The following is a 121,896-nucleotide window of genomic DNA, read 5'->3' on the forward strand; positions in this document are numbered from 1 at the left end:
CTGTTGTTTCATGGCTAATATCAGGGTTAGAAGGGACCTAGTCCAACCCTCTGCTCAAAGCAGGACCAATCCCCAACTAAATCATCTCAGCCAGGGCTTTATCAAGCCTAACCCTAAAAAGTCAAAGGAAGGAGATTCCACTACCTCTCTAGGTAACCCATCCTAGTGCTTCACCACCCTCCTAGAGAAAACTGGAAATAAATCCCATAGATTTAAATGAAAAAAGCACAGGAGTTCCAGTACTATCCCATGTTTGCAAATGAAAGTGGTGAAATGTGTGAGGCTTTGCCCTCCGGAAACAGAAGCTGAGACCTTGAGTGAGGAATACTGAAAGAAGACTCTCAGATTTGATTTTTGTGTCAAATGTTGTCAGCTTGCTTTTCTAACGTTTCTGTGCTTCAGCAAGTTCTTACTGTAGATATCTGTATGAGGTTTGCACTGGACTGGGGGCCATGGCGGGGGTGCTCTGGGCTCCTGCAGGGGAGTGGGGCAGAAAGGGAGGGGCTGGGTCACCAGCCCCCCATGGCTAGCTGGAGCAATTATTTTAAATGCACTGCTTTACTAGTTAGTGGTAAAAGCATATTTACAGGCCAGTGCAAAAATGTGCCAAGTGTGCAGCCTCAGAAGGGCCCTTATTATGAGTGCTTGGTTCCAAGAATTTAGGACTGGCTGGTCTGAAGACACAATCTCTGGAAGTGAGTGGAGGTAGAGGAATGGGCCTGGTCTCCCCCATTTGGCTAACTCAGAGGAGAGTCCCATTCCCATTACAGGCTCCCCTCTCCAGATGCCTGCCAGTATATCACTGATGCTTGGAAAGCCAACAAATACCTGACCAGCTGCTTCCTTCAGGAAGCTATTGGAGTCTGTCTGGAGTCCTGTGCATCAGACGATGTGTAACCAGCAGAACCTAGGACGGGCATTGTTTATGTGCAGTCACTGACCTGGCTTAAAAGGGGTGGGGGGAGAAATCAATAAAAATATGTCATAAACATAATTATATTCTCAGCTGTCCAGAGCAAATATTGGACGCTGGTACATTTTTGAAGCCAATTTAATACAATCACGAATCTTGTTATTCTGCTTGTATTAACTCCATCCATAACAAACTGTGTTGCAAGTATATCTCTCACAATTCAGGGGAAAGATATACAACACAAAGTGCACTAATCAAACAGTTCCAACTGAAATAGCAACCTTTGTCTCTTAGTCCAATTTTGTAGTTGCAGGACTGGGAATTTCAATATTATAAATAAATTACTGTATGTTTTACTTACAAAGATAAACAATATGAGAGCAGAGCATTGGGACTGCATGAAATACTTAGCACTTCCAGTAAAGCAGAATGATTTATCATTTTATTTGGAACCAATCGGTTCATCTATAAATATCACTACATTTTCCATTTTTCTCCATGTTTCTCTTATTATGAATTCATTGAAACATACACATCACATAACTACACTTTGAAAAGAAAATCAGACAAGGAGACAAAACAAGGGAGGGGAGGTAAGATTAGGTAAAAATGAAGAACGGGAACATTACATTCAGGACTTTTTTATTTTAAGAGCTCAGCATGTCGTTTAGGAAAAAGTGGTAGTAATGTTAAGCACTGAACTCCTTACCAGATTTGTAAATATGTAAAAGCACAGTAATTAACAATGGAGAAAGAACACTATGGACTAAGGCCCAGTCTAAACTAAAACACTGCATTTTTAATTCAAAACTCCCCTAGAAACCTTCTAAATTCGGGTTTACATACCCAATTTGGGTTTACATAATACCAGACTTCATTATTACTCCTTAGCTGCAATTACTTATCTGAGACTCATAACTGTGGAGAAGCTAGAAGTGCAGCAACTAATTGCTCATGGGTACCCCTTGCCCAAATATTTGATTTATATATATAGCCCCCATTCCTACGCACACTTGCACACATGAGTAACTTTACTCACCTGAGGATTCACATTGATTTCAGTAGGATTCCTCATGTGGGGAACTCAGGGTATGGCTACACTGCAACTGGGAGCATGCCTCCCAGCCCAGGTAGAAAGGCACCAGCTAGCTTGAGTAGAGCTAGCATGCTAAAAATAACAGTGTGGACACTGTGGCACAGTCTGAACACCTGAGTTTCGACTCAGGTGTCAGGTAGGCTTGTACTCAGGTGGTTAGCCCATGCCACAAACACCCATACTGCTATTCTTAGCACACAAGCTCAAGCAGAGCTAGCATGTGCCTGTCTACCCAAGCTGGGAGACAGTGCTCCAAGCTGCCGTGTAGATGTACCTTCAGCGATTTCAAAGGGAATCCTCGTGTGAGTAAAGCCACATGCATAAGCATTTGCAGGAGTAGGCACCTACCAAGCAGTGGGAAAGAAAACAATTTTAACATCACTAAAAGAACTAGTTCTGAGAGTGCTGCAACAACACTGACCAAAATCGTGATGGGAGAGCATTAACGGGCATTTCCATTAACAAGAAAAGGATATGCAGCAACAGGCAAAATACCACAAGTATCTATCTGGTATTCACTTCAACTCCCACAATAGCTGTGTGAGATTCAAGTCTCTCAGCTAGCCCTTTGGAACATAGTAACCCCATAACTGTTCATTGTCCCTGTTCTTTAAAATCTGTGAGCCCACATCTGCCCCGTTTGACATTTGTAGAATTGCTGGTGGATCTGGCCCGCTGTCCTGTTCTCCTACCATTTATAGTTGTTTGGCTCAGATTTCACAGATGAGACTTTGCCCCCATTTGAAAGTGCAAGAATATGGAGGGTTTTGAATTGGTAAAACACTGTCTTTATGTCAGAATAAGAACAAGGACTTTGGTTTGGTCTTGGTGAAAGAGTAGTTTTATATCACTGTTTTCACTATGGTTTGAGAAAAATATTTGCCAAGTCTGGGAAACTGTAAACTTGGACTATCTAAAATAGACACTGAAGCATATTATGATCCCCACTCCCTTTGCAATAGCACAGTCATTAACATTTTACAGCACTTCTGACTTATAAAGCTTAGCTCCTACTTTATTTGCTATATATTATATCTGTGTGTACAATAGACCATATGGTGAGTAAAAAGTTATTACATTAGTCCTGGTTATGGAACTGCATGTTTACACTGAAACATAATTTGCCATGAATTTGCATACTCTTGTGTACCTTCAGGCACATGCTGTAGATGTGAATGGATAGGTAGAAGAGGAAATTAAATACCCAGATGTTTAGTGGTCAACAGAAGTTCATATTTTGGCTCAATCCAAAAGTTTTTGATATCAGACACAAAAAGTTTTGTTCGTGTTTCATTAAGCAAATGAATTGCATTCATTTTTTATTTTGTCCTGACACATTCATATTCTATAGGATCAGAATCTTATTATCATTAATATCTTTGTTAAAAACCATATGTTTCCATAAAAAATATGTATAATTGAGTCATTAATGTTAATTGAAATTGAACCTGAGCCTTAAGGGCCAGAAGTAATTCTTCCCATTTACTGTTAGGGTCGCCAATTTTGGCTGGATGAATTTCTGGGGGTTTCATCACATGACATAATCTTTAATTAAAGATTAATCTTTAATTCCCAGAGACTCCAGGACAATCCTTGAGGGTTGGCAACCATATTTACTGCCTACACCACTGAAAAACAGGATTCATTGCTTTCTTTGCTCTCCTGACACCCTGTTTTAGCAGAAGAATGAGTAGTCATTCAATGGTTGATCATTAGTAGAGGTGAGAGTGCCCCACAAGTTTGGATTCAAAACTAAACTTCCTCAAATATCCAGAAAAACACATTTCTGATTTTCAATTTTCAAGTACTGTACTGAGAATAATGTATTTAAATTGTACACAGTTAGAATATTGAAAATCTTAATTGCTATAATTGAAATATTCTTACCAGAGACCTGGCCTGAGAGTTAGAATAGGTAGGTTCTATTCTTGATTGTGACACAGACTTCCAATGTGACCTTGAGCAAGTCACATAACCTGTCTTTGCCTCAGCTTCTCCATTTGCAAGTTGGGGATAATACTACTTCTTCACCGCACAGAGGTACTAAGGGGCAATGACCTCAGCAAGCCACTCCATGTTGTGCCTTCCTTTTCCTCACCTTCTTTTTCTGTTTTGTCTATTTCATTTGTAAGCTCTTCAACTCACGGACTGTCTCTCACTGTGTCTATATACAAAATCTAACTAAATGGGACTGATATGAACTGGGGCCTCTAAGAACTAATAACAATAAATCAACACCCCTAATTCATTAAGCTCTTTGGGTGTTGGGTGATCATATCCAACTTTGCCAGCTGGCCCAGCAAAGGTAGGAGGCTTGCCATTTACTAAGAACTAAAGGACTCAAGTAATAGAGGGTTGCTCTGGAGATTCTGAGTTTGATCCTCATTGACAAACATCTATCTATCTATCTATCTATCTATCTATCTATGCAGCTATCGGTCACTATAGAAGGTGTTATAGGAGCGGAACATATTATTAATACTGTACATGTCTCCTTTTTTCTTCCCCCTTCCTTTTATCTGCCCTCTTTGCAACTATACCAGAATACCTGCATCAGATTATCAAACAAAACAAACCCCCGTAGCCAGCTCAGATCTTCTTTAGACTATGAGCTCCTCAAGGCAGGGACTGCCCCTTCTTGAACATCTGAAAACACCTAGTACAGTGTGGATTCTGCCATCAGACAACATACCAAACCAACAACTTCCAGTGATTCATTAAGGAAAGAATAGAATGAAATTGATGGAGCTACCATATGCACTCCTAGGCCCCACTCTTACAAACACATAAAGGCTTAACTTTTCTCCCATGACCAGTCCCATTAAGTCTTAAGAAGAGTTTAAAGGATAAGCATGCATGTGAATGTGTGTGAGAGTTCTAACTCTCATAATTCTCAAAATATTTGGTGTTTTTCTTAAATTATGTACTGGAGTCGCACGATTATGTGAAAATTTCAGCTTTTGTTAAAAAAATTCTAGTCCTCATGTTTACTAAGAGCAGCTTGAACACATGAATTTCATGCAACCTAAAGGCTCAAAAATCAGAAGGCAAGCAAAAAGCACTCAATTATATTATTTAGCTTACAAATCTCATTATTTTTAAGGGTCTGACTCGGGATTTTTGAATATGAGTGGTTAGCAATACTGCATCAAACTGGGGAGGCATTGCTCTTCTCTTTTTATACAAGTTACACGCTTATGCACACAATAATATTCTCTACTATTATACTATTGTGTATAAGAAAGATGACCATTTGTGTCACTTGCTACCACTGTGATACAATTGCACAAATCTTGTACTGCTAGAAACCTGATATAAGGATTTTGCAATCATTTGTATGTATAAGATCTATTAACCATACATATAAATGTATATGAGAATCTATCTCACCAGAATTCACAAAATAGAGTCCAGGCAGCCAGATAATCTGAAAATGTTTCTTCAATAAACAGTGTCAGTTTGCTAACTCTGTTACGTGTCTGATTATATACAGCCTCATCTGGGGAGGAACAATATGGTGAACTTTTTTATAGCTAGTATAATACAGTTATTGTATGAGTCCTGGTTGGACTAGACCAGAACAATCAATTTTATCACCAAAAAAAATAGCTGTAAACTAGAAGAGCCATTTTTTCTTTACTTGCCAATTTTCTCATTAACTCCTGTCCACTGTGCAAGAGCTGCAGAGCAGAGTTGTCTAGGTGATTACATTGTCTAGTTTAGAGTACTGCTTGTTTTGGCAATCTGTGTGCTCTTTGCTGGCCTTAAGCTGAGTTTTGAAACAGTTTGTTTTCACAATTTTCCATAAACTATTAATGTAGTTGCACTTTCATAGACATCTGGAAAACGAGCATTGCTTAATCCTCCAAGACACATGACACCATCCATCTACCGCTGTTCATAAAGACAGCACAAGAGTACCTGGCTCTATTTTGGGTGGTAAGAGATATTACCATTTTTGGTGTCTTGAGCCTATGTAAAATTGTAAGCCTAGTTTGTCAGAAGCTGTTAAGTAACCCAAACAGTAACATGAATAGCTTTCTGTGGTTTCCAACTATTAACAGAAGGCAGAAAATAGCTTACAGTGATTCATGAAACACAACAATAATGTCCTGGAAGTCTCTCCTCCCACTTCAAGGACAGACATAACAGTTCCAGCCACTCAGCATTTTTGATCTTGCAGCATCTTTTCTGGAAGAAATGCTTTTAAGTGTCAAAGAGTGATGTCAAAGGGACTGCACTGCTGAGCATCTTTTGGACGGGAAAATAGTTCCTGCTCCCTAGACTTAGCCCAGGCTTTCCCGCTGACTGCTTCTTTGGTCTCCTTCTCCCACACTCTATTGCAGGCCTTCTCCCATGCCTCTTCTGCTTCAGATAAGCTCCAAGTGAACTGTTGCCAAATATCCTCCCTCAGTTTCCTTCTTCAGAAAGATTTCTCAGAGTCCGTCCACTCCACAAAGCTTAACAACTAGCCAGTTTGCTCTGTGTAATAGTGTACTCATACATACTATTAGGTTATGGTGCAGTATAGATTCATAGATACTAAGGTCAGAAGGGACCACTCTGATCATCTAGTCCGACCTCCTGCACAGCGCAGGCCACAGAATGTCACCCACCCACTCCTATGAAAAACCTCACCCATGTCTGAGCTATTGAAGTCCTCAAATCATGGTTCAAAACTTCAAGGAGCAGAGAAGCCTCCCTCCAGTCAACCATGCCCCATGCTACAGAGGAAGGCAAAAAAACCTCCAGGGCCTCTCCAATCTGCCCTGGAGGAAAACTCCCTCCCGACCCCAGACATGGCAATCAGCCAAACCCTGAGCACATGGGCAAGATTCACCAGCCAGATACCCAGGAAAGAGTTTTCTATAGTAAATCAGATCCCATCCATCTAATATCCCATCTCAGGGGATTTGGCCTATTTACCCTGAATATTTAAAGATCAATTACTTACCAAAATCCCATTATCCCATCATACCATCTCCTCCATAAACTTATCGAGTAGAATCTTAAAACCAGATAGATCTTTTGCCCCCACTGCTTCCCTTGGAAGGTTATTCCAAAACTTCACTCCTCTGATGGTTAAAAACCTTCGTCTGATTTCAAGTCTAAACTTCCTGGTGGCCAGTTTATACCCATTTGTTCTTGTGTCCACATTGGTGCTGAGCTTAAATAATTCCTCTCCCTCTCCTATATTTATCCCTCTGATATATTTATAGAGAGCAATCATATCTCCCCTCAACCTTCTTTTAGTTAGGCTAAACAAGCCCAGCTCCTTAAGTCTCCTTTCATAAGACAAGTTTTCCATTCCTCGGATCATCCTAGTAGCCCTTCTCTGTACCTGCTCCAGTTTGAATTCATCCTTTTTAAACATGGGAGACCAGAACTGCACACAGTATTCTAGGTGAGGTCTCACCAGTGCCTTGTATAACGGTACTAAAACCTCCTTATCCCTACTGGAAATGCCTCTCCTGATGCATCCCAAAACCGCATTAGCTTTTTTCACAGCCATATCACATTGGCAGCTCATAGTCATCCTATGATCAACCAATACTCCAAGGTCCTTCTCCTCTTCCGTTACTTCTAATTGATGCGTCCCCAACTTATAACTAACATTCTTGTTATTAATCCCTAAATGCATAACCTTACACTTCTCACTATTAAATTTCATCCTATTACTATTACTCCAGTTTACAAGGTCATCCAGATCCTCCTGTATAATATCCCGATCCTTCTCCGAATTGGCAATACCTCCCAGCTTTGTATCATATGCAAACTTTATTAGCACACTCCCACTTTTTGTGCCAAGGTCAGTAACAAAAAGATTAAATAAGATTGGTCCCAAAACCGATCCCTGAGGAACTCCACTGGTAACCTCCCTCCAACCTGACAGTTCGCCATTCAGTAGGACCCGTTGCAGTCTCCCCTTTAACCAATTCCTTATCCACCTTCTGATGTTCATATTGATCCCCATCTTCTCCAATTTAACTAATAATTCCCCATGTGGCACGGTATCAAATGCCTTACTGAAATCTAGGTAAATTAGATCCACTGCATTTCCTTTATCTAAAAAATCTGTTACTTTTTCAAAAAAGGAGATTAGATTGGTTTGGCACGATCTACCTTTTGTAAAACCATGTTGTATTTTGTCCCATTTACCATTGACTTCAATGTCCTTAACTAATTTCTCCTTCAAATTTTTTTCCAGGACCTTGCATACTACAGATGTCAAACTAACTGGCCTGTAGTTACCCGGATCACTTTTTTTTCCTTTCTTAAAAATAGGAACTATATTAGCAATTCTCCAATCATTCGGTACTATTCCTGAGTTTACAGATTCATTAAAAATTCTTGCTAATGGGCTTGCAATTTCAGGTGCCAATTCCTTTAATATTCTTGGATGAAGATTATCTGGGCCCCCCGATTTAGTCCCATTAAGCTGTTTCAGTTTCGCTTCTACCTCTGATATGGTAACATCTACCTCTATATCCTCCTTCCCATTTGTCATGCTACCATTATCCCCAAGATCCTCTTTAGCCTTATTAAAGACTGAGGCAAAGTATTTGTTTAGATATTGGGCCATGCCTAGATTATCTTTAACCTCCGCTCCATCCTCAGTGTTAAGCGGCCCCACTTCTTCCTTCTTAGTTTTCTTCTTATTTATATGGCTATAGAACCTTTTACTATTGGTTTTAATTCCCTTTGCAAGGTCCAACTCTACTCGACTTTTAGCCTCTCTCACTTTATCCCTACATCTTCTGACCTCAATTAGGTAGCTTTCCTTGCTGATCCCTCCCATCTTCTACTCCCTGTATGCTTTCTGCTTCTTCATAATCACCTCTCTAAGATGCTTGCTCATCCAGCTTGGTCTACAACTCCTTCCTATGAATTTTTTCCCCTTTCTTGGGATACAGGCTTCCGATAGCTTCTGCAGTTTTGATTTAAAGTAATCCCAGGCCTCCTCTGCCTTTAGATCCATAAGTTCTTCAGTCCAATCCACTTCCCTAACTAATTTCCTTAATTTTTGAAAGTCAGCCCTTTTGAAATCAAAAACCCTAGTTGGAGATTTATTTTTGTTAATCCTTCTATTTAGTTTGAACTGAATTAGCTCATGATCACTTGAGCCAAGATTGTCCCCTACAACCATTTCTTCTATGAGGTCCTCGCTACTCACCAAAATTAAATCTAAAATGGCATCCCCTCTAGTCGGTTCAGCAACTACTTGATGAAGGAATCTATCAGCTATCGCATCTAGGAAAATCTGAGCCCTATTATTATTACTAGCACTGGTCCTCCAGTCTATATCTGGGAAGTTAAAGTCTCCCATGATCACGCAGTTTCCATTAGTATTTACTTGATTAAAGACATTAAAAAGGGCTCTATCCATATCCAAATTAGATCCCGGAGGTCTATAGCACACCCCAAGCACTATCGTAGGAGAGGCTTTACTAGTTTTCTTCCCCAATGTAATTATTGCCCAGACGGACTCTGTCTTATCCATTGCATCGCTTCTTATTTCTTTACATTCTAACTCATCATTGATATACAATGCTACTCCACCCCCTTTACCTTTGTTTCTGTCTTTCCTAAACAGCACATACCCTTCAATACCTATAGTCCAATCATGACTACTATTCCACCATGTTTCTGTTATCCCTATAATATCTGGTTTCACTTCCTGCACCAGTAGCTCTAGTTCCTCCATTTTGTTACCTAGACTCCTCGCATTGGTGTACAAACATCTTAATTTTTGCTGTTTGGCCTCGCTCACATTTTGTACCCTATTAGGCACAGTCATTCTACAGTCAGTATAACCTATTAGACTAGTATCCACACCGCCCTCGCTCCTTATATACATTCTCCTACCCATGGCTGTATCCTTTCTTACTTCATCTTCTTCCCTCTCAATGCTAAAATCTGGCGTGGAGATTTTCTGGACATCTCCCATCCATCTCCCCCCAATACCTAGTTTAAAGCTCTCTTTATCAGTTGTGCCAGCCTCAATCCTAGAAGTCTATTTCCTTCCCTATTCAGATGAAGTCCATCCCGAGAGAACTGACCTCTGTCCGTGAATGCCTCCCAGTGGCCATACATCCCAAAGCCCTCCTTATAGCACCACTGCCTAAGCCATCTGTTGACAGTCATAATCTTGTCAGACCTCTGTTGCCCTTCTCTAGGAACAGGAAGGATCCCGCTAAAGATCACCTGAGCCTCAATTTCCTTAAGTGTCTTCCCCAGCCTAGCATAGTCTCCCTTGATACTTTCCAGCGAGAATCTGGCTGTATCATTTGTTCCCACATGAAGGATAATTAGGGGATTCTTTCCTGCTCCCTTGAGGATCCTTTTCAACCTCAGGTCTACATCCCGTATCTTAGCACCCGGAAGACAGCACACCCTTCTATTCTCAGGATCAGCTCTAGTTACAGGCCTGTCTATTCTTCTCAATAAAGAGTTCCCGATCACATAGACCTGCCTTTTCCTGGTGACAGTGCTATTCTCCAGTCTCTCCCCTCTTCCCTCTGGCTGCAAGTTCTTTCCATTCCTATTTTCCCTTACAATCCTCTTCAACCCATCCTGTATCCTCCTGGGGCTCATATTTGGTGTAGTCTCCCTTGACTCTTCCCCTTTTTCTATAGGACTAGCCTCTCTTCTCTTCTTCCTTACCCTTCCACCTTCAACATTATGATGAAGTGGGATTTTTTCATAATATTTTGGATGAATATTGTGGGCCTCAGTTTCCTCTATGTACTGCATGATTAACCGGGTGGTAGGAAAAGGTTGTTTATTCTTTGCAGGGGTGATTGTCACCTGGCTTTCTGGAGTCTGGACCCCATGCCCATGCAGGATCTCAGAAGGCAATGACAACTCTGATTGCATGGATATCTTGGACCTAGCAACTAATTACCAGGGACTGCTGACCGCTTCTGCAGGAAGCCAGCCAGTTGTGACCACTGGAGAACAAAGAACTAAGGTGGATAGCCAGGTGCTGAGAGGTTTGCTCGGAAAGAAGAACAAAGGACTGGGAAGGGGCAGAGGGAATTGTATAGGGTGGGCTGCTGGATGCAAGGCACACTTCTGGAGCGGGACTCTTCTAGGCTGGGGAAAGAAAGAGAGTTTGGGGCTCAGGACTGACTCCAGATGGACTATGCTGTAACTCTCTACGTCAACCAAGGACTTTTACCCTGTGTTCTGAACATCTAATAAACCCTTCTGTTTTTTACAACCTGGTCTGAGAGTCACTCCAGATTAAGGAAGCTAAGGGTGCATTCCTCCCTTGGGTGTGCAAGTCTTCCCCAGGTGTCCAATTTGATTGGACTCACTGAGGGGAGCACTTGGAGTGAAGAATGAGTGCTGAAGGTTCAGAGGGTCTGTCCCAGAAAGTGGTGAAGCGAAGGGGATTACCCCAGTGAAAGAGAGTGACCCCAAGGTGAGGGGGTAACACACGAAGGGGTCCTCCTAGGGACTGTTCCAGAGCTGTGCGAGAGCACACCGGACCTGTGGATCTGTGATATGCAGCACAAACCACTTAAACATATGATCAGTCCCTTTGGCTTCAGAAGGATAATTCACATGCTTCAAGTTAAGCATGTACTTAAGAGATTTCCTTGATTGAGTCCTGAGACTGTGAACTCTTGAATAGGGGAGAGATTCTGGGCCAGAACCTCAGCTGATGTAAGTCAGCATAACTTCATTTACTTTCATGGAGCTACACCAGTTTACATCAGCTGAGGATCTGGATCTCTGCTGTTAATTGTTATGCACTCTTATGGCTCTATATATTCAAAAGAAAGACATCTACACTGATTCCAAACTTCTTCAGCATTTCCCCAAAGTCATACCAGAATTTGCTACTTAAGCACCATGTAGCTACTTAAAGTTAGTGATCTGTAGCTTTACACACACAATATAAATCTAAACCTCCAAGGATTGATTATAGCAAGGATTTAATTAAATTAGTCATTTTAGAGGATTCCCTTAAAAATATATACAGATATCCACACATACAATAACTGTTGAAAGAAAGTAGATGCACATGGAACATTAGGCTTGTTTTATACAGGCAGAAAACTTAAAGTTCGGGTTGAAGAAATACACTCCCCTCTCACTTTTCATTTCCTGGGACCAGTCCTGCACACTGCCATTCAAACATAAAAGCGTTAACGGAAAAAGGTAGTTTTTGCATTAAAACTGTATTAATTCAATTTCCAGCATTTCTAATTAAATACTTTTCTTCTAATTGCCCTTGTTTGTTTATTTTGGTATTTCCTATTGCTTTAAATGCAGTCTTCATGACTGATCAGATTTATTGATATTCTCTAGTATTTTAGTTGATGTATTTCATGCTCATTATGAAACAGAAATTCATAACAATGCTGGAACTGCTTTTCAGGAGGGTTTAATATCTCTACTTGATTAAAGGAATAACTATTCTCTTACTGTTCCATCTACTATTCACTGTATAGAACCTGTTATTTTCATTTGAACTCTGTGTGCTATTTGTGATGAGAGAAAACACTTCATATCTAATTAGTAGTTTGCAATGAGTCGAGATGTGAATCAAGTTCAATGGTAAATTAATCACAACTTATAGCACAGCATCATCCATTGCTGCTTCCTCAACCTAATCTTGCTGTTTTATGGAAATGACTAATGCTTTCTGTGACAGGGCAAGGCCAGATGGCTATAGAAAAGTAGTGGGAGATAGATATATTAGCTCCAGGCTAAATAAATCCCTGGTACCAGGTTAAGTGAAAAGGAAGCTGCTACAGGTCAAGTAAGACACCTGGGGCCCATTAAGAACTTTCCAGAAGGCAGGGAGAATGCTATGTTGATTGGGACACCTGAAGCCAATCAAGGGCTGGCTGAAACTAGTTAAAAGCCTCCCAGTCAGTCAGGTGGATGTGGATGTTAGGTGCTGTAGGAGGAAGTTATGCTGTTGGAGAGATTGGGCAGGACACACCCTATCAGGCACAAGGAAGAAGGCCCTGAGGTAAGGGTGAAGTGGAGCTTGAGGAAGTGAGGGCTGCTGTGGGGAAGTAGCCCAGGGGATTGTACGTGTCATGTTTCTAAAAGGTCAGCTACCATAGCTGATATTATGAGGGTTCCTGAGCTGGAGCCCGGAGTAGAGGGTGGGCCTGGGCTCTCCCCTCACCCCCCACCTTTGCCCCCTGTTTAATCCCTGAGACTGGGAGACAACGGAGACTGTGCAAGGAAGGATAACTTTTCCTCACCCCCCTCACAGGCTTATGATGAAAATGGCTCAGTAGACTGTGACCCTGTCTCTAGAGAAAGAAGGGTTCCGTGGAGGGTCACAGTGAGTCTCTGAGGCTAGCGAAATCTGCCAGGAAATGCAGGACCCACAGAGGCAAGGACAGAGCTTTGTCACAGTAATCTAATCTATTTTCCTGTCTGTATAGAATTCTTCTCTACAGTATGTTCTCTGGTGCCCTGTCAAATCTAGTTTCAAATTACTTGATGGGTGGGGATTTTATATGTTGCTCTACTGTCAGAAATGGTTTCCTTATATTTAGGTCTCATTTTAAGTTGAAATTCATGAAACCTCCTCCTTTAAAATCATTCTTAAAAAAAACCCTACTATTTACAGGAATCTTTCCTTCCTTCCCTCCCACATTTCCTCACTCTCTCTTTTCTAAAAGTTTGGTCCATGTCTTGTTTGGTTAGGTCTTTTTTTGGGGGGGGGAGGGAGGGAAACACCTTCAGGGCCTAATCCTGCAAACATATCTGCATGTGTGAACCCTTAATTCTTCTGCAGCGTTCTACTGAAGTCCATGAGATTATGCATGGGAGTAAAGAGCAGTGCATGTGGATCTATTTGCAGGGTAAGGCTCATAGACTGCAAGCTCTTGTAAGCATTTTTCTGTCAGTTAAAAACTTTAAGTACCACTGTGTTAATAGTAATAATAATTAATATAATATTCCTTTGTTTAATTTCTCCCTATTTGTCAAGGCTGATTCCCCACTCTGGCACTTTGAGTGCAGAAGGTGGGGGCCTGCAAGGATTCTACAAGTTAATACTGGCCATTCCAGGTTATATTAAACTCCCAAGGTTACAGCTTCTCTCTGACCTTGGAAGGGTAGATGCTGCCACCACCCAAGTGGGAAAAAAACCCTTTTGACCCAGGAAGGCACACTTTGGAATTCCTCCTTGTGGGGTACTCTCAAGCCTTCCCCCCTCCCACCCCCCCGTACCACTGGGGAAGAGCGGAGTAAGAAAACAAAGGAAATCTGCTGTTGCCACCAGCTAATTAAATAACATATGCACAAACCTCTTAGGACACAAAAAACCCAATCCAGTTCTTAAAAGGTAAATTTTATTAAAAACAAAAAAAGAGAAAATAAAGCTGGAACTTAGGCTATTGCTAGATTTTAAGAGCAAATATAATAATTAAGCATCAAGAATGGTTTTCTTGAGGTCCAGCATAAAGGTTACAAGCAAAACAAAAGCACATGGGGTTAGCACGGAGGAGTCCACAAGCCTTACAGAAATAAGAGATAAACCTAATAGTGTCTTTCTAGACATTTCCTGATCTACTTGCATATCTGGGGTTTCAAATTGAGTAGTTTCTAGGTATGATCGGTGATTTTTTTCATACCTGGTCTACAGCTTTTTACAGCATAGCTCCATCCCTGTCTCTGCTCTGTCCCCTCTCTCTGGAGAACAACAACAGAGAGACAAAAGGGGAGTCTTTTCCAAATTTTAAAAAGTTCTAGCCTTCCCATTGGCTCTTTTGGTCAGGAGCCCACTCGCTTCCTTTTTCCTAGGGACTTTTTTTAACCCTTTACAGGTAAAACAAGTTGAGAACAGCTACTAACAGGGATTTTATAGCTAACTGGTTGGCTGGGTGTCCACAAAAGGGAGCTACCCAACCCTCCGTCATTTATCACACCATTACTCCTAGTTATGGAGATAATACATATATATTTAAAAGGCATGATCTTTATGCACATCATTACAATATCATTAAATATAAAAAAGCAATATCACCATAGAGTGAGTGCAGGGAAAAAACATAGGACATATTTACCTCAAACCCTCAGGGGGTTTAATCTTCCTTCTTTGATGTTTTGTAATGTTTTTTGACACTCCAAACTTTTTTTGTTTGGGTATATGCTAGAGGCACAGCTCCGCACTTAAATACTTGTCAGAGAAACTGGTGAACAAACTTTACAAGTGATGTATTCGGCTTCTAAAAAGCTGTGTCCTGCAACTGAAAATACAGCATTTCTTCCAAGATCTAATACCTCTACATTCACTTAAACAAAACTGGTAAAACTCTCTGTAGTAGTGCCATCTGGTGATTCCCAATAATATTACATTGTTCCAGTTTGTAAAACTTAGGTGTTTGTAATTTCTAGGTTTATGCAACAGAAAAACATCTTAAGGTAAAGATAAACAACTTCTAATTGTCAGGGAAACATTATAGTAACAGATGCTTATGGAGAATGGACAATACTTTCCAAAGCCTTCAACAGCCTTTGTCATCTGGACACTAAAATGTTTTGTGTTCCGAGATGGATCTTGAAGGGCTAAGCAACTTTACTCCCATTGCAATCAATATTCATATATGAATCCAGAGTCTTCTGTTCTAGAAGAATTAAAAATATATACACATGTATGGCTTGACTACAGAACTTTGTACAGGAGTAGTCCCTTTGCAATCAATGAGACTCTGTGTAAATAGCTAGCCGTCAACAACACCTAGTTACTCATTGAGTACAGTGCAAATGCCTTTGTTAGTTATTGGACCCTAGATTAACAGTTATGATTATTATAGTTAAAATTGCCTTGTTTCCATGCAGTCTTAACAATGTCAATGTGCAAAAGAATCCCAGAAGTGGTATCAAATTTACAGTGAGTTGAAATACATTGTGAACTTTGTGTAAATATCTACTGCTGCTCTCTATTTGAGTTCAAAGGCATTAAAAGTGCCTTGTTGCACTAGATGCAACCTTTTACAAAAGCCATTGATACAGACACTAGAAGAAACTGGAATAATTCATGTTACTTAACAAAAAATAGTTTTATTAAGGGTAAAAAAACAATGAACAATACAATTTTTATAGTGGTGGAGCAAAGAAGGGTAATATTAAAACCATGCTGAGGAAGTGGACTTAGGAGACTTGGGTTCATTTTGGGGCTCTTCCTGTGTGATCTTGGGCAGGTTAGTTAATCTCTTTGTGCCTCAGTTCCCCATCTGTAACATGGGGTGATAAAACTTCTTTACCTTCTCTGTCAGGTTGTAAGCTCTTTGGAGCAAGGTATGGCTCTTACTATGTGTTTGTATGGTGCTTAGCACAATGAGAGCCCTATCTTGGCTGGAACTACTTGTAATGTATCACATAATTGCCAACTATTAAAATCAGCTGTAAAGAAAACAGTGAAGTTCTTATATTTGTGTATACTACTCTTAAATACATCTGCAGGGGCTTTTAAATTGAAGCTGCTGGTAGGTAATGTGATCTTTAATCCACTTCAGCGGGAATGGAGCAATGTAAGGAGCTCTGAATATGCTGTCTGGCATTTATTTTATCTTTTGATGTCAAGAAATAGTTTATTTACAAAAGTAGTGATAACACTGTGAAAGGCATATTGCAGAATTACAATAACTGGCTTGTGTCCTTTCAATAGACTCTGACACAGAAGTGGTGTTCTCTGTTATGTGTAATATCCACAACTACTGCAAAAAGCAATTTAGCCATGGAGACTCTTTGTCTGTTCTGGATAATCTCTCTTCCCTTTACTAATAACATCCAGTGGTGCTTGTTCTACTGAAGGTATTTTCCATGTCTACTGATGAAAATAGTTATCTTGCCATGATAAGCAAGTGTTTTCCCCAATTTGTAGTTTTGGTGGCTTTTAATTACACTAGTTGAAGGCAATGTTAATGTTCTGATTGATTTTAACACACATTACTGACTGCTTGGGTGACATCTCAGACAGTAACAGAGCACCTGCTGAAACTTTATCAGCATCAGATATTTACAGTTCAGTAAATGAAAAGTTAAGTTATCTTAAGCAAATATTTTTCTTAATTTCTGCTAATGTTTAAACAAGTGGATATAAAACACCTGCAAACCATTACCTGAATACAAATAATTACCTGTGCTTTTTAACTGCAGGGAGTGCTTTTTATTTGAAGGGAATAATGACACTTTCTACATACAAACATACATTTGGCTTGTTTCTCACACTAGATACCCAGTGAGGACCAAAGGATATTGTTTCCCCAACCAGTCAGATTCCCCTACCCTCTGTAAGGATTTTACCTTAATGGGTAATGTTTAACTAGCTAAATGAATGAAAACAAGACCAAACCAGCTATAAAATAGAACAGATTTAATATTCTCCATAGGGTTTATTAAACTATCTCACTATACATTATTGTTTGCTGCTATTGATGCCAAAAGGTGAATAAAGATAGCAAGAAGCATATAGGTGTGTGTGGTGTTAGGATAGTGGTATTCAAAGTGCCCCTGTAGCCTACTAATGCATATGCTGGCTTGACATGTTTCTGTTAGAATGTGTGTCACTAATTTTAAATTCCATTTTAATAAAATCCATGTTATGGCTTATGGAACATACCTTTCCACTAGAAAAAAGTGTCTAATAGAAGTGCAAGCCCTGTGCCCTGAAGTCCTATAGATAGGCTAGGCAGAATTTAATTTTAGGGTGGTTTATTTTGTGTAATTTTGATGGATAATATCAGTCATTATCTTTAAACATTTTCATCAATTTAAACTTTCAGTTGCACAAAATTATGGGCTTTAAGCATTTTTTTCCAATGTTTATTTAAATTTTCACAGTTGCAGGAAATTATGGGGGGCTCAGAAGATGAGGGGCAGGTCAGAATTATTTAATAACCGCAGACTTGGAGATTCAAAAAGTTAACACTTTATAACAGTTAAAACACAAACTGTCAACATTTTAGCCTTAAATCAAGCTTAAGTTCTCAAGCAGAATTTTTATTTACTTTATCTGTACATTTAGATTATTATTGATGGAAATATTTGTTCATTGGTTTGTGTGTGTATGGCAAAATCTATGTTTACCAATTTTTACCAATAAAAATATTATCCTTTCAAGCCTACCTATAGAGTAAGGAGCTTATTATTGACATGTGTTGGTGAACAGGGAGAAGAGCAGTCCAGACTTGCCTGAGAACTCCAAAGCGGGGCAGAGGCTCCATAGGGGAAGTATCTCTTTACTGGCATCTGTTGGTGAGCCAGGAGAAATGAGTGAATGGGCTAGTTCTTACCTGCATTTCAGCTCTCCAACAGTTTTGGGTGTGTTGGCTAAAATACAGTTAATTTTTTGTGTTGGGGACCAATAAAATGCTATAGACCCTGGTGGGAAATGAAAGGACCAGAAACTGCACCAGCTGTGCCTGAGGTGAAGGGTCACCCTGACCAAGACTGGAATAAGGCACAGTTGAGCCTGGATAGGAAGAGAAGAAAGATGCTCATATTTTCTATGGAGGCTGCCTCTCTGGCTGTAAGGGTTCTCTGCACTACTGATTCCTCTCCAAAGATTCAGCATAGAGGCAGGTTCAAGACCATTGCAGCACTGAGATGACAGTGCTGAGCTGAGCTGAAGTGGTGTTGAAGTGGCAGATGGAGCTAGTTGAGGCAGGTGATGGCTGTGAGGTAGCATGGGTTTAACCAGGTCTGAGAGACCCTGGTGCAGGCCCCCTTACCCAGCAATGAAAGCTGAAGTCTGGTGGGAGAGCCCCTGGAAAGCCCAGGCAGCACTTTCTTTGGAAGATGAAGACCAACTTGACAGAATGCCTGGACTCTTCTGACTCTGGACAACAAACTGGGGAGAAGGGAAGTAGGTAGAATGCATTAGCCACTCAAACCTCAAGAGGAGGACTGGGATTGGGACTATTGTTAAAATACTTTGGGTGGGGGGAGGGATCCTACATCATCATCATGTTCCCATTACACCTCTGGCGTTTAGGGCAGTGACAAAGCTCCTCCACTCATGTCTGTTTCTGGCAATTCTTTCAATGGTTCCCCAGCTGTGCCTCAGGTTTTTCAGCTCATCTTCCACAGTTCTTTTCCATGTTGTTTTTGGGCAGCCGTGTTTTTGTTTGCCTTTAGGTGTCCATCTTATTGCTACTTTGGTGATGGAATCAGTTTCCATCCGAAGCATACGGCCAATCCATCTTCAACGCCTCCTGGCAGTGATGGTTCTTCATATCATCTTGGCTGTACTGTGTCAATAGATCTTGATTTGAGATTGTTCTGGGCCAAAAGATATGGAGGATTTTTCTGAGGCAGGTTGTATGGAATGAAGACAGTTTGGACATGTCACACTTTCTCATTCCCCAGCATTCTGCACTATAAAGTAATTTTGAAAGTACACAGCTGTGATAAATCTTGAGTTTGGTTTTGGTGTTTTATTTTGATGATTTTCAGACTGTATTTAAACTCCTGAAGGTGTTCCTGCCTTTACTGATTTTGTTCTGCGTGTCCTGGCTTGTTCCACTGTCCTGGCTGATGGTGCTGCCCAAGTATGTGAATGTTTCTACATTGGTGAGAACATAATCCTCTATCCGTACTAGTGATGGTGAGGCAATATTAAAGGTCATGATATCTGTCTTATTGCAGTTGATTTTCAGTCTAATTTGCTGTCTGAATGCACTGAGTAGAGTTGTTTTTTATTGTATATGGTGTTGGGTATGTGATAGGAGAGCGAGATCATCTGCAAAGTCCAGGTCTTCAAGGGAAAAGAAGTGTGTCCATTTAATGCCTCTTGGCATGTCTTCTGTTGTATGCCACATTACCCAGTCAATGGCAATGTTGAAGAGGATTGAAGACGTGACACACCCCTGATGTACTCCTGTTTTTACTTCAAAACTGAGCTCACGGTGATCAACACTGCATGTAAAGTTGAAATAAAAGCTTTTGATTGTGTTGATTATACGGAGAGGGATGCCATATGCCTGCCGAATGCGCCATAGGCTGGTGCTGTGAATGCTATCAAAAGCAAAAGAGAGTTTTACTGGGCGAGAGGGAAAAAGGGTACAACAGAATAAACTTGGGAAAGTCAGAAATTAATAGATTAACAATGTCTATTATCCAACTCCCCTTTTCTCTCTTCCCCAGTAAAGCTCTCTCTGTTAAACTCCTGGACTCAGTGTTCGTGCATGGGAAAGTATTGCCTATCAAGGGCACTTAGGGTGATAAATATAGTTTCCTGGGTTTCTGGGGGAGGGCTTGAGATGGTATTGTTTATCAGAAGGAATCCCTAGAAAACAGAACCTGGTCCTTTTTACTGCCAATGACACCTGCCAGAAGGGTTACTGAAGGATAAGAAAAATGACTGTTTTCTAACTCTCCACATTTCCCCAAACACTTTTTTTTTTAAATGGCTCCCCTGAATTATTTGGGCTACTTCTCTAATTCCCTAGAAGCCTACATATCCGTTCAGCAAAAGTCTGGGATTCAATAGTAATCTTAAACTCACTTTCTACTGTAAAAACTAAATTTGAAATACTGAAAAATTCTTTGTTTTTAACATTAGAAAGTGATTAAAATTGACTGGAGATCCCCCAGATTTCTTCTGAGAAAGCAGCTTTTCCTTTGGAAAAGTTTTAAGTATATAACTTCTCTTTCAGCCTCTTTCTTTTCCTCCTGCCCCTATTAAATTTCATCTTTCCTATTAACTCCACCCACCCACCCATTTAATACAAGATGTACTCAAAGGCAATAAGCTATCAGATGTACACTACTAAGAATCGGTACATGGGTGATGTCATCAAAAAGTTCTAACTAAACAATCCAAATGTGTCATTATACATTTTTTAGTGGTAGCAAGGCTCTGTTACTAGAGAGACAGGGGTCCTGGATAGTTCTCCTCTGACTGATGTTGTAGTAAGGAAAGCGGTGGTGTTATGGGCCAGTGCTTAGCAAGGAACACTCTGACATCTTAAATTAAACTTAATTCACATTCCCCCCCCCCCCCCCCGCCAAAAAATGCTGCTTGTAAGCAACCAGGAGTAGGAGGCATGTCACTTCCCCTTTTCTCTGACTTTCCCACCTCTCTTCTATCCTCCTACAGCTGTTCTCATACCTCACAGATGTTAACCCAGTGGTGAAGAACAAATAGATTGAAGGAGTCAGAAAGAAGAGTTTCATCATCTCAGGTTTGTGGTTTTACCTACTGGACTGCCTGCATAGGTTGTTCTGTCTGGGCAGCGTAGAGGAGAAGCTGTAGAAGTGCCTTAATCTCAGTCTATGGGATTTATTGGCCCATCAGAGGAACCTGGCATCATAAGCCTGCAAGGGGGGTGAGGGAAGTTTATCCTTCCTTGCACAGTCTCTGTCTCCCAGTCTCAGGGATTAAACAGGGGGCAAAGGTGGGGGATGAGGGGAGAGCCCAGGCCCACCCTCTACTCCAGGCTCCAGCCCAGGGATCCTAATAGTATCAGCTATGGTAGCTGACCTTTTAGAAACATGACACGTACAATTCCCTGGGCTACTTCCCCCACAGCAGCCCTCACTTCCTTAAGCTCCACTTCACCCTTACCTCAGGGCCTCCTTCCTTGTGCCTGATATGGTGTGTACTACTCAGCCTCTCCAACAGCACAACTTCTTCCCACAGCTCCTGACATGCACACTCACCTGACTAACTGGGAGGCTTTTAACTAGTTTCAGCCAGCCCCTGATTGGCTTCAGGTGTCCCAATCAAACATAGCATTGTCCCTGCCTTCTGGAAAGTTCTTAATGGGCCCCAGGTGTCTTACTTGACCTGGAGCAGCTTCCATTTCACTTAACCTGGTACCAGGGATTTATTTAGCCTGGAGCTAATATATCTATCTCCCACTACTTTTCTATAGCCATCTGGCCTTGCCCCGTCACATTACCTAATAGATGTTAGTAACAGAAAAACACCTGTGATGAATGGTTTTAAATTATTTTCAGCATTCAGTCCCTGAAATGACCTTGTCTTTGATTGTATCCTGTGAAACAGCCTCTAACCAGCCATACACTCTATATACTATACCTCCTATTTTCACAACATATACTGCATAATTAAAATATATAACATTGGTTAATACATTTAAGTAGCTGATGCAGCAATTGGTGTATACATACTACAATAGATATGGACATTAAAGGAATTTGAATACTCTATCAATAATACTCAGTTATTGAAGAGGCTACAATGAACCTTCGAAAAATATTGAGGAGTCCTTGTGGCACCTTAGAGACTAACAAATTTATTTGGGCATAAGCTTTTGTGGGCTACAACCCACTTCATCAACCGAGGGAAAATTACTTTTTGTAGTGACCCATCCACTCCCAGTCTTTATTCAGACCTAATTTGATGGTTTCCAGTTTGCAAATTAATCCAGTTCTGCAGTTTCTTGATCACTACAAAAAGTAATTTTCCCTCTGCTAATACTCACAGCTTCTTGTCAACTGTTGGAAATGGGCGACGTCCACTTTGATTGCATTGGTTTTAGCCCACAAAAGCTTATGCCCTAATAAATTTGTTAGTCTCTAAGCTGGGACTCATCGATATTTTTGCTGATACAGACTAACACAGCTACTACTCTGAAACCTTAGAAAAATATATTTAGCTAGATCTCTTATCTGCATAGACAATGAGAGTTTGTTTATTTGGAGATTTAAGATGTAATATGAACTCAGCAACTGCTAATGGGAGGTCAGTTTTTTTTAAACACGGAGATTAGTATAAACGTCTATTCTAAACATGCTTAATACTAGCTTTATACTTGTTTGCCAATTTTTCTTTTCTAAAATCTCGTCTACTTTGCGAACACAATTGCTTGCCCTGCTAATGCCTGCTAATCAGGACTTCCATCTAATACTTTGTTTCCATTCTGGGGAAGCTCGTGTTAATTTATTTATTGTTACATAAGAATGGCCATAGTAGGCCAGACCAAAAGTCCATCAAGCCCAATATCCTGTCCTCTGACAGTGGCCAATGGCAGGTGCCCCAAAGGGAATGAACAGACAGGTTATCAAGTGATCCATACCCTGTCACCCAATCCCAGCTTCTGGCAAACAGAGGCTAGGGACATCATTCCTGCCCATCCTGGCTAATAGCCATTGATGGACCAATCTTCCATGAATTTATCTAGCTCCCTTTTGAACCCCATTATAGTATTGGGCTTCACAACACCCTCTGCCAAGGAGTTCCAGAGGCTGACAGTGCATTGCATGAAAAAAATACTGTGTTTGTTTTAAACCTGCTACCTATTCATTTAATTTGGTGGCCCCTTATTCTTGTATTATGAGGAGGAGTAAATAACACTTCCTTATTAACTTTCTCTTTACCACTAATGATTATAGACCTGTTTCATATCCCCCCTTAGTCGCCTCTTTTCCAAACTGAAAAGTCCCAGTCTTATTAATCTCTCCTCATATGGAAGCCATTCTATACCCCTAATAATTTTTGTTGCCCTTTTCTGAACCTTTTCCAATTCCAATATATCTTTTTTGAGATACATGCAGTATTCAAGATGTGGGCGTACCATGGATTTATATAGAAGCAATATGATATTTTCTGTCTTATTATCTATCCCTTTCTTGAGGATTCCCAACATTCTGTTCACTTTTTGTGACTGCCACTGCACTTTGAGTGGATGATTTGAGAACAATCCACAGTGACTCCAAGATCTCTTTCTTGAGGGGTAATATAGACCCCATCTAATTTAGACCCCATCATTGTATATGTATAGTTTGAATTATGTTTTCCATTTACATTCAATTAATTATAAAGGTCAAAGCACTTTTAGCAATAAGGAAGTAATTAAACACTGGGGGAAGAAAAGATACCATCATTTTATAATATGGTATTAATAGATTTGTTCTGGGACAGCCTTCATGCTGACCTCAAGTCTCCTGTGAAATATTGTAAGGTTTCTGGGGATGTATCATGCACCCATCTAGTCTCACTGTACATGAAGTTTTAGGGTAATTATTTTCACATTTAGTTAAGTTCATGTATTTCAGTAAATAACATTTTATATTATGTCTAAATTACTCAGACTAATCTGAGCATATGCTTTTGTGAGCTACAGCTCACTTCTCACAAAAGCTTATGCTCAAATAAATGTTAGTCTCTAAGGTGCCACAAGCTTTTTGCGGATACAGACAAACATGGCTGCTACTCTGAAATCAGACTAATTGGACGTGGTATACAAAAAACTTCTCTTAAGTGTGGTGACTGTCACTAACACATTAACTGGCAAAACTCACTTGAACATTACAATGAAAGAGAGAAACAGGATTAAGAATGACCCAAACCTGAGCCAAATGTCAGGAAACCTTGACATTAACAGAGACAAGGAAGCATTCTTTGTTATTAATACACTTGACACAGGCAGCAAGAGCACAATGCAGTGTGATCAAAGAGAGCTTACTACTACCACCTCTCAGCAAGTAGCTGAATTTTTGAACATGCGCCTGCTCTCTTTGATGGAGACAGGAAAAACCAAGAGCAGGCAGAATTCTTCACAGAAACTAAACATCTGAGACTTATATTAAGTATAGACAACATACATCAGGTTGTGGAAGCCCTTCTATAGCAAATTTTCATTTGTTTACGCCAGCAGAAACCACAGCTCCTGGATGAAATCGCTTGTTTCACAACCAGAATGGAAATGCCACCACCTCCCTGGATATAGAAGGAAGGAAAAACACACCTTTAAATTAAAGAAGGCAAAATCTAATTTGCCACATTTGCTTCATCTGCTTATAATACAGCTATTAAAGTTTCAATTTTTTCCCCACAACACAAAAAACCACAGGTCATCAAATGAAATTAATAGGCAGAGGTTTAATACAAAAAAAGAAGGGTTTCTGTGTTTTTTAAACAAACAATGCACAATTAACCTGTGGAATTCATTGCCCTGGGATGCTGCGAAGGTCATATTAGGTACAGAAAAGAACTAGATAAGTTCATGAAGGAAAGGTCCATTATTGACTATTAGGCAAGATGGTCTGGGATGTAACTCTATGCTTCAGGTGACCCTAAACCTCTGACTAACAGGAGGGAAAGACTGGGGTGGATCTCTCCAAATTGTCCTGTTGTGTACAATCTCCCAGGAGCTCTGGTACTGGACACTATCAGAGACAGGATATGTGGCTAGATGAACCATTGGTCTGATGCAGTATGGCTGTTGTGTTCTTGCTCTCTGGAAAAGTGATTCACTTCCACGGCCATTTGGCTTGAGGCAGGCAGCTTATTTGTACTGCAATTAAAACTAAGGGCCACACTGAGGAAAAGTACCTTATTGATTGACCCCAATAACCTTTGAAAAAAGTCAGAATAGGCTTTTGTCCAGGAGAATAGGTGTACATAGCACTACATAAAAGGGCAATGGGCTTAAACTTAAAAAAAAATGCTCAACTTCTTCATTAATTGAATTGGTTTTCCCCATACAAAAGTTAGGTTAGTGTTGACACAGTTCCTGGTTATTTGATCATAGAGTGATACAGTAAGGCTGCAACTGAGTATGTTACAAGCTTGATCTTGACACCATCTCCCTTCTCTGCAAATCTAAAAGAGAGAGTTGGATTGGGATAGACTTTTGGTAGAGTAGGAAAAATTAAAAGTGATTTAGACAACACCCACTAATGTTTTTTCCAGTTTCAAGAGTAACTTTTGCCACTTAGTCAATCCCTCCCCCACCAATCCTCAATAAAGCCTTCCCAAAACCCCTTCCCCTCAATCCAAAAAAAGAGAAGGGGGGGACAAAAAAAAGTTTACTAGACTCTCCCAGCTGAGATCTTGTACGCAGAGCCAAAATATAGCTATAAAAGTGAAATATCATGAAGTTTTGTATGTGTGGTCAGGTATAGTATGAGTCCTAGGCTGCCCTTTAAAAAAAAAAAAACAAAAAAAAAACACACTATTTCCATTTTTTTTTTTAAAAAAGACTTTGGCCCCTGCAGAAATAGAGCTCCAAACACAACCTGATCTCAGAGAGGCTTGTCACTATGAAAAGAATTTTCTTCCCCATCCCAAGCAATAGATATGCTAATGAGTCAGTGAAGCCAGGGGGTCTCTCGACATCTCAGTTGTTCTCATTGTTCTCATTGCTTACTTGATCTGTATATTGAACACACATTAAATTGACTCCCATGTCCTAATCTGAGACACCAGCTCTCATCCTCCTTTATTTCAATTGGGTTTCCTCACTGCTAGGAAAGAAAAGATGCTATTATACTTCAACAGAGCATTCACTTTTAAGTGGAATGGAATGGTATAAATCTTCAGTATCATCCATGAGGGAAGCAGGCAGCAGCAGAATCTTCCCATCATCAGTTGGAGCAAAGCAATTAGTGAAATCCATACACAGATTTCCCTTCTCCCCCACCATAATGGGTTAAGGTAGCAAAAATACCACATCAACAGCTACAGGGAGTACACAGTGTTAACTTCTGCCCCTGCTAATAAGAATACCTTTGGATCCAAAAAAGGGATGGAAATAAAGGAACCACCAAGATGGAAAAAATATCATGGAACCCATGGACTCATGTGCATTGTTGACATTGCTTGTACAGGGAGTTATGAGGCACAGAGACCAGTAGCATTGCAGTAGCAGTTTAGGCATGATTTCCTATATTTCCTTAAAGAATCTCCCTGAATAAAGGGCAGACCTGGTCCTGCAAAGCATATCAAATCAGAGGATCTTACAGCCCAAGGCAGGTTATGTAAAATTATTTTCTTTTACCAGTTTTAAATGTTGCCTTTCTTTTCTAAGTCAAGTGTCTCTTTTCTCCGAACTGATTTTACTGTATTTCTTAAATAGGACTTCTTGGTGGGGATTAAAAGTGGACCAAACATAATATTAGCATGTATTACCCCTTTGAATCGTATTTAATACTTTCATTATATAACTGCCTTTTTAAAGACAATAGGACATTTTATTCATTGTAAGAGGAGGTTACTCACCTTGTGTAGTAACTGACATTCTTCGAGATGAGCGTCCCTGTGGGTACTCAACTTCAGGTCAAGATGCGTCCTAGCGCCTTCGATCGGAGATTTCTACAGCAGTACCCCTAAGGGCTGCGCACATGCTGCGCCTGCCTCTTGAGCTGTCAGTGTTTGACTAGCACGTGCATAGCCCAGGCTCCTTCCAAAGTAGAGGGGAGGAGGGCGAGTAGTCGGAGCACCCACGGGGGCACTCATCTCGAAGAACGTCAGTTACTGCACGGGGTAAGTAACCTCCTCCTCTTCAAGAGATGTCCCTGTGGGTGCTCCACTTCAGGTGACTGAAAAGGAGTATTCCTTAGAATGGCTGGGACTTCGGATGAGGCAAGAAGGCTGTCATGAAAATAAAGGGAAGAGTAACCACCTTTCTGTAAACAGTGCTATAAAATCCCTCCTGGCCAGAGGCAAAACCCTTTCACCTGTAAAGGGTTAAGAAGTTAAGATGACCTCGCTGGTACTTGACCAAAATGACCAATGAGGAGACAAGATACTTTCAAATCAGGAGCGGGGGAAAAACAAACGGAATGTCTGTCTGTGTGATGCTTTTGCCAGGAACAGATCAGGAATGCAGTTTCAGAACTTCTGTTAGATAGTAAGTAATCTAGCTAGAAATGCGTTAGATTTCCTTTTGTTTAATGGCTGGTAAAATAAGCTGTGCTGGATGGAATGTATATTCCTGTTTTTGTGTCTTTTTGTAAATTAAGGTTTTGCCTAGAGGGATTCTCTACGTTTTGAATTTGATTACCTGAAAGGTATTTACCATCCTGATTTTTACAGAGGTGATTCTTTTACCTTTCCTTTAATTAAAATTCTTCTTTTAAGAACCTGATTGATTTTTCATTGTTCTTAAGATCTAAGGGTTTGGGTGTGTGTTCACTGGTACAAATAGGTGAGGATTTTTTTTTAATCAAGCCTTCCCCAGGAAAGGGGGTGTAGTGCTCAGGAGGATATTGGGGGAGGGGGAGAGAAGACGTTTCCAAGTAGGCACTTCCCCTATTCTTTGTGTAACATTTTGGTGGTGGCAGCGTTTAACCTAAACTGGTAAGAATAAGCTTAGGGGGTCTTTCATGCATATCTGTACCCTAGAGTCGGAGTAGGGAAGGAACCTTGACAAAGGCTGTTGACAAGACAGCTCTACCAAATCTGGTGTCAGACGCTGCAGTGTGGATGAAAGCGTAGTGACTGGCGAAAGTAGGCTTCGATACCCAGGTAGCTGCCTTGCATATGTCAGGCCGTGGAACATTACGGAGAAGGGCCGTGGAGGTGGAGACATCTCTGGTAGAGTGTGTTCTAACTGATGTAGAAGGCTGTATTTGCCTGAGTTGGTAACAAAGACATACGCAGTCAGCAATCCATTTGGAAAGTTTGCGTGTAGAGATAGCATTTCCTTGTGAGCGTGGAGTAGTAGAGACAAAAAGTCTGGGGGTTTTCCTAAACTGTTTTATTTTATCCAGGTAAAAGGATAATGCTCTGCGAACATCAAGAGTGTGCACTGTTGATTCAAAGGTATTAGCATGAGGTTTGGGAAAAATGTTGGGAGGTGTATAGGTTCATTGAGGTGAAAGGGAGTGTATCTTAAGGAAGAACCTTGGATGCGTGTGGAGTGTGACCTTATTGCGGAAGAACGTGGTATACAGAGGGTCTGCCATAAGCACCCCCATTTCTCCTACTCATCTGGCAGTCACGATTGCTATGAGGAAGGCAGTCTTCATGGATAGGTGGAGAAGGGAGCAGGTAGCCATCAGTTCAAAGGGTGTATTCATCAGGGCTTTGAGGACTAGGTGTAAATCCCAAGGTGTAGCAGGTGGTTTCACATCTGGGTATAACATTTGGATACCCTTCAGGAACCTTTTGGTGACTGGATGGGCAAAGTTACGTTGTCAATCTTATGGTGGAAGGCAGTGATTGCCACGAGGTGGACCTTGAGTGAGCTCGTAGAGAGGCCAATGTTTTAAGGTGTAACAGGTAATCCAGTATCAGTGGGAGTGAAGCAGAAACTGGAGAGGTCTGCTTGTTAGCGCACCAAGATGTGAACCATTTCCATTTATGCAGGTAGTGCGCATGTTGTGCGTTCTGCTGCATAGCAAGACAGTACGTACTTTGTCCGAACATGTTAACTCCACATTAGAGAACTATTGATCAGCCAGGTCCTCAGGTGAAGACGGTGTACATTGGGGGAAATAGCTGTCCCCTGCATTATGATAGGAGGTTGCTGAGAGGGGAAAGGGGAATGGGTGGCTTGACTGACATGTGCAGAATGGTACCATATGTACCAAGGGGTACCATAGCTGTCTGGGCCACGCTGGGGCTATGAGAATGATGTTGGCTCTGTCTGTTCGTATCTTCTGAATTACTGTGCAATAGAGGCACTGGTGGGAACGTATACATGAGAGTTTCGGTCCAAGGGAGCACAAAGGCATTTCCCCGTGAGTGTTTCCTCAGGCCTGCTTTGGAGCAGAATGTCAGGCATTTCTTGTTTGTTGCTGTGGCAAATAGATCCAGTTAGGGATAGCCCCAGGTCTGGAAAATATTGGAAAGAATGGTGTTGTTGAGTTCCCACTTGTGCTGTAAGGGGAACAATCAGCTGAGCTCGTCTGTGGTGGTATTCTGAGAACCTGGCAGGTATGAGGTGGAGATATGGATATTGTGTTGAAGGCACCAGTTCCAAAGTTTTACAGCCTCTGTGCAAAGGGAGTGCAACCGGGGTCCCCCCCCACTCCCCCGTCCATTGACGTAAAACATGCACGCAATGTTGTCGGTCATGATTCAAATTCGGTCATTTTGGATGATGGCAAGAAAATGGAGGCAAGCATTGCGTATGGCCTGGCGCTCTAGCAAATTTATTTGAAGCTTGGTTTCTGAAGTGGCCTAGAGACCCTGAGTGGTGAGGTGGCCGATGTGTGCTCCCCATCCTGTGAGGGTGCATCTGTGGTGATGGTAATTGAAGGGGGATCTTGTCAGAAGGGAATCCCGGTGCAGAGGTTGATGGGAGAAGTGCACCAGAGAAGTGAGTCCTTGAATTTCTGGAGCATAGTTAGTAACCTGTTTGTTTGTTTGTGCTTGTTTGGTTTGTATACCGTGGCTAGCTAATCCTGAAGGCATCACATGTACAGGTGAGCGTGTGTGACCACAAATGTGCAAGCAGCCATATGTCTTAAGAGCTGTAGGGAGACTCGGACTGTAGTCTGTGCTGGCACGTATCTGGGTAATAAGGATGCCCATTGTGTGGAATCTGTCCTGGGGGAGAGATGCAAGACCTGTGGTGGAATCGAGGTGGGTGCCGATAAAGTCGATTTGTTGGGTAGGTTGTAAGGTAGATTTGTTTTTGTTTATTTGCAGGCCCAAGGTGCAGAAGCAGTGAAGGGTTGCAAGAGTTGTGTGGTTCGCTTCTAACTGAGTAGGAGACTTGAGAAGATAATCGTTCAGGAAAGGAAATATGAGGATTCCTTTTTTCCTGAGATGTGCTATTACAACTGCTAGCAGATTGAGAAGATACATGGTGCAATGGAGGGGACAAATGGGAGGACTCTGTATTGGTAGTGTTGAGCTCCCACAGCAAACCTGAGGAAACGCTGATGAGCAGGGTGGATAGAGACATGGAAATATGCATCTTGGAGGTCGAGAGTTGAAAACCAATCTCCTTGCTCCAGCATCCGAATCATTGGGAGAGTAACCATCCGGAATTTCTGTTCCTTGACAAACTTGTTCAACCGTAGAAGATTGGGGATAGGGCTCCAACTGCCATTTTTCTTTTCTGTCATGAAATAGTGGGAGTAAAAACTTTCCCTCTGTGTTGTGGGGGTACCTCCTCTATTGCTCTGAGATGTATGAGATGTTGTACCTCCTGACAGAGCAATTGTTCGTGAGAGGGGTCCGTGAAGAGGGATGGGGTTGGAGGGTGGGGTGGGAGGTAAGGAGAGGAAGAGGATGGCATAACCCAATCTGATAATTTCCAGGACCCATCTGTCCGTGGTGACTGTTTTCCAGTTGCCCAGAAACGGACGCAAACGGTGTCCAAAAAAAAAATGTTTGGTTGGAGAAGGTGCTAGAGAGGGTGCGAGGTTTTCTATACCCTCAACCAAGACTTCAAATTTGTTCATTTGGGTTAGGAGGGTGGGTCGCCGTTGTTTGTGGAGGGCGACGTCGTTGGTCCCTGGGCCTGTGGTGGTGGTGGTGTTGTTGCATATTATAGTGTCTGAAAGTTGGATGCTGCACAAAGGTATGGTAACGCAGCCGTTGGTATGGCTGATATCTATATTGTCTCTTCTTTGAGGCAGGCATTCAGATGCCTAAGGATCGGAGCGTGGCACGGGAGTCCTTCATGCAGTGAAGGACCTCATTGGTTGTAGAGGTGAAGAGCTTGTCTCCATCGAAAGGGAGATCTTCGACCGTATTCTGTATCTCCTTTGGAAAGGAGGAGGAAGCAAGTCATGAGGCCCGCCGCATGACGATGCTTATGGATCTGGCCGCTGCATCTGCAGCATCGAGGGCGGCTTGAAGAGCTGTGCAGGAGATCAATTGGCCCTCAGACACCACTGCTTTAAATTGTCGTTTACCCTCCGACATCAATAAATTGCATTACATTAGCATAATTTTTGTGGTCATATTTTGCTAAGAGCGCCGCATAGTTCACTACTCTTCTCTAAATTGCAAAGTGGAAGAAGAATACACTTTGCGGCCAAAGGAGTCCAGTCTCTTGTTATCTTTGTCTGAAGGAGAGGAGCGGAAGTGTTGGTATTTGTTTTTCTGATTGGCCGCATCAGGCATTAGCAAATTAGGTGAGGGGTTCGTAAATAGAAACTCAGAACCCTTAGGTGGGACAAAATATTTCCGGTCCAATTTCTTGCTAGTGGGTGTTATTGTAGCTGGGGTCTGCCAAATAGTTTTTAGCAGGTTCCATAATGGCCCCATTAATTGGTGGGGCTATTTTGGAGGAGGTCGTAGCTTGCAGGATGTCAGTAAGCTCGTGGTGTGTTTCAGGTACCTCCTCCAGGGTAATCTTGAGCTCTTCTTCTGCTCTCTGAAACAACTCTTGAAAGTGAGCAAGCTCATCAGTAGTGGGAGGTGGTGGGGAAAAATGGCATCTTGTGGTGTTATCACCATAGAAGAGGCGTGTGGGGCAGTGTCCTCTGTACGAGTGGTGACCACTTCAGGTCTTATCTGGGTTTCAGTGTAAGCAGGCAGTGGGGAGGGTCTGACAGCTTTCCTCTGGGCAGTCTGCGGAAGACCTGAGTGTGGTGTGGTGTAGGTCCATGGACCCCAGTGTGGCCATTGCTCCAGTGGGGCATAGGTGGTTCCATCCAGGGATTGCCATACCAGTGTGGATAGCCTTGAGAATATGAATATCGTGCTGTAATGCATCTCCCTGTTGTAGGTAACTGAATCTGGAGAGAGTATTGAGAGTAAAACATCTGGTCATCATATTCCTCTTCCTCCCAAACTTCATTGGAGGGGCTTGAAGTGGTAGGGGAGTACTGAAGGTAAGGTGCTAAAGGTCTCAGTGATAGACCGGTGCCAAGAAGAGGAGAGTCAGGAGCAAGGGACACCCTTAATTCCTCTGGCTGTAAAAACTGCGGTGGAGCTGACTGACCAGGAGTTGACGCCTGTGTAGCTGGTGGAGGCAGAGTCTGCTGGGGCATTTGCTGGTGCACTGAAGGGTGTCCCGGGGTCGCAAGCTGGCTCTGTGGAGTAGGAGCCCCTGAGGTAGGCACTGCAAGGGAGGCTGGAGACCTCAGGAGGCTCAGTGCTGAGAGTGGCAGCTGCAAAAGCAGCGCCGCAAGATCAAAGGACAGTGCCGCAGCTGCCGCTTGTACTGTCAGCATCGTTGCAGCTCTGCACACTCTATTGACAGAGGTGGCCAAAGGAGAGCTGAAAGAGGCGGGCAACTGAAAGCCCTGAGCCTTGGCACTGTGTAGTGAGGCAGCCAACTCATGGTGGGTCTGAGGTGCCTGCCGTGTGGAAGATGCTGAGCCGCGGAGCCAGAGTTACCGGAGACAGGAAAGCCGATTTTAACTTTTTCCCCAGGAATGGCTCCTGAGGGGAGAGGAAACTGGCCACTTTTTTTGCTTTTGTTTTGCCTTTGGAGGGTGTCACAGGGGTTTGCTGGCCAGGATCAGACGCAGGTTTGAGGGAGTTTTCCAGGAGTAGCATTTTAAGTCTGAGCTCTCTATCCTTGCGGGTCCGTGCTTTCAATTTGTTGCAGTGGATGCATTTTGGGGGTAAACGAGACTCCCACGAACAGCATATGCACTGTGAATGCCTGTCCGAGATGGGGATGGCATCCTTATAGGAGGTGCCTCTCTTGAAGTCCAGGGAGCCAGGCATGTCCAAAACCATGGAAGTGTTTTTCCCCCCCCCTCGCTAAGAAATAAATGTAACAGTTAATGTAACTCTAATGACTGAAACTATCTAACTAAACTGAGAAACAAACTAATTAGCTAACATCAAAGAGCACTGCTGAACTCCGTCTCTAGCCGGGGACAGTAGAGAAGGAACTGAGGAGCCCAGGCTGTGCATGTGCTGTTCAAACACTGACAGCTTGAGAGAGGTACTGCTGTAGAAATCTCTGATCGAAGGTACTGGGACGCACCTTGACCTGAAGAGGAGCACCTACAGGGACTTCTCTCGAAGAAGAATCGATGTGCTTTGAACACAGTTTTCCTCCAAAAAAATGAGGAAGGTTTTAAAATAAGCACAATCTATTAATAAAGAAAAGACAATTTCATGAAACACACACACACTTTAGATTGAAGGGGAAAGAAATGGGGGGCGGTGAGGGAAGAGAAATTCTCCCTATGTTAGTGGCAGAATCATGTCTGACTTATTCGAAACCAGACTGAGCAAAATCAGTTCAGATTATACCATCAGATTATACTATCAGGTAGTCAAATAGAATAGAAGACCTGTAAATTTGTTGTGCAATATCAAACCACTTTAACAATGCATCACCATATGTTAGAATACAAACACCTTCCTCTCTCACTTTGAGATTTAAAGCAGTGTTATCATTTCACTAGCAGAGCTAGTGAAATCAATAAGAGTAATTGCAATGCTAGTTTTCCCATGGTCTGGACTGAGGTCATTGCTGAAATTTTGTTTTTAAAACTCTGGTATTAAGTTTTCCCATGCATTTAGTTCTCTTATATGGTTAAGTCACCTCCCAAATCAGTCTCTCCTACTGGTCAAGAAACACCTCCGCAAACTTACCAAAGTGTAGGTTTAAAGGTTTACAACTAAAACTGTGGAATAAAACACATCTCCAGAAATATTATCTCCTGAAATCAAATGGTGAACTTCCTTGTTGTAAGTTTGATGTACATGGTCAAGAAGCCAAGATTTCAAGTACTATCCTACCCAAAACAGTCACATTACCAAATGATAGGGCTACAAAATACCACCTGAAGAAAGTATGCCAAAATAAAAATGGGAATATTTATTATCTTTTCTACTAAAGCAATGCAGATCTTTTGAGATTACACATTGGTCTTTGCAAGTGGTTTACAGCTAAATTCATACTTTTCAACTCTGTAAAAAATTAGTCAAAGTTCATAAAAACAAAGACACGGGGGAAGTTGGTGAAGAGTCAGAGACCATAACAATTGTTAATGGTGATGAACAGAGAAAGTCAAACTGTTATTTTAAAATTCCCACATTCTCTGCATCATTAGAAATCCAAGTCCATTAACATGGAATAAGGTGTAAATATTTTCATTAGGAAGAGCTTAAAATATTTGGGTACATTATTTGCACATTTTCAGATCTATAACAATGGCGATTCTACTTCCCAATAAGCTATGAGGAATTGATCAGATACAACCGTTAAATAATGGAATTTGATCAAGAGACTCTAAACATTACTTAGTAGGTACTACATGCACATGATGCAAGGGGAGGAGATTTATAGACCCGTACATACGATACAAGACAAACTGTTAGAATTGCCAAACGTGCGCTGGACAAATTTAAAGTTTATGGAAAAGTCTTGTAGGCTTGTTTCATGAAAACAAGATCAGAAGCACATTATTGTATACATTTTTCGTCCAAAATTATCTTCACTTGGCCTCCTGAGCTTTCTTGGCATTCTGTTTTTCTTTTGCCTAAAAGGTAAAAATAGAGAGCATGTTATACTACGATGAGAATACTGCCTACTTTTGTCTGCAACTCAAAATATATATGACTGTCCATTACCTCCTGGAATGGACAGTAAAATATCAATTGTGCTCTAACAAAAGCCACTTTTAAACATAATTTGGATGCTTGTCAAATGCCGCACATGCAGTACTAAACCTTAATATCTCTGGGCATACACTTATATAACACAAAACAGGTTAAAGACCTCTTGACTACTTGTGGAAAAATCAGAAAAATTACACTACTTAAAAACAGTTTAATCTTAAGTTTCTAAGGAGAGATATCCAACAATAAGATTTTTATTACTCTGAAGATCATCTGTTCATGCTGTTTATTCTTCACCCGACAGTTGACGAGTTCTGAAGCAACAAACATATTTTTACCCAATATTTTGCTTCATCATCAAGAAGCACAGGAGGAAGAAAAATACAGAAACTAAGGGCGACGTTATTTGCAAATAAAATTTCTTGCTCAGTTTTCCAAGTGTTAAATGTCTACGTTCCACACAAATGGACGTAACTGTTTTGCAACAAAGTCTGGTACATCATTTTCATAACACTATGTAGTAAAATACTAATATGCAAATTTTGTTTTTAGCAATAGAAAACGTTGTGTTGAATAGTTATGTGAGAAGATCAGACAGGCAATCATTTACCTTAGGATACAAAAAAATCTGTCGTTAGAAAATGAAGAGGGATTTCTATTTTATCTTGTTATTCACCATATCATTTGCTGTGGTAGCTGCACATTAAACTAAGATCAGCAACAGAATTCTGAGAGGTGACTTTCTTCTTGAAGCGTATATATGGAGCTCTAAATCAAGCTAAAAACTTTTTTTAGACACAGATCACATTAATATGCCAAAAAGATACAATCAAGAAATTCTCACTTATCTCAATCATTCAAGTTTGAAGTAGTTTTCACATTAAATCTTACAAGCACCTGGTAACATTTAACTTGATGTCACATTACTTGACCTCTTCCCTTTATATACAAATTTTAAAGACCAAAATGATATTGAGAAAAAGGACTATTTACCTGTTCATATAGTAACTGTGGTTCTTTGTATAAAGGTGTGCATGCACCTAGTTCTGACTGCTGCTTGCTACTGAACTGGTTTGGCTCTAACTAAAGGACCTGAAGTAAAATTCTGTGCGTCCTGTTATGAATCCTCTAAGTCATCAAGTCTCCCCAGAAGTTCAGTAGTGAGACACAAACTCATAACATGTAATTTAATATAAAAAAAACATGCAATACTGTTGGTACCACAAGACTGTTAAATATATTTATATATTAATTCAAATAAAGAAAATTCAAAGCTGGCTTAATTTCTCTGGGTCACATTTAAACTACTAACCGTAAGGAAGTTCCTTCACATTTGCACCTGTACAGAGAGAGAAGTGAGGGCAACTACTTAAAGAGCCTTAAGAGCTTTTCTGTCTACATTTCACATGGTAAAAACATTAGACAAAACACTAGGAAGTGGCAGCGACCAAAATGCCTTCACCTCAAAACAGCTGTCCTAACGTCAACTGGTAAAGCAGTGATCTGCCCAAGCAACTGGGCTTCTAAACTCCATCCCACCCATGTCCCTCCCCAGCCCCAAAATGTTCAATTAAATGGAGATGCTTGTTAAGCTAAATAAATCGCTATTTATTTAATGTAAAGATCTATCATCAGGGATACATGTTATATTTACTGCACATGAGACACATATGCAAGCCAGTAACATGATAAAAACCCCGATTAAGTCAGCTGTTTGAATAACCTAGCATTTTAATGATCTTACCAGGGAGACAACTGAAACATTACAGACTTTATTTAAAGCTTAAATCAAAGCATGTTTAACAGTAAATCAAAACTATTAGTGGAAGAAGCATAGAAAGGAAACAGCAAAAGTTAGCAAATCAATAAAGTCAGGAAAGATCAAACAAAAGAAGGAGACATGTACAACATGATGGCCCTATGCAGCAATACAGCCACACATGGGTTGCCATCTAGTGTTCACAGATAAATAAAATCAGTTTTTACACAGTACAGTAACTCTTCTGTTCCTGAAAAATGACTTTAAGCAAAACAATGTTAAACTAATCCAATTTCCCCATAAGAATTAAGAGTAAATAGTGGGGGGTGGGGGGAAGGTTCCAGGGAATTTTTTTTTTTTTTTTTTGCCAGACAAAAGGCATTATATACATTTTAAACAAGCAATTTAACAAGGTATTAAACAGGCTGGCAGCTCCCTTATCAGCTCCCCTACAACCTCCCCCCAGCGCCTCCCACCCACCAGCATTGCCTACAGATCAGCACCTTCCCCCTGCTCCCTCCACCTCCTGCCCACGGAAGTCTTGTGGCATTCAGGAGGCTGGGGGGGGGGGGGGCAGCAAGGACGTGGCGCGCAGCTTCCCCATTCCCTCCCCTGCCTCCGGAAATCAGCTGGTTTGCAGTATTCAGGAGGCGGGGAAGCCTGCATGCTATGTCCTCGCTCCTCTCCCCTCCCTCCTGAACACCGCAAACCAGCTGATTGCTGCGGGCAGGAGGCAGGGGGAGCAGGGGGAAGGTGCTGATGTGCGGAGGTCTGCCAGCGAGCGGGAGGCGCTGGGGGCTGCCAATTGTGGACAAAGCAGGTGGCCAAATGATGTTATAGCTGAGCACTGCACAACTTTAAATGAGCATGTTCTGTAATGGAGCAGGGATGTAACATCGAAACAACGTTAAGCAAGAAGACGTTAAGTGGGGAGTTTACTGTATAGACTGGGTCCTATAATCTAATAAGACAAAAAAGATACACAGGCCTTGTGTGTGGATAAAGGTTTAGATTTCCCTGCACCCCTTGGGGAGATAAGTTTTAGGGTTTCTCTACACCAGAGTATATCATATGTCTCTCAGAGGTGTGAATAAGCCACCCACTAAGCATCGCAAGTTACACTGACCTAAGTGCCAGTGTGGACAGCGCTAGGTCAGTGCCACTGATACAGCTACTGCCCTCAGGGAGATGGTTTTATTATGCCAATGGGAGAGCTTTCTTCCATTGGCTGTGTCTTCACCAGATGCACTACAGTGTGCAGCTGCACGCATTTCTAGTGTAGACTAGCCCTTAGTAAGATTTCCTCATGCAACTTCAGCCAGCAGTCTGTGATTCTTTTTGCCCTCCACTTCACTAATATAGTCGTTATTGAAAGGCTTTTACAGCGTTAGGGGACTTTGGTTATCAGGGAAGATACTCTCTGGAGCTTTTGCTCATCAGAGTATGCACCGCCATCTTGGTAAGCACTCTGCATTTTCAAAATACAGGGCTGGAAGTGGGGGAGAGGAGAGGGAATCCCCATATATACTTGCCATTTAGCTGCACACAGCAAGTTTAACTAAATAAACCTCTTCCACTTAAGAATTCCAGTTTTAGAAGTGCGGCTACATTTCTGTTCAGGTAGAAAACATACAAAATACATGAATATCTATATATATATCTTGCTTCTTTAAAAAAGTCCTACAAGAAATGCTCACCTTCTCTACCAGTGGTATTAACTGTTGGTGTTCTGCTAAAGTTTTTAACAATTCCATGATGAAAGGCAGGTAGTTATGTTTTCTTCTAATATTTTCAATCTGAAAATTAATTGCAGACATTAATGGAAGTGCTATGTGTCAGACAAAAAGGATCCCTCTCCCCCATTATAAGAGTTCCCTTAAGGTTACACTCTCTTTTTGAGCCAGTTACCTAGTTCAGATAGTGAGGTTTAGAGCACTTCAGACAAGTCAATACAAACTTCGTGTAATGCATGGCATAAATCTAAACCCTCCTTAACACTCATCTGCCATGCCACCTACCAAAAAAACCACACTCAACCTGACAATGATTAGACAGCTAGCATATTGTAGCTCCTCCTTATCATGCTGACAAATACTGTTTAACTGTGCTCCCCATCTCTCATTTTATACTTCAACTATAAGCTCTTTAGAGCAGGAAATGTCTTTTTGTTATGTATTTGTACACTCCCTAGCGCAATGGGGTTCTCCTCCAGGACTGGTTCACTTAGACAAAATTGCAATACAAAAAGTAATTAGTAGTATTTATCAATTTTTGACACCACAGAGGAAAGATGCTTTACAGACATAAATCCTCCTAATACATCTCATAGTACTATGTAATTTAGCAAAGGCCTATATCTGCAGAACAGAAACAGAATTTAAGTTCTTATAGGTGGCAAAGGTTTCAATAAAAAAAAATTCTATCTTCAGGGAACTAGTAAACTAAGTTTCTCCGAAAGAAATTACTGTATCCTGTACAGATATGCACTTTAGTAAAAAAGCTTGAGGAGCATCTCCCTTGATGGTGACCTGCATATTTAAAATAATTTATTTTTTATCCTACCCTGCAAGGAGCAGAGAGATATTCATAGATATTAAAGATGGGAAAAATCATATATGGTTACCTAACTAACCCATTCTCTTTTTTCTTTAAACATTCCAAAGCATGTATTCTGTAGGTATAAAAAACAAACAAACAATGGAGCTAGCTGGCCATCACTTTGGAGAAACTAAAGCAAATAATTTTGAAGTTGCCTATTGGTTGTTTCTTTTATATCCCCTGAAATCATTGGTGACTGGCTCCAAATGTTGATCAAAAAAGGTAGGTCTACACTGCAACTAAAAGCATGTGGCTGGCCTGTGCCAGCTGACTCCGGTTCACGGGACTGTTTTAGTTGCTGGTGCAGATTTTCAGGCCTGAACCTAGGCTCTGGTGCCCTCTCACCTTGTAGAATACTAGAGACCGGACTGCAGCCCAATCCCAAATGTATGCATCACCAACTAAAACAGTCTGATCTTAAATCTGCTGTGGGTGTCGAATTGCACGGCAGACGTATCTCAAATCTTCCCCATTTTTCATTTCTCTGAATACAGTTAAATGCAATTATATTAATTCCTTATTTAAGAAAATGAGTCAGAATCTCAGTTAAACATGCCAATTTCTTCTGCACTTCATTCCATTTATCAAAAACTAGGAGCTGGACTTCAAAAAAGAAGAATAAAAATATGCTCTGCTAGTTTCTAAACAATGTACAATCTCACATCTGTATCGAATGTAAAGACCAAAAAACGAAAGCTGTTTCTATGCCATATTCAGGGATCACAGATATGTTCTGTTACAGAACAGCAAACAGCTAAGTACTTTCATTTTTCTGTAGTTCGTTGCCAATCCAGTACACACATCTGATCAGCTGGATATCAAATGTTCATTAATTTAAAACATACCCTTATAACAAAGAAAGGTGGAAAAGTTCATTAGAAGTATCAATCTTATAAAAGGGAGGGATACCTAAAATAAAATTTAAAAAAAATCACTATAGCAAAAAAGAACAAATTCTGAGAAATAAAAGAATGCCACAACAGAGCAGAATTATTGGTGACCATAGTTATAAGTTCTTGAGACACATGCAACTGTCTCTTTCCAAGAGTTCTATACTTCACTATTTACAAGAGCTTTTTGATGAACTTTTATATATACACATACTTGAACGGGAGGAGATGGCAGAATAGAGGAGGCTTTAGAGAATATGCATAAGAAAATGTGATTGTTATTATGATCCAATAAAAAGAGTAGATAAAAATATTAGTTTCCCAGGTAACTAAAAAGAAAGATGGTGAGTAAACAAACCAATAACTGAGGAGTAAGTTGACGCATGTGAATAATGTAGTGCAGTGCCTTGCTAATACCCTTTTAATTCCTTCATCCCTGATGTGAAGCAGCATGAGATTGGCCTCATTTCCAGGCCTCACATCAAGCTGGCTCTTCATTACAAACTTCCTGACAGTTTTACTATGAAAATAAAAAAGAAATACACGTACCTTGTATCTTTTTAGTTTTTGGTTCTCTTCTTCAATTAACATCTGATATTTTGCAACTTCTGACTGAATAGAACTTAACATATTACCACTCTCGTCTGTATCCATTGGCTCTTCCTTAAAGAAAGTAAAATGAATGCCACAAAGTTAGAATTTTATAAAAAAGTCTCGTCTGTACAGTGTTTATACTGCTATTACCTAAATTAAGATTTTAAGTTTTTTTTTTTTTTTTTTTTTTTTTTTTTAAGAACTGTGGTAGCAATATGCTACACCTATTTGCTAGCAACATGCTACACCTAATTCTATCTTAGTATGTTAATACTATCTGAGCATCTTCCATTTAAAAATCAACAACACAAAGTCCATAGCAGACTTCATAGTCTCTGGCACATCTCCCTTTGTGGAGTAAAAACACTGCCGGCGTTTTTCTTTTCTCCCCCCTCCCTCCCCTTTATGGGGCAGGAATGGAATGGTTAGTTGAAAAATAAATACTAACCAAGTTATTTTTTTTAAAACCCTTCTAAGCAAAAAGTGACAGTGGCATGAAACTATTGCATTATTTAATTATCATATCCTACCTCTGAAAGTTGCTGCTGTAGTTCTGCTATCTTTTGCTCATATATCATTTTTCTGTCAGACACAATGGCCATAAGGTTAAATCTTATCTCCCCTTCACTGTATCTAGAAGAAGAGAACATTGTAATTTTGAAAACTATCATTTGCACAGCAGCTCCAAATAAACAAACAAAAATCCACTATAGTTTCCTTAATTGTAAATAAATATATATATTTATATTTCACATTAGTTGTGAATATTGTTCCATTCTTATTGTGGAACAAAATGACATCATAGATGACTGCACTGAACTACGAACACTAAATATGCAATTAGTCCAATAGTACTTTTTACAGCCCCTGCGCCAGAGTTTATTTTCCCCACCTGAGCTTAAATGTTAATCTTGCTGCTTACATAATTTGACAATTAGTTAACTGCTTTTCAAAATATAAAACTTAAGTAACTGTCTTTCATAACTGAGATCACAAAACAAGTTGTGTTTCTAGTCCAGGCTGTTTTGGAGTTGTGATTTGGGGAGGAGGGTTAAGTAGTTAGAAAAACTGACGGCCGTAGTTTATTTTTAGAAAGCCCAGCCCACCACTCATAACTCACAAGAAAAGAGAATACTACTTTTAACCAAAGAAAGTTAGGAATTGGTTCTTTTGCATTAAAAAGGTATACATGCATGTTCTTTAAAAAAAAAAAAACAAAAAAAACCCAACCACTTGACATTTACTTTTGTATTCGTTTCTCTATGACAGGCCTGACAGCACTGATCCAATCATCTTGATTACAGGCACCTATATAGGATACATAAAAAAGGTTTAAAAAAATAAATAAATAAAAGCCAGCTTTTCTGCAAATTCAGGCTCTGGATACTCATTTGCAAAGGCTACTTAGTGGATCTCTTCTCTGGAGAATGACAATACTAAATTGTTCAAAATGGTCTTTTTGAAATACAAAGTTAATCACTGGTTCTTGTTAATACCTTTCAGTATTCTATTGAATAATATTTAGACAATATTTAGAAAAGCAACAAAGCTGGAGTAGATTTTAAAAGGGGGGGAAGTTCTAACCTTTACTCTATTATTGGCAGGGGGAAAAAAGGACAAATCTTTTGGTGAGAGTATAAAAGTAGAAATTTGGTTTTCCAAATTGGGTGGGTGGGTAGGGGAGGAAGCAAGTATATGAAAATCTTGATTTTTTTTTTCCTTATCCAGTAATTTCTGCCCGAAATTTAGACTTTGGAAACCTTTATATCATCATTAGGATCACCTATTCTTTCATTTTGTTCTCCAAATTTTGGAGGGTTCCTCCCCATGTTTTAAAACAATACTTAGCACTTGCAAGACATTTGAAGATGTAACTTTGAACATTTGAAGAGGTAAGGGCTTGTCCAAATGAACATTTAATGTGCATTAACAGTTCCTTGTAGCACTCTGATCTACAGTAACTCCTTGCTTAATGTTGTAGTTATGTTCCTGAAATGTGACTTGAAGCTAAAAGATGTTAAGCAAATCTAATTTCCCCATAAGAATTAATGTAAATGGGGGGGTTAGGGCGCGCACGCACACACACACACAGTACAAGTTTTAAACAATTTAATACTGATACACAGCGATGATGATTGTGAAGCTTGGTTGAGGTGATGAAGTCAGAGGGTGGGATATTTCCCAGGGAATGCCTTACTGCTAAATGATGAACTACCAATCAGCTAAACCCTCAAGGGTTAACCCTTTGTTGTTAATGTAGCCTCACACTCTACAAGGCAGCACGAATGGAGGGAGGGGTGACAGCATGGCAGAGAGAGAGAGAGAGAGAGAGAGAGAGAGAGAGAGAGAGATGCGCATTGCTCCTTTAAGTACGCTGACGTCACTCTAAGTAGACTGCCTTTTTAAATAGATCACCAAGTTGAGACAGAAGCTGCTGCCAGGAAGCTCCCTCCGTCTTACGCCCTGTAGTGTCCCCCCGCTGCTCTATGGAAATGGGGTAAGCAGGGTGCAGGAGCAGGGGGGAGAGGGACACCCTGAAATTAGCTCCCCTCTTCTCCTGCCCTCACCCCCCGCACAGCAAGCAGGAGACTCCGAGGAGCAGCTCCAAGGCAGAGGGCAGGAGCAGCACAGGGCAGTGGGGGGAGGGACAGCTGAACTGCTGGCAATTGATAGCATGCTGGGCGGTTGCCACACAGGGAACGGGGAGCTGATACGGGGGCTGCTGGTCCACCCTGGTTCCAAGCCCCCACCAGCTAGCTCCAACGGGCTGCTCTTCCTGCAAGCAGTGGACAAAGCAGGGAGCACTGCACAACTTTAAATGAGCATGTTCTCTATCTGATCAGCAACCTAACAACAAAATGACATTAACCGGGATGACTTTGTGAGGAGTTCCTGTACTCTCCTTTCAAAGAGGACTAAAATTTCCCCTGTAGTTTTATCTGTATTCTTCACTTCCAGTCCTAAACTGTTGCACAGCATGCTTTTAAATTCTGTATTTTGCTATAGTGAGTTCAGCAGTTACTATATGCATACTCCCCCATCCTGCAAATGGATTTCATGCCAACAGACCCCTATTTCCACAGAAAGCCTATACACTTCAATGATATGACATGCAGGTCTGACTACATCAGGGCCATTGTCCGGTAGGAAGTTTTTTTGTTTTTTTTTAAAAGGGATCAGAATCTTTCAAAATGAAAGATACACTATACTGCAACTAAATATTTCACATTTGTCTTAATATTTGAGAAACTGTGACAGAAATCCACCTTTCGATGATGTATTTACTTTACTAGTTTTTACTTTACCATAATAAATACTACAAGGGACAAATAAAGCATCAATTTAATGCTAAGTAGTGACAGTTCTACTCTCATAATATTAGGATTACAAAGATTAACATGTTCCCTAGAATATAAAAAAGGAGGTGGAAGGCAACATGAAAAAAAGATATGGTAACACGAATTGTACCAGGTGAAACTGAGCTAGTTTAATACCAAATAAGAAGACTTTGCAAATCTTAAAAATTAGAAGAGACATCTGATAGATGATTACATTTTAAGTGGAATGAAAAGATTAGATTTAACTTTTTGACCTAGCAATAACAGGCTCTACTTCTTTGTCCAGTTGATTTTGCCTTGGAACTAAAATATTAAGGGAATGAATAATAGAATTCTAAGATTCTGACACCACAAAAACTAGCTGAAAGGAAAAAACCTGAAAAAAAAAAAAAAGGGGGGAGAGGGGACAACTAATCCAGTTGATCACCCTTTTCAATACACCGTCTAAATAAGTCTCTCAGTGAAAGATCAAAAGTATTAACAAGAACCAGCTGTTACCTCAAAAGACCAATTTGTTTTGGTCACACATGGCCACCAAAAACTGTTATTAAAAATGCAACAAGGTACAATGTTTAAATTAGCCACAGTGAACTAAACTTACCTAAATCAATTGGTCCTTCCCTTAGTCCATCTAGTTCATATAGCCTTCCATTAACAGGAACATAGCTTACAAAGTGAAATGCATCTTCTTCTTTTGCTGATGACTTTGCATCAAACTCAAACATTTGTTGTCTAAAAGGTAAATAGATACAATGCTGAAGGGAAAGAGAAAAGGTTCCTGGATTTTGTATGATTCGTAACATGCACAACTTTTGTTACCTGGCAAAACTGTTGTGAACCTGCCGAATCACTTCAGAGTTGCTTAGTGCCAAACCTTTCATCTAAAAACATATATAAAAAATAAAGATAAATAGAACATAAGACAATTGTTCAAATCAGTGTACATCAAGTACAAAAGTTAGTTGCACTTACCGCAGCATCAAAACTTTGTGAAAATTCTTTAAATTCTGCTAGTGTCTCTCCTAGATGGATATCTTGATGGATACAGTTTAACAGCACACTTACTATGGCTTGAGTAGCACAAGCATTGTTTATTACCTAGGAAGAGGTATGGAAAGTGAGGAGCAGTTCATTACAGATAACATAAAAAAAAATTAAAGTTGGGCCAATTCTTCCTTTATAAACCCTTATTTTCCATAGATTACATGGCTCTGATTTAGCTTACAAAAATGCAGTCTGGAAGCAGTACCTATTTTTTGGTAAACATTTACTACCACCTAGGTAGGTTTAAGAGTAGCAGCCGTGTTAGTCTGTATTCGCAAAAAGAAAAGGAGTACTTGTGGCACCTTAGAGACTAACAAATTTATTAGAGCATAAGCTTTCGTGAGCTACAGCTCACTTCATCGGATGCATCCGATGAAGTGAGCTGTAGCTCACGAAAGCTTATGCTCTAATAAATTTGTTAGTCTCTAAGGTGCCACAAGTACTCCTTTTCTTTTTGCCACCTAGGTAGTAAATCTAGCCTGGATGGCCATAAAAGCCTCTGCTGTACAAGACAAACCAAGTGATGCTGGTTGTACGGGTGCAATTAGCAAAACAGACAAAAAGTGCAATTATTCTAAGTAAATATATTAGAAACACCCTGTAATTTGCCCTCTCACTTCCTCTAAAAGAAGAGTTAAAAACAGAGTAAAGAACGCAACAACCTAACAAAGAAAGATGTAGTGATGTCAATCGATTGCTAAAGCACAGCAAAGAATCTTTTGCTTACTTTTAGTGTATATTATTATTCTACTAGTGATTCAGGGCTTCATCCTTACTCAGGAAGACTAGCACCTTGCTTGATTTCAATGGTATCATAGGCAGAGTAAGGTATTACTCAACACAAAAAAATCCTGTCTGAACCTGGCTGTACATATCTCAGTTTTCTAAAAAAGCTGTTTCCATTTCCCCCTTAAAAATATAATGATACCATTCAATGAACACTACAATTAGACTAACAGGGAAAAAGATTTAAAAATTTATCTTTTGGCAAAGACGGCATCCCATACGACCTAGAGTTAAGATGGTCCTGTTTAAAAAAAAAAAAAAAAAAACTTAGCAAATACATTAAGAGTTATTCTCAAATTCAGATCGGTTCTGTATTTAAAAAGTTTTGTAAATTTCACTCAAAAGTTTTTGCTGTTCACCACATTTTATAGAGCACTTATCTTCCTTCAATCCAAGTTTATTTTTAAAAACTGAGACTGCTCCACAAACTAGTACACCAAAAAATTCAAGCCACTTAATAATAAGATAGAGTATCAGCCTTAACTCACCTTGCTGAATATTTTTTTGGTAAAATATTCTACCTTTTGAAAAAGTAAATCAAAACCTTAATGTTAGTCAGAGCTTCTGTACATTAAGAGAGATACATAGCCTAAAATGTGTGTTTTAGGTCTGTCAAGCAATTAAAAAAAATTAATCGCGATTAATCGCACTGTTAAACAATAGAAAACCATTTATTTAAATATTTTTGGATGTTTTCTACACTTTCAAATATATTGATTTCAATTACAACACCGAATACGAAGTGTATAGTTCTCACTTTATATTACAAATATTTGCACTGTAAAAAAAACAAAAGATATAGTATTTTTCAATTCTAATACAAGTACTGTAGTGCAACATCTTTATCATGAAAATTGAACTTACAAATATTGAATTATGTACAAAAAAAATAACTGCATACAAAAATAAAATAATGTAAAACTTCAGAGCCTACAAGTCCACTCAGTCTTACTTCTTGTTTGCCAATCACTTAGACAAACAAGTTTGGTTACAATTTGCAAGAGATAATGTTGCCCGCTTCTTGTTTACAATGTCACCTGAAAGTGAGAACAGGAGTTTGCATGGCAATGTTGTAGCTCATATCACAAGATATTTACATGCCAGATGCACTAAAGATGCATATATGTTCCTTCATGCTTCAACCACCATTCCAGAGGACATGCGTCCATGCTGATGACAGTTTCTGCTCAATGATGATCCAAAGCAGAGCGGACCGTCGACACATGTTCGTTTTCATTATCCGAGTCAGATGCCACCAGAAGGAGGTTGATTTCTGTTTTTGGTGGTTGGGGTTCTATAGTTTCCGCATCAGAGTGTTGCTCTTTTAAGACTTCTGAAAGCATGCTCCATACCTCAACCCTCTCAGATTTTGGACAGCACTTCAGATTCTTAAACCTTGGGTCGAGTGCTGTAGCTATTTTTGGAAATCTCACACTGTATTTTATTTGCCTTTTGTCAAATGAACACGTGCTGGGTCATCATCCAAGACTGCTATAACATGAAATATATGGCAGAATGAAGGTAAAACAGAACAGAACACGAGACCTACAATTCTCCCCCAAGGAATTCTTTTAAAAATAAAAAAATACATTAATTACATTTTTGACTGAGCACCATCAGCATGGAAGCATGTCCTCTGGAATGGTGGCTGCAGCACGAAGGGGCATATGGCACGTAAATACCTGGCAACACTGGCAAAAAAAGTGCCATGCGAACACCTGTACTCACTTTCAGGTGACATTGTAAATAAGAAGCAGGCAGCATCTCCCATAAATGTAAACAAACTTGTTTGTCTTAGCAATTCGCTGAACAAGAAGTAGGACTGAGTGAACCAGTAGGCTCTAAAGTTTTACATTGTTTTGTTTTGGAGGGCAGTTATGTAATAAAAAAATAAAAATCTACATTTGTAAGTTACACTTTCACGATAAAGAGATTGCACTATGGTACCTGTATGAGGTGAACTGAAAAATACTATTTCTTTTGTTTATCATTTTTACAGTGCAAATATTTGTAATAAAAATATAAAGTGAGCACTGTACACTTTGTATTCTGTGTTGTAATCAAAATCAATATGGTCGAAAAACATCCAAAAATATTAAATTTCAATTGATATTCTATTGTTTAACAGTGCAATTAATCGTAATTTTTAAATTTTTTTTTTTGAGTTAATCGCATGAGTTAACTGCAAATTATTCGACTGCCCTAATTTTTTTTTTTTTTTTTTTTTTAAAGGGAAGTGAAATACAGGGTCTATATATGTTGAAGGATAGAGAGTGAATACTACCTTTCAAAAGTGATCATAAAAGATATGGGGCCATATTCTGCCCTTGGTTACCTTTATGTGACTCCACTGAAGTCAATGGAGTTGACAAGGGTGTAATTAAAGGGCAGAATTTAGACAAGAAATTACTTTGTATTGGTTTGGGGCTATGTGCAGCATGAGGGATGATTATTAGCTGTTTCACTCAGTAAATTTGTAGGCTGGCGGGGGGGAGGTTAGGGGGAGAGAGAGGACAGAGGAGAAGACTTTCCAGTCTGTGTGAGTAACATCCAGCATAAAGGTTTACATACATTTTAAAAGACGACAATATAAGAGCTTAATTATATATCAAGCATTTGAAATATATTTCAGGGCTGTAAACATGAAACCACTTCCAACAAAAAAAGTGAACAGAGAACATCTGTATTCTAGTCAAAGCAGGTCAGAACAGACTGACACCTTTTCTTTGGCAAGATCGGGGAAAACAAAACAAAACCCACAAGATACCACGTTGCTAGAAAGTGCCCTATTTGTACTTTATGTAGTGAACAGTATATTGCTCCATGATATGAATTTACATTCAATTGTCCAAAAATAAGTGTGTCACTAGAAAACTGGACTGCATCTATATTACTGAATTAGAATACATATTTAGCCTTTTCCCCCTTCGAGCGCATGCATAGCTTTGCATGTACAAAATACAGTTAACCTAGATCTGCTATTTAAGGGAAAATATGGAATTATGCTCTTGGAGACTATACGGCTCTTCTACCAAACGTGCAGTGTTGCAACATGCCTCAAAATGTATATAGGAGGAGGGGGAAGACAAAAGTTATTTTGAGTAATTCACAAGTTACACATTAAATACAGCCATCTTGGTATGAAGGATGGAGCCAAGATGGACAGTTATTTCTTTGCTTATTGAATACACGGATTTGACCCTCTACCCATTTTCCTTGCCTCCTTCACCTCCTAGAAGGGATCTCAAACATCACCCCTTTTTTGAGATGGCTCAGCTATTCTAATGTTGTACACCATGCCAGATATAATTAATTGATTGGTAATGCCCAAAAGCCACCTGTTAAGATTGGAGTCCCAATGTTCTAAGCACTGAACAAATAATCAGTAAGACAAACTTTGCTTCATAGAAAGTAATCATTTTTGAAATAAGATGCAATAAGTGGGTGTAAGACAATGGGAAGCAATAGTAGAATTAGGACACACTGACAGTAACACATGTTTACACAGAGCATCTACATGCACAGTTATACAGTCAAGCCAAGGGATGGAGTACATGGGAACACCATCATGTCCCTCAAATAAGGAAGTGAGAAAGGGAGTAGAAGCATCAAGACACACTAAAGATTGGCAGAAAGTGAAAAACAGTACTCAGCTGTGAAAGATAAAGATGAACAAGATTTTAAAAACTGCATGATATGTGTAGAAGGTACTCAATGTTGAGGATGATGAGGTTGGAATAGAAGCTCTGAGAAATGACCAGGAAGGGTACTTCTAGATACTGGTGAGAGCAGTTGCAGTAGAGTGCAAAGGTCACAAGCCAGAATGAAGGGGAGAAGTTGAGGCAACAGTTGAAGATGGAATATATATGAACTTTAGGTGACAGAGAGAAGGGAGATGGGATTAGCTGGAGAGACAGATAAAATCTAGAGTAGGACCTTAAAATGAGGGGAGACCACAGCAAATTTATTATAAGATGAAAAACTGAAGGGAAGACCAAGAGATTAAGGAGAAAAACAAAAGTGGGGGAATAGGGAATCATAAAACAGGAGGTGATGGAGTAATGGGGGCAACTGAAAAGTGGGTGATAAACTTTAGTGACTATGGAGAAAAGTAGGGAAAAGGGAACATCTCTTTCTAAAAATTGGCAAGATAATGGGAGAACAATGAGAGAGTTGTACGACAGAGCCAAATAGTGGCATATAGATGAGACTGCAGGCCTAGGATAATTGAGAGTAGAAAAGTAGCTCTTCTTAATAGAGGAACTGAAAGAGAAAAAGAAGTTTGTAGTGAAGTAAGGTGGAGGATGTGGATGTTAGGAGTGAGTTATGAGTGGTGGGATAGGCTTTGCACTAAGAATGAGGGGCAAAAGAATCCATGACTGAGTTGATAAATCAGAGGAGGGGACATAAGTCATAAACACAAGTTACAGAAGGACAGGAAGACACGAAAAGGGTGAAAAGGAGCAGTGAAGACAAGATTGAGCAAATGGCTGTTTTGGTAACTAGGAAAGCTGATCCAAGACTGAAAGTCAAACAAGGAAGGGAAGACATGGAGGTGGGAGGCTAAGGGGTTGGATGGGAAATCAACATGGTAACTAAAGATGAAGATGGGCACTTCAAATGACAGCCAGACATACAAGAGCAAAAACAGAAAGGAAGTTTAAGTTACTTAACCCCACTCCCACCTTGTCTTTTCTTTGGTTCTACTGGTGTCTCCCCAAGTATTTGCCCTTCTACTTAAGCATCTGTGTTGATGCCATACTGCAGCAGTATGGCATAAGGCTATCTTGAAGAAGCTACTACAAAGCGTTTGGCTTTACTGGTTTAAACCCAGTAAGTCCACCCAGAAACCAATATGCAGTTAATGCATATCCCAGAGCACTCATGTCACATGCTCCTGGTGATATTCACATTAATAAGTGGGCACCAACCTTGTGCATCAGCTTGAGTTTCTGGGTTGATTTCACAGATAGCACCACATAGATTACAATGCAATATGCCAATCCACTTTCTTGTGGACAGGGGATGAAGTACTTTGGTCTTGTAGGTCAGCTATTCTCTTTTTCAGAGAGTTCCGGAGAACCAAAGAGGATAAGGGTTGAGGATCTTGCATTATAATATATGGGTTTGTATCACTTTGAATCTTGTAAATTCATCTTCTAAACTTCTGCATGCCGCAAAATAGATGATTTTACTAGATCTGCAGCCAAATGCAACCATGTTACTTTAAGGTAGATTTGGGTTCTAAGACTTGTTATTTTCAACAGATGCACAATTTTACCTTTCAGAACCAAGATAAGTTCTCTATATTATACTCCATTATAGACAATCCCTCCATGACTATTATATGTGCCATGAACTGCAAATGTTTCATAATTAATTCATTTGTCTATTAACTTGGTTAATGCTCAAATTGGGCCAATCTCAATGCTCAAATTTAGCATTACTAAACCTGCAAACATAAAGGGCTTGATCCTCAACCAATTTAAGTCAATGGGAGCGTTACATGAACGAAACAAATCTCCCCAGATTACTGGGATGCAATTATGCCTTAAATCCATTCTTTGGAAGTGACCCTTCCTCCTCCCCCAGGTACAATGTGCTTAGTTCCTAGTTAATGTTCTATCATGCTACTAAAAAACAATGAATGAATACTCAGTAAAAATGCATGTGTCATCCTGATACTTGGCTAGTAAAATATTGGAGAGACCAAAAAAAAAAAAAAAAAAAAAATAGTATAAATGTATCAACCCACAGTGGCAACTTGTGCAAATGTTGTTCTTGGAGAGATGGGTCTACTTCTGCCAAGACCTTTGTGCTAAGCCATGAGCAATTGTTCCTTGACAAACAAACAGTGGTTTGCAACAACATTAATGATTATTGAATACCTTAGTGGCAGCATTAACACACGTAACCACTGTGTGTGGAAAATAAAATTAAGGGTCTGGTTTAACAACACACAGACGTTAAGACATTCAGAGTTAAGGCTGAAATCGTATCCTTAACTCACCTCATTGTGCCTAGGTATCCTAGCTCAAATGGCATGTAAGATCATCCAGAGTTCTGAGGCCCCAAATAGAGGACCATATCATACCTAGGCATAACAGGGAGGCCAAATTTAACATGAGTACATATAAACTGACCAAGATAATAAAAAGTTAGTTAGTAAGCATGCATATTAAACATAGTATCATTCAGTTTATTTTTCAAAATACTCAAGCTCTAACCTGTAATAAACAGTAGCTGTTAGATTTCAGTTACTAACCCACAACTATGGTACATATTTGTGTGATGCAAAAGTGCTCAGATGCATTCAAATCTTGTTTTTAGATTGTTCCATTGTCATGCGAGGTATTTAAATTTTATAATAAAACACTGTTTCAGAGTTATGATCTTTTCATGTGAAGTTTACATTCAGAAATCTTTTTTTTGAAAGTTTCAAGATGTATGGAAACTTAGGTACAAATTCAATTGTAGCACTGAGAATATCCTAATTTAATTCCCATATTATAGCACTATCATACAAGGATATACACTTAGTCTTATCAATATAAAGATTAAAAAAAAACTTCTCAACACAGAAGTTAAAAACCACAGAGTACAATGTCTCTATCTAGATTGTAATTTTTTTTTTTTTAAAGAGAAACAACATATGGAAGGAGGAGGGCTAAAAATTTGGGTTTTAAGAGCAAAAGAGTTGGGATCCTCAAGATGTTTGGAACTCTCACTTTTATTTATTTATTTATTTTTTTAAAGAGACTATGCAAACTGACAAGCCACCAATCCCTAATGTTTACTACTCCATTGGCTGACTGCAGTTTTACACAATTGCCAGGAAAGTTTGGTTGCCCAGACAAAAGATCTGCTCATCCTCCCCTTACACTATGGTGGATTACATACAAAAAAAGGGTTCTTTAAAAAAAAAAAAAAAAAAAAGAACACGCAGTGGAAAGACTTTATAAAATACAATCTGTTCTGAAGATGACCTGCAAAGGAAAAGAAAAAACAAAACTAGGCTTATGCCCCTTTTTGTTTCTTTATGATGTATAAAGAAAGTTTTACTGCCCCCAATCCCCCACATATCTTACATTTTAGAAATGTAAGAAACAGCCCTGGTCTTCCCTTGTTTTGCTGGAGGACTTGTTGGGTAGCTCTCAGACCACGATTGATGTGGCTGATTCTTTAACGCAGGTTTACTTTCCCCTAAATTTTAATCACTAAAAGTTTAAAACTTCAAACACCCATTTAGCAGTCTCTTTAAAAAAAAAAAGAAAATAAAACACAACACTCTTCCCCTCTTAATGATCAGCTTTCATTCTCCTGTAAGCCATAATTTTACTAGATCTCTAGTCACACTAAATCTTTCAGTCCAGACAAATGTGAATTTTTAATGTATAAAACAAGCAAAACTCTTTAAGGCATCCTTATATCAAGTGCTTTGATTTAATTAAGCCGCTGCACTTGTCTAATACGGACAAGGTGAAAGAAGCAAAAAGGTACCAGCCCATTCCCTTGTAGGTCATTTTTCAAATATTTGGTGCCATCATGTGGCAAAATCATGCACTACTACTTTAAGAGCAGCTACCAGTGCATGTTAGCTACTTTTCACCTTTTTTTCTATTTAAAAGAAATATATTTATTGTATTTGTACAGTAGGCCAGACACTCCAAAGCAGTCGTTACTGTCTGTTACTACGTTACTACGGACTTCCCTTTCTCCCATTACAAAGATGAGCTATACTTTCAGGGTTCAGAGAAGACCAAGAACCCTGGAAATTAAACACTCTTTCACCATTTGCTTTGAGGTTTCCTAGCTTTTTCCATTCAGAATTGTAATGTTATTTGAGCTTAAGTCTCTGTATTTGCATTCTATAGTTCAATTCTAATAAGGCTACTTTAAACGATCAAATAAAACAAGTTGTTAAACACTAAGTGCAATGCTTAGAATTGCTCAGAAACAAGCCTAATAGAGGAAGAGAAAAGACATGCATAAGCGTAAAGCGGGGGAACACACAAGTGGTCTGGAATATTTAAGAAGCAACAGCATGTTTGATTATGATAAAAAGCAGAACCCAGAATAGCGAATATGCAACCAATCATTCATCCGGACACTAGACAGAAACTGTTGGCTACCTCATGGCGTTACAAGACCACAGCTGGATCTTAGACTTCTTTGAGAAGATTTGCAGAGAAAGCGAAGAAAATGAGATTAGGAAAGGCCAAGGAATGAGGGCCTCTAGAGCAGGGCAAAAGAGGAGTGAAACAGGAAGACAACGGGATAAGAACAAAGCATAGATGAATTTTCATCAGCATATGACAGAAGCACAGATATAGAGGAGCTAAGACAGAGAGGTTAAGTATGCTTTTATCTCCCACATTTCTACTTGTGCATAGATCTATGTGGATACCTCTCAACTTCCTAAAATGCAAATGTCAGATAATGGTCTCAATTTGTAACAGACACACAAAACAAGGAAGAAAAATAGCAGTGTTCTACTTACGATACATTTCTATAAGCTCTGTTTCAAGATTTGCGAGATTTCAGATCTTTACAAGGACAAATAGGAACATAATATAAATTTTTGTGGGAAGGATGAATATTGGGTTTAAACTGAATGCTATATCTCTATGTTTGAGAGGCAAGATATGATGGGTGAGGCTCACCTCTTATGAGCATCCTAATAGCTGGGTGCAGCACCATAGTCCTCTTCCTGCTCCTGGTGTAACCTGTAGGTTGTTAGCTTTGCTTGGTGGGTCTTCAGTGGCACAGTCTCTTCCAGGGTAACAAAAGTCCAATCAAAACTGTGTCCCCTCATCTGGATCTTCAGTCCCAGCTACGGGCACTTAAAATTTGGTTCTTTGCTAAGACCTCCAAACATGCCTTGTTTCCTTCTTAAGGTTCACATCACTTGGGCAGTGGGGGAACCTGGTCTCACCCACTACTCCAAGTTCCAACCCAGGAACCTTAAACTGCAGCCATATACTGCTCACTTCAATTCATTGCTGTCACTACCCTGGGCGACCTCTTACCTGGCCCCTTTATCTTCACTGCTTACCTTAGGGGTCCAGTTCTCAGGTCCTCTCCCCCAACTTGAGCAACTGCAGTAGAACCAAGCTCTAGTTGTCCCTTGAGCTCCTTGGGCCAAAAAGAAGAGCACCTCTCTTTGAGCCTCCAGCCCCAGACAAGAACTGACCTGCTAAGGCCCTACAATTATTTTTATCTGAGCCTGCTGGGCTCCAATTGGCTGCTTCTGTGCAGCCTCTCTAGGCAAGCGTGGAAGACCCACCTTTGTCACTCCTTTCCTACAGTAGGGCGTAGAAGAACTATTGGACCTCCTGTATGGAGCCATGAAAGCCAGGTATACCCCATCACATACCTCCCCCCACAAAAAGGATTTGGGGAGATGGTCCTGCCTGAAGACAATGTTCTCTCTTAGGCAGTCTTTGCCCTGCTTTCTCGGGGTATTCTCTCCCAGGCCGTTCTCTATGGAGAGCTTTTATTAGTCCATGCCCTGGTTGGTAGGGTCTTCTGTCTCAGGCTTCTGTATGGAGAGGTTTTGTAGTCCTTGCCTTGACTAGTCAGGTGTCCTGCATGGTCAGGGTCTTCTCTCAGGCAACTCTGCCTGAAGAGCTTCTGCAATTCAGGCTTATTTTCCTCCAGAGCCTTCCGTCTAGCTTATTTCATAGCATCGAGTTCCCTACTATACTTCTTTGGCAAGGAGAGAGGGCTTCTTACATTCTCTGCTCTCAAGGCTGAGCCCTTTTCAGAAGCCTTGGTCTTATCTCCTCCGAAAGACATCCAACAGCTCATGTTTTCTTAGGACTGCCAGTAGAGTCTGCCTCATGTCACCAGGTTCCCCTTGTGGGCTCTTTGCTGTCACCTCCTGGCCCCACTGGGGCATGTCTCTGTACACTGACACCTCAGCAAGCTTTGTGTCAGTGATCATAGTTGGTTCATTCCACACTCCTTCATACTCCACTGGATAGGTTTACCGACCAGTTGTATATACTGTTTTCAAGTCCAGCTCTGAGGCACCGAGCTCAGCGGCATTTGTGCCATCAGACACCTTTTTCTTATCTTACCTATTCTTGGGGCTCCTGCACCTCTTCCTGCAGCAAGTCCATCTTCAAAAAGGGCAAAACCTTTTTTATGTGGCCCATCTCTTCAAACCAAAGACAATTACCCTTGTCCACCTCCCTGCCACTAGCAGAGTTTGTGGTTCTTTCCATAGCTTACCCCAGCAACTCAGTCTTTCCCTACCCCAGTTCACTCAAGGGCAAGCAGTGTCCACAACCATAACATCTCCTCAGTAAGTTTCAGTCCCACTGGATCACTCTTGTCTACCTGATGCTTGAAGTCATTGCTGCTTCTTTCCTGCAGGATCCATTATAGGTACTGCTGCTGCTCCTCTAACCTGTCTAGCTGTTGTGGCAGTTCAAATCACACCTTCCGCTACTCTCTGCAAGCTTCACTGAACTGCTGATGCACTTAACACATTTCCCATCGGCCTTAACTCTTCGTGACCCCAAATCATGTTTTATCAGTCTATTTAGCAGCCATCAGAGCCTCTGGCATCTGAGGGAAGGCATCCTTTGGGACCTTGACCTCTCCCAGCATCTCAGTACTCTGTGCCTGCCAATAATCAGTCTCGTCTCTGTTACTCCAGGGGCAAACTGAACTTGCATTCCCTTCAAGCGCACAGTAGATGTATCTACGTAGCAGGCCATCTGCCTTCTTTCCCTTTGACACCTGAGACACCCAGGCTTATTTGGATGATGTCATGGCTTCCAGGCTCCCTATCAGGGTTCAGATGGGATATCAGACCTCATGCACTAGAGACAGAAGTAAGCATCACTCTGCACTGACATCACTCACGTGAGTCTTGTAAACCTAGCTGTGATACTAAGTTGTGATGGAGGGGAAAGCTCACCTCTTGAGTATCTCCTAGCAGCTGGGTATGCTACCACAGTCCTTTCCCACTCCTGGCATCCCCTGTAGGTTGTCAACTTTGCTTGGTGGATCTTCAGTGGCTCAGCCCTCTGGCCGGGTCATACAATCAAAACAAACTCCTTCCAGGGTAACAGAAGTCCAACCAAAACTGTCTATCTGGCCTCACCAGGATCTTCAGTCTCAGTCCTGGGCCCTTTAATTCAACCCTTCGCTTGGGCCTCCAAAACAAGCCTTACCCCGTTCTTGGGGTTTGCACCACTTTGCCAATGGTCAGTGGAAGAACCCTGGCTCCCCCACACCTGGTTTCAGCTCAGGAACACTGTAAATAGCTGCCTTGTACTGCTCACTTAGATTTGTTGCTGATACTTCCCCAGGCCTCCCTCTATCTGGCCCCTTTATCTTTGCCAGTTACTTAGGGTTTAAGTTCTCAGGTCCTCTCTCCCTGAGCTTGAGCAAATGCAGCCAGAACCAAGCTCTACTTGTCCCTTGAGCTCCTTTGGCCAGAGAGAGGGGAGCACCCTTCTTTGCCCCTCTGGTCCCAGCCAACAACTAATCTGCTAAGGCAATACAACTCCTTTTATCTGAGCCTCCTGGTCTGATTGGCTGCTTCTGTGCAGTCTCTTTAGGCAGGCCTGGAGGACCCACCTTTGATGCTCCTTTCCTGGGGCAGGGTGTAGGCGGACACAGACGGACTGTAAGGAGCCACAAAGGCCAGCTCTAGCCAGTCATACATACCTATATGCATTTAAAAACAAAAACAAAAAAAAACCCTACTACTGAACTAACTTCTCTTGGTTAGAAAATTTACATTTGATCTGGTTATTCTTCCTTGCTTTTCTAAGTCACTAGTGATATACATTGATCTGCCTGCCAAAGCAAAAAATACAAGAATTCTGTATTAGTGAATTATATCTTTAATGATATAAGATGGATTTCATTAGCATAAACAACATTTTCAATCATTTGTTTCAAACCTTATGTATTTCAGATATAAATAATTAAAAGAATACGTTCAGATCAACTTTGAACACGGAACAGGTAAATATGGCTCGAGAATGTGAGCATTTCCTATCACAGAGTATTTGAGAAATATAGTGATAGCAGTTCTACTTTGATGGACTGAAATAAAATTTTCCCCCCATAATCTTTTGTTGAAAGTGGTTTCAAAATATCATTGATTCATGAAGATTTAAAGAAAAAAAAAAACCTTCAAAATAATCCTTTATGACACTGAAAAGAAGTTTTAAAAGCATCATTTTCATTTACTCTTCAGCTCCTTCTCCCAACAGAATTTTACTTTTCCTTGTTTGGCAAGATTTTGTCTGACTAAACATACCTTGTACACAGTTGTTCACCTTTGTGCACCCTTCAGTTATCTTCTGTCTTTCTGCACTAAAAAACCCTGTTTCATGGGGTACCCAAGGAAGTCACTGAAATTACTGTACCTGTTTAGCAAAAAATAGTGTGTCTAGTCTGGAATCCTGAACAACAGAGCCCGCTGGCTCTTCTCCCGGCTGCCACTTGAAGAGGAAGATCAGCCCATGAACGGGTCTACAAAATAAAAGGTCAAAGCAGAAAAAGTGTGTTGATAAAGAACTGTGTAAATTATTTTTAATCTCAGTGTATCATCATCTGATAAGGCAACTCAGTTAATTCTTTCTTTCTAAGCATTGTCAGTTAGGCTCAGACTCCTACATGTGACCTCTAACTTTGAATGATTAAAAATTTTCAGAGATGCCACCCACAATTCCAGGTGGAGTTAGTGCTCAAATAGCACTGTTGAAAAGTCAAATTTTGGCTCATTGATCACTTGGTAAACTGGGCTTTAAGTGCCAGTTTGCTTCTGCTCCAATACACATTTAAAGGTTAAAGTGAGGTTAAAGAAATCCAGTACATATTAACCTTAGACCCTGTTCCTCCCCACACCACCACCACCACCCACATAGGAAATATACTGGATGATAAAAAAAAACCCTGCATGATACATCTGGCAATTTCATCAACAACAATATTCGTAACACTTTCTTTGGAAACAAATACCAGATTCATTATCCAAGCATTGATAAGCACTGAAACTATAAATTTGGTAATCCTGCTAAGTGCAAAAGGAAAAAAATCGATAAAGCTAAGATCCCCTGTGAAGATTTCATACAAGTTCTCAATCTGTAAAATGAAGGTAATTCTCTCTCTCTCTCCCCACCATTTGTTTTTCTTGTCTATTTAGTTTTATGACTTTCACAAGATGGGCTGTCTCTTACTAGGTTTGTAAATTATCCAGCACAATGGGACACTGATCTCAGGTATTACCATAACATTGATAAATAATATTTGTAGAGAGAAAAAGTCCTTCTAAAAATGTTTTATGAAATATTTTTAAAATGCATCAGCACAGATTTTTCCCCATCACAGTAATCTGAATTTAGGATCTGCTCTAAAACAAAGGCCACAAATACAACTATAGAGTCAACAGTGTGCCCTTGTTGCCAAGAAGGCTAACAGCATATTGCAATGCATTAGTAGGACTATTGCCAGCAGATGGAGGAAAGTGATTATTCCCCTCTATTTGGCACTGGTGAGGCCATATCTGGAGTACTGCGTCCAGTTTTTGGCCCTACCGAAAGGTTGTGGACAAACTGGAGAGTCCAGAGGAGGGCAACGAAAATGGGGCACATGACTTATGAGGAGAGGCTGAGGGAACTGAGCTTATTTAGTCTGCAGAAGAGAAGAGTAAGGGAGGATTTGACAGCAGCCTTCAACTACCTGAAGGGGGGTTCCAAAGGGAATGGAGCTAGACTGTTCTTAGTGGTGGCAGATGACAGAACAAGGAGCAATGGTCTCAAGATCCCGGGGGGGGAGGGCGCGCGGGAGGAGAGGTCTAGGTTGGATATTAGGAAAACCTATTTCACTAGGAGGGTGGTGACGCACTGGAATGGGTTACATAGGTGGTGGAATCTCCATCATTAGAGGTTTTTAAGGCCCGGCTTGACAAAGCCCTGGCTGAGATGGTTTAGTTGGGGTTGGTCCTGCTTTGAGCAGGAGATTGGACTAGATGACCTCCTGAGGTCTCTTCCAACCCTAATATTCTATGATCCAATAGCTTACTTTAATTTTTCAAAGTTCTCTGGCTCCAGACTCCATATTTCTTCAACTTGTGCTCCCCTGCAACCTGAAAGAGCAAAGCTATAGTTTTAACTATCCTAAATTGGAGAGGAAAAAGCCATATATATATATATATATATGTATGTACGTACACACACACAAAGAAACTTACTTCTAACTAAGCCCAGACTTAAGAAAAAAAGCCTATGACTGATATGGATGAAAGATTAGAGAAAAAGTTGTTTAGTCCATTTTGCGTAATTTTATAGAGTGAGCACTGTCAAATGAACAGAGTGTCATTGTGTCATTAGTTTCTACTGTTTGTGTTGATTTTTCAGTCTTTAAAAAATAACGGGACTGTAAAACCACAAAAGTCAGCAGGAGATATTTTGGGTCAAGTATAATACAAAGTTAGCAGCATTCTTTCACAACCATTAATTTCTTTCATGTATGGATATATAAATTCAATTAGTGTTTGTATTACTTAAACTATATACTAGTAGTGATACTAATAACCCTTACACCATAGCAGCACCTTCCATCAGAGGAGGTAACCGTCCTTCGCAAACATTACTATAGCATCATATATCCAAAGTAAAATAATTAGCCTCATTTTTTAAAGGAGCAAACTTGTGTCCAAAAAATTTAGTAACTTGTTCATCACAAAGGAAGTGTATGACTAAGCCAGGAAGATAACCCCAGGAACTTCCCGACCTATGCCTTTAGCCACAAAAATCTTCCATTTCTGGATTAAGCAGAAGCATGAAAGCAAATCATTGGGGGGGGAGGGGAAGAGGGGGGAGAAATAAGAGAAATCACTGTTTACTGAATAAGAAAAACAGTCAATTAAATATTTTAATGGAGAACCACAAGAATCTCATAAGGCCACTAATTTTCACTTTGTGACAAAGACAACAATAAGATACTGTAGGTAAAAGCATGTAAAACACTACATAAACATATTAATTTGAATTAATATTCATTCAGATTTAACTACTACACAAATAGTTTTTAAAAAAAATCAGGTCAGTACTTGTGAAAGAAGCAAACTAGGCAATCCTGGAGACTAAAGTTCTCAATTTGCCCATAAACCAAGTATCAATACAAGCTTCCTGCACAGCTTGTCAATATGCCTCAGCTTTGACCTGGGAGGACCATCTCTAGGAATGAGGATGGTTTAGTCTTCATAGTTCATTTTCAGTCTTTCACTTCACTGATAGTACTGCCAACAACAAAGCCAATTAAGAGTTGGACTTTTAACCAGGAGACAGAGAACCAATCTTTTTGCATAACATAGTACAACATTGAAACAATCAAGACCAGTCCTCAGATGTGTCTCAAAGTCTTTTGTTTCAATACTCAGGCTTCAAATGAGGATTTGGGTTTCACTCATAAAAAAAAAAAAACCTCCAAGAACTGAAAACGTTTATTGATGGATGTTTGTAGTATCCGAGGATCTAAACCTATTTCAGTGGGAGACTGGAAGAGTGAATAATGAACAGGTTCCATAGAAGACAAATTGTTAAATTATCCCTCGGGGAGGAGGTTGCATATACACAGTTTGATAATGCTCTTGCTCCACATATCAGACACACGGCCAGTACAATTCACAAAACACAGGCAACTGAATGGCTTTCAAATTTGATCATTTAAATTGATCAAATTTGACGCTGACACAAACATAAAAACAAAACACGCTTTATCCCATTACCAGTCCTTTGCGTCATCCAGTTGTCAAATTATATTAATTCCTTCCTCATTATCTACAGAAGAAATTAAATTAGCCATCACAAGAGTTTACTGAATAGGAATATGTAAAACAGAGTTTGAGAAGTTTTCCAGAGATGTACAAGCTGGAAAACTAGATTTACTAGCCAGATGAAGATACAAAGGATGGGGTGGGGCAGGCTTTACTGGTGAGGTCCAGGGGCAAATCCTTGGTGAGAAATTCAGCACATCCTGCAATCAACACATGCTGGGAAGTATGCTGAAATTTCTTCCAAGGTGTCTGAGTATCTTGGTATGAGGAAACTTCATATCAGCTTCTGGCTAGTTCATGTGATAAACCTTAGCTCCACGTCCCTCTAGAATTCTTCCTCTTTCCGGAAGATACAGCACTCTTGAGGGGCACCTCCTTACAGCTGCCTAAAGACTAGGATCATATCTCCACTATTTTACCCCTTGTAGGCTTTCTGGACTGCAGAAAAGTGTGTGCTATTCTACCACTCTCCTCCCTTGCCTCCCCCCCAAAAAAAATTATGAATAATTACAGTGCCTGACCCTTAGCTTTCACAAACAGCAGCATCATGAAATTAATATGATTTGACAAATTCAGGGCTGCCCAAATAATTCTCAACAGTAACAGTTTTACTGCCCAGAAATGTGTTAATCTTATTTGGGTTGTGCTGCTTCACAAAGCTGCAAGCAAAAGAAGACACACTGGATCTGTGTCTGAAGACTCCAGCATAGGAACACTACAACGGTTTATAATTCACATTTCATCATCTTCACAGCCATGAAGGATGGAAACTTTTTATTTAAAAAAAAAGAAAAATGTTTATGACTTGCAAAAATGGATGGGTTAAGTGCCCACACTTGTGTCACTACTAAGGCATTTTTGCAAGTCCTGGTGTAAAAAGTCAGACTTATTTCATGGGTCAGGTAAGTGAGGAAGAAAAGGCAGAGCAGGTAAGAAACATGCTTGGACTATATGTCAAGATAGTCTAATAAAGGACTCTCATCTACTATGTGGACCTGGATACACAATTTAGCTTCTTTGGGCCAAATTCTACATTGATTTACAATCCATACAATCCCAATAGTACCATTGCATTGTATGTGGTGTAAATCAAGGCAGAACTTGGTCTCTATAACTCAGTGTCCAAAGTTGTAAAATTAAGATATTATTCACCTACCTCATACAAGTTTTCCAAGTACTAGTTACCATTTATGTGCTATGTAAAACTACATCTTAAATGTAGCATACTGAGCTAGAAGAAACTTCTCATATCAGAGGGCACATGCTCATGCAAACCTGTATACAGGTTTGTTCATTCAGGATTTTTCTTTTTAAGTTACTCTCAAAATGCTAATGTGTACACCCTGGCCAGAGCTCACTGCAGCTATTGAGCTGTGTGCGCGCCTCAAAGGTCTTCCTCAAAGAAACAGCATTAATTCAGTGCTTGAGGGCCGCAGCTGCTCCATAACAACCACGCAGTCCCATTTTCAAACACAAATGGGACCCCACTGGGTTTCGGGGGAGCTGAACCGTGCTGCAGGCTGGGATGTGTCGAGGCAGGCTGAAGCGTAGAAGCAGCAGAGCGGGCTGTGGCTTCCCCCTGCGAAGAGCTAGCCCTGGAGAGGCTGAGCAGGTGCTGGGCACTGCACCCTCCCAGCGGAGGGGGATGGCTGGGGGATTTGGGCATCTCTCCTTCCGATCCCACCAGAGCAAAACCGCCGCCTCAGCCCATCTGCACCTGCTAGAGACAGGGGGTGTCGCACCCCAGCAACGCCGCTGAAGAGGCTCGGGGCGAAGTTCAGGCAGGTCCCGAACGACGCGCCACCCCCGTCCCGCCAGAGGCGGAGGGGCAGCTGCAGGCCTCAAGAGTGCCCACCCGCCACCTGCCCAGACGCCGGTCCCAGCCCCCTGCCCGGGCCCCGCTCGACCCCTCACCAAAGCCCTTGATGAGCTCAGTGAAGACGCCCGGGTCGCTCTCCATCAGGCACCACTCCCCGGCGCTGCCTCCTCCCGACATGGTGGCGGGTCCCAGGCTCTCACGGAGCAGCTGCTGCCACCAGCCGCCGGCTGAGGCTCTCTGCAGGCCCCCACGCACGCCGCCGCTTCCTTCCCAGCAAGCTCCGCGGCCCACGCTGTCATCTCGATGGTGAAGTGAGCGCAGGCTCGGCCCGGACGGAAAACCAGCAGCTAGACTACATCCGGGATACTACTTCCAGGCATGGAAGAGGCCTCGGCCTATCGGCTGAGGGGGAGCCGGGTCCTCCGCCGCTGTGCCTGATGGGAGCGCGCCGTCCGGCTCTTTGGAGAGGGAACTAAGGGGAGGCGCGATGGAGGGACTTTATCCGGGTCCCAGTGTTCCGCCCTGCCCTGCCCGCCTCTGTTAAGGATGCTGAAACGGGGAACTACATCCGCGGTCGCTAGTCCCTGGGGGATGGGGGAAGGCTAGGCGGAGCGGTTCCATCCGGGGCCTCGGAGCGTGGTCACGGTGGGGTGGGGTGGGAAGGGAAGGAAGAGCGGCTCCATCCGGGTCTTAGCGATGTTGTCATGAGAGGAAGCCGACCCGGGAGGGGCTGACTTCGAGGGGAGCCTGCTGCGTGAGGAGAAACAGAGCCGGCCGCAGGCAGCTTGCGGAGTCCTTGGCGGAGCCGCCGCCGCCTCCTGCTGCGTCCGGTCCCCGGCTCACGCGCGCAGGTAGGGCCCGGCCCCGCTTGAGCAACAACAACCGCCGTCTCCGCCGAGCGTCCCGTGCTGCGCCACTGGTCCGAGCTGCAGGCAAGGCCTCCCTTGGGCCGCGGCCTAGCCACACACCTTTCACACCCCCTTAAGGATCGCCCCTCCCGACGGCCTTGCCCCTGCCGGAGGCACCGAGAGCCGCCCGTCTCCTTAAGGCTGGGTGTGGAGCCTCTCTGCGAGCGGAGGCCTCTGCTGCTTTCGCCACCCCCTAGGTGAGGAGAGGCCCGGGAGCGGCTGAGGGAAGCAGGGGTAGGGTCTGGGGTGGAGCGTTTCGCTCGCTGCTGCTGCTGCTGCTATTCCCAGTGGGGAGGGCGCGCGAACGGCCAGTGGTAGTGGGGCGGCAGAGCAGCTCTCTGCGGGAAGGGGCGCCTGGTAAACCCCCAGGACAGGTGCCCGAGATCTCTTGTAGAAGAGAAGGGCAGAAAAAACTACAGCGGGGTGAGGCGCACACACAGCGCGCAAGGCACCGGTGTTCGTGCGCCAGGTGTTCTGGGATACTGGTATTTGTTTCCTGTAGCCTTTTTTTGTTAAGATATCTCAAAAAGTCATACAAGTGGTTGAAAGCAAGATATGGTCCGTACAGCCGTTTGAAGAATGGTTTCTTGGTAAAAATAAAATTTGAAGAATAAAATTTGAGGTTGCTATAAAAAGTGAATGTGCAGATCTTATAGAAGAGGAGGCTTGCCAGACAATACTTTTTTTCCCTTGTCCCTAGCTCCTCTGCTTTTTCCACCAAATGCATCCGATGAAGTGAGCTGTAGCTCACGAAAGCTTATGCTCTAATAAATTTGTTAGTCTCTCAGGTGCCGCAAGTACTCCTTTTCTTTTTGCGAATACAGACTAACACGGCTGCTACTCTGAAATCTTTAAACAGACTTTCTTTCCATGTATTGTGGACCAGGTGTCCTCTTTATAACTCCCTATAAATCAGACTAAAGAGTGACAGACGGGGAGGGCAGTGTAGACTACTGTGAAGAGTAATGGACTGGGACTCAGGAAACTTGAGATTCAGATTCCAAGCTCTGCTTCTGGGTGACCTTGGGCAGTCACTTCATCTCTCCCTGCCTTCATTTCCCCATCTTTAAAATGGAAATGGGAGTCTGCAAGTGAAAAATGCTATATCTCAACTAGAAATTAATATTATCAAACCCCATTTCCTTGTCAAAGTTTCTGTGCCAATCTTCCTTTAAGAGAGTGGTCATATTATTTTTCATAGGAACATAGGAGTTGCTTTATTTAATCAAACCAGTGGTCTAGGTAAGCCAGTGTTCTCCATGTGACAACAGCTGTTAAAAGATGTGCAAGAACTGTGAAGCAGGCAACTATGAAACAAACTGTTAATGGGAAGTTTCTTATTAATTCCCTCAGTTAGAAGAAAGCTTATGTCCTGAAGCATTAATGGTCTATATTGATCTAAAGCTGTGGTGTTTTTGAGTACTTTTTTTAAAAAAAAATCCCATCTAATTTGACGGTGAATATTCTCAGTATTTATATAAATATCTAATCCTTTTTTGAATTTTTTGAATCCTTCTAAGCTGTTGGCCTCTATATTAGTATTAACATTTTTAAAAGACTGCAAATGAATACAGTTCTTTACGGAACAGAAAAAGATATAGTCTCAAAGGGCTTACAAATATAAATATACAAATCATAGTAGATTTCCACTACAGTGTTTTTTATAATTTAGCCAACATAAAACCAAAGTTTAATTTCAAATTAACTTGTAAGTGCTATATTTCATTTGCAATTCAAATACTTGTTAAATGTAGCAATTTGTTAAAATTAGGTTGGAACTTGTAGTTTTATTACAGCTTTTTTTTTAAATGTGTTTTTTATGTAAACCTTTAAAATTTGGATTAATTATGTGAGACTTTGCTTTTTAAACCATTTTGTGTACTTGTATAGCACAAATGAATAACAAATTCAGTGTAGTTGCAATTGATACAGCTGTAGTTATTCTCAGACAGTTATTTACTGTAGTTTTGTGGGAAATGGTGATTCAGGATGCTATGCTTATAAGAAACGTATGGAATTTTTTTAAAGGGGAGAAGGCAATATGCCTTTAAGCATTAACATCAGTATACGCTTTTATTTACACACACACACACAGTTTTGCAGCTGGATTGTATAGTTACCAGTTTTTAGTGTTGCTCTGTCGGTTCCAGTGGCCAGCTGAAATTGCACAGGAGGGAGGGGAGCCAGGCCTTTGTCGAACGCGTTCGAAGCTTTGATGTTGATGCAGAACGAGTCCAAAGTCCAGACCGAGCCCAAAGTCCCATGGCGCCTTTTTTTATAAGAAGAAGTTTTTTTACAAGTCTTTGGACCTTGCTCTGTTACACTGGAGCTGTTAATTACGAGGTAGTTAAGGTTGCTTTTAATTAGCATTATTTGGGTTGTTACTGGGACTATTTTTATTTTTTTTTGGCTTTATTTTTTATTTTGTTTTTGGGGTGTATGCCTTTGCTTTGGGGTCGTCAATTTGCCATCCGGGTGATTCTGATGATAAAGCTGGTGCCTCTCTACTCCTTCATTCCCTTCTTGACTGTTTGGCCCAGCTGTCTTTTTTAATTAATTATCACACATTTTTTGCTTGCATACCAAACAGTAAATAAGGCAGTAATTACATCCATAAAACTTTTTATACTTTTAAGAACAATTATTAACACAATTAGGAAAGAATAAACTTAGAACAATTTATTCTTACTAATTTAAGGAGTAGATTTTATTTTTTTATTTTTACTAATTTGAACCTAGCAAAATGGAGTATAAATCAAAATAGAGTATAGTTTACTTCAGACAGTTTTTCCCTATTCGGCTTTTGGCCTACAAGAATGTTGCACTCCGTATTCCTGAGGGAATTCTGCGCCTAAAAATTATGCACACAATATTTTAAAATTCTGCAAATTGTATTTGTCAATAAATAAATGTGGCTCCAGCATGGAGCACAGGGCACTGGCTGCATTGAGATGGGAGATCACCCTGAAGCCCCCATCTTCCCCAATATAGAGACTCAGCAGTGAGGCTGCATCTGATCCTGACACAGTGCAAGGACTGGCCCTGCCCCAGAAACACCCCGGGACCTTGCCTCTCTGTGCCAGGTGCACCAGGTGTGTATGGGCAGGCTCAGCCCAGCAGTATCCAAGTGTGGAGGGATCCAGGTGTCGGGTGAAAGGTTTCTGTGTGGGACAATCTGGGTGTGGACTGCTCAGTGGGAGATCGGAATGCACGCAGGCTCATTGGGGGGGTTCCAGGGGCAGGAGAAATGGGAATCTGCAGGGGATGCAGTTGAAGGTGGTTAGGGCTGGTAGTGGACGGGGGTGGCACTGGGTGTGGGGAGATAGGGCTCAGTGCGGGGGTCTGGGTGTGGGAGGCTTGGGGTGGATCTGGGTGCTGGGGGAGTGGCATTTGATGGGGTGGTGGTCCAGGTGCAATTGGTTGGGGATCAGTGGGGTGGGAGTCTGGGTGGGGGGGGTTGTTGGAGGGGTCCAGATATAGTGGGGTGTGGCTTGTCAGGGTGAGGATTCAATGGACCTCCTTAACGGGGGAGCCCTACCTACGCCAAGGGGATGCCACATCTCCCCGCAATTCTGATATTCCCTTTTCTTCTCCATCTCCCTCTGCTCACTCCCACATTCCCCTCCCCCTGCCCTATTCCATCCCTCCTTCCTTCCCCACTGCCTCTTCCACCCAGCCCTACTGCAGGCACTCATTGTTGCACAATAGAAAACAGGCTCCCAGCACACAGAACGAGAGCGCAACTGTCACTAGGACCCAGGAGGTGGCGTTGAGCTGCAGAGTCAGTGGAGCAGAGAGACAGCCTCCTTCAGCTGGGCAGCTCTGCACTTGCAGAATGGGGGGGGGGCAGAGACATGTAACCCCCTGTGCACCCCCATGCCCCATCTCTGTTTGGAGGGGGGGCAATCCTCCAGTGGTTGCCCTCTTCCCCCTCCCTCCCCCCCAGCACAGCTTCCCTTTGGGAAACACAAGAGATCTGCAGGAGGGGGGTTATTTTTGGCAGGTACACAGTCCCACAGAATTCCCCCAGGAGTAACTCTCTGAGTCAATGCTGAACTCCTCCTCTATGGCATTAGGGAGCACAGTTCTCTGTTGCAAGGGGACTGTATTTCTAATGAGGCTTACAGCTGATAATTTGGTTCTTCAAAAATCACATGGTAGTTTTTGTAGAAATATTAACTTGTATGGGTTATGGGAAGGACATACATTCCACTTTTTTAATTGCAGAATGTAAAAATAACCAAACGTACAGCTCTAAGGATTTGACTGCACAGGATATTACTGCAGGGCAAGTGACTAAACTGCAGTAGCTTGCTGCACAGACATGGCCTACCTATAGGTGTTATAGTATTATAGTGCACTAAATTCTTTAGTGTGCTTTTATGTAAGATGATGATAGGTGTCTGTGCAAAGAACAGGAATAGAAAGTATATTAGAGTTTTAAGTTTTGTAATGCTTTTATTCTGTAATTGAAATTATATACCAATAAACAAAAATTTAGGAGAATAAATGTTTCCTTCCTAAATTTCAGTAGGATTGGATATTGTTCTTCACTTTGTGTCCTAAGCTGCGATGTAGTGTCTCCATGCACTGTTTAATAGCTACTGGGTTCCATCCCAGATAGAGCTGTATTTTATAGGTGGATGAAATTATATATAGTTTGAAAATGAGATTTATAAATTCCTTTAGGAACTTTCTGTATAAAAGGTACTATATATTCCTGTAAGTCGTCTTCACAGTGGATAAAATTTTGCTCTGTAAATAAGGAAGGTTCATGTACCTGTTTTAAAAAAAATACAAAGAAGACTAAAAATAACAATATGTAGCAATAACATTGCAAAATGTTAACCAAGATGAGTACCTGTGAGTATTATTTGGCTCAGTAAGTGTGGTTTTTGTTGTTGCAGAGTAGCTATCCCAACATTGTAGGACTTGCATTGATGTTGTTGGTGTCAGAGTAACTAAGGTGGTAGAATTTTTGACTTGAGCCAGAATGTCATTGCTTTAAGTCTTGCACCAAGACTTGGATTCAAATGCAGTGCTAGTAGTAAAGAGAGAAGTAGAGTCCTTTAAAATGAAATATTAAATGGACACTTGCCATTATCTTTGGCTATCCAAGAGGATATTTGTGATTGATACTTACTTTTATGTTTTAGATTAAAAATAATGGATAATCTGTTTGTATTGATATTTGGATGGCCAGAGCTATGTGCAAGCGATTGCTGAGCATATATTATTAAATTTGACCAAAGAGTCACCACACTACTAGCATCTAATTGTTTTGGAATAGATATAAATTGAGTGGGAAAGTGCTATTGATATTTCTGGGGGAATTCTGTGCCAAAAATTTAAAAATTCTCCACACGGTATTTTAAAATTCTGCATATTTCATTTGTCAAATAACACAATATAACAACGCCTGTTTCAATTATTTTGGCAATTTATTTCAAAATACCTGTCAGCAAGTATGTCAGTAATAATGCAGACAACAAAAAAGATTCAGGAAATGTTTGATAAGTAGATTCCTATTAGTCATTTAATACAGAACTTTGAGTAATAATTATTTAAACTACAATACGGAAACATATTTCCTGCACCCTTCAGAAGCAGTGCAAAGGCTTGGAGAAGTTTGGGTAATGGAGGAGCTGAGGGAGAGAGAAGTAATTGCTGGGAAGGAGCTTGGTTATGAATTTGAAGAGTTGTTGGGTATGGTTGGGAAAAGTATGGAACAGGGGTGGGGAGGGATTGTTAGGGAGCATCCCTTATGCTGACCCCAAGCTTCTCCCATTCAATCACGCACATCTGTCCCCTCCCTATGTGTCCTTGCACCCTCCTGTCTACGTTTGTCCCTTCCTCCCCACTCAGGCACCCTCCTCCCCCCCCGTCCACACGTGGCCCTGCACCCCCACTTAGTCACCCCACTTCCCCTGTCCCTATGTGGCCCTGCACCCTGACTTCCATTCAGCCCCTGGCTCAATGTTGTCACCCCACTAGCTCTTATGCCCCCACTCCAGTCTGTCCCCCACTAGCCCTTCTGAACCCCGGTCTGTTACTCCCCCAGCAGCCCCGTGTGCCCTGCTCCATCTGTCCCTTATGTCCTGTGTCTCTTCACTTGGCCCTGCAGCAGGGCACTGTGAGAAGGTAGACATTGCCCCTCCCTCTCCACAGCTTCTTTGGTTCAGAGGCGGCTGCCCTCTCTTCTGGTGCCACAGCAGCCCCTGGTGGGCAAAAAGGTGACCAAATAAATTTGTAGCCTCTAAGGCGCCACAAGGATTGCTGATACAGACTAACACTGCTACCCCTCTGAAACCTGCCCAACCAAGAGGAAAATCTGCAAAAGCCACTTGAAAGGAAGGGAAGGCAAGACGGGGGCGGGTGGAGTCCAGACTGAGACAGGGGTTCAGTCTGAAAAGGAATATAACTGGAACTCTGAACCACAGAAACTTTGCAACCTGCCTGCAACAATATCTAGGGTGAGAAATACTATTTGTAACCAATTTCTTTAGTGAAACTAGCTTAGTTTCCGTGTTTGATTTCATTTGCTCAGTAATCTGTTTTACCACTTAAAATCTGCCTTTTATAGTTAATAAAATGTGTTTTGTTTATTATTAAACCCAGTTCCTGTAATTTCTAATTGTGGGGGACAAGAAGTGTGCACATCTCTTTCCACGCTGCGGGGAGGGGCAAATTTCATTATATATCTTTAGGTCTACATTCCAAGAGAGGTGGACATCTGAGTGCTGGAGCAAGTCCCTTAAACCGAATCTTCCCAGAGCTGATCTGCAACTGGGTGTGGCCCTGCCTTTGTGTGTATTAGAGGAGGCTTTAATAACCAGACTCAGCAGGACAGGTTAAAGGGGGGCCTATGCTGCAGAACAGGTAGATTCAGTGGTGTCTCCGCACATCAGGTGGCTTCCCAAGGGGTCCATCCATCACAATACAGAATTACAGAAAAGTGCAGGTACTTACAATACAGGGTAAAATAACCCCATAGATTTCACACACAGGATTCTGATTACTGAGAGTCACAATCTCTTGCACATCCCACTTGTATTATTACTGAGATGTTCAGGTTAGTGTTCTATACCAAAATCTTTCTACATTTGGAAGAAAATCTTTGTAGTTAATTAATTGACTATATTAATTTCTTGTGTAACATTTGACTTCAAAGATTAATGTAGCCCAGTATTTTGAAAGTATGATGTAACGATAGCTGCCATTTGGCAAAGCATACTACTTCATACATGTTGGAATATCATGTGTTTCAGATATCAAAACACTTTTTTGTTGCAAAACACTTAGATGCACCCAATTTAGCTAACACTTGTTATTTCCAGGGTATCTTGCGTGTCTCAGAAGTCAGTGTGTGCTTTAAAATTGGAGTTTGGCTGTAAGCAGTTTTTGAATGGAGAGCTGTTGACCTTTAAAAGAAAGTTGCACATATTTGCTTTGAAAACTCACAGTGAGAAATACTTCTTGGAAATTTTTTTTGAAAATAAAAGATGAATAAAGTTACCATTCCTAATCCAGTTGCTGGCATCTCACTGCTTCCGAAAAAACTCTAGCAAAGTAGGGATACAATGGGACTGCTACTCTTTAACTCTTTCCCTTGTAATTCCTGGATAGGGTCTGTGTATATCTCATCACATGTAGGAGGTAGAATACTGGCTCTCTTCAGTCTGTGAGGTGTCTGTATCCAAAGTAGGAATAGAATTAATAAAAGTTGATTATGTTTTTAACTAAAATGCTTTTAAACACTAATAGACAGAGTTTAACACCTGTAAAAATGTGAAAGCTAGTCATGATTAGTTACCACAGGATGTGACAGTGCCTCATCTTTTTTTTTTTTTTTTTACTCGCAAAAGAATAGGTCTGTGATCTTCTGTACTTAAAATTGCGAAGTACTTTGCAGAGAAGCTAATATATTTGTTCTTTTCTGTTGCTCCTTTTACTCTCTAGTAATCTAGAAGATCATCTGACACTCAAAGGATTGTTCTTTTTGATACTTAGTAGCCCAAGACATAAAAACATGCAAGGTTTATATCTTCAAATTTCCTCTAAGGTCTTCTAATTTCCACCTTATGTTTCACTTGTAGTGTAGCCAAAAGAAAGAATCATATATCATAACAGCTGGATTTTTACTTTTTACCTTAAGTTTAACCATACACATTTTATAGCCTTGCATCTTATTTTGGTTAGGAATAAGAATATGGTATGCCTACAGATGATATTATGTTAGTTCTCTGTGTAGCAGTGTGTAAACAAGACCTGAAAGGTTTGGGATGTATTTTGTTTCTTTCTCTCTTTGCTTGTAAGCTTTCTCAGTTCGCATTTGAAAGGACAAGAACGTTTAAATCTTTATTAAAGATGGAATTTGTCTTCATTATTTGTCAGGTGCTTCATTTAAATAGATGATAACCAAAACAAACAAACAAAATACACAGTTTTTTTGTTTTGTTTTTAAGTCTAGGACTCTCTTGCATTTTGAGTTGCTCAGATTTCGTACCTTTATCAAATGCAGTGTCTTCATTCAGCCCTCCAGCAAAAAATGGGGGGGGACAAGATCTGATAAATTTTAATTAAAAAAAAAAAAATCTTTTATAACAGAGCACAAATACCATCCTTCCCTTGGCAGGTTACCTTTAACTAGCCTGTATATGCTGATTCTAAGGAATTTAAATTTTCATCTTTGGGATTAAGATTCTTTCTAATTAGCTTGAATCTAAAAAATCCCCCTTCATAAAGTTTAATATCATTTTGCTAGTTTTAGGTACAATCTGTCCCACAGAAATTCAGGATCTAACTGCCCTAGAAGACTTTCCTGCCTGGAGAACTAGTAAAATGCTGACATCACTCAGAAAAGGGTTTTTAGTCAGATTGCTTAAGGCTTTTTTTTTTTTAATCAACACTTACTTAACTTCAGTGACTAACATTTTGGATAAAAAATGTATTTGAATACTGAGTACCTCTACCCCTTCAGTTAAGTACCTTCAGTTAAGCTGTTAGAGCTCACAATAAAAATGCTTTGAGACCACCAGCAAACTTGGGGGAATTAAAACCAAACTTGATATCCCTGCTTAAAGCAAACCCTTTTCACAACTTATTTATATGTTACAACAAAGCCAAAGAGGGCATAAACCCAATTTTTAAATATGTTCCTTGCAGATACCCTTTAGTAACTTAAGCACTTACTAGACTATGTTATTGCTGTTCTGAACTATGTTTAATGTAAATCTGGAAGGGGCAAGGGGAGAAGGCATTACAGATGTGATGTACTCATTTGGCTACAGATGTAAGAGGAGGAAATGTTACAAGCCAAAAAATCCAATATAGTTCAACATTTATTTGTAGTAAAATTGTACTTTCTTTTTTAACAGGCTTCCTGAAACTCTAAGCAATGGATGAAGACGCAAATCAAATGCAGCCCTTGAATGACAAGCAGGTGCTGAACTCAGAAGGTGGATATGTATGGCAGGTCACCGATATGAATCGACTCCACCGTTTCTTATGTTTTGGTTCAGAAGGTGGTACTTACTACATCAAGGAGCAGAAACTGGGCTTTGAAAATGCTGAAGTTTTAATAAGACTGATTGAAGATGGCAAAGGTTGTGATGTGGTACAGGAAATAAAGACGTTCAGCCAAGAAGGCAGGGCAGCAAAACAGGAGCCCATGCTTTTTGCTCTTGCAATTTGTTCACAGTGCTCTGATGCAAAAACAAAACAAGCAGCGTTTAAGGCTGTTTCTGAAGTCTGCCGCATACCAACTCATCTGTTTACTTTCATCCAATTTAAAAAGGATCTGAAGGTGGGCATGAAGTGTGGCATGTGGGGCCGTGCCCTGAGAAAAGCTGTTGCAGATTGGTACAATGGAAAGAATGGCCTGGCTGTTGCTTTAGCAGTTACAAAATATAAACAAAGAAATGGTTGGTCTCATAAAGATCTGCTGAGGTTGTCCCACCTAAAACCTGCCAGCGAAGGTAACAGTAATGTTTTATTGACCCTGAGACTGGACTAGTTAAGAAAATATAGTATATCAGATACTACATTAAGCCTTTCGTTTCTAGCATACGTGTGTCCTGGAAGTTTAAAGGTCTTGATGGAGTAGTGGTCTCTCAGCATCCATGTATTCTGCAGGTTAAACTTTAGAAATAATACCGAAGCTGATAGCTAGAAAAATATGGTCTGTTTATCTTGACTCTTTAAGAATAAATGTGGTCTTTCATTATTTTTTGTGATTCTTGTCAAGAGATGGCTGAATAATTCTTTCAGATCATTTTAATTGATTTTTTTTTTCCCCATCAGTTGGCAAATACATTTTATTTTTTCATTATTCAACCAGATCTGTTTTTTCCTCATTATTTTTGATCTTTGGTAACAGTTTTATGTTTCTACTCAAATATAATAAAAAATGAAGATTACTTCAAAATGTCTTTGTAGTGTGTTGGGGTAACTGAAATATTTATACGTAGCACATTGACAGTCATCTTTTCATTAAATGTTCTGATTAGTTTTATCCCCTTATTTTTCACAACTCTGTTCTTGCTGTGGCACAGGGTAGGGGAAAAAACATTGTAAAGAAAACTACCTGTATAAAGTTTCAGCCTTCCAAAGGGAGATGATACAGTGAATAAAATAAAATAAATCTTGGAAAGTATTCTGAATTGTGCATCCTAATGTATTTGACTGTTGTGTTCTAACTTAGACCCACTCTATTGGTAGCTGGCTAGCAGTTCTGGGAATGAAACCATAGTTAAAAGCATCCTTCTAATCAACTCTCCTGCCAGACTTACTGAACTCTCTGATATCTGGGTCATAATCCTGAATGGAAAATATTTTTGTCTTTTCATAGAACTTGCTGTAGTTACTAAGTATATCACCAAGGGGTGGAAGGAAGTCCAGGAGGCATATAAAGACAAGGAATTTTCTTCTGAGACTGAAAAATTGTTAAAATATCTGGAGGCTGTGGAGAAAGTGAAACACACGAAAGATGAATTGGAAGTTATTCATTTGATAGAAGAGTATAGGTTAGTTAGGGAGCATCTCCAGACAAACCATTTGAAATCTAAAGAGGTGGGTATGTGTATGTAAATATTAACATCTTGCATCAAATAACTAGTGTTCTTTTAAAATTTGTCTTGTATATCTTGATGAGTTTGGATTGCTGAAAATGTATTTTTATCCAAATGGAACTCTTAAAGCTAGTTTTAAAACATTAATAAGTAGTTAATCAACATGAAGTTCTCTCTATAATTCTGACGTTTTAAAATACATTGTTTGAATATTTTGCTTGATGTTTTGTGTATACACCAGACAGAGTCTCTCATCAAACTAAAATATTATCTTTTTTCCCTCCTTTCCATATATTACTGTAACAGGTGTGGAAGGCATTGTTGCAGGAGATGCCCATTACAGCAATGTTGAGGAATCTAGGAAAGATGACTGCAAATTCAGTACTTGAACCAGCAAGCCCAGAAGTAGCAATAGTGACTGAAAGACTGAGAAATGAGAAATTGTTAAAAAAGGTAAGAACTGTTTTCACTACTCAGTGCTTTTACTTCTGATATGATTCTCTTTCTAAATTGCGTTTCTTAAAAACTTCAGAAGTGTATGTATTGATGAGAAATGTTTAGGTGTGCTTTGACAAAGTTAAATCCAATTACATATAATAATTGCTAATCCAAGATAACCTTTTTATGTGAAAGTTCTTTCTTACTATTCTGCAGTTGACTCTGCTTTGCTTATGAACCCGGATCCAGGAAAGCATTTGAGCATGTACTTAACTTTAAGTATTTGACTAAGTGTTTTCCTAAGTTGGAGCCATGGAGAACTTCATTTGCTGGTCTCATGCATTAATGTTATAACTTAAGCATTCTCATGCACTGCTTTAGTAATCAATTGTACATGGTTTTCTGAAGCTACTTCAATAGTGGGGTAAAAGTGCAGCAGTTGCTATTTCAGAGTTTGGTTGGATGCTGCTATATAATTAGAAATACTTTATAATTTATGAATTTCTGAAATTTTAATATTATCGTTAATGGAAAAGTATAGGTATAGCAGAAGCCTGGGAATGGAGTGGAAGAGCAGCCTGGTGTACTTTCAATTTTCAGGCCCCTGAGAAAGAAGAAAGAAAGAGAGCAGAAATGAGGTTGTGAGGGTATTGCCTCACTCCTAAGGATCCCTGAGGAAACTAGGAAAGCAAGTGGAGGAGACGTGCATAGAGCCAAGACAGGAAGGGAAGACAAAGCATGATATAAGTGGGGAAGAGACACTCTTCCCCCCCACACCCTGTTACTGTCTGAGCCTTTTGAGGCACTTGGTGAGAAAATGAAGGAAGAAAGTGGGTTGGTCCTTGCCACAATGATGGATGAGTCACTTGGACTTCAGCAGGAGGCAGAGAAGGCATATGGCTCCTTCCCTGGGCGTTCCATGGACTGGGGATGATGCAGAGAAGACTGCAATCAGGGAATCTTCATTTTCCAGGCTCCTCTCCAAGAGGCCCACAGAAGAGCAGAAGCCTGTCAGAAGAAAGGGTCTCCTCTTTCCCAGATCCCTCCAAAAAGCTTACAGCATCAGAACTGGCAAGGAAAGGAGTGACCAAAAGAGGGGAGGAGCTATTATGAAAGAGGGGAGAGAAGGTGTGTACATGTTTAGATCTGTTGGACCTGCACAGTTCCTTGCTGGCACAAGCAAGCTACATAAACACCACTTAGGGAGAACAAAAATGAGGGAAAAAATAAATAGTGACTAAAATACGTAACAGACAATAGACTGGTGGTCCCCAAACTGTGGGATGCAACACCTATGGAGGAATATTCAGGGGGGCACATTGGGGCCCAGGCCAGCCCCCACAGGGGGCAGGGAGGGAGCGCCACCCAGCCCTGCTTTGGCCCCAGCTCTGCTCCAGCCCTGCTCCCAGCTACGACCTCTGCTCCCACCCTCAGCCTTGGCCATCAACCATGGCCCCAGCTGCCAGCCTCCACCGCAACCCGGCTGCAGCTCTGCTCCCAGCCCCCCCCCCCCCCCCCTTCTGCAGTCCCAGCCTTGGCCCCCTTACCCATGTGTGCATAGCCTGAATGCCGCTTCAGGAGGCATGGGTATGGACATGAACAAGGAGGAGAATGACCCTGAACTTTTCAGGGACCACTCCAATAGGCTAACACAGTACTTTTCCAAAAAAAAGTCAGTTTCAGATAACTGAATTTGGCAGTGTACTTTACTTTCATATTTAATACATAAAAGTGACAACTTTTCAGTTTTGAAAAAGGATTTCTTTTTACCACTTAGCTCTGAGATGAAACCCTATTTAAGTGCTATAGTAGGTCAACCTAAAAGAAATCTTTCAGTTATTAAGATGGAGAATTCTTAATATGGTTGTATTCTGTCTCTCAAATCTTCCAAGTTAGAAGATTCCCAGGCACAAGTTCTGTTTTTTTTTCCCCCTTTTGTTCTTGCTTTGAATTGTTGATGTTTTCATCTTATACTAGATTGGTGTTTGTTTTTTTTTTTTTTTTTTTTTTTTGGATCTGTCGTACAGTTGACCATGAGATTTTTGTTGGCTTGTTTGCGAACAAGTTTGGATGGGTGGAGTTGCTGCTGTTTGATTCTGTTCTTTTGAAAAAAAAATTCTAAAGGTGTTTATGGGCAATTTCAGCTCTGACCCAAACACTCATGTAGGGTGCTGCAGGGATTGATATTGTCACTTCTTTGATGAATGTGTATATGATTGCTGGAGGGTTAGTGAAGAGACATAGGCTGCAATGCAGTCAGTAGGTTTATGACACCCCACTCTACATCTTGATTGCATCTGACCCAGCTGGAGAAATGGAACAACTTACCTAATGCCTTGATTAACTTAGGGCACTGATGAGAGCTAGCTGGCTGCAAATCAATCCAGAGAAAATCGAGTTTATGTTGGTGGGCACCCTCATACCCGTGCCCCTCACAGAGGGAGTCACTGCAATTTGTAAAACAGGTGACAATATGATGCTATTGTTAGATCCTGGGATGCGCCTGGGTGCTTTAGTGGAGATTTTCCATCTGTGCCTGATCAAAAGAGTGCAATTTTGTGTATGTTTTGTGAGAGAGAGAGAGAGAGAGAGAGAGAGGTGCCACAATTATTCATGCTTTTGTTAACTCTCAAGATTAGACTGCTTTAATGCACTGTGCACAGGGTACACATTAGGACTATTTGAAAGATGAAGGTAGTGTGAATGCTGCAATCTGCTTATTAAGTGGAGCTGCACGTTGGGAGCACTTTAGACCAGTGCTGTGTGATCTGCACTGAGTCCAGTAAGCTTCTGGGTGCAATTCAAAGTGTTGATTATAATTATAAAGCCTTAAATGTATGGGTACCTGATTAGCTGAGTGACTCATGCCATGGTATACTGCCACAGTTGAGATTAGCAGAGGCAGTGGATCTGGAGTTCTCTCCCAGAGAGCTACTGCAAAAAAAAATTCTGTGGTAAGTCCTTGAATTTTTTTTTAAGTTGCTTCACCCTCCCTCCCTGATTTGTCAGAGCCCAGACTTGTTAACCTTTGGGGCATACTGTAAAGCTCATTGTGAAGTTTCTGGGGGTCACCTGTAATAATTGTATATTCTGTATTAGCCTGGTTGTTGGGATATTGTTTGCTGTGTGACTTCATTGGTTTAACTCAATTGGACTGTCTGCAATGTAGGTCAGAAGGAGAATAGTCACTCAATATAGCCATTTATCAGCAAACACTTAAGAGTTTGTAAGGGACAATGCCAAAACTATTGGACTTAATTATTTTGTCTCTGGCCTATGGCCAGTGTGTGAAACTGGTTTCAACAGGAATGGCTCAGACTTTCCAGGTACAGGAGAACAAAGAACTCTAGAAGGTTTTAAAAAGGAGACCTGAGCAAGGAACCAGACTGAAATTAGCCTTAGACACAGGAACCTGTTGCAGTGTCTGGAGAAGCTAGGATTACGTAAGTTGCCATTGTGAAAGGATGGGAATTTAGTTAAGATAGACGTGCGTGTAGATTGTTCTGTTTTAAAATTTTTCTCTAAAGCTTTGTTCCTACTGCTAAATAAAAAATACTTTTGTTTTTAAGAAGGTTGTTGGTCACTGCATATCTCTGGTTTTTGAAGGGTAATTGTACCCAGGTCAAGGTCTAAGGGAGGGTGGAACTTTGCAATTCTCCCAGAATCAAATAAAGGTATGAGGCCAAACAGCTGAGGAGGGTGCACTCAGAGCAGAAAGGGGACAGAGGTGCAAGCAGCTCCATAACCTTTTTTTTCTCTCTTTAAGTATGTTAAGAAAATGTGGGGACTAAAGTGGATATATTTGTGCGTAGCCATTTGTTTTTATTTTGTTGTGATTTTTAATTTATGAAATAAGTGGACAGAGCACTAGATGAGTGCCTATAATTGTATTTTAAAAATGTGAAGAAACAATAAAATAAGGCAGATAATTGCAGCTCCAGAGAGAGAATGTAATTTGTAGTTTAATATTTGCTGCAATAATTTAACTTCTTTGTACTTTAAATGAATTTTTAAAGCATGTTTTCTTTATAGGCTCGAATACATCCATTCCATGTTTTGGTTGCATTAGAAACCTACAAAACAGGACATGGAAACCGGGGAAAACTTCGGTGGCTTCCTGATAAAGACATTTTAGAAGCTCTTGATGCCTCTTTTTACAAAACATTCAAGGTAATGGTCTCTTTAACTATCATGTTGTAGATCCCTGCTAGAGAAGTCATAAGCCTGGCTTTGCAAATATCTGGAGTGGTTTAAAGCAGAGTAAGCAATAAGATACACGAGTATTCTTACTTACAGAGGTTGGTCCTAAAATTCTGTCCAAGCATGATGGGGTGCACTAGGCCTAAAGGCCCCCTGCTGGAGGCCTCAGGATTCTGCCATACCCATTCCCAGAAGGGAGCATTGGAGTGGTCCTCCAAGAGGCCTAGAGTGGTTGCAAGGAAGCAGCCAATCAGGGGCTAGGAGGGCTATAAAAAAGGAGCTGACAAACAAAGCAATAGTTAGCTGGTGCTTGGAGCTGGAGAATAAAAGACTGCATGCCTGGCTGGAAGAGCAGCAGGACCACGGACAATCTGCTGGCAGGGACCAGGTGAGGGAGAGGTTTCTGGCTGGCTGCTAGGACTGAGCCAAAGACAGTTTGCTAGCAGGGCCCCGGGGAGCAATGAAGGAGCTCTTGGCTGCCTGCTACTGAGTAGGGAGTGAGCCTGGGGAGGACCACAGGAAGATAGTGTTTCCAGGGAGGAAGCCTTGGGGATACAGTCCCATAACAGGGTTGGGATTACTTAAAGACTGAGCCCGGAGAGGGCTAGAGAAACACCACCAATGGGGTACTGAGATGGACCCTGGTGGACTGTATACCCCAGAAGGGGTTTGTTGTTGTTCACATGTAGATACTGTGTGACTCGGTAAGAGGACTGAGTCACTGGAAAAACTGCCCAAGAACCACTGAAAGGGGTCACCAAAACTGAAAGGATGCAGACACATCCAGCCAGAAGGGGGCACTTGCAAGAGGTGGGAGCTGACCCCGTTACATCAAGACTATTAAAGGACTTTTTGCCTACTGCCTTAATTCTTTTTCTTATAGTGCAAGTGGGTCTGTTTCCAACTACCCAGTGCATTGTTAGTGGGTTTTTTAAACCTAGATGGCCCAAAATGGGTGGTGGTTTTGTTTTTTTGTTTAAGTGTAGCATAAGGGTTGGGACTAGGGTGACCAGATGTCCTAATTTTAGAGGGACAGTCCTGATTTTGGGGACTTTTTCTTACAGAGGCACCTATTACCACCACCTCCGGTCCCGATTTTTTTACACTTGCTATCTTGTCACCTTAGTTGGGGGGGGGGGGGAAGGAGGTTGTTTATTTTAAATTGAGGGACAGACTTTTTGCTGTCCATTTTGTAAGCCATGTCTGACCATGAGATGTAGTCAGCTTTAGAGGACTTTATGGTCTGTGATATAAATGTGCCTTTCTGATAAGCATGATTAATATCTGAAGTGTTTAGGGGAGAAGTATTCTCCCCATAACTGAATTTTCACCACATTTATTTAGGCACCTTAAACTATAGTGTCCTTTTAACTTTTGTAGCTATCCATCTTTGTTAAAAAGCATTGGCACAAAATAAAAATATATTACTAAATCATGTTATGAAATTATTACGTAATAAAGTTGTCTTTCATCAGCTGTTAGCATTGCACTTCGTAAAACACGGTATGATGATGATTTCAGATAACCAACAGTTTCAGTTGAGGAATATATGAACAATGAAGCTAAGCAAGAAAGTGATAATTTTGATGATTTAACCAAAACACTTGGTTAGCTAGTTAGTTTTTTGGTTTTGGTTGGTTGGTTGGTCTGTTTGCATTTTCCCTTGGGTGTTAGGGCCTTTCCTGAATATTATGAAGTCAAGACTGCATTTTATTGCCACATTTTTGTGTCCATTTACTTTCAGATATTTACGCACCAGTGAATTAGTTTTATAATTACACTAGTTACTAATCTACTGTTCATGGAAAAAAATCCTAGTAAATGTTGAAGTAAGCTGTGTGTAAAAGGTTACATTGTGTTGTAAGGTCTGTCAATAATATTTTGAAGTCATAGTACTTTTGCATTTAAACAATACCAAAATAATTGTTTGGCTAAATTTAATTCAGCTGCTGGTAGTATGGTTAGTTTCATTTGTCCCATAAGAGAACTTCATGTGGATTTGGTGATTTAGAGGGAGGTACTTTTCTGACTTTTTTTTTTTTTTTTTTTTTTTTTGTAATGAATCAATACTTCAGCATGATTCCATGGGCAATTGTTTTAAGAGATAAAATGAAAAACGGGGGTCCTGACCACTTGTCATCAATTAAGATTTCAAGACATTTTTTTACCTGAGCCAGGGTTATTATTTAATCTCCTTTTTGGCAAGATTAAAACATGGGTAACTTCTTCCTGTCAAGCTAAAGTTCCATTTACTTTGACAGCTCAAGTTGCTCTTTTTCTCATAAAACTTATTGTGTAGTTTTTACTTGTATAGGATTGGCTCTGTATTTCAGAGCTGGTAAAGTTATCCATTTTTATAAAAGGCTCTGCAAATCATTTTAGTAATCTTTTGCATGAGAGGCATTATGTAAATGTAATGTGTAACATAGTATTGAATTTTTGTAGCAAAGGTTTAGTAATTATTTAAAAATTTAATATTGTGTCAAAAGAGAGGGGGAATTCACTTGATTTATTTAACTGCTTTTAAATATACCCTCCTGGGAGAGGGAATTGAAGATGAATCAGTATTTTTATATATTTGGTTATTGGTTTTTTTTTTTTTTTTTCTTTCCTTGTTTAGACAGTGGAACCAACAGGAAAGCGTTTCTTGCTTGCAGTTGATGTCAGTGCTTCCATGACACAAAAAGTTTTGGGCAGCGTGCTCAATGCTAGTACAGTTGCTGCAGCAATGTGTATGGTAAGAAATGGATCTCTTCTTGTAGCCATCCAGAATTCTTTAGGCTTGATTATTTAGAACACTTTGTCAGTATTGTACTGCTCTTCTGGCACAAAGATGCCTTCAAGATGCCACTAGAGGGTTCCTTAAGCATGGTGAAACCTGTGAGTGGCATAGGGCCACCAAAAGTAGCTCCTGGCGTAGAAGATATGGCCAGGACACCCTTGTGCATGGTTGCTATAAAGGCCCCTGGAGACTGTTAGTAACCAGAATCAATAAGAGCAGCCTGAATACTAGGCTGGTATCCAACATGTATTAGAGGAGTCTTCAGGCTGCTTTTATTTGATGTATCGGAAAATACTTAAAATCACTTCCTTTGCAGCAGAATGCAGACTGAATTGAAAGAGATTTGGGAAAATATTAATACATGAATCCATCGCATCAAGCCATGCTTTGAGGAAGGTATTCACTCATGTGGAATGTTAATTTAGAAAGGATGATGATGTGTTAAATTGTGAGGACAATACATACATACATTTTTTCTTTTTTAGGTTTTAAAATTACTTTGCAGGGGATTAGTAATTTAGGAAAATACTTCAGTGCACTTTTCAAATAGCAGTCAATTTGTTTTTAAAACTTAAACTTTAAAATGAAATTACTTGTGCTTTTTAAATTTCAGGAATATAGAAAAATAGAAATGTACCATGTTCAAAATATAGTCAGTTTCCTATAACAGGAAGGAAAGAAAGAGAGAACAGAAAAAATTCAAACTTTGTAACTGGAAACTAAAAATTAAGGTTTTTTTATTACAGTGAGTAGGTCCATTAGTTCATCTTGGATTGCTGCAATATTTAGGCACTCTAGGATAAATGTGCAAATTAAGGGTAGAGTTGAAACATTAACTTCACTTTTTGGGGGTCAGTCATATCTGTATTACTCTAATTTGATGCTTTGTGTTTTCAGTAGAAAATATGTTGAATTACCACAAAACAAACTGCAGATAATTTTAAAGTGACATAATTAAAATACTTGACCTAATTCCCCGAAACCTTATTTTTCTCCCAGGTTGTTGCACGCACAGAGAAAGATTCCAATATTGTTGCCTTTTCACATGAAATGGTCCCTTGTCCAGTGACGAAAGACATGACATTACCTCAAGTATTAGTGAAAATGTATGAAGTATGTGAACACTTTTAGTTTTGTTGTACTGTAGCTACTGTATAATTCTGATAAATCTGTTGCCAAAAATTAAGACATAATTTGGGTCATTTAGTATTTACATTCTAATATTTGCTTTCTAATTAATCCTCGTTGCAAATTTATTATACGTTTTAGTAAAATCTTCTTGTTCTTTCTTAATATATCTGATTTCTACTGAAAAGCTATGTCGAGCAAATCATATTACTTTACTATCTGAATAGTCCTACACTTCATTTTAGAGAAGTGGTATTGGCACATAACCTCATAAACTTAAAAAAATGGATGAGCATACAATAAATTCTGTAAGGCAAAATGGTGTAAATTTTTTTTTTTGTAATATTACCGAAAAAGCTTCTGCATATAGTACTTAAAGTACTTTACATTTTCAAAGCAACTATATAAAGAATCATCTTTATATCTTCAATTCTGCATAGCCACTGCAATGTTCTAAATCATATTTTTCAGTCCTGTTAACTTGTGCTTTACAACAGCATGTGCCATAAAATTTATCAGTTTCTCAGAAATAAACTCCCCTGGTTATGTATCCAAAGCCAATTGCAGTTGGATCAGACTCCAGTTGACATCAGTGTTTAGGTTAGCCTCCAATTACAGTATTGAATAAAAAAGGCCAAAATCCAAGGCCCAGTCCTACAATTTGAGGAGCACGGGTAGACTTGTGCACCCATGTAGAACTCCATGGACTTCAGTGGACATGGATGTTGTATTGCAGGATGGGGCCTGCTGAGTGTGTCGTCATAACTAAGTTGTAAGGGAAAAACTTCACTGTCTGTCTATCTGAAAGACTTTTCTTAATTACTAAACTTATTAATTTTCCCTTTTTGTTGCTACTCCTTGTTTTTCTGTATGTTTTCAATTTTGTTCGCACTGGCCAATTTTGTTGAAGGGTAAAGACTGCAATTCATATTCTTGAGGTATCATTATCTCTACATCTATCTTAAACCAACTCAAGTTAAACATTGAATTTAGCCTTAAAACTATTTATTGAGTTGCTTGTAAGCTATACATGAGTCCCTTATCGCTTTAGTTAAGGTCTCCCCCCCCCCCCCCAAAAAAAAAGAACCATCCTCAGAGAAATTTATGTTCAGTTTATCCATAATTGCTCACAAATGCTTTTTGACTACTTTCTAAATATATAGAGCTGGCTGAAACTTGGAATTTCCAGTTTGTGGGAACTTTCAATCTTTTGACATTTGAAATTTTTATATAGCAATTTCAGTATTTTGAAATTTGGTTTCACTGCTAGCTGAAATGAAACCCAATTTTTAGAAATTTCTCACAAACTGAAAATTCGGGGGGGGGGGGGGGGAATTTGTTTTGGAGACAACACTTGTGATTCCAAGAGGAAATATGCTCTTTGGGACCCAGTAGCTACTGACTAAACTTGACATGATTCTTGTTCGTTTCACTGTTGGAATCCTACTTGTAGTTAATCAAAGGTTCCTCAAACCCAATATCTTTCAACAAAACACTTCAGGTTTGATAAATCTGCATTTTCTGACAAAAACCCTGCATCACTGGAATATTTTCAACCAGCTCTATAAATAAACATCATTGTTTTTAAATAGCTTCTATAAATTCAAGGTATCAAATGGCAATGTTTACCTATTATTTATTTATAAAATATATTTTGATACATTTATGTTCAATGTTTCTAATGCAATTAATGTCAAAGAAAGATAACCCATTGAATGCTTCATGGTAGATAGAAGTAGGAAAACTGTTAACTCTCATGTCCTCCTTTGTACTATTCAATTTCAGGGCCAAGTTCCTGTTGGATAGTTAATCATAACTGTTAATATGAAAGGATAATATTTATAAGATTACTGTAATACTTCCAGATTTTATGGTGAAGTGCTCTATACAGTTCTTAATATTCTTGTGTATTTTTAGATTCCAATGGGTGCTACTGATTGTTCTCTTCCAATGATATGGGCTCAAAAAACACACACAACTGCTGATGTCTTTATTGTGTTCACTGATAATGAGACCTTCGCTGGAAATATTCATCCTGCAGTTGCTCTAAAGGAGTACAGAGAGGTAAATAACCTTCTTATAATACAGTATCATTGTCCTCTCATACAATTGTGGCAAAAATATTAATTTAAGAAATTTGTTTTGAAGATGTAATCATTTTGTGGTTTAATGCAATAAATGTATGCTTTTGTATTACAGAAAAAAAGATTCTTTCTTGGAATCTTTGTACACTCAGGGAGAAATGAATGGCATTTCTTAGAAATAAAACTTGGGGAAAAAAACAGGAATTTTCAGATAAATTTGTCATTAATTATTGACCTAATATTTACATCCCGTGTTTGTTTTGTGACAAAATTTGATATACTTAGTAGTTAGTGAATTTTTGTACTTTTCTATTGGATACATGATTGATAAATCAGTGAAATTCTACTTATCCAAAAAAGTGAAGTTCTGATATTCCTCAGTGCTTTGTGATAGTTTTCAGTAATGTAGTAAAAACTTGTATAGAAATAGCTGCCAGTGTGAAGTTATAGGAGCCTGCAAAGAAGACAGATCAACAGGAGTGAAAAGCCCCTGGAAGCAGAGCTTATGTTGCTTATTATCTTTTCAGGAGGGAAGCTACTGAAGCTATTAGCTCTGCAGGCTACTAGCTTCCAGTAGTTTTTGTTGTGCTGATCTTGTAAGCTCTGTAGGCTTTCTCCCTATAAGTCTATTTGAAATGAAACTTCACTTATAATGAAGTCAAACTGCAGAAAAATGACTTCACTATAAACATGTTCCTCTGTAATAAAATGTTGTTCAAATTCTGAATAAAATAGATCTTTGACATCCTCAGTAGGAGAGAGATTTAATTTATATTCATATATTATACCTTTTAGTTTATATAATTCATGTGAGGACCTCAAAGTTCTTCACAAACACTAAAGACTTAGTTAATCACCACATCACCCTTGTGAGGTAGGCAAGTGTTACCTCTGTTCTGCAGGTGGGTAAAATTTGAGGCAGAGATGTTGAATGACTAGGCCAAGGGTCACCAAGAAGTTTGTGGCAAAGCTGAGACCTGATCTGACTACAAGAGCTATGCTTTATCCATAAATGCAGCTGTCACTCCTATTAGAAGATTAGATGGCTATTACTTACAACAGTCATCATATGAAATGTCAATAGAAAATTTAAATGTTTCCATTTGAAATAGCCTGTGCTGAAAAGTGGGTTAACTCTGTATTCCTGTCCATAGGCTTTAGTGGTGTGTAAAACCAACTGATTGCATTTATTTCATCTTCACATAAATCAAACTGAGACTTTAATTTTGGTTTAAAAAAATATTAACAGCTAGATTTTTGGAATCCTTACTCATGAAATCTCCTGTTGCCATCATAACTGAATCAGTGCACTGTGGAGTACCTGAGTAAGGACTTCAGGATTAGGCCCCAGATGATTTATAAATTGTCGTGTGTATGTTCTGGTGTACTGAAAATGCTTTATTTGCTTTCCTTCCTACTTCTAGAAAATGGGTATTCCATCTAAATTGATCGTTTGTGGAATGACATCAAATGGCTTTACCATAGCAGACCCAGATGATAGAGGCATGTTGGATATATGTGGCTTTGACACAGGAGCTCTAGATGTCATTCGCAACTTTACTTTGGATTTGATTTAATCTGCTAGCATCTGTTATTCACAGTGGGTCCATTGCTGGCAAGAGACTCTGCCCTGAGAACTCCCAGCCAAATGTACTGTACTAAAATATGGCACATGATGCACATATCAGAATGATACCTTTTTGTAAAGAGAAAAGCAGATGATAAATTACTTTTTTTTTTTTTTTTGCACGTAGTTTAAAAATAACAATGGGAAAGCCTGCTAAACATAACTACGCAGTTTGATTTAATTTCACTTGTAATAGTTGAACAATACTAAGGTTTTCTGTCACTGTAAAATGCCTTTGTCTTCAATAATAAATTGATGAGTTACTTCTGGTATTGGGAGTCTGGGCAGGAAAGGGAAATGGTGTTATTGTTTTTAAATAGTGTCAATTTAACAGCAGTTTACTCAAGGTTCTTGGTTTGTTTTTTTAATATTTGTATTTGAGAAGAATAAGATTCAACCATTTCCATTGTTCAGTTTGAAATCTATAAAAGAAATTATTTTCTGGAGTGCACTAGACCATGTAACTGTGATGGAGTGTAAAATTACTTATCAAATTTTATACTGACAAAGTGAAAGTAGAAATATGTGATTTAAATTGTGATAATCAGACTTTTTCTGAACAGATTACTATCTGGATCTTCTAAAATAAAATATGTAACTTTTTTGGTAAATTGAAAGGCAGTTTTTGTACATTGCAATTTCCGCAGCACTATTGTAGAATTTGTATGCTTTGTAAGAAATCTCTACAAACTCTTTCTGGCAAAAGAAGTCATAAAATGACTTGTCCATGAAGTCATAAAATGAAGTCCCATCCTCCAAAGTAATAGCTTGCTGAGGTTTCATGTGCTTTTTCGATGAGGAAGATTAACAAATACATCTGAATTAGTGTGACTCTTAAGTTTTTGGTCATCATAACCAGAAAAAAATTAGCTGTTAATTTCTGTATTATCTGTTCATTCTTTTGAAGAAATCTTACCATCCAAAAGAGCACTTCTTAGCATTTGTTTTAAAAAGAAATTAAATCAGTAATCTGTTTTCAAAACTACTACTACTTTAGTGACATTCTTTGAGTGATCTTTCTGCATTTATACAGCTGCCCCCTTCACACTCAAAATCTTACTTGCTTAGCAATGTATTGGAAATGAGAGTTTTAATCTTCTGTATGACAATAAAGAAAGAAGAGGACAAAAGGCATAGGGGAGAAAGTTGTGTCTACAGATAACTTCTTGACTCTGTTTTAGAGCAGGAATTGATAGTAATGTGTTTTTTCTGTCTGTCTCTTCAGAATGTCACAGATTAAGAACACAAGTTTTATCCTTAAGTTTTTAAGTATTACTTTACATCTTTCCCTAAATTGTATGCATGTGGCTGTCAGTGTCCTGCTAGCTGTGGTTATTTTAAAAGATTAATTTGGTATTTGTTTGAAAAAAATTGTAGTTGTAAAATAAGCTAATTATAGTAAATAATACATCACACTTCTGTTGCTATGCTGAAAATATCCTTTGAGATGTAAAGCAGGTGTTCACATTTGAACAATGGATAAACTCTTGATATCTCCTTATTCAATATGTTTAAAGTATAAAGAAAATAAGTTTAATGTTAGTGTGTGTAGGATGGAGATTTTAGACTCTGACAATATTTAAAATGTAAACGGGTGACTGCATGCCCCAGGCTTACTGCCTCAATTTGTCAGACTAATGTTCAAGGTGTCGTACTACACATTTATGCCCTACTTCAAGGATTAATTAGAACAGTGAAGAGTCCCACTCTGTCATGAATTTTACATGGACAGTATTTGAGCTGTTTTTAAAATTGTCATTTGAAGAACTGGTGGTAATGGACTAGTGGCTTTCAGTCAAAGTGAATGGAACTTCTTTCAGTTAATAATTGGTGACAGTGCAGTAGTAGAATAAAGTTTTCAAAATGCGGGGCTACTAACAGTTTTTTCAGGTGACAACATCCAGAAGCAACTTCATTGCTTTCTTTGTAAAAGGAATTTCAAGATGCAGGTCCCCCATCTTATTTTTCTCTTTGTAATCTATCCTTTTGGAGTGAGAAATTCCCTAACATTTTCAAGCTTCCTGCAAAAGAGGTATAGAGAACGTGGGGAATGCACTCACTTGATCAAGATATGTTGCTAATTATTTCAAATAAACACATGGGTATCTTTTTTTTTAAATATATTTATTTTTTTTTCTAAATCATACAATAGTTGAATATTGAATAAAAATGTTTACTGCTGAGCCAGAGATGTTAATGAAAACTGGGTAGGTGTTGTAAGTACAGTTTATTATTGGGAAGTAATAAGAGTCTAGTGTTTAATATAAATATTACATGGATTGGAAAATTAGGAAACTGTGTACATAGAAAATATGAAATGACCTTATGCAATTCTTGCACAAACCTATGATAATTAAAAAGATTTGATGGGACTAATGACCGTACTAACAGATGAACAGTGGAAAATTACCCTAATACTGAATCATTGAAATAAACCCAGTTGAAAACCTAAATCCTAGATAAACAGAGTGAAGATAAACATTCAGTACAGTCTACAGCACATTAAGTACATCTGTTAGAGTTGTGTACCACTTCTAATCATATCCTCTCCATTACTGAAAGATTGAGTATGGAATATGCTCCTAAGTACTTACCTTGCTCTCTACTGAAAGATACTAATAGGGTACAATTTTACATTCTTACTGGTTTTGTTTGTACTGATAAGACTATATTGTCCTCTATGTGAGCTGTTCCCCAAAATGTTCCTATTAGTAGATGGATAGGGCTTGTGCCTTCCTTCCGTGGAAGTGGTAGAGAGAGGAGTCCTTTTCCCCAATAGCAGATTGCTTGAGATCCGCAAAGGCCTTACTTATGGCAGGAGCCGGGAGGCAAAGCAGAGGGGCTGCCGTCGCCTAAGCCTCCCTTGAAGGTTTCCAGAGTACAGAGAGGGAGAGCTGGAAGTTTAACACTGACAAGGTCAGTATTAGCGTACATGCTGAAGTCCCACAAGTCTGGAAGATGTATTTCCACTCACCTCATTCTCTTTTTGCATATGGTTCTGAACCCTAAGGTTGGGAGCATAGAGCATAACATATGCATAGAGCATAACATGATTGCTATGGTTGTTACGTTCTTCAGTCTTAAATCCAGTAACCGAACAGTTTCTAGTCTGCAGAACGAATAGGTCCAGATAATTTGCAAATTGCAGTGTGGATGTGTGTGTGGGGGGGGGAACTAGTCTAATAGTTACAGTAACATTAAAAAAAATACCATTAAAATGTGTGAGTTAAAGGCATAATTGCCAAACTTGATTCAGAATTAAATTATTTATGGTAAATATACTGTATTACCTTTTCACCAAAGAGGAGAGATGACCTTATCTTAATATTATTGTTTGCATTGGTGGAATACTTTGTTTCCATTTGGCTCTAGACAAAATACAATCAAGTATAATTGTGCACTGAGATTTATTACAGAAAGGATAAATTTAAGAGCTAGTTTGAAATTAAATTCAGTTTCTCAAAGTGAATATTTCCAAATGTCTGCAGTAGGCAAAAGTCCCGTTAGGGGTGTGATTTGATTTCCTGATACCTGCCTGAATAAAGAGGTTTTCAAATCAATTTCCATTTCACTAGAAACCCACATGCTAGATTTTCATTAGAGTTATTGATAGCTACAGAATACGTATGTGGGTTGTTTAAAGAATGAAAAACACTTAGTAATAGCTGGGTTTGTAATATAAAGTGCTGCTGTGCAAGAAGCTAATGGGGTTTGGAAGCATTTCAAAAATATTTAACATTATCCTAACACCTGAGAATAACGCCTAACTATTGTGTATATTTAAGGATGTAATGGTGACAGGCTTGTGCTTTGAGAAAGAGGGGGCGGAGGGGGGTGAGAACTGGAAGCATAATATGTAAGTAAAACCCAGGGTGATCAAGTGCTCCTTGATTTTATATGTCAAGAGCTTGCCTCAAAGAAGTTAGAGGATACTTTTTTGATCAGAGCAGTGACAACGGAGCCCAAACTATAGACCCATTGCTAGAAGAATATGTATGTGGATTTAGGACTTCAAAAAAACAACAACCTGACTTAAGATCCCAATTTGGGTAGCTCTTTACAAAGACAATTGGGGGTGGGGGAAAAGTGTTTCCTGAAAACACTTAGGCCATGTCCACACTTACCAGTAGATTGTCTCTGCTGTAATCGATGCAGCAGTGTCAAGTTAGCGATCTGTTGAAGACCCACTAAATAGATTGCAGAGCACTCTCCAGTCGATTCTGGTACTCCAGCTCCCCAGTTGCCGGGAGAGAGAGGGAAGTTGCCGGGAGAGCTTCTCCTGTCGACCCAGCATAGTGTAGACACCGGGGTAAGTTGACCTAAGCTACGTCGACTTCATTTATGTTATTCACATAACTGAACTAGTGTAATTTGGGTCGACTTGCCGCAGTAGTGTAGACCAGCCCTTAAATTCCCTCTCCCTTTTTACCTCATTTAGTTACATTTTAGTGTATTTGTTGTTTTTAAATTGTTTGATATATATAACAAAATCTAAAATATAGAAAAGTTAATTAATATGGAACTTAACAGGTTGTCAAGAATTGGGTTTTACACTGAGAAATTTGGATTTACGATAAAGAAGGAGAATTTGAGATCCATTTGTATTTTTTAAATACAGGAAAAAGTGTCATTTACTCACAATCCTAAAAATGGAAATGATGATCTAAAAATAAAGTCTACTCAGCTTCCAAATGTCATGGGGCCAGTTTGATAAAACAGCAGTAAAGTAACTGGCCATAAGACCACTCTGTGCCTAAAACACCTGTTAAGTCAGCTAGCTTGTAGACAGACATAATTATATAATTATGACATAATCAGTAATAAGACATCTTCAGTAATAAGAAGCAACATCTTTATACTCCTTTAAGCCCCTAAAATTGTGCTGTATAGCCTTTTAAGGACACACTAACTTTATATTCTTGGTTTAAAATGTATATAAATTAATCTAGACTCTTTTTTTTTTTAACCTGTTTGATTTACAAAGGCACTTATTCAGCTAACCATTGTTATCCATTGCAAAAACACTGCACTTCTTAATCATGTAGCTAGTTGGCTGCCTGCCCCAAGCTGGGGCATTAGTTGTGCCAGTTCTATCTATTGTCCTTGCCCCGTTTTGTTCTCCCATTGATACTGGGTTTTTTTTTTCCTCTTCCCCATCTCTGTTCTGTTCTTTAATTTTTACTTCTATTTAACTTTACAATTTGCCTTGTGCTTCTGATCTCATTCTGCACTCTAATAAGATTGTTGTTGGTTTGTAAAGTTGATGAGCAAGCTTTATTTTCTCATTTAAAAACTAACACCAGAGCATTCCTTTTATTTACAATTTTTTGCCTTAAATATTTTAAAACTTAAATAATTTTCATTTCTTTAGCATACGAATTGTAGGAAAAGTTATTTGTAACTAACTAGATCATATTTTTCATAAATTATAAAGTCAGAAGAGGCACCATTGGGATCGTCTAGTCTGATTTGTAAAATACAGGAAATATATCATTGCACATTAAAATCAAATTGTACAGTAGCATAAAATCTGCTTCTTTGAGTGCTTGCTTTAATGTCCATTCCAGTGTAAGTGGGCACGTGTTGCATACACTGTTGCCAGAAAGGTTTTTCCTCAAGAGGTATCCATTGTGTTGGCTCTGGTGCCCCCTAGTCATGCCCTCATGGCTGGGTATATAGGACACCTACCAACCCACTGCCCCTTCAGTTCCTTCTTACCGCCCGTGATGGTGTCTGGAACATCTCTGGTCTCTTGCAAGTGCTTCGTCTCAGTGGACTTTTTCTATAAAATAGTTGTAAATAGCTACTCTTAGTGGTTAATTAGAACTTAGAAGCAGTATAGTTATTAAATGTTTCCGGCTTAGTAAAGTTAGGCCACCTGGACCCAGGTGGCTGCCTCAGTCCCAGGAGTTCAATCAGTGAGCGGCGTGCCACAAACAGATGCCGGTTAGTGACCCACATAGTAGTTGTCTGAGGTGTCTAGTGGAGGCAGGAGCAATGCAGAATCTTCAGGAGCTTCAAGCCCAGGACAAAAAAGGACAGGGACAACAGACTTAAGTTCCTCCTCATGGGGGCAGCGCTTCGTCCCCCCTCAGAGCCGATTTCAGGTGGAATTGGCACTTGGATGTTGGTGAGGAGTGCCCTGGCCCCTCTGAGGGAGGCGGGGTGCCATTCCCTTTTCCTGGCACCAAGAAAGGACTCCGCACCGGTGACCCAGGACTCCTAGCACCGCCATGTGTCCCTGGTGGAAAACAAGTCAACACTGGCAACAGACTCCTGGCACCGCTCACTATCACCAGTACCAAAGAAGAAACAAAACAAGGCGGACCGGGGGTGCTCTCCAACTCCAAGTTCCACGAGTAATAGGGATGCTGTGAGGATGCGACCTGTGCCAGGCCACTCTGAGGCACCGATGGCGCATGCGACACAAGTCGACTCCAGCCCCGTAAAGTTTGTTGTTGAGTCCAGTGTCAGTGGACTCCCTCCACAGGGAAAGCTACTACAGCACAACAGCCCTGGCTCTACCATCTATGCCAGAATTTTTTGAGGCAGCAAGAGTCCTTTCCCTCCTGATGCCGCCTTCCCCAGCTGTCCAGGAACTGTTGGTGGCAGATCCAGCACCAAGGACCACCCGGGCAGGCGCCAGCGAAGGGCAAGCTGGCAATGATGGCATAGCACCGATCCCCTCCATCGCAGCACCGCTTTCTAGTACTGGTCGGTACCACCTTGGTCTCCAAGAAGCAAATTTTCCAACTCTGGTTTGGAAGCAGAGTCCAATGCTATGCACAGGAGCAGACATTGCTCAGCTCAGCGACACCCGGAGGCAGACATGGGCCAGGCCATGATGCTGGCTGCATGGTCACCAACACAATGGCAGCTTGCCACTGCTTCCAGACTTAATCTCCCAAGATCACGGTCTCTTATGTCACCCAAACCTCAAATCCCGCTACCTCATGGCTTGGAAACTCCAGTTTGCAAGGTGTTCTTGAGGTGTAGGACGCCTTCTACTAGGGCAACATACCTGGAAAAGTGGAAGAGGTTTTCGGTCTGGTCGATGCAGAAAGGTGTTTTGCCTACGGAATTATCACTGCCCTTCATCCTGGACTACCTGCTCCACTTAAAGCAGGAATGTCTGACGGTGTAATCCTATAAGGGTTCATCTGCCCACGATCTTTGTGTTTCACCCCGGGTGAATCGCCAATCGGTCTTCTCCAAAGCAATCTGTGGCTATTTCTTTAAGGGTCTGGAACGACTGTATTCACACATACAACAGCCCCTGCCTCCTTGGGACATCAACTTGGTGTTGTCGAGGCTGATCGGACCTACATTTGAGCTGCTGGTGACGTTCTCCCTGCTTTTACCTGTCTTAGAAGGTGGACTTCCTAGTCGCCATTACTTCTGCCAGAAGGGTCTCTGAGATCTGAATGCTCAGAATCACCGTGTATGGTCTCCTTCAAGGACAAGGTACTGCTGTGGCCACACCCATCTTTCCTGCCAAAGGTGGTCTTGCAATTTCATGGTAATCAGGATATCGTTCTGCCAGTCTTCTATCTGAAGATGCATGCTAATAGGGAAAAACAGAGACTACACTGCTGGATGTGAAGTGTGCACCAGCTTTTTACAGAGAAGGCCAAACCCTTTAGAAAGCTCACCCAGCTGTTCATAGCTATCACGGACAAAATGAAAGGCTGACCAGTCTTAGCTCAAAGAATCTTATCATGGATCACCTGTATCCACACACATGACCTAGCAAAGGTCCCAGTTCCTAGGTTGACAGCCCACTCTACAAGAGCTCAAGCATCATCGATAGCGTTTGTGTGGCACAAATGTCAATCCAGAATATCTGTAGAGTGGCAACATGGTTGTCGAGTCATATGTTCATGACACACTATCCTATCACTTAACAAGCTAGAGATGACTCAGGCTTCAGCTGAGCAGTGCTACAATCAGCATGCCAATGAACTCCAAACCTTCCACCTGCACAACTGTTTCAGTCACCTACATCGGAATGGACATGAGCAAGCACTTGAAGAAAAAACAGTTACTAACCATCCGTAACTGTTGTTTGAGATACGTTGCTCGTGTCCATTCCAAAATCTGCCCGCCTTACCCCTCTATCGGAGTTAGCTGACAAGAAGGAAATTAGGGGTTGGCAGGATGCTTGTATACCGCACCATCAGGGTGCGACTCTAGTGGGCACCAGAGCCTACCCGACAGATACCACTGAGGGAAAAACTTTCCGGTGATGGTGCATGCAGCATGTGCACAGCTACATTGGAATGGATATGAGCAACACATTTCTAAGAACAATAATTATGGAAGGTAGTAACAGGTTTTTATTTTTTTCTTTTCTTTTTGGAAAATAATTCTCAAAGATAATCCAACACCTACCATTTGATGATTTAATAGGCTTTAAAATTGTACAAGCTAATTTAAAATACTTGTCTAAAAATAAAGTCTCTATTTCTATAGTTTGTATAGTGATCATGCTCTCTATTTTTAAAATATATTGAGTTATATTCCCATAATAAAGGGACCTATTAAATTAATATTCTGGATAGATAGGCAGCTTTGCAACATTAGTGAAATTTTCTTGTGTCTAGAATGTAGGCAGAAATTTGAGAAAGGAGATTTATTTATCATGTATAGGCTTCGAATTAATTTAACAATATTTCTGCATTTTTACAGGTTTATGCTAGCTATTTTCAAAGGTTTTATAGAGATATGTACAGTGAATACATGGTTTGAACAGACTTATTCTTGTAACAGGTAGAAGTTTTTACCGTACCATAAGATTGCATAACATACAGCATTACTGAAAATATTGTCTGAGTGAGGAATATGGGAAAAAGGTAAGTCAGTAAGATGGTATATGTGCTGCTTGTCATACCTAAAATTGAGGTTAAGTTTAACAAATCTCAGCAGAAGGTATGATGCCTGTAAATGTTACATGTGGGTTTATAGTTTCTAATATTGTGACATTTTTCCTTCAGATATTTTTGCGTTTTGAATGAAAGTTTAAATAAATATATGGTAACACTTAAAGGTAAGAACATATAAAAATGATTATTTGACAAATAATGAATAGAAATAATGATAAATGGTACCAACTAATAAATGTTATCAGCTGCTTAATAGTTGAGCTCAACAGGTAACAAATAAAATGACTATTCTATTACACTTTCCTTTTAAAGTACGGTACTGAAATAATTGTTTTAAAAGTCACTTTCTTGTGCAGTAGTTCTGCTCCTGAGGTGTATTCAAATTTCTATAGGCATAACTAACTAATTTACAGTAAATTCCCTCCCCCAATTTATTACACATTTTAGCAATGCAGAGTTCGGTCCAGGTGAGAAACCTTGATTCTGTTTGATTCAAGCATCATGATCAACATAACTGAATTCCTATTGGAGAATCTTTTTTTTTTATTGGTGATGTATGTGTTTAACTCTCAGTTCCCAGATTGAATTTGCAGGCTAGCAATTAGAAAAACAATGTGTAATTGTAAGCTATACAGTTTTGATCCGAAGTCATTGATTAACAATAAATGTGGAACGCTCCCTTCTCATAATGCAGATTTTAGAGTCCTGTTTTAGTGTAGAAATCTCACTTTAAAATTATATATATGGCTTTGTGCTACTTTCTATAGAGTAAAACTAAATTCATTTGAGAAAAGATCTTTGGAAGGAAGCCTTAATTTGGTAAATAATGACATTAACCATTTGAGTACCTTAACATATTCATCTTTATTTAGTAAATGGGCACTCATTAGTATCTATAAGCACTCAGTGTGTTTCCTGAACTATTAGTGGAATTTTGCCTTAAACAATTTCCTCAGATTACTAGAGCATAGAACTCAAATGGTTAGTATTTTTAGGAAGATTTTTAAAAATTTACAGGTAACAAAATGAAAAGTAAGGTATTGAGAAAATTCCTTTGCATGCTATTATTTTTTTACACTCGAAGATTTACTAGTCTTCATCTGAGGTCTTGTTTTTAATTGGCAGACCTAAGTAATCTACATAGAGGAAAAAAAGAAGAAAAATCTTTACCAGCATTTGTACAAAATAGTTTTTATTTCGTACAAAATTAGTGAGAGAGGTATACATTTGTGTGTTTAATTTGATGGATATGTCCTTGTAAATCAAAACTTACCAGGGCAGTGAAGAAGTTAGCAAAATGTAGTAAACTTTGCAATAATAATAAAATATATATCCAGGATCAGTGTGTTTATTAACTCTTTATATATGTTAAAGATGCACTGTGCCTTTCAGAAACTGTGGACAGGGTGTATTATTTAAACTGAAAAATTATTGCAACCTAAAAAGTTCAGTCCGATAAAGTGTATTGTGAGAATAAGTATGCAGGTCTTAAATTACATGGGGTCTCCTTCTAATCATATTCTCTGCTCTGAAAAGATATTTGATGCTACATCTCTTTTGAGAAGGAACTGTCTCCTACTGTGAATTTGTACAGTAGTCTGGGGCCACAATCCTAAGTGAGACCTCTGGGCACCACTTTAATACAAATAGTGACTAATAATTCATCAGCCATAAGCCTTTTTTATTGTGAATAGTGCACCTTTAACAGTGTAATGGTCCATTTTGAGGAAGAAAAGGATATGCTTTCCTGTTTGCATATTAACAACATTTCTCAAATACTGCAGGGTTTGCTGTTGCCAATATCCTGGCCTTAGATGTACATTATATTGAAATTATTATTTTTAGACGTTTACTTGCAAGTGAAATAATGCTAATAAACTGCATTATGACTGTAGAATTTGATACGAGTACTAAATAAACTCTATGAATAGCAGACTATATTTTGTTTGGTTATTTATTTTCATATGGTGGTGAAGTCACATTAAACAAATCCATGGCTGTGCATTTTGGTGTGAGCAAAAATCTGGCTAGATCCTGAAACAGTAATCTTGATTTTATATTTGGAAAATGGTGTGTAGTTGTTTTGCTCAGCCAGGGCTGGAAAAACCAATCCTTTGTTGGACAGACTGGAGAGAGAGAGAGGTATCAATAACTTGCCCAGCACACATGCCCTCTAATTTCCTAAAAATGTATATTCCATCTTCTCAAGACCTTGGATTTACATCTTGTGGCCCAGATAATGGAGGAGGAGGACACAGAAAAATGAGGGAGGAAGGCAAAACCCAAATCTCCTTTAACTCAGAAGTAGCAATTAAGTTAGCCTCGTACCCACCTATCTCCTGTAAACAGAGGAGATTGCAGTGTTTGGACTTAAAACAGCCCTTTCCTAGTTTTGTAAGGTTTTTTTGAGAGTGGTAGCAATTCATTGGAACTGCTTTCCTGGAAGACAATTATAGATAAGCACCCTATTAGGGGAAGTTGGTTGCAATTGGAAGACCTTTGTGGAGAGCCTCCATAATTTGAATAAGCAACCACATTTCTTGAGGGTTTTGAGCCCTCAAACCTTTAGAAGATAATCATATTAAAACAACCTGAAATTGAACAGAATGTGCACACAACCCTCTTAACAGGCCCCAGATTGGCTTCTTTGAAGAATGGTCTCTAGGAAAACGTTTAAAATCTTGACCACTATGATGTATCAAGTTTGACACATCCAGTCAACATGAACAACATCCAACATGAACAATGTGAACAACTGTTCACTTCCTCTGAGACACAAATTTTAAGGGGAAGTTCATATCCGTGATTTAGGGTAACATTTCTGACCAGAATGTTGTCATTTTTTAATTTATTTTAACACATTTACAAACCAGGATCTTCACTACTAACGTTAAACTTTAAAGAAATCAGAGCATTTGGAAATATGAAAATTCAGATAAGGGGCACACAACACTAATTCAATACCCATAAAGACACCTGCCTCCCATCTTTTTGGTTGACGTGTGAAATGTGCAATACAAAATATTTAGTTATATAACTTGCTTCCAGCATGAAGTGCAATTCTTTGTCCCCCACTTAAGTTTTCTAAAACAGTAACTTGACTGGCATATAGGTATACTGTGAGGCATATCACTAGTGTTTATACAGCACTTTGAAATCCTTCATTGGAAGCCACTGCCAAGCTTCCATTGACTGTAGTCTCCCCATACTTAAGCAAGTAAGTCGCTTTTGATCTCAACTTCAGTCATAGCATATCTATCCCAAATTTCTGAAGCAGAGTTTATGGATGGAAATTTCAAGTTAATCAGTCATGACCTTTGAAATGGGATTTAAAGATTTCAATTTTTTTGAAATTGCCACAGATAAACCACAATAAGTTAGCCTACCAACTCCAAATTTGTTTCACTAGTTATTAGTGAAATTATTTAGGGCTTGTCTATATGGGGAATTTGCCTGGGATAGCTATTCTGCAACAGCCATTCTGGAATAGTTCCTCATGTGGACACTTCTGGAATAAAGGCTAGTCAACATGGGCAGTTATTCCAAAATAGTTATTCCTGATCAACTCTACACGTGAACACCCTTGTTCCACATTAGCTTGAAGCATTGGATTAGTTTCGTTGGAACCGTTTCATAAATTTCTTACCCTCTCTATTCCCAAGCCCAAGGGAGGGAGAGGTGCCAGTTAATGATACCTACCTCCCACAGGACAAGTAAGGGTCTATCCAGGTCTGAGAAGAAGGAAGGGGAACCACAAAGGGCAGGACCACCAGGGTTGTGCACTAGCTCCTCTACATAAGAATACAAGAATAGCCATTAAGAATCAGATCAATGGTCCATCTATCCCAGTATCCCAACAGTAGCTAATGCCGGTGCCTCAAAGGGAATGAACAGGTAATCATTGGGTGATCCATCTCATCATCCAGTCCCAGCATGTGGCAGTCAGAAACTTAGGGACACCCAGAGCATAGAGTTGCATCACTCACCATCTTGGCTAATAGCCACTGATTGACCTATCCTTCATGAATTTATCCAAGTCTGTTTTGAATCCAGGTGTACTTTTCATCTTCACAACATCCCCTAGCAACAAGTTCCACAGGTTCACTATTGCATGTTACATGAAGTACTTCCCTTTGTTTTAAACGTGCTGCCTATTAATTTCATTGTGTGACACCTAGTTCTTGTGTTACGTGAAGGGGTAAAAATGCTTTCACTTCCTCCACACCATTCATGATTTTATAGACCTGCATCATATCCCCCCCTCCATCATCTCTTTTCCAAGCTGAACAGTCCTAATCCTTTTAATCTTTCCTCATGTGGAAGCTGTTCCATACCCTTAATTTTTGTTGCCCTTCTCTGTACCTTGTCCATTTCCAATATACCTTTTTAGAGATAGGGCAACCAAAATGGCACAGTATTCAAGGTTTGGGCGTACCATCGATTTAGAGAGTGGCATTATGATATTTATTGTCTTATCTGTCCCTTTCCTGATATTCTATTAGCTCTTTTAACTGCTGCTGCCTATGGAGCAGATGTTTTCAGAGAGCTATCCACAATGACTCCAAGATCTTTCTTGAGTGATAACAGCTAATTTAGACCCCCTCCATTTTGAATGTATAGTAGGAATTATGTTTTTTAATATGCATTACTTTGCATTTATCAACACAATTTCATCTCCCATTTTGTTCCCCAGTCAGCCAGTGTTATGAAATCCCCTTGTAACTCTTTGCAGTCTACTTTGGACTTAACTTTCTTGAGTAATTTTGTATCATCTTCAAACTTTGCCACCTCCTTGTTTATCCCCTTTTCCAGAACATTTATGAACATGTTCAATAGCACTGGTCCCAGTATAGATTCCTGGGGCAGGAGGACAGTTATTTCTCTTTCCATTCTGAAAACTGATCATTTATTCCTACCCTTTGTTTTCTGTCTTTTAACCAGTTACTGATCCATGAGGATCTTCCCTCTTATCCCATGACTACTTAAGAGCCTTTGGTGAGGGACATTGTTAAAGGCTTTCTGAAAAACTAAGGTTTCAGAGTAGCAGCCGTGTTAGTCTGTATTCGCAAAAAGAAAAGGAGTACTTGTGGCACCTTAGAGACTAACAAATTTATTAGAGCATAAGCTTTCGTGAGCTACAGCTCACTTCATCGAACGCATCCAATGAAGTGAGCTGTAGCTCACGAAAGCTTATGCTCTAATAAATTTTAGTCTCTAAGGTGCCACAAGTACTCCTTTTCTTTTTGAAAAACTAAGTACACTATATCCACTGGATTCTTCCTTGTCCACGTTTGTTGACCCCACCCCTTCAAAGAATTCTAATAGATTGTTGAGGCATGATTTCCCTTTACAAAAGCCATGTTGACTTTCCCAAAAAATCATGTTCATCTAGGTGTCTGATGATTTTGTTCTTTGCTAATACTATAGATTCAGTGAATTTGCCTGGTACTGAAACTGGCTTACTGGCCTGTAATTGCCAAGATCTCCTTTGGAGCCTTTTTTTATAAATTGGCATCAAATTAGCTATCTTCCAGCCTTCTGGAAGGGAAGCTGATTTAAGTGATAGGTTACATACCACAATTAGTAGTTCTGCAATTTCGTATTTGAGTTCCTTCAGAACTCTTGGGTGAATATCATCTGGTCTTGGTGACTTATTTCTGTTTATCAATTTGTTCCAAAACCTCATCCATAGACACTTCAATATAGGACAGTTCCTCAGATTTGTCACTTTAAAAGAATGACTCAGGTGTGGGAAGTCTCCCTCCCATCTTGAGCAGTGAAGACCAATGCAAAAAATTAATTTAGCTTCTCCACAATGGCCTTGTCTTTCTAGAGTGCTGCTTTAGCACCTTGATTGTCCAGTGGTCTCACTGATTGTTTGGCAGGCTTCCTGCTTCTGATGCTCTTAAAAAAGATGGTGTTAGTTTTTGAGTCTTTTGCTAGTTGCTCTTCAAATTCAGAGAGAACATAAGACTGAGCAGGAGTGATGTTCCTGCTCAGACAACTGCAAGAACCTTACCATGGCACATGCTACAGGCAATTGGAGATCTCAGGAGAAGCCTTAGCAGCACCAGAAGCTCTGGAGGACTGGCAAATTGATATAAATGAAATAATGCCAGCTTTGTGAGGTACATCTTAGGTACAAGGTAAGTAAGTTGTATGTGGCCTCCTTTTTATTTGCAGAGCTTAACTAAACATCTAGGTAAGGTGGATACGTATCAACAAACTGGGAGAGAGGAAAATCTTGAAAATAGAATTTTTGATTTAAAACACTGAAAGTTGGAGGGTTTTAAAAATGGAAATACACATACATACTTTTCCTTCTTCCCATAGACAACCTTAATCATGATCTGTAAGGAATAATAAATTGGTCCTGGTTTCTTTTTATAATGTATAAAGGCAGGATTTTGTCACCAAAATTTTGCTTGACTTAGTTTAGGTTTAGTAATTCAGGATGGGTCCATCCTTGTAGAATGTGTGGTGATTTGAAGAACACATGAAACATGAGATTGAGACTGGAAGTGGAGCATTTAAGAGGGGAAGGGATTTTGTGTCTGTTCAGAACTTTTTTTAAAACCTATTTAATTCCAATGCTTAATTGACAGAGAAAAAAGGATGTCTTGGGTAAAAAAATCTGACATAGCCTTCAATTAAAGGCCTCCTGAAGTGCTAGGAAAATCTTGTGGGGGTCAGAGCATCAATACTGTTTTACAACAAAGCCAAGGAAAACTAAACTTGATACACCTAATTTTTTTTAACAGGCATCCTTTATGATTAACAGCTCCTCCCTCCCATGACAATTTAGCACCAAGCTTTAAGATAGCTAGCAGCTATAAGACTGATATCTATGTAACAAGGCAGATATTCATGACAGTAGTAACCAAGGGAGGTTTTAAAAAAAAAAAAATGCTCTTTTCTGCAACAGCTGTGCAGTTTTATACTAAGATGAAGCTTTAAGAGGATCTCAAGCTGTGTGTATTACGCTGCTGCAATGTAACTGCTGGTGTATAAGATGCTGGGATGAGTCTGTCACACTACAGCAGGGAAATGTTCAGAACCATACCGTTGAGGGGGAAGTGGGTTGACAAATGGAGAACTGAAAGGGAAAGGAATGAAGCATGGCAGAAATATGGCAGATTTACTCTAATTAGCTGTTACACAGTGCTCGTTACCCAAAGACCTCAAAGCGCCTTACAGAGGAAAGTAAATATAAAACTGTCCCCGTTTTACAGATGAGTTGAGAGGTGAAGTGATTTGCCCCATGTCATATACTTGAGTGGTCCAGCCAAAAATAAAGCAAGGATGAGTCCCAGTTCACTGTCTTATCCCAATGACTACATTATGGCCAACTGTTCAATTCAAATTCCTTTGACCACCTATCTGCCCTGTTTTAATTAACTGTTAATTATTAATTATAACATATTATACTGTTCTAGCTATTAGTACAGAATTTGCAATGTTTGACCTATAATATCGTGCATAGGGACTACATAGCTTCCCAGGCTGTTTTTATTATGCATATGTCTGAAAGCCTCTCCTCTGCAAGTAATTTCTATGCCATAACAAAACTTATGCGAGCCATGCATTTACCTGATTAGTGTGCACCGCTGCACTGCAGGAGCTCTGATAACCTACTGGTGGTGCCTTTACCACGCGTTAGTAGTATTAACACTAGTTAAATTACTGTATTTGTATTACTCCAACAGTTCCCTGCCAAAACTTAACTCATGACTTAAAAGCTACTTGCAACTGATAAGTGAGGCTTTTCCTGGCACTTGAAGAGGCCTAAACTGTTTTCAGATTTTAATTTTATTTTTTAAAGTTTCTAGCCCATATGATTGTGAGGTGAATTTAAATAAACTGAAGCAATGTTGTCTTTCTGACTAAAGACAGATTGTTTCAGTCCCCCTGGGACTGCTCAAAGCTCTTTCAAGCAGCAAACAAAGTAATAGCTCTCTCAACAGTTGGCATGCTGGTACTCAGAATGTGATGGGGGACCGAAAGAAATGACAAAGTGAATTTCATACTACTGCTGGAAAAGCTTGGGGCAGCACCTGAGCTGTTGTCTCAGAACTAGAGGTAGACTTCCCAATCTTGCATGCTGTCTTCTAAGTAGTAAGTAAATAGCAGTGAGATATGTCAGCGCCTGAAAAAGTTAGGTGGAAAGCACAGCCGGGAAAAAAAAAAAACTGCTTATTTCAAAGTTACACAAAAGGAACTGAGTCAGTATGTAACTTACATTTTTAAAAGTACATATATATTGCATATAGACAATTGAACACAGATGGACATAACCTATATTTCTATATAAAATCTACTTGCTATAGTTACATGTAATATTACAGCGCTTGAACGATTAGACAAAGCTTTGTTTACCTTATATATTTGTATATAGTCAGATTCACTTTTACCATGTATGTTGGACCTTCACCACATTTAAAAAAAAATGGAATAATTGTAAAACTACTAAAATTGGCAGGGGAGTCCACAGCAGATGTAGTAACTACATTATTGAAACAGAACAGACTGGTTAAGTGTCTCAAAGTGATTAGAACTTAACACTGTGTTTAAAAAAATAAGTTTCCAACTGTTACTTGAGAGTATATACAGAACTGTAAGAAAAACTCTACTGTAGCTTACCATTATACTGTCTTTAATAACAGCGTTTACATTTGCAGAAATGTAATTAAAATCTCAGTAACTGCAGCCTTCATATAAACAAACATTAACTGGTTCTTTTTAGTGTCTTCAGTGTACATAATTGGACAAAAGAATCAATCTTTAACACTGACTAGATTTTATAGGAAATACTAAATTGCACAGTCATCTTTTGTTCCAACACAATTACAGTAAAATTAGCTAGAAAGTATAGCAAACCAACTCACATTACAATCAATAGGATACTACAAGGTCTTAAAGGTGATAAGCAGTGCAAGTTTTCACTAGTTGTGTTTGTCACCTATTTCACAGAACCTCATGTACCAATTTTTAACATTTAAAACATGTCCTTTATGTCTCCAAAGCCCTGTAACAAAAATATTAGCTAATCCACACAAAAGCTCTGTGAGGTAGGTAATTGTTTTTACTTGCATTTTATGAACAGTGAAGCTGAGGCAGGGAGGACTTAAGTATTGCCCAAGGCCGTAATGTCTGTGTTAGATAAATTATTTCAAATGGACGAATTACTCGCTCCAAACGAGTTAGGTTAGTAGACCATGCTGCGCATATAGCCCTAAATTTTCAAGTTTGGGTGCTTAACAATTGGCACCTAAATTCAAAGAGTTAGGCCCCCAAATAAATGGCCTAATTTTAGACCTTGTGGGCTCTCAAAGTCTCTGAAAGTCAGGCCATTTATTTAGAAGCCCTAAGATGGATTTTAGGTATCCAACATCTAGATTAGGGGCACTTTTGTAACTAAGGCTAAGGTAGGCCACATGGCAGATTAGAATTTTTCGCTCTTCTCATTTGACATTGATGAACTAATGGAAGCAGCTTGCCTTGCTGGTGAAGCCTTTGAGTATCTGTAGCACCTCCGATGAAAGCCCCATTAATAAACACTCTTGGAACCTGTTAAGTATATGAAAATTACATGTGTTATTTTGTTGGAGGTAGGATAAAAAACCAAGTGTGGTCATGCATGCTGCCGCACTGCCACATAAACTTAGCAAGTATGTAAAAGCTTAGCATTCCTATTTGATGCACCATATTAGTGGACAGTCTTACATTTCCATAATAACTTTCTATAAAAGAGGTCCCGAGATGCTTTACATTAAAGAGAGGCATCACGGCACCTTATCCTTAAAAGTAAGATACATCATTTGCACATAGGTTTAAAAACATGCAGTGAAAAAACACTTGGTTCAAATGAAGTTACAGGGACTTGTTACAAAGACAGAATGTAATTCCCAAAGTTGCTAGGATAATGGGGCTAACACTTTTACCCAAGCAAAAAGTGTTCCTGATGAATTTCAGTTTTGTATCTTTGATGTGACCTTTGTTTAAAGTCTCATCTGAAAGACAGCAGGATGAGCAGTACACTAATTATCATAACTTTGGAGTGGTATGTCAGTACCATGAGGAATGTCAGATATCTTGCAGAATCTTTACTACAGCTTCCTGAAGCAACTTGTGTGTTACTTAGTAGCTCATATATAAAGTTCAATGCAGCTAGCACACAAGATCTGATGAGGTCACAGTTGGTGGGCTATTGCTTCAGTGAATTAGCCCCCATCTATTTTAGTTACTACAGCTGAAAAGATGTACTCACTGTCCTGCCACCAGTCATTTGATGAAGAATGTCTTGAAACTGGCTTCCATTTTCATACATGTCTAGTTCTACTGCTGTGTAATTTACATTCATATCCTGGAACAGTTTCTTTGCCATTTTGCAGTAGGCACATGTTGTTTTCGAGAAAATCACTACACAGTTGTCTGAAATGGTTTCCTGTATTTTTTTTTTTTTAAAAAAGGTTGAGTCAATGTATTCTGCACATGGGTACTAATTAAATTAATTAATCAATCACATTCTTAAAAGATAAAAGACTTTGACAAAAGCAGTATGTTTTATCTTTTCATTATGGTATAAACTACCAAAAGTTATAAGTAGGTGTTTCCAGTGGGGTCCTACAAGGATTAGTTCTTGACCCTATGTTATTTAACATTTTTTATCAATGAACTGGAAGAAAACAAATATCATTACTGATTAAGCTTGCAAGAGCCACAAAGATTGGGGAAGTGGTAAATAATGAAGAGGATAGATCACTGTTAAAGAGCTATCATGATCACTCTGTAAGGTGGGCGTAAGCAAACAATGTGTGTTTTGAAATGGCCAAATGTGAAGTTCCTATCTAGAAACAAAGAATGTAGGCTGTACTTACAGTACGGGGGACTCTATCCTGGGAAGAGGAGAGTCTAAAAAAGGATTGGGGGTGGTGGATAATCATCTCAACTCAGGCTCCTAGTGAGACACTGGGGCCAAAAGGGCTAATACACTTCTTGGATGTATAATCAGAGGAATAGTGAATATGAGTAGAGATATTTTACCTCTGTGAGGCATACATTTTAACAGTGAGGGTAATTAACCACTGGAAGAATTTACCAAGGGCTGTGGTAGTTTCTCCATCACTGCATACCCTTCTAAACCCTTCTAAAATTACTATCCATTTTTCAAAGGCTAGAAATAATAATTCTTTCTGAATAATAAATGACCCCTTTATTTACCTGGATCTTGTTCTCAGCAACAGCATTAGACAATCCCATTGAAGTAGATGGATTATTTCCCATTCTAAAAACAAAAATGTTAGAAGTATAAAACCTCTTTTTGAAAAAAAAACACTTTTTATGGTTCACAGGTTATTTTAAATACGACACTAAGGATTTCTGTCAAAACAACTTCACTACCCTCAACCCATTATATGTTGGTTTCTTTAAATTCTAATTACTAAGGTCTAGTTCAAGACTGAAAGCTCTCCGAGGCAAAAACTGTCAGTTTTTACATATTGGCAAAGTGCCCAGAACAGAGACAGCTTGACTCAGTCTATCCACACATCAGAAACCCACTGGTTGCCCAAGATCTTGTCTCTGCAGGGTTTGGCATTGCACGGCAGCCCTTAGTTTGAAGTGAATTACAGAAACATTCCTTTTCAAAATGCCACCTAAGGAAGGGATTATCTACAGTAGAATATTTTGCTTATTTAATTATGCTGGTGTAATTAAAGCGGCAAACCCAGGCTCGCCAGGATGCAGTTGCAAGTGGGCCAAAGGTGCCTGCACTGGGAGAGCTGATTCTGCTTTGCGTGCTAGGGATTAAAGCGGTGCAACTTGATCCTTAACACACCAACAACACTCACTCCCCCTCCCCCAGTTTACTATACCAGTGTAACTCTCCTAGTCCTAAAGGAGACCAGACCGGTACTGGTATGCCCGGGGGGGGGGTCCCCTATTTGCCTTGGGCTCGGCTGTTTATCTGCCCCGATGTGGCGGCGCTGCTGAGAGCCGTGGGGGGGCCGCCGGCGGAGCAGCTGCTGGCAGGCTCAGCCGGCCTGGCTCGCTCCCCGCCGGGCTAGAAGTGCCCCGCAGCAGGGGAGCGGATCCTGAGCGCGGCTCAGCACCGGCGCGGTGCTCGGCGGCGACACGGGGTCGGGGACAGTGGGGCGACGGGGCGGGGCGGAACCGGGGACTCAGGGGGTGCGCGGCCCCGACCCGCCGCACGGACCTGAGCCGGCTGCCGGCGGCGCGCGGGCTCCCCACAAGGCCATGAGCTCGCCGGGCCGGGGGAGGAGCCCGGCCGCCTCCCGCGCGAGCTGGGCTGCCCGCCGCGCTGCCTGCCCGCGTTCTCGCGCGACCCTCGCGCCTGCCGCCCCTCCCCCTCCCCCCCGGAGCCCAGGGACCCCCCCCCGCCCCTGGGGCCCCCCCCGATCCCATAGCGCTGGCCCGGGGAGAGCAGTCCCTGCGCCGCTCCTGGCAGCCCTTTGTTGGGCTCCCCCAACCTCCTTCTCCACAACCCGCCCCGCAACATGTCCCTCTCCCTGGCCATGGTACCTCAGCCGCCCTCTGCTACTGCACTACAACGGAGGCTCATCTGGCAGCCCCTGGTTGCGCGCTCCTGTCCCGGGGAGAGGTGGGCACAGTGCAGTGCCTTGTTTTGGGAGGGTTAGTTAGTGTTAACCCACATTCTTATGTATTGGTGTCAGAGAAGGCAAGGTCGAAGAAACGCCTTGGCCCAGGGGGCAGAAGGTGGCGAGGTTTGTGATGGTTCTTGGGGGAGTTCATTCTACTGTCTTAGGGTTGGTTTACACAACACAGCTAGGTCCACATAAGGCAGCTGCACACGCTCCTGGCCAGGAACAGGGAGCAGAGGGAGGAGGCAGCGGGCCCGGAACCCAGGATCCTGTGGGCAGCGGGCTCCTGGCAGGGGCACCGGGCTCCTGGCAGGGAGCGCCAGCAGAGCCAAGAGATCTCTCAGCACCCTGCACTGCCCCTCTAAGCTGGTGGCAGCGTTCCCTGTGAGAGCGCACACCACCAACCAAGGAGGTAGTGTGGACATACACCACCACAGTAATTAATGGGTGACTGTAAACTGACCTAATATAAGTCAACTTAAGTTTCTAGTGTAGACATACCTGCAGACTGGTAAAGTTCTGTTTCTTGCATGAAGTTTTACCCAGGTTATTTATAGAGCGTTCCATTGTGCCACAAGAGCAAGTTGTCAGCACTCTTCTCCCTGGCGCTGAAGGGGTCTTTTAGATATTCTGGGCTCAGGCCATGTCATGCTTTGAATCAGGCCTTGAACTTTCTTTGGTATTCTATGGGAAGCCAGTTTAGAGAGGAGAGTATGAGATGCTTGCAGCAGCCTATCTTGCTGAGAAGACATGGTGCAGTGTGTATACTAGGTGGAGTTTCCTGAGTGCTGAAGAAGTCCAGGTATATCACATTGCTGTAGTTCAGCCAAGAAGTGATGAAGGCATGAATAACTAAGGCCAGGTCATCGTTGACCACATGGACATCATCTTCTAGCAATTGGAGATGATAGAATGAGTCACTCTCAGCTACTTCTGTGAGAGCTTAGCATCAGCAAGAATCCAAGATTACTCTTACTACAGATTGAATTGAGCAATTTTGGGGTGTACCTTCAGCCAAGGAGACTGTTTTCAAAGGGCTTTCCTCTGGTCACCAGCATCCTCTCTCTCTCTTGCTGAGGTTCAGCTAAGCTTCTCCCAGCTGTTTCATCATAGGCTAATCTTATTCAAGACTGGCCAGCTTGATGGCAGTGGGTGGTCATATACGTAAAGGATAGGTAGTGTGTCATCTGCCTATTGGTGGCACTTGAGTCCATGTTGTCTGACCAGTAATCTTTTGTTTTAGAATCCCAAGGTCACACAGGTCAATTTCAGAGCTGAGAAAAGAAGCCAAAATACTGCTTTCTATCTGCCAGCCAACCATTGGGAAATACTAGACAGTTTGCTCATACCTCTCCCTTGTCAGCTCTCCATCTCATTTTAATCTCCATTGCAAAGTAACTTTTCTCCTTTATAGTTTTCTTTCTTCCTCTGCTTTTACTTACCTGTGTAATTGTATTACAGTGCAACTTCAAATATAAAACAAAATCTTCCTGTTACATGAAACAATCATGAAAATCCATACATTACCTGATCCTCAATTATCTGAACATGTTCAATATCCCTCATGACATTTTGGATAATCAAGGTAGTACAATTTTATCGCTGAAAAGCATTTTAAGATACAGTCTGTAAGAAAGAGCTATAGAAAAGAAACTTAATTGTATTGCCATTTCTCTGCAGCCACAGCATTTCGTGTGCAGTGGGCAAGGGGGAAGCATCAGCTCTCCTCCCTTCCTCCCTGTTTCTCCTGCATGCGCCACCTTTCTGGAGACACTGGTGGGACACACAACACTGAAGGAACAAGGCGAGGGGCAGGTGAGGAGGCGGTGCCATGAGGCGAGCAGCAGGCCGGGGGGAGTGAGGGAAGCACGTGTGGAGGAGTAAGGAGGCAGCCATGAGCCAGCAGCGGTGCGGGAGGGGATCTGGTTGTAGCGGGGGATGAGGGGATGAGGCGAGTGGCGGTGTGTTAGGAGGCGGCCGGGGGTCTGGGCTAGCAGAGAGTGAGGAGATGAGCAGTGAACCACCCAGTGAGCGGGGGTTCTCGTGGTGGGCAGGAGAGTGGCTGTGGCAGGAGAGTTAGAAGGCAAGTGGCGGACGCTTGGGAGGCTAGCCCCCAAACTCCACCTGTTCTGCCCCTGCTAACCTCTGGCAGTTAGAGCCCTGAGATCTCCCGCTTCCCCTGTGGCTGGAGCCACAAGCCCACAGCCCTGAGCACCCCACACCTCGGCTGGAGGAGCCCCAGGCTGGCCAAAGCCCTGAGACACCCACGCCCCCCACACACAGCTGCCCAGAGGAGCCCTGGGCCGGCCAAAACCAGAGTGCCTACCCCCCTTGACCTGCCCCCCCTGCTCCCCACCTACCCGAAGAAGCCCCGTGCCAGCCTCAGTCATGCCTCCCCTCCTCTCCCCTCCCCTCCCCCAGACCCAAGCCACCCAGATATGTTTTTCATTATTATTTGGACTTCTATTATGTGAAAGCATTTTTAAATTTACTTCAGAAGTGTTGTACGGACAACCACTTTTACCTAAAAAGCAAAAGAAAAATAATAAAAAAGACAAGATGTGCACAGCACCTTATTTGTGTTTCTATTCTGTTAGGTCCAGTAAGGAATAGAGATAACTGTGCTTTTTTATTATTATTATTGATTCTGCAAAAAAAAAATCAAAACCTTACATAAATAAATTATAATTTTGTATGGATATATACTTTAGTAATTTAGGAAAAATAAATAATTTTAGGAAAAAGCGTCAGTGCAGCCAGTGATAAATTTGTTGCAAGTTCCCCTAGTGGCCTATGTAGAGGTCTCTAGAGACAGTGGACTTTGATATGTCTTTGGGGTATTATATTTGGGATTATATAATATACCAATTAAGCAAATGTTTTTACTAATGTCGAATGAAACATTCAACATCATATTCTCTAAATCTTAACATGTTTTTCTTTGTTTTAGAATCCCAAGTATTGTGCAGTAATACAAGCTATAGGGTACTGTTCTGCAATATACACCTGCCTCATCTATGTCATGAAGTGTCCTTCAGCATGCTAGTACTGGAACACTGGAGATCTCTGGCCAAACGTTCCGTTGGATAGCTAAACTTATAGGCCCTCTGAGCCTACCAGTCAGGTTCTATACTAGGAACCCATTAGTCCAGCAGATCTACTAGCAGCCTCCCTTTTGAAGCTGGTAAGAAATGCTCTATTCCATATCAGTCTCAGCAAACTGTCTAATGATTCTAGTTTTTTCCCCAAATGATAGCTGAAAGGTAAGAATTGAATAATTGGTATTATTTAGTTCGTACTTTCCAATAACAACTTCTTATTAACCAATTAATAATCTTTTTCAACAGGCTAATATTTACTAATGTACTACAAAAATAGTACAAGCATTATCAATTTTATATTTGGTAATGATGAGAATTAGAAGTAATGGGTCAATTGGAAATACTGACACATGATGTACCAAACTGTTTTTTAAACTTTATACTGATTTTACAACATGAACATAACATGCTAGGCTATACAATTACATAATGTTCAGAAAGTACAGTTCCAGCAACATTATACAGTATTCAATACATTTTGATATTGGTACGATACTAGTATGCTTTCTCATTTCAGATAATTCCTTTCACATTTGAAAAGAGAATTGGTAAATATACGTACAAGAAGAGACTGCAGTTTGTTTTTTTATCTTCATTTCTCTCTTGCTAAGAATATCTTTGTGATGTTAAAATTCTTGTGCTCACGTATGTGCTATAAAGATATCAAATTGCAAAATACATTCTTTTATTGGCTGTTACCCCAACTAGCCAGTGGCAAAATTTTATCTACAAGATCTAAACAAAGGAATAAAAATACTGGCATACATACAAAGAAGGAGGAAAAATAAAAAGAGCTATTACTAAAAAAGTCAGTAGTTTTCAGATGCTTAATCCATTTAATATTGAAGATATTCTAATTCAGTTGTGATGAAACTGATAAGAATGAGGTATCCACTAGCGCATGAAAATAGCCCTTTCTCTGAGCTCTGTCAACAGATCTTAACTAAAGAAAGGTGTCTAAGTTGATGACATATATTTTGATTTCAGTGTAACACAAATAAATCAACAAAACAAATTACATAATCTACTTTATAACCTCCATTATTTATAATTGTTATTTAAGATATGTTAACATGAAAGAGAAAAACACTGTACTGTAAATTTTCTTTCAGCCATGTATTATGGTTGACTACTTACTGAGGCAGGCATTGCTCACCTATCAACAGACTGAGCGATTACTAAAGTGAATACCGTATATACTCGTTCATAAACCAAATTTTTTTGGTAAAAAAGTGAAGCATCAAAGAGCAGGGATCGGCTTATCAACAGGTCTACACCAAAAGTTGACGATTTTAAGCTCTATTGAATTATTGAATTGAATATCTAATACATTGTCATTGTAGAGCAGGGGTTCGCAAACTTTGGCTCCCGGCCCATCAAGGTAAGCCGCTAGCAGGTTGGGACGTTTTGTTTACCTGGAGCGTTCACAGGCACGGAGCTCCGCAGCTCCCACTAGCCACAGGTCGCCGTTCCCAGCCAATTGGAGCTGCGGGAAGTGGCGGCCAGCACGTACCTCGGCCCACGCCACTTCCCACAGCTCCCATTGGCTGGGAATGGCAAACCTTGGCCACTGGGGGTTGAGGGGCTCCATGCCTGCTGACGCTCCAGGTAAACAAAATGTCCCGGCCTGCCAGTGGCTTACCCTGATGGGCCAGGAGCCAAAGTTTGCCGGCCCCGGCTATATTTTAAAAGTTGGCATCACAAGAAACACTCAAAAGTTTTGCTAGAATTATTTTAATGTAATCTAACAAAAAGCCTGTTGTCCTTATAATAATAACTGAACAAAGATATATTCACCTTCAAAATTACAGTCAATGTTTTAAATATCCATTTACTGATTTTAAAGTCTCATATTGGTCTAAGGTACTTATTTAAAAATCTTAAAATCCTTCAAAGTCCGAATCAGTCTCCAATTCACCAAACAGTTAATTAAACTTGGCTTCAGTGACAGCTGCACCGGCATTGTCATCGTAGATGTCGGCAGTGTCATTTTCAGCCTCAGATTCCTTCTCATCATCAGCCTCTATTGTGTCATCATCAAATATGGCATCGTCTTCTGACCTGTTGAGTGTATTGCTGATACAGCATTTCCTAAATGATTTTTCTATCATTTCCGAGGGAATAGACTCCCACGCATCCTTGACCCATTGGGCCACTAGATTGATTTCGGGCTTCATAGGATTCCCGCCTTTTGTCCACTTCGCCATGCCTAACCACATCCATTCAGACCACATTTTGCATAGCTTGTTTTTAAAGGGTTTGTTCAGGCACACATCAAGCAGTTGTAGAACAGAAGTTAAGCCTCCAGGTATTACATCCAAAGTAGTTTTCATTTTTTTGGCCACATTTTTCACCTCATCTGTCTTGTGTGCTCTGAACATGTCCCAAATGAGCATAACATGTTTCTTGAAAAGTGCTCCTGGTCTCTTATTCCATACTTTTCCAGCCATTCAATAGTTCCACTTTCATCCATCCATCCATTTTCGTGTGCACGTACGATGACACCAGCAGGAAATTCCATGTTTTTAGGCAAGGTTTTTCTTTTAAAAAACAACAGGATGGAGCTTTGATCCATTGACCAAACAAGATAAAACCACCATAAAATTGATTTTTTCATGGCCAGTGGTTTTAATTAAAACTGTTTTTTCACCAACACCAGTTACTGTTCTGTTGCTCAGGAGATAGAATGTTATCGGTGATCGTCCATATTTCCTATTTGTGACAGCTCAAATGCATATTCCTTTCGATGTTTTATAATAAGCCTTTGGAAAGATTCGATTTTTTTCTTCCAGATCTCTCAGCAGCTTTTGCGCTATCTTTATTTGCTGACAAAGACAGAGACGATGACGGTTCATGAAGCGAGTACATCAACCCGCTGATGTGACAAATACTGACAGCTTTACTGACTTGTATTTGTTGTCTTTCAACATTTGCAGAGCACGCAGATGAATTCCAGTTCTAGTGACGACGTACCCATTTTGTTGACATTCAACAACCCAATCATTGAGATCTTTCTCAATCTCAGGAAACTAAGTGCACCTTGTTGGACATTTTTCTTGCTTCTTGGCATGTCTTTTAGTGTTTTTTATTTTTTGCCATTCTCTTACTTGCTTCTCATTGATACAGAATTCACGAGCAGCAGTACTATTATTGTTTGCTTCTGCATATTCAACAACTTTATGTTTGAACGCTGCATGATAAGCAGACCATTTTCTTGATTTCATCGTTCATTTTAAATACTAGTATGAAAATCTTAGAAAATAATTTAGTTATAGATTTTGTAGGACTTTATATAGGAATGTCAGCTGCTTTATCACTGTCCAATTATTATTGTTCTTTGTTTATTTCAAAGCAGCCTTGTAGATTGGCATGTCTGTGGCGATAACAGGCTATTTAAATTTTATTACAGATTCCATCGATTCTGCACATTATATTTTCAGATTGGCTCGAGACTTACAAGTTCCACTGGTAGAAATATATGAAGAGATCAAATTACAGAGTAATGGACTGACACCAGTGCCATAGTACTATCATTCTTTGTATTTTTCTGATTGGCTTGTAAGGTGAAGCATTTTGTGAAATGCTTGGGTCAAATGTCATGCAGATCTGTAGCACTGCTCTTTTAGCATTCATTTCAAGCCAATCTAGTCCACTAAACAAAGCCTTTGCAACTTTAAACAGCTGCAATATTGACATCAATAAATTATTTGACGATCAATATAAGTACGTGCTATAAAAATAATTATAATATAGTCCTGTAGTAGAACAATACTAGGAAAAGTAAACAACTAGTACTAGGAAAATTGAACTTTAGGGAAGCACGTTTTAAGTCTTTTATTTACATGGACATGAACTGAGAAAAATTATATAATCGATATCCATCATTTTATTTATATTAATACTTCTATCTCAATTATAACATAACATATATACAATTTAAGTAAAAATAAAATTTTAGAAAATTTATAGAGAAGCAAATCCAGAATTGTCATTCCATCATCAGTGGTCTACAACAGGGGTCGGCAAACTTTGGCTCCCAGACTGTCAGGGTAAGCCGCTGGCGGGCTGGGACATTTTGCTAGGTAAATGTCCCAGCCCGCCAGTGACTTACCCTGATGGGCCGGGAGCCAAAGTTTGCCGACCCCCAGAATATAGGGTCGGCTTATGAAAGGGTCATACAGTTTTTGCCATTTTTACCTATCCATCTTGGGGGGTCGACTTATAATGAACGACCATATATATGGTACTTTTTCATTCATCAGAACTATGATGATTGTGAACAGTGGATAAAGGAAGATTGTATATACAGACTAGAGATGTGCCATACAGATCCACAAATATTCTAGGTGTACTTTGTACTGGCAAATCTATGTATGAGCCTGCATGACATGTAACAAACAGTTTGAATCCATTGTGTTTTAAAAAGTACTGTCTTTTGGATGGGACATAAAATTAAGGTCCTGGCCATTTGCATACACTAAAAGCTCCATTGCAGTTTTTTGCTAGAGAAAAACACATTTGCTCCAGTGACACGAGCAAATTCCAATTTGGGCAATTAAATTCTGCCTACCTAAAATTATTCTTAATGTTAGTACTTCACCTCCTAAATAGTTGTGCGCTGTTGCATTATGCAAGTTAAACTGTTGCTGCAGTGTACTTCAGAGTTGATAGCATTTTGGTAGATAATGTAATTAATTATATTACTGTGTATTGTAGCAGGGTTTCTCAGCCGTGTTCTTCTTGAGCCCCCCCCCCCCAACATGCTATAAAAACTCCACGGCCCACCTGTGTCACAACAACTGTGTCTGCATATAAAAGCCAGGGACAGCGTTAGGGGGTAGCAATCAGGGCAATTGCCATGGGTCCCCCACCACAGAGGGTCCCACAAAGCTAAGTTGCCCAGGCTTCGGCGTCAGCCCCGGGTGGTGGGGCTCAGGGCCCTGGGCTTCAGCCCCATGAGGTGGGGCTTCATCTTTCTGCCCTGGGCCCCAGTAAGTCTAATGCTAGCCCTGCTTGACGGACTCCCTGAAAATGGCTTGCGGCTCCCCCCAGGCCCTGGACCCCTGGTTGAGAAACACTGTATTATCCACCAAATGCATCTGATGAAGTGAGCTGTACCTCATGAAAGCTTTATGCTCAAATAAATTTGTTAGTCTCTAAGGTGCCACAAGTACTCCTTTTTTTTTTTGCGAATACAGACTAACACAGCTGCTACTCTGAAAACTGTATCATAGTATATTCATATGTTACATTATGATATAATATGTGCGATTCATGATATGTGCATGTAATATATATTAAACGTTGCATAGTTTTTTGTTATAATATGAATGATAATATTTCTAGCATCTCAGAACAGGAAATGCTGTGAAAGATTGCCTGTTTCTCTGCATCTCACCATGCTCATGGTGTTCTACTTTGAAGAACATGAATTCTGTGAGTCTCTTTCATTTTCTTCCTGCTGGTCTTGAAAAATGTTAAGGACCCTCAAAGCATCCAGGATTTGAATGTCAGCTGTTGAACTGTCCTGTAGGCCTAACATTTCAGTGTAATATTATTCCTGAGGAGGTAACAGAATCTCACTTTCAGGTGTCACTAAAACATAAAGGATTTCCAGTGTGTATAGACTTGAATGGAAGAAACTGTACTCTGCGATCATGAGAAAACAAATAAATGTGCCAGAGGAGATCTGCTACCACTTAAACTGTTTAATTTCCCCAAAATTCAAACCCAATGTAACAAGTGAAACATGATAACATGATTTTTTTTAAGTAGTGGCAGTAAATACGTGATTGTGATGTTTGTTTGAAGTTTTGTTACTGTTGTTATTATGGTTTGTTTCCAGATACCAAGAAAATAAATTTCATTCTTCTCCCTCTACTATAATGATGCTGTGGTATTTGACTTTTTAGCATTTTGTTTTGTACTGCATTAGTTGTGATGTGTTTTATTATTATTGATGCCACCTTTAATTTTAAAGGGACAATGTCAAGGAGCTTGCTAAGCCTCACATTTGTCCCACTTTTCGCCTTCTATCCAGGTCTCAAAACATTTTCTGATCTCTGTTACATTTCTGACATACATAGACAAGTTAGATAAAAGCATAAGCTACTCTTGCTGGAAGGTTGTTGTGGAGGATGGTAAGCCTTGAGCATGGGCCCACAAGTCACCAGGCCGTGCTGAGAATGTGGCCGCCGCAGCTCACCAAATGACTGGAGAAGCGGGGGCTAACAAAGAGTCTCATCCAAGAAGCTCCTGACTGGGGGAGATGTCCAGCCCCACCACCTGGCTGGGCACATGACTTAAGCCAGAAAGAAGTACAGGAAGTTGTCTGAACAACTAGATGAATTCCTGGCTGGCTACTACTACAGGCCCTACCTACTTGTCTGACTTCTATTTCCTGCCTCCCTTCCTGTTCCTGCCCTCCTTGTTCCAGACCCTCTGATCTCAGTTCCTGTTTCCTGCCTTGCTCCAGGTCCCTACTTTTATGCTGAACCCCTGACTCTGACCCTGGGCTTGATTCCTGATTCTTGGCTTGACTCCAGACCCTGACTTCGGTTCTGACCTTTGGCTTGGCACCTGACACTGACCCCAGTGCTGGTTCCAGACTCCTGACTCTAACCCTTAGACTACCCACAGCCTGGTCCCTACAGTTGCAACATTACACCATTGTATTTCTTACAATTCAGAATAATACATAAGAACCCCCAAACACACACACACAGAAAGCAGGTTGTTCCTTAACACAGAGAGGCACAACTCATCTCATCTTATTCTTCTTTCTAGGCTGCTGGTCTTCAAATTGAGTCTGCTTGGTCCAAATCTTACACTTCCTTACAGAGCTCCCTCATTTGCAAGCAGGACCAGGAAACCTCCCCGAGCATTTAAAGGGACAGATCATAATTTTAATGCAGTTGTCAATACACCATACTCTCTAATCCAGGATCAATGCTTGGAAATATGTAGTGGTTCCAAAAGCATTTGTACTTGTCTCCCAAAGTGGTTCTAACACTGGGACATCTCATTAAGCACTATAACTAGCAAACTAATTGTTCAGTCATTGTGAACAACAATTTTTAAAAAAAAACAACAATGTAAGTTGTTGCAGTACAACAATATAGTTAATGGAAAGTATGCTACATCAGGCTCTATTCACAGCCCAAACTATGCACTTGTGATGTATAAATGAGATGCTGCTCAATCGATGGTGTAAATCAGCATATGATCATCCATCTTTTGTGTGTGCTTTGATCAGCAGTGAAAGAGCAATATTGACATTAAATTACCATTAAGTTTCTTATAAGGTTTTGACACCATGCAGTTTTGCTTGCTTGTGTGGATTTTGTAATTCTTGCTTACAAAAATCTAAGGATTTATTGGAACATTGCCATTGTCAAAGCAGCAATACCTTTACTTATTACACATGGTGATTCCAGTCAGATAGACTACATCAGAAAGAACCAGCTTTACTGGTAATGGCCAAGATTTTAAAAAGTGACCAATGATTTTAAGAAAATCAGTTTTTGAGTGCCCTTGAAACACCTTAAAGGGTCCTGACTTTTCTAGAATTTTGTTGAGTGTCCATGCTCTGAAAATCGGGCCTCTTTCTGGAGTGTCTCCATTGATATACCCAAAATTATTGGTCACTTTTGAAAATAGTGGAATACCCTTCCAAGGGAAGCAGTGGGGGCAAAAGATCTATCTGGTTTTAAGATTCTACTTGATAAGTTTATGGAGGAGATGGTATGATGGGATAATGGGATTTTGGTAAGTAATCGATCTTTAAATATTCAGGGTAAATAGGCCAAATCCCCTGAGATGGGATATTAGATGGATGGGATCTGAGTTACCCAGAAAAGAATTTTCTGTAGTATCTGGCTGGTGAATCTTGCCCATATGCTCAGGGTTTAGCTGATTGCTATATTTGGGGTCGGGAAGGAATTTTCCTCCAGGGCAGATTGGAGAGGCCCTGGAGGTTTTTCGCCTTCCTCTGTAGCATGGGGCATGGTTGACTTGAGGGAGGCTTCTCTGCTCCTTGAAGTCTTTAAACCATGATTTAAAGACTTCAATAGCTCAGACATGGGTGAGGTTTTTCATAGGAGTGGGTGGGTGAGATTCTGTGGCGTGCGCTGTGCAGGAGGTCGGACTAGATGATCAGAATGGTCCCTTCTGACCTTAGTATCTATGAATCTATAAAATCTTGTCTAACATGAACAGCTCCCAATAAAAAGAACTACACCATAGTTAACAATCAGCATTTCTTCAGAATATAATACAGTCCTTAGCAGTTTAACAGAATTTGTAAAACTATCTGTAATGATGCCATCTGGTGATGCCCAGTAATATTACACAGTTATGATGCATGGGGCAGTTCACATCTCTCAGGGGCTTGTCCACTTCCCGGGGGATTGACATGCGGTGATCATGCATCGGGAGTCAATTTAGTGGGTCTATAGAAGACCTGCTAAATCGATGGCAGATCACTCTCCCCTCGACTCCTGTATTCCAGCAGATCGAGAAGAGTAGTTGGAGTTGATGGGAGAGCGTCTCCCATTGACATCACATAGTGTGGACCCTGCAGTAAGTAGATCTAAGCTATGCCGATTTGAGTTATGCTATTAACATAATTCAAATTGCATAGCTTAGATTAAATTTCCCCTGTAGTGTAGACAAGGCTCAGAGATGGTTTGGTGCTCTCTGTAGCTCTAAAGACTCATGTAGACATTGGTTCACATTTTGAAGGATGTCTTCTCAACTACAAAGTCTAGATAATTTTGGCTTATTTCAGAAGTGATGAGCACCCATTGCTTCCATAAACTTAAATGGGAGACACTGGAGCTTTGAAAATCAGGTCACTAATTTATTTAAAATGAAAGCTTACTTTCTGAAGTTGGATAATGGTTTGCACAATCGACTATGAGATGGTAGGTTGTAGAAAATGTACCAGATTTTCAACCCAGTGAGACCTGATCCAATCCAAATTTATGTAACCATATTTATGAACTCTGTGATACTTTCTATATGGTGGCTTGAACATGTGCACTACTGCCCTCTACTGGATAGAATGTCAATTCCTCATAGTGATTGACCAGTAATTTGCTAGCTGAGCCCTGGTCTACATTACAAGTTTAGGTTAAATTTAGCAGCGTTAGATAGATTTAACCCTGCACCCGTCCAGACGACAAAGCCATTAAAGGGCTCTCAAAATCAATTTGTGTACTTCTCCCCGATGAGGGGATTAGT

At 40.3% G+C, this 121,896-nt stretch overlaps 3 protein-coding genes and 1 long non-coding RNA gene across 10 annotated transcripts; 1 reads left to right on the forward strand and 3 right to left on the reverse strand.

Annotated features, from left to right (window-relative positions):
- Window positions 1–34,412: 34,412 nt before the first annotated feature.
- UCHL5 (ubiquitin C-terminal hydrolase L5) lies at window positions 34,413–64,045 on the reverse strand. 5 transcript variants are annotated; one of them, XM_043491404.1, is made up of 12 exons: window positions 63,910–64,040; window positions 60,240–60,303; window positions 58,583–58,688; window positions 45,330–45,455; window positions 45,177–45,238; window positions 44,959–45,089; window positions 42,264–42,327; window positions 41,550–41,652; window positions 40,975–41,088; window positions 38,635–38,733; window positions 36,491–36,517; window positions 34,413–35,099 (listed from the first exon to the last, which is right to left on the reverse strand). In XM_043491404.1, exons 1-11 carry the CDS (start codon window positions 63,989–63,991, stop codon window positions 36,506–36,508), a joined length of 963 nt encoding a protein of 320 aa, XP_043347339.1. In that variant the 5' UTR covers window positions 63,992–64,040; the 3' UTR covers window positions 34,413–35,099; window positions 36,491–36,505. The 5 variants fall into 5 exon arrangements, with proteins under 5 accessions (XP_043347339.1, XP_038270294.1, XP_038270290.1 ...); XM_038414366.2 differs by lacking the exons at window positions 36,491–36,517; window positions 60,240–60,303 and adding an exon at window positions 52,198–52,281 and having other exon boundaries at window positions 63,910–64,045; XM_038414362.2 differs by lacking the exon at window positions 36,491–36,517.
- Window positions 64,046–64,524: 479 nt separating this feature from the next.
- RO60 (Ro60, Y RNA binding protein) lies at window positions 64,525–98,865 on the forward strand. 3 transcript variants are annotated; one of them, XM_038414361.2, is made up of 9 exons: window positions 64,525–64,665; window positions 74,100–74,699; window positions 75,572–75,792; window positions 76,098–76,244; window positions 80,262–80,399; window positions 83,050–83,166; window positions 84,211–84,324; window positions 86,257–86,403; window positions 87,848–98,865. In XM_038414361.2, the coding sequence occupies exons 2-9, from the start codon at window positions 74,120–74,122 to the stop codon at window positions 87,998–88,000; spliced, it is 1,617 nt and encodes a 538-aa protein (XP_038270289.1). In that variant the 5' UTR covers window positions 64,525–64,665; window positions 74,100–74,119; the 3' UTR covers window positions 88,001–98,865. The 3 variants fall into 3 exon arrangements, with proteins under 3 accessions (XP_038270289.1, XP_038270288.1, XP_043347338.1); XM_038414360.2 differs by lacking the exon at window positions 64,525–64,665 and adding an exon at window positions 64,778–64,919; XM_043491403.1 differs by lacking the exons at window positions 64,525–64,665; window positions 87,848–98,865 and adding an exon at window positions 64,778–64,919 and having other exon boundaries at window positions 84,211–84,317; window positions 86,257–86,301.
- LOC122455619 lies at window positions 95,478–100,845 on the reverse strand. The gene is made up of 2 exons (XR_006273942.1): window positions 99,265–100,845; window positions 95,478–95,614 (listed from the first exon to the last, which is right to left on the reverse strand). It is a non-coding gene; the product is annotated as an uncharacterized LOC122455619 (long non-coding RNA).
- A 4,723-nt stretch (window positions 100,846–105,568) lies between these two features.
- On the reverse strand, window positions 105,569–109,280 carry GLRX2 (glutaredoxin 2). Its single transcript, XM_038413239.2, has 4 exons — window positions 109,147–109,280; window positions 108,153–108,216; window positions 107,200–107,376; window positions 105,569–106,499 (listed from the first exon to the last, which is right to left on the reverse strand). Exons 2-4 carry the CDS (start codon window positions 108,213–108,215, stop codon window positions 106,353–106,355), a joined length of 387 nt encoding a protein of 128 aa, XP_038269167.1. The 5' UTR covers window position 108,216; window positions 109,147–109,280; the 3' UTR covers window positions 105,569–106,352.
- Window positions 109,281–121,896: the final 12,616 nt, after the last annotated feature.

The sequence above is a fragment of the Dermochelys coriacea genome, chromosome 8 (genome assembly GCF_009764565.3).
Source record: "Dermochelys coriacea isolate rDerCor1 chromosome 8, rDerCor1.pri.v4, whole genome shotgun sequence".
Classification (NCBI taxonomy): Eukaryota; Metazoa; Chordata; order Testudines; family Dermochelyidae; genus Dermochelys; species Dermochelys coriacea.

Bases quoted from the DNA above. Each gene is read 5' to 3' on its own strand.
- UCHL5 (XM_038414362.2), bottom strand. From the start codon at position 63,991: ATGTCGGGAGGAGGCAGCGCCGGGGAGTGGTGCCTGATGGAGAGCGAC. The intron at 41,089-41,549 runs GTAGGATATGAT...ACTTTCTTTAAG, and splicing joins TACAGCAGCAACTTTCAGAG to GAAGAGCCAATGGATACAGA. The intron at 35,100-38,634 runs GTGAGCATTTCT...TTTACCTTTTAG, and splicing joins TAATACCACTGGTAGAGAAG to GCAAAAGAAAAACAGAATGC.
- RO60 (XM_038414361.2), top strand. From the start codon at position 74,120: ATGGATGAAGACGCAAATCAAATGCAGCCCTTGAATGACAAGCAGGTG. The intron at 74,700-75,571 runs GTAACAGTAATG...GTCTTTTCATAG, and splicing joins CCTAAAACCTGCCAGCGAAG to AACTTGCTGTAGTTACTAAG. The intron at 80,400-83,049 runs GTAATGGTCTCT...TTCCTTGTTTAG, and splicing joins CTTTTTACAAAACATTCAAG to ACAGTGGAACCAACAGGAAA.
- GLRX2 (XM_038413239.2), bottom strand. From the start codon at position 108,215: ATGGGAAATAATCCATCTACTTCAATGGGATTGTCTAATGCTGTTGCT. The intron at 107,377-108,152 runs GTAAATAAAGGG...AAAAAAATACAG, and splicing joins TTGCTGAGAACAAGATCCAG to GAAACCATTTCAGACAACTG. The intron at 106,500-107,199 runs GTGAGTACATCT...TATACTTAACAG, and splicing joins AAATGACTGGTGGCAGGACA to GTTCCAAGAGTGTTTATTAA.